General features: G+C 39.0%; 5 protein-coding genes and 2 non-coding genes across 9 annotated transcripts; all 7 read right to left on the bottom strand.

The window, feature by feature from the left end:
• Positions 1-14,935: 14,935 nt before the first annotated feature.
• Positions 14,936-54,941, bottom strand: cpne7 (copine VII). Its single transcript, XM_034679422.1, has 16 exons — positions 54,499-54,941; positions 52,839-53,157; positions 46,500-46,682; positions 46,127-46,201; positions 41,277-41,351; positions 36,997-37,080; positions 36,820-36,909; positions 36,519-36,617; positions 36,256-36,342; positions 35,923-35,982; positions 34,216-34,349; positions 26,108-26,162; positions 22,701-22,752; positions 22,163-22,296; positions 20,974-21,210; positions 14,936-19,502 (listed from the first exon to the last, which is right to left on the bottom strand). Exons 2-16 carry the CDS (start codon positions 53,010-53,012, stop codon positions 19,350-19,352), a joined length of 1,692 nt encoding a protein of 563 aa, XP_034535313.1. The 5' UTR covers positions 53,013-53,157; positions 54,499-54,941; the 3' UTR covers positions 14,936-19,349.
• A 6,151-nt stretch (positions 54,942-61,092) lies between these two features.
• rpl13 (ribosomal protein L13) lies at positions 61,093-66,017 on the bottom strand. The gene is made up of 6 exons (XM_034680540.1): positions 65,889-66,017; positions 65,308-65,425; positions 63,979-64,120; positions 62,483-62,656; positions 61,719-61,775; positions 61,093-61,299 (listed from the first exon to the last, which is right to left on the bottom strand). Exons 2-6 carry the CDS (start codon positions 65,409-65,411, stop codon positions 61,141-61,143), a joined length of 636 nt encoding a protein of 211 aa, XP_034536431.1. The 5' UTR covers positions 65,412-65,425; positions 65,889-66,017; the 3' UTR covers positions 61,093-61,140.
• On the bottom strand, positions 61,453-61,532 carry LOC117811020. The gene has a single exon (XR_004630912.1). It is a non-coding gene; the product is annotated as a small nucleolar RNA MBII-202 (small nucleolar RNA).
• On the bottom strand, positions 62,748-62,828 carry LOC117811021. The gene has a single exon (XR_004630913.1). It is a non-coding gene; the product is annotated as a small nucleolar RNA MBII-202 (small nucleolar RNA).
• A 2,972-nt stretch (positions 66,018-68,989) lies between the features above and the next one.
• gcshb (glycine cleavage system protein H (aminomethyl carrier), b) lies at positions 68,990-72,962 on the bottom strand. The gene is made up of 5 exons (XM_034680985.1): positions 72,752-72,962; positions 71,550-71,629; positions 69,552-69,615; positions 69,339-69,470; positions 68,990-69,161 (listed from the first exon to the last, which is right to left on the bottom strand). The coding sequence occupies exons 1-5, from the start codon at positions 72,900-72,902 to the stop codon at positions 69,064-69,066; spliced, it is 525 nt and encodes a 174-aa protein (XP_034536876.1). The 5' UTR covers positions 72,903-72,962; the 3' UTR covers positions 68,990-69,063.
• Positions 72,963-74,912: 1,950 nt separating this feature from the next.
• On the bottom strand, positions 74,913-84,152 carry kars1 (lysyl-tRNA synthetase 1). 2 transcript variants are annotated; one of them, XM_034680198.1, is made up of 15 exons: positions 84,024-84,119; positions 81,514-81,681; positions 81,064-81,208; positions 80,807-80,972; positions 80,623-80,716; positions 79,899-80,085; positions 78,735-78,860; positions 78,437-78,556; positions 78,115-78,277; positions 77,033-77,206; positions 76,807-76,892; positions 76,647-76,732; positions 76,439-76,565; positions 76,195-76,338; positions 74,913-75,581 (listed from the first exon to the last, which is right to left on the bottom strand). In XM_034680198.1, the coding sequence occupies exons 2-15, from the start codon at positions 81,651-81,653 to the stop codon at positions 75,507-75,509; spliced, it is 1,833 nt and encodes a 610-aa protein (XP_034536089.1). In that variant the 5' UTR covers positions 81,654-81,681; positions 84,024-84,119; the 3' UTR covers positions 74,913-75,506. The 2 variants fall into 2 exon arrangements, with proteins under 2 accessions (XP_034536089.1, XP_034536091.1); XM_034680200.1 differs by lacking the exon at positions 81,514-81,681 and having other exon boundaries at positions 84,024-84,152.
• A 1,404-nt stretch (positions 84,153-85,556) lies between these two features.
• Positions 85,557-126,766, bottom strand: nfat5b (nuclear factor of activated T cells 5b). Of its 2 annotated transcripts, XM_034680966.1 has the most exons (14): positions 126,432-126,766; positions 105,469-105,594; positions 102,181-102,243; positions 101,046-101,607; positions 99,936-100,122; positions 98,142-98,332; positions 97,654-97,826; positions 95,043-95,177; positions 94,895-94,947; positions 94,223-94,355; positions 93,750-93,824; positions 93,531-93,622; positions 91,516-93,340; positions 85,557-90,243 (listed from the first exon to the last, which is right to left on the bottom strand). In XM_034680966.1, the coding sequence occupies exons 4-14, from the start codon at positions 101,600-101,602 to the stop codon at positions 90,005-90,007; spliced, it is 3,660 nt and encodes a 1,219-aa protein (XP_034536857.1). In that variant the 5' UTR covers positions 101,603-101,607; positions 102,181-102,243; positions 105,469-105,594; positions 126,432-126,766; the 3' UTR covers positions 85,557-90,004. The 2 variants fall into 2 exon arrangements, with proteins under 2 accessions (XP_034536857.1, XP_034536856.1); XM_034680965.1 differs by lacking the exon at positions 102,181-102,243 and having other exon boundaries at positions 126,432-126,743.
• Between the last annotated feature and the right edge of the window lie 3,269 nt (positions 126,767-130,035).

Genomic DNA, 130,035 nt, shown 5'->3' with positions numbered 1-130,035 from the left:
TTTCACAAGAATTAAGTATGTTTACAGCTGAGTTCCAAGAAAAATGTTGATCTCTATAGCTAATTTATGAATGACAAGGGGACAGTGGATATATTCAGCTTTTCCTGTGTGGAAAATACTTATAGTATGAGAAAGCAAATTACTTAATGTCACTGAGGTGGTTACGCTCCCCAAGCTCTTTCAGCTCTTCCCTCCAGTGACTACCACCACAAGGTAGTAAACTAGCTAAATGGCCAGCAAATGAATTAGCCATGGACTGTATAGCCTTAAATACATGGGGTTTACCAACTGCTTGCTCTTCTCCATCCTCTCCTCCAATATGGTCATTTCATGCTCTAAAAATCTTACCCCAACCCATTAAATATATTGGCAACATCACACGGTCAGTGTGCACTTCACTGTGTGCACTTCACTGTCCACACTTTGGGTCTGGCTGCTTAAAAAATGTGTTGCAGCACATTAACTGTGCATGATGACAGACTGCATTGCTGCTTGAGAATATAATTAACATATTTTATATTACATTACATAACTTACAAATAAAAAATACTACTTCTGTTTTATAACCTAGTGTTTATATCATAATATCACATCCAGATGTCTTCTATTTTCATTATATAGATTTAATTTTCACCATGTAGGATATTTGTATAAGGCAAGTTACAGATAAACAATGTACCTTAAAGGCACAGTATGTAGAAATGAGAATATTTAGCCATAAGTAACAGTCAGATCCTGGATTGAAATGCTTCTTGCTCATCCCTCCCATCTGGGAAGCGAATCTTGCCTTTGAAGACAAGACGTTGCTGTGAAGCATAAGTATGATCCTCCATTTCTCAAGTTTACCATCAAAAACTCCTATCAATACAAAAATATTCAGAACACAACAACCACTCTTCTTCTTCTTCTTCTTCTTCTTCTTCTTCTTCTTCTTCTTCTTCTTCTTCTTCTTCTTCTTCTTCTTCTTCTTCTTCTTCTTCTTCTTCTTCTTCTTCTTCTTCTTCTTCTTCTTCTTCTTCTTCTTCTTCTTCTTCTTCTTCTTCTTCTTCTTCTTCTTCTTCTTCTTCTTCTTCTTCTTCTTCTTCTTCTTCTTCTTCTAATTGGTGCATTTTGCATGACCATCACTAAATATAGAAATGCAAATGTTACTAGTTTGTCCATTCTGTGCTTCTGTACAAACATGGCGGTGCAAGATGGCAGCCTCATTGGATGGGGGCCTGTTCCTATGAAGCTATAATAGCTGATACTAATTTTAAAATATATATATATATATTTTTATATTCAGATGATTATGCAGTAATTTAAACAAACTAATAATATATTCAATTCCTACCAAGTCTGTCCCCCTAAATTCTACACACTGGACCTTTTATCAGTGTTGATTTTTTAAGTCACATCTGTCCTAATTGAAATTAAGTATATCAAATGTATTTGATACAAATACTTTGTGTGAGTTATTGTGTATATAACAAACATATACTTATTTATTAATCACACTTACACTCATATAACATGATATCGTATACACACATGGCTGTCATAGTTGCATTGCAGAATGGCTTTCACACAAATACTTGCCCGAGTCACTCTTACAGGTGAAGATATACTTAATATATACTCTCATAGTTACATGACACTTTTAAAAATTAGCCCTAAAATGTATTTTATTTTCTTATTTTATTCCTATTTTAATAACTTCATCTGTATAGTTCCACCTGTTTTATAAGGTAGCAGCCTTTCAGCCTTGCTGTAACAAATTAATTTCCTCTATAAGATCAACAACATCATGTTAGGTCAATCTTCTTTTATTAACCTAGACTTGTGAAATTGCTCTTTTTTTAATCAAAATGAATGCCTGTTGTAAAAATGTTAAAAGACAAGTATTGAAGTCTTCTTGGTACAATCAGTGACAACAGGACAAAAGGTTGGTTATAGCAGTACAAAAGCTGGCAGTGAAAGAGAAAGCAGTCATAATTTTAATGAAATAAAGGTCAGCAGAACAATGAAGAACCTCTGCCTGTACTTATAATAATGGTCAATTACTTTTTTACTCTGATGACAAAGAATGAGCCCCGTCTTTAATAGACTTCTACTTTTTATGTGCTTGGACAGGGATGGTCCAGGTGACATTTTTCTGCTTTATTACAATGCAATTATCTATGTTTTTACGGCCTCAGTTTGAACAAGTTTTAGTCTGAGGGATCTGACCAGCTGAATCAGTCAACTCAGGTCACAGAGTTTAGGTCACTGGCTGTAACAGACTGCAGACTCTTTGTCACATTACACTATGAACCACCTTTCTGCTGATGCCTTTGAAAGACTATACATTGGACCAAAGTTTGTCTTATAATACTCTTCCAAAGACCTTTAATACAACCATTAATAGTCAGAAATGAAATGCCCTTTTATAATCCAGAGGTTCTAGCCACAGGGACCCACATCCAGATAAATTCAGTTCTGGTAAACATGTCAGACTGTTTTGACAGAATTAAATGTCTGTGGGAAACCTGGGGCCACATGCCCTCCAGGCACAAAAGAGGAAAGTGAGTTTCTCCTGTTTGTGATTTTATCTTTGTTTACGTCTGTGTGGGACTTTTATAAACTATAGTAGCAAACCAAACCATGGATGTCCTTCTTTGTCCAGTTAGCATTGTTCACACATATATGCCCTGATAGTTATTTGTTTAAAAGGAACAGCATGATCCCATTTACTTCTACTAAGGTTAATAATAAAGACTACTTAACTATTTATGGCTTGGGATTATTTGTCCGATCATTATTCATGTGAAGCTGTCCTGAAGGGTGTCTAATCTCATTATTCTGACATATATTTACCACTCTGAGACTAGGATGTATAATTATATATATCTGATGTAGACTGACAAATGTAAGAACTGTTCCCTGATCCTCTGTGTAATGCTCACTTTAGAGATATCTTACATTATTGTTGACTGAGAAGAATTGATGATCAAATGAATTTACTCTCCATTTAAGAAAATTCTGATTTTAAAAAAGGACAGTTTTCTTTGAAGATGTTAAAAAAAAGGGATCTCTCTGGTGTCTACTTCTGCCTTTTAGGCATTCATGAAGATGCAGTTTCATGCAGATTGAGTGCTGCTGTTGATTTAACACTGGAGCCATGCAGGCTGAGCACTGGACAAAATGAAGTCTATTTATCTCCTACAGAGACAGTGGGCCACTGGAGGCTGTAAATTGGTGTCTCACATTGCAGGCTTATTCAAACGCAGGCACAACGGGTTTCAACACATTAGAGTTATTTTATCCGCTAATTTGTCACTCCTGTACAAATTAGGCAACAGCAAAATGAAATCAATACACCCACTGTGCCTTTCTTTTTATCTGGGTCATTGTTAAAGCACTACAGATCACTGAACCACACAGATGTAATATCACCGGTGCTAAGACAGGTGACTCTCTCCTTTAAAAGCATCCATTCATTGACGGTGTTGAGTGTATTTAAAAGTGAGGCTTTAGATATTGATTAGGTTGATTGACTGATTGATAGAGAACAGGAATGGGTTGTAATTACAACTGCTTGCAACATTGGTAATCCTCCTAGAACTCAATATCTATGCCTGTCTTCCAAAATCACTCATCAGTGTGTGTTTACTGCCTCACCAAGCCTCTAATGATGTAACTCTGATGTGTGATGATTTATGTGATAACATAAGTGGTACAATGATATTGAGTCATTAGAAATTGTGACTTTTAGACTGAAACTTGAACTTCCTTTGCATTAAATAGTCCGCATCATTGATAATACTCACTGATGATGGGAAACATTTTATCCTGCTCCCATTATATTTGCCCCAGTTCTTTTTTTCATTAAATAAATATATATTGTAAAGAAGTCCTCAGTTTTCAAGAGATAATGAGTCATTTTTGGTCATTTTCTCGAAATATTGACTTATTTATCTCCTAAGCTTGAGATAACGGTTCTGGTTTTCCCGTGATACCAGGTTCATTTCATTATTTTCATGAAATCCTGACTTCTTTTTCTCAGGCTGGTTTTCCCATTATAAAAGATGAATTGACTACTTTACCTCAAGATAGCAAAGCTTCTTCTTTTTGATATGTCATTGAGATGATTTGGCATTACTTTATTTGATCTTTATGCATTTCTTAACCCAACATAGAGTAAAGCAGTTTGAAATGTCTTTGTCTTTCATTGATGTGGTAATAATAACGGACGGGAGATTACTGCACATTCCAAAGTGCATATCAAAGTGTTTCCAGGAGATGTTCATTAAATAGGACAATAAATGAGAGAGAGGTAATGTGGGGAGCAGAGAGTGGGGGATGACATGCAGCAAAAGGTTAAGGCCAGGGATCAAAGACTGATGAGAATATGGCCTCCGTACATGGGGGCATGTGCTTACATGTAACTGCGCATTTTAGACTACCTCACTAAAATATAAATTAAAGATGTGTGAACAATTGTATAAAAGGACAGAGAGGTCAATAATGAAAGAAAATCAGTCAGTTAGTGAAAAGTGCTTAAAAAATTGAGTCTTCACCTCTGTTCAAAGTGCTTCCACATGTGTCAATGCAAATAGGGAAGGCAGGAGATTACAATTAAGATTACAATAACCATCTTAGCAGGAAAGGAAAGGGTGGTCTCTCAAGAGACATTGGCAATCAATAGGTAATGCTCTCAGGATTAAGGCACCTCATGCTGACGCAAGCATGGAGTAATAACGATACTAATTGAAGAAAAACTGTCTCCTGAAGCCCTGAGAGATAACCCGCGTTTTAACACTACATCAGGAAACATGCACACACACATCCTCATAAGCCATAGAGCCACAGAGAAAACCCTAGTGAGAGTTCATTCTAAAAGACATCAACGATTTACGTAGAATATTGTTATTATTTTAGTCTGTACATATTAGTCATGCCTATTTGTTGTTCTTTGTATTTAAGCTGATGTAATAGTTATTATTATTATATTTTTATTTTTATTATATTTTTATTTGTATGCCTTGTACAAAGAGCGCACAGTTTACCAAAGTCAAATTCCTTGTGTGTTCAAGCATACCTGGCCATTAAAGCTGATTCTGATTCTGATTCTGATTCTGAATAGTTGAAATGACATTTTGAGATTTCCAAAATGATCACAAGCATTTTTATTTTGTGAATACATCATGAGATCAATAAATATGTGTGATGTCGCATTGCAATGTGACCTTGAGGTCACTACAGCCCACCAGGTGAAAACTTGGCTTCATTAATCAAACCAAGCACAATGATGGACACATAAATAAACCTTTAAAAATATATATTTTATGTTAAATGTTATGTTACACAACAAGTTCTGCAAAAGAAGAACAAATGATTCATTCTGTTATACTAAAAAAAAAAATGTATTTTCTGTCTGAGGCAGATTTATGCTGAATCACAGATGCACACTGCTCTTTATCTTCGGCTGAGAATTCTATTATAGCATTTAGTCCATAACAGATGTCATTTTCTGATAAGACAACACACAGTTATGACCTCTGTTTTTTTTTTGAGAGCTGACTCACAACATCACTGCTATACTTGACGCATACATTTAAATTCCCCATCTGTCTCCAAAGACAGACTGACTGTACTGCAAGGGAAATAGTAATGGCACATAAATAACACTTATGGCATGTGATTATCGTACTTATGTTGAACAGAAAAATAACCTATGCATCCTACAATTAACATATTTCCATTTAGAGGAACTATATTTAAATCAAAAGTCTTGATTTACTTTCTGCAAACGTCCGCTGTTTTATTTACCGGTCCAGCTTGAGAGAAGTATCAACAGAGAAATGGTATTTCTTAGTGTTCTACCACAGAATCATCCCTATGTGATGGCTAAATGTCAGTGCAAATAAGAAAAAGCCATTTGTCTCTTATTCAAAGGGCCTAACACTGGTGACATTTTATGTGGCTGAGAGATTAACTAATCTCCAGCGTGTCTGGAACTGTCTGAACACGAGGTCACATTGGCTGACACTTATCTGTAGAAATGAGTCAAATTAATAGCCAGACAAAGAAGGAAGGAGATACAACTCTTTCAAATTAATTATTTATTGCAACATGTTCAAATGTAATTTTGCCACAGCTCGGGTTAATGCAATTTCAACAACTGACTTTTCAGTTACATCTTTTTCTGAAAACTTTGCTCCACAGTTTTTAGTCAGGGACTTGTAATTACAAAAGCCAAACTTGATCTGCACCACCAACTCACTGTTCCATTAAATGAATCACAATCACTGTAAAATGTGCACACACGTAGTCGTGATATTGACTCCCACAGAATGAAGCCTGTTTAACCTGGTTAACATGTAATTGCCGATCCTTGTGATGGAGCAGAAAATTGTCCATCAGGACCCATTATTGCCTTCCTCTTCCTTCATCTTTTAGCACCCCCAAAGCAGCCACTGAATTACACACACATATTACACAACAATCACATGCCTCTATTCAGAGCTGAATTGTTGTTGTAATATATTAGAGTATGATTTATCGATATCTGCCATGACTGAATGAATTTGATAAAAGTCAAATGGTAAAATCATCCTTTGCTCCTCATGCTGTTTGTTAGACAAGTTCATGGCTCTATGATGCTGCCACCATACTGTGCATGACATCATTACCATCAGCAGTTGTCATTGGCATGTTTGACTCATGACGGTGATGATATGATATCTAATCACAGCACTGCCACAGGCGCTGGTACATGCACGCTACACGACTGAAAAATAACTATTCATTACTTTTTATGGCGTTAACGGTAATTTCATTGTCTTTAGAGCGGCTCAAATCAATAATTTTTTTATTACAATGAAAATGTGAAAACACCAGGAGATGAAAAAAAGAATAAAACCAGTATTGACACTAAATCTGCTGCTTCACTCCGCTTTACTGAGCTTTCTAACAACTTTCAGAACTTTGTTTAGCTGACTTGCTGTCGTCATTATTGTTCTTACTCCCCTCATGACTCTTTTTTATCTCTTACAATTCACTCTTTACTGCATGCAATGAACAAAACAGCAACAGGTGCAATAAGTAACTAGGAATGAAAGCATTTGTATAGCATCAAAAGAGCCAAATATGTATTTAGGGAGCTGATAGGGACCAAAGACAGAGCATAAAAAGAGTATACAGATGCAAGAAAAAGTATGTAAACCCTTTGGAATTACCCTGATTTCTGCATAAATTGGTCATAAATTGTGCTCTGATCTTCATCTAAGCCCCAACAATAGACAAACACAGTCTGCTTAAGCTAATACCACAAAAAAATATATATGTTTTCATTTTTTTATTGACCACACCATGTAAACATTCACAGTGCAGAGTGGAAAAAGCATGTGAACCCCGAGGCTAAGAGCTTCAGTAAGAACTAATTTGAGTCTGAAGTCTGCCTACCTGGTGTCCAATCAATAAGAAGAGATTGGTCCTGTTTGTTAAAGCTGCCTTGCACTATAAAAAACCCATACCAGTTTTGAGTTTGCTATTTTCAAGAAGCATTGCCTTATGTGAACCATGCCTCGCACAAAAGAGCTCTCAGAAGACCTATGAGTAAGAATTGCACGAAGCTGGAAAGGGTTACAAAAGTATTTCTAAAAGCCTTGATGTTCATCATCCACGGTAAGACAAATTATCTATAAATGGACAGTTCAGCACTGTTACTACCCTCACTAAGAGTGGCCATCCTGTAAAGATGACTGCAAGAGCACAGCGCAGAATGCTCAATGAGGTGAAGAAGAGTCCTAGAGTGTTAGATAAAGACTTACACAAATCTCTGGCACATACTAACATCTCTGTTGATGAATCTATGATACGTTAAACAATGAAGAATGGAGTTCATGGGAGGACACCACAGAGGAAGCCACTGATGTCCCAAAAAATGTATGCTGCACGTTTGAAGTTTGCAAAAGGGCACCTGGATGTTCCACATCACTACTGGCCATATATTCTGTGGACAGTTGATACCAAAGTTGAGTTGTTTGGAAGGAACACACAACACTATGTGTGGAGAAATAAAGGCAAAGCCCACCAACATCAAAACCCCATCCCAACTGTGAAGTATGGTGGAGGGGACATCGTGGTTTGGGGCTTCTTTGCTGCCTCAGGGCCTTGACAGATTGCTATCATCGACAGAAAAATGAATTCCCAAGTTTATCAAGACATTTTGCAGGAGATCCATCGATCCATCAACTGATGCTCAACAGAAGACGAGGGATACAACAGGACAATGACCCAAAGCACAGAAGTAAACCAACATCAGACTGGCTTCAACAGATGAAAATACACCTTCTGGAGTGTCTTGACCTCAACCTGGTTGAGATGACATGACCTCAAGAGAGCGATTCACACCACCAAACATCTCAAAAATATTGCTGAACTGAACTGTTTTGGTTAGAGTAATGGTCCAAAATTCCTTCTGACCATTGTGCATTCTGATCTGCAACTACAGGAAACATTAGGTTGAGGTTTTTGCTGCCAAAGAAGGGTCAACCAGTTACAATGTCATTTAGCAGACGCTTTTATCCAAAGCGACGTACATACGAGAACAAGAACAACACAAGCAAAGATCTAGACAAGAGGAAACAAGATCAGTAAGAGTAACAAAGTGCTTCAAGTCATTTTGGGTGCAGGTACTGCCAAGCAGTGTAAAGGCAATGCACAAAAATAAGTAAGGAATTTTTTTTTTTTTTTTTTTTTCCCAAAATAAGGAACATCTAAAATGAAGCAACCAACCGATTAAAGACCTTCCATTATCATCATCAACAATTAACATCACCACAATAATGACCAAAGTACCAAGTGCTGGGTCCCTCAAGAGCTGAACACAGATTCCCAGAGTAGAGCAGGACAGTGCGAGTCTATCGTAGCTGGAAGACATGATCTGCCACTGGGGACAACAGTGGAGAGCAGTCTAGCTAAGTGCATAGTGCTTCCTAAAGAGCTGGGTCTTTAGCTGTCTTTTGAAAGTAGAGAGGGACTCTGCAGATCGAATGAAGTTGGCCAATTCATTCCACCATTTAGGGGCAACAAAAGAGAAGAGTCGAGCTAGTGATTTTGAGGCCTTGTGTGCTGGAAGCACTAGGCGCTTTTCAGAGGCTGAGCGTAGCGGGCGAGAAGGGCTGTAGACCTGGATGAGGGGTTCCAGGTAAACTGGAGCAGTTTTGGTTACTGCTTTGTAAGTCATGATTAGAGTTTTGTATCTGATGCGAGCTGCAACTGGAAGCCAGTGTAGTGAGATGAGCAGGGGAGTGACATGAGCTGTCTTAGGCTGGCTGAAGACCAGACGTGCTGCTGCGTTCTGGATCATTTGCAGAGGTTTAACTGTGAATGCTGGGAGGCCTGCCAGTAGAGAGTTGCAGTAGTCAATGCGTGACATTACAAGAGCTTGAACCAGGAGCTGTGTTGCACGTTCTGTCAGGTAGGGTCTAATCCTCTTGATGTTATAGAGGGAAAAACGGCAGGACCGAGCAATCGAAGCAACATGAACCTTGAAGGTTAGCTGGTCATCGATCATGACACCCAGATTTCGGGCAGACTTAGTGGGCATGAGGTTTTGTGATCCAAACTGGATATTGATCTGTGGGTCTATAGTGGGACTGGCTGGAATGATAATAAGCTCAGTCTTGGACAGGTTGACCTGTAGGTGGCGTTCCCTCATCCATTTAGAAATGTCAGCAAGGCAGGATGAGATCCGAGCTGAGACAGTTGTGTCATCAGGTGGGAAAGATAGGAAAAGCTGTGTATCATCTGCATAGCAGTGATAGGAAAAGCCATGGGAGCGGATCACTGCACCAAGTGATGTGGTGTAAATTGAGAACAGGAGGGGACCAAGCACTGACCCTTGAGGTACCCCTGTTGATAAGCCATGCATATTGGACACTTCTCCTCTCCATGATACTCTAAAAGATCTCCCTGTGAGGTAGGACTTGAACCACTGGAGGGCAGACCCTGAGATACCAAGTGAGGAGAGTGTAGAGAGGAGGATTTGGTTGTTTACTGTGTCAAAAGCAGCAGACAGATCCAGCAGCAAGAGAACTGAGGACTGACCCGCTGCTTTAGCCATACGCAACGATTCTGTTACCGACAACAGTGCAGTTTCAGTAGAGTGGCCCCGCCTAAAGCCAGACTGATACTGATCAAGTAGATCACGGTTCTGTAAGTATTCTGAGAGCTGGTTGAAGACTGTGCGCTCCAGTATTTTTGAAAGGAATGGAAGAAGTGAGACCGGCCTGTAATTTTCAACCTGGGCTGGGTTGAGAGTGGGTTTTTTGAGCAATGGTCTGACCCTCGCTTGCTTGAATGTAGTAGGGAAAACACCAGTGGACAGAGAGGAGTTAATTATGTTTGTTACTGCCGGGCTGATTGTGGGCTCAATCGCCTGCAGGAGATGTGAGGGTAACGGATCAGTTATCAAACCCAATGGTTCTCATACTTTTTCCACCCTGCACTGTGAATGTGTACATGGTGTGGTCAATAAAATCATGAAAACATATCGTTTTTTTATGGTATTAGCTTAAGCAGACTGTTTGTCTATTGTTGGGACTTAGATGAAGATCAGAGCACATTTTATGACCAATTTATGAAGAAATCCAGGTTATTCCAAAGGGTTCACATGCTTATTCTTGCAACTGTACTTTGACAAAGCTCTCCAGGGCCTCAAATACAATGCTAATATTCATCAGATACAGTAAATGAAAAAGTAGGATCTGCACAGTGACCTGCAGGCTAAACATGAGATTAATTGAATATGGCATCATTTTGCTCTGTGTCACACAAGTCAAACATTCACATGTTGCACATTAATTGGCTTAAGTGGTGAACTTACTCTCTAGAGTAATGGCACTCTGATGACATTCATTGTGTAATTTTAACATCCAATCTCTGATATGTGCTTCATAAAAAAGATTCTCTTAGAATTACCACCAATTAGCAAACAGCTATGTGAGCAGCGAGAGTGAATAGCAGGCACCACATAAACAAGTCTAACCACTGTTCTTGTGCCAGTCTTCACATCTTCCAACACTCGGCCAGGCATTTTGGTTATAACAGAGAACAATTCTAAGCAAAAATAGCTCTGGATTTTATCTTTAATAGCCACCCACACACATCCCTCTAACCTCTCGCTGCCTTATGTCCTCCATAATAATGGTGAATAATGATGATGTCTCAAAAAAGGAAGACCTTCTGGACAATTTGATCCATCAGATTAGGAAGAGGAGGAGATTTTTGCTCAACAGAAAGCAGCCATGATATGGGTGGACATCCAAATCCTGGGGTGTGTGCTTGCTTTCTGTACTTGTGGCATCCAAGTTCTGAGCTTGTCAGCCTAATATATTCTCATGTGTGGTTTAGTTGCTTGGTTCATGTTTGTCAGAGGACAAAAAAAGAGATGAAGATGAGTGGCGGGTTCCATCAGAGTGCAAAGTCTCAGTTTTGCAGTTATAGAAGGAGCTTGAATAAGCATGGACTGGGCACTTCTGGTTGAATAGCTTAAAGCAGACTGGATTTGGAAATCAGCCTCTCCTCCCTGCTTTAAAAAGTGGCTAAATGATATGATTTGAATTTATTATAGGATAGCCCCTTGAGATATAGCATCTCATTTTCATTTCCTGTTTGTTTCTTGAAGAAATCCAATACACAATCTTGAGAACCCATTCCAGGTTCCTCAGGATTTGGGGTCCCTTCATGGAGTTTATCAAGAAGGAGAGGACTCAGGCAGGGAACTAGTTACAACAGTATACAGTACATGTATAGTATTGCAAATTGATTGCACAACCAAATTATGTTGTGTTGTGATATTCCCTGATCCTCGCTCTTTTTTCCTCGCCATGGACCTCTCTTCGCATTTAAGTTACTGTCTGTGGACTCTACTTCTGGCCATTGATTCATTTGACTGGATTTTAACAGTCAGTAACAGAAGAGTCTTCTCTACATGTAGACTAGAAGGCTGGCGTCATCTACTGACCAGAACAGAGCAACCTTGTAGACATGAATGTTGCTAGCGTGGACTCTACCCCACTGCATGATCAATAAACATTTGAGCTACTGAAAAGCAGTTTTATTCTGAAAGCAGACTCAGATCACAACACTATCTGTTATAATGAATATTTTATCAAGTCAACCAATCTATCAAGCTTTAATTATGAAGCACCATTCATACAAATCAAATGCAATTCAAAGTGCTTTACAGCAATTGAAAACAAGAAAAAAGCAGAGGTAAAATAATGGCAAAACATGCTAAATATTGTACTAATGGACTAATGTACTAATTTACACCAATAACAATAGTATATATATATAATTAGAAATAAGTTAAAGCATCAAAAATAACAATAAGAACAGAAATAGTCCAAATAAATAAATAAGTTGAAGATAAATTAAGGCACTACAAAAATCAATAAAATTGAGTAGACAAATAATAAGAAATCAAATAGTTGAAAATAAATAAAATAAATAAAAGATAATTAAAATCCATTATGAAAACCCTACATAAAGCCAGACTGAATAGAAAAGTTTTTAGTTTATATTTGAATTTATCCTTTTTGTTTTTCTTTTCTTCCCCTTATGTTTGTCGCCATTTTTGCCTTTATTGGATAGGAAAGCCAGAGAGAGACAGGAAATGTGGGGAGTAGAGAGTAGGGGAAGACATGGAGCAAACGGCCTCTGTATATGGGGCGCATGCTAGGCCAACAGCACCCCTTTATCCTTTCTTCATGCATTTGACTCTTAATGACATAACTTCACATTTTGTAAATTAAGTCATTGTAGGGAATTTGGCGAGCTGGTTGTATCCTTAAAGGATTTCTTTCCTTCCTCTTGTGATGGCTCAGTCGCTCCACCGGTCCGCCACTTAGGTTTAGACTGAAACAACATAACTACAGATCAAGCTGGTCATGACATTTGTTGGCCTTACTTGACCCACAGGATTAATGGTGGTTGGTGAAAAACGGATTGCGATGAAAACTCCTTCAGAAATTAGTTTTCTTTTCAGTATGAACTTTAACCTTTTTTGTGCCTTCATCAAGTCAAAGTCGATATGTTAATGACTGAATAACTTTTAAACTATAAAACACTCATCAGCCCAATTCCTCACATGGGGACAGTTTTATTGTGAGCACATTGACATCCCAACTCTTTGTCTTGTTTTTTAAGTCCTTTAGTGTTATGATGGAGAAATGTACGTAAATACCAACATTGTGGAAAAATTAATATAGAAAGCTTACAATGAGGGGGCGTTTTTTGTTTTCTCTCATAATGACCAAGTTGATTTATTAAATGAATGTGAAAATTGAAATGTGTGTGCGTGTGTGTGTAAGACAGAGGAAAAGGACAGTATATGGGGAGAGTATGCCGGAAAAGCAGAGTGAGACAGAAAGTGAGACACAATACAGGCTTGTTATGACTTGCTTGATGGTTACATTTTTCCCCAGAGGGTCACTGTAACTCATCTACAATTCACAACTACTGTCCCCTCTGTGGAGCTATATCTTCTTCATTTCCTTCACAGCGTGTGTGTAAATCTTGAATCTAGATGACTCATCTATTGACGTGTTTCAGTAGCCCACTTTGATCAAGCTCTCTGCACACACCAGGGACCAAGGACACTCAGAGAGCTGCTGATGACTTGGAACACTGCGTCAATTAAAATAATAGAGCTATATATTAGCCTCAATGTATTTTTATAAAAGTACATTCCCCTTTGTGGTGTGGCTTGGTGCAATCTGCCAAGGTGCTTCTCACAAAGGCGTCTTCATTCATCATTATAACGGGGTTTATTCTCAACTCAACTTCATTCTTCAAAGCACACTAGTATGTCAGTGTGTACATATTTGCATGTATGTGCTGTGTAGTAAATGCACAAATTGACTGGGGGATTGAAAGCATGTGAGACACAACATCAGAAGAGCTAGCTGGAAGCTTTTCAAAGGTGCGTTCTGCTCCCTCGAGGGAAGGAGGAGACAGCTAATTACAAGTGAGATTTCCTATTCTCTCCATCTCCATTTCCTTATTACAGCCAGGCGTAAGGCAGCCAGCCAATGAGAAAACAACTAATCTATCCTCTGTCTTTCCTGATTTTACAGTGCCTCCGGCTACACCTCCGAGCCCTGAGCTTTGGCACTGTTAGGGAAGCCCAGTTGTGTTTAAAGGCATTAAAGGTAATCTGATAACATGGAGTGAATGAGCTGATTCCACTAAACAACAGCGCTCGGTCCCTGGGTGCAAGCCTGTTGCTGGTTTTATTGCCAATGAATGTTAAGCGGTGGTGAACGTTCTTTAATTGTGGCCATAAATCAGACGGCCAAGCACAAAAAAGGGTTGGAGGAGAGAGAGATGGGTCTGGTGAAAACACACAGAGCTCACCTGAGGCTCACAGCCCCGCTGGACCTTCATCAGCCTTGGGAAAGAGAGCAGCAATCACCATCAAAGCATCCTCTCTTTCATAATAATGTGCGGATGGCCTCCTCCCAGAGCCCCCCTCAGCACATCCTGCATCTTTGTCCCTGAATCTGACAAAAAAATGAAGGTCTACGTCTCCCCACAAGTAGGTGTCACCATGGAAACAACCGTTATTCAGCGCTCTCAACAATAGCTGCTAAATGAAAGGAGCTGTCTGATGGAATTAAAGAGTAGGCTCAGTCCCTCTTTCTATTTGATAAGTACCCACAGCATCCACAGCCAAAGACACACGGGGCAAATCTGTTCAAGATAGCATAACCTACATTTCATTAATCTCATTTCTATTCATCCGCCCTGTACAGCGGGGAGCAGAGGCAATGCTTAGTCAGATGATCACTGACATGAGCGAGTGGGATTGGAGGATGCTGGTTGGCAAAAACAGACAAATGTATTTCAATTTTTTTGACATGTTATTTTTAGCTGATATGGTAACAAATCACAGAGGCAGTTTCCGTTAAATGATGAGATTTATTTACCTCACTGCAAGACAGAGAGCGTCAACTACAAGAACATAGGTTTGTGCAAATGCAGGCTTGCATATTAGCATATCATAAGACCCAAAGGAATAACTGCACAGCACAGCTTAACAATAAAAGTAAGCATGCAATAAATCCCTTTCTTCCTTTCGAAGAAAATCAAATATATACTAATGATGCGTTGGTTGCTTCTCACCCACATGGCCTGAAGTTACACCAGTTGCATATTAAGGTTATGGGCTGTAAACCTTGATCTGATTAAAAGTGGATGGGAGAAAAAGAGAGAGTAGAGAGAGATTTCAAATACACCAATGCAGATGATTTGATATTAAGAACATTATGGTCACCTGAACTCTTGTCTTATGACCTCCAGTGTTTGTTATTTACTGTTACATAATTAATGACTTCCCATTAAGACATTGAAGCAGTTTTTCTTTTTTGGAAGTGGTTTGAAGCAGTGATAAATTGCCAAACGGATGTGTGTTCAGCTGGCTGGCACACACACACACACACACACACACACACACACACAAACACACACACACACACACACACACACACACACACACACACACACACACACACAATGACATTCTTTGAATATTGTGTATTTTACACATGAATGACTGCAATGAAACTCGTCACTTAATGAAAAAGATGAAGTATGTGAGATAATTTTCAAAGGAGAAGAGTTATTTGCTTGGGGCAAGTCTGAAGGGGCATTAAAAACCCATACATCACTGTTTACCATAAGGCTGCTGATACTTTTAGTAGCTCAGGTCGACCCTGAGGGGAATTAAACATTGAAATGACTCAGTGTATTGATGTTTGAACCAAGACAAAAACTAATTTTGATATGGTTTACTTAAATGAGAATAAGAGCCTTTAAAAACAGTACTCTTAAATTGTATCGCATTTCATTATGTAAATGCACACAGTGCTGGGTAATGAACCATTTGAGCTTATGAAACTCATAACCTGAGGCCAAGTAGCAATAAGGAGATGCAGGTAATAGGGGACAAAGAGTTAATTGCCATGTAAGGCACGAATCATAGGAGTGCTGATACCTTTGAGATATTAAAGTGTGAGCTGCTGTGCCCTCAAGGAGGAAAATATTGGTTGATTGGTCTGCACCTCCTGCTTTATTTAGTTAGAACAAATTGTAACTAAAGCTTGTGGGCAAGCAAAATCTGTTTACAAAAGTACTCCGCTTTTTTATAAGAATCGTCATTGGGAAACTTTCTAGTTCTCCATTTAGCTGTAAATCTTCATCCTCCTAAGAGTGACATGCTGCACTTTTTTAGCAGTGACGGATCTGAGATGTACGGGGAAATCATTATAATGGACAGACAATGTCATCCTTAAACCGCTAAAACTTCAAATGCTGCTCATTCCTGTAGAGTATTCTCTTTGTTTTGCATTAATCCCCTCCCTGATATGAACTGGTTCCTCGGAGCTGAACTTCAATTATAAAACCAAAGACCTTCCAGGATAATTTACATTCAACAAACTGAGTATGGCTGCAAATCCAGGCCTGCTGAATCAATAGGCCTCATCCTGTGATCCACAGTGACTGAAGGATCCTCAATACTTTTGCTCTTCAAAGGAGTTCAGAGAGCAGCCGACAGCGGAGCTCGCCTTGCTTAGGTGCATTCATGAGGAGTCAATAGTCTGTATCTGGGGAGGGCAGCTGAAGCTCTAGGGGACGAATCAAAGTCAGATTAATATTTGCAGCTCGGGGGTGGATATGTGTAAGAGTAGCTGTAAGGACTATGTATTCTTCCTGTGTATATAAGGGCAGGGACAGATTGGTGTTTGGCCAAGTGAATTAGCCACCCTTCAAAGTCTGTCACACAGCAAATACTGCTGTAGAGAGTCTTCACTAGAACAGTTCTTAAAGACCAATCAGGCCACACCTAGGAATATATGGAGGAATGAACTTTACTGTTTACAACACATCATACTATGTAGTTAACTTGTGCTTTTCTGTCACTATAGATTGTTTCAGTTATAGAAGATACTGTATTATTATAACACATCTGAAAAGCTCTCCCATTACACCTTTAACACAGCAGAAAACAAAAGGAATAAAAAACCAAGAACACGACACATTACTGTCGAGAACTTGTTTAACTTTGAGCGAAACAGTGTGGGATTTATATTTCTATTTAAAAAATGTTTGATTAATGCACTTAATGGTTTAGTTATCTACTTTTGTTGTGAATTGTTTGTTGAAAACATTTGCTTGAATGAGATGGGGAACATTCTGTTATGGGTAGATGATGTTCCTTTTTTTTAAAGTGGTGAAATGTTAAGAAGACGCCTTTGAATAGTGTGAAGGAACGCCTCATTCAACTCTTTGACTTTACTTCTTACTTTAGCTTCTTTTTACTTTAAAATGTAATTACACCTGGCTTTGGTGCATCATTTATCCCGTCTCGCTGGCACATACAATAATAAACATCTCAAACACAACTTGTTATCTCTGCTTTAAGAGTCTGTTTCAGAGACAGGTTGTTCCTCAGCCTCGGCAGCGGAAACATGTTTCTTTGATCAAAACATGACACTGCTTTTTCTGACTTTAAGATGCCTTTTGGACATGATGAGCATCTTAAAGCTTGATAAAACAGCTGAAGGAACAAAAGCATACGAGTAAATATCCATTGTTAAGGCAAGAAAGGGAGAAGTAAACACAACCTTTTTATGTACTGATTTGATGGTATGAGTATTTTATCCTAACTGAGGATTTTTTGTATTAATGGCAGTGTCTTTTGATTCGAATATTGTCACGCTAAATGTTCTGATGCAACACATTAAAAAGCTTGTTTCGTGAACAGTAATGACAGTGATCAGCTTTGTGCTTTCATTGGATCTGAACAGTGTATGTACCGGTTATATTCTTCATGAAACATCCAGAAAAAAAGTGTTGCATATAAAAAGCAGCAGAAAGAGGGGGGAAATAATGAGACATACAGCTGAAACTTGAAGAATGCTACCTGTCTGATGGTTGGCTCAGAGATGACAACAATGACAAAAAAAAATATTCAAAGGGAAAAAGTTCACCTGACATGCAGCGTGATTTCACAGCTTGTACTGCAATCATTTTACAAAAGGCAGAAAATTTGGAATGCAGTCATTCAGAACTCCTGGAGAAAAGTGTTATTCTGAGTTTTTTCATGGCCAACTTTTAGAAAAGGCTGTTTCTAAAAAAGAAAAGCAGCCAAGAAACACCTCCTAGTTTGACCTGCCAGATGATGGCCAGGCTGCAATTTTGTATTTGTCTTGCTGTATGACTTGTGTCTTGATTGAAAGAAGCGCACAGAGACCTAAAGCTATAGCAAATGTCTTGCAGTTTCACAAAATGTACAAGGCAGACAGGTCTGGGTTGGTGACGTACCATAACTTCTCCATTGCTGCTGTTTTCTCTCTTGTTTTCAAAGTATACGTCCAATTATTCAAGATTCAGCTAATTATCACATCACATCATACACTAACTTGGCAACCTGCACCTGACAAACACTCTCATAGTCTGCTTTTATATTTGCTGGGTAGGGACAGTTTCATTTGTAGCTGCTGCAGACACTTCAACAAAAAAACAAACAGCTATCGTGCTATGGAGGAGGGCTTTACGTAGAAATACAAAGAAGTAGTCACTAATTTATATATTACCATAAATTCTTGTCTTTTAGAACGTCAACTCACAAAAGATCAATGAGGACTCGTGATCTGTGCATGTCTGGCTGGACATTTTTTCTACAATCCAAGTGAAGGCCGATCCTGCAGCTAGACAGGTTTAAGTACAAGTGAAAAGATTAACATAACACAAGGCATGGTCGCACCATCTCATCTTTAAAACTAAATCATCTGTAACACCTGGATTAAATATTCTAAGTGTGTTCAAGTTGAGCAATCTAATTTTGATTGCACCATACCGTACTGAACACCACATCTTTACAATTATCCAAAGAGTTGACATTAGGTAAACAATAATATAATGGACATATTGAGGTGCTGTAATTCACGGACAGGGACAAATTGTAACCCTGCACCAATGACTGATCAGCACTCAGGGGTTGACCTGCATGCATAAAAAGTAGGGGAGAGAAAACACAATCTTCCAGGACCCATGATGCTCATTTTGCACAGCCAAGGAGAAGTTCTGGATCCACACTTAGAAGAGAAATTGATAAACCCCACAGTCTCTGTCGCTCTGTCTTCGTGTAAACACTTTGTCAGCAGTGGAAAATGAAATAAATAAGTAACATCACATTTACAAAGGTATTCTTTTCGTTCCCTGTCCAAAAATGGCGAGGCATGCGTCCTGTTTCCCTCTTAGTTTTCCAGACTGGTGCTGTGGTCAAAGCTTGGTTCCAGGATCGGGTTGGATGTTTATTCTGTTGGGGTGGTGGCCAGTGGGCTGAGGATGGGGGTTGGTAAGTCCCTCTGAGGACACATAGGAGAGATGGCCTTATGGCTGTAGTACTCCACTACTTGCTTTGGCACCTCAGCTAGAACGCATTTGGCCAGGGCTGCAGGTGAAGCCTGAAATAGAGACAGAGCCAAAAAACTTTAATACATCGTTTCGATTTGAGGTATCAAGCTTTTAAGTTTACTTTTCTTTATTTCAGATGATTTTAAGAGTTGTGTTTCAAGCCCTGTGAGGAGTTTTTAACTGATTTGAAAAGTCTCACTCTTACACTGATGCCTCTCCATGATCCACAAAGTTAAATAAGATTATCAGTGACAAGATTGGTTATTTCTTGGTCGGATTTCCCATGAAAAAGCCAAGCCAATATTTTTGGTCACCCTGACGTGGCTATGTCTAGAACTCTGCTGGTCTTGTTGGCAGTGAGAAGTAAGTTAGCAAGCAGGAGGAGTTGTGTTTTTACTTTTAACCCTCCTGTTATGTTCGTTTCTCTGGAAGAGCAATAATGTTCCTGGGTCGATTTGACCCGGGGCATATTCAATTATCCAAAAGTGTCAGAACCCCCAAAAAATCCCAATACACGTTTTTTTTTAATCTAATTTGTATCTCCATTACTAACCAATTAAATCAAGATTTAGTCCATTGGTGTTCTTAAATTATCACAGATCAGGGTTCAATGAGGATAACTCACTCGTTTTTCATTAAAATTCATCTTAAAACTTATTTTTAATGTACATTGGAAAGCCCTAAATATAAATACAATAGTTTTACATGACACAGATTTTTGTTTATTGTATTTTACATTTTGAATTTCTTATTTTTAAGAAGTGATGTTGATAAATTAACACGACACCTCTTCTGTCACATGCTGCCCAGATTTTTATGCTGCATTTAGCTGGTTTGGAAGGCATATATTACCTAAAATAGACTTTAAAAAGGGTCAATTTGACCCACAACATAACAGGAGGCTTAATAACTTTCTTTTTGCATAATGTTTTGTCCTCATGGCTGATACTGGAGGAGGATTAGCAAAAAGATGTTTCCTGTTAAGGTGTCTTTTTAAGACATTAAAGCTCTACAACCAGGGATTTGCTCTGTAGGAGAGTAAATGGCTGATTTGAAGACCATCACTCATGATTCACATCATATCGATGCTAATCTCCTCAACTCTCTTTGTTACCCCTAATAGGTAATTATACTAATTTATTTGAATTTCTTTGGTTTTTCATTTTTTAATCATATGTATTGTAAATACTGTGACACATGATTTAGTTTGGCACACAAAGTAATGTAATGTACTGTAATTGCAGAGCTGAAATTTTGCATGCAGCTTCACTGAAAATATGTTCTTGTTTGAATAATTCTGGACCTCATCCAGTCCATGATGTCCATCTGTAAGATTGTCAAAGCCAGCAACAGCATCCTGTTTGCTCATTTGAATAACACGAGAGAGGGTCGTTATAGAAGAACGTCATCGTCATGAGTCTTCACAAGCTTCACAAGCATGGCAATCGAAAAGGGTGAGGGATTTCAGAGAAAACTTGAAGTCAGCAAATAAGGATGGATAGAGGGAGGAAACAGACTGACCGTTTTGAAGTCTCTGAAGGGCACAAACTGCACAATGTCCCTGAGGACTGGCTCGCCCTTGGGTGAGCGTAGGACTCCGTCATCGCCATCCAAAATCTGCATGTCTGTGAAGTCTGCATTGCCCACACCAACAATTATTATGGAAAGAGGCTGGTAGGAGGCTCGAACAATGGCTTCACGTGTGTCCGCCATGTCTGTAACTACACCATCGGTGAGGATGAGCAGGATGTGGTACCGCTGGAAAAAGATAAGAGCTCTCAGTGTGAATTAATCCATGTGAACATTAACCCATTTTTTACAGCTACATGTGGTTTTGAGCAAGGACACCTCTCAGCGTGTGTTGTAGTCTGAAGTAGGCTTTTCATGCTGTCTTGGTTAATTTTACAGCCTCTCCTCAGCAGATAAGTATAATGTGTATGACACTTTGCTTAAGCGTTTCACAGGAATCAAGTCCATAAGAGAAGAAAAATGAAACACAGAGATACTACAACACAAACTTCAGCGAAGACAGATTCTGAGCGTGCATGCATGTACGTGTGAAATTAGTTTCATGTGTCCACTGAACAGAATAATACGAGTAGTACAGTGAAAGAATATTAACAAGACACAATATATTGCAATCATTCTAATAGTTAACAGAAGAGGCATAAAGGTTCCTTTGTTGGTTCTCTGACTGCTGCTGTTTTACTGGATGTCCTCAGTGAGTGAATATCTAATGTCTGCCCTGAAAGCCTGTTTGTTTACTGCGGCTCATTTACTGATCAAAAAAGGAATAACACTGAGAAGTGAATAATGAGATGAAGGTCAGCACAGTAACAGAAGTCTAATGGTTTAGAACACCATGTCTGTGCAGCCGCAGGTAATCTAAGAGAGAAAACAGATAATAGCTTAACTCCCAAAGGGATATTAAGGAAAGATAATAAGCACAGTAACTCTATTAGGCACTTTAAGAGCAGTTCATGAGGTAACTCCTAAAACACAAAGGGTCAGCGAACTGGATATAGGTCTAGAATATACACCAACAATATGGACTCTTTGACTTGAATCCATGATTAAAGAATACTAATTCGTTCTGAAAACACTAAGGTGAACTAGAGGCTACTAACTCTGGGAACTCAGTGGGAGGCAAAACAACAACGCTCATATTACAGCCATATATATTTTTTATAGACTATAAAGGGAGACTCACAGAAGCATCTTTAATGTTACCATCGCCTGCTGCCAGCTTAGCTATCCTGTTAATGATCGGGGAAACATTTGTTGGGCCGTACAGCTGGATCTTAGGAAGGCAGTTCTGGTATGCCTCAACCACTCCTTGGATCTCTGATTAAAGAGAGCAGGGGAGAGAAATGAAGGACACATTAATAGAGTTGTCCAGTGAACAAGCAAAGTATTCAATCAGGCGTATGAATCATTTAGTGCATCCAGGAAAGAACAAGTAGCTTGATCATGTTATCTGTGAAATCATCCAAAGAAGCAACGTTTTAGATTTAGTTTATTTATTTGTTTTCCAACAACTAATCAATAATGATTTAAGGCACTTCAATCAGATTATTTTATATAAATGATTGGTTTTACATTTATAAGTTAACTTATGATGGGGAGCATGATGACAGAAATCACTATATGTATTGCCAATATTTCCTGATTACAGATGTAGATTTGGGTATTATCGGCACAGAGAGACCCTTTTTGGGGTGTAACTGGTGTACAAAGACTCTTCTTACCTTCACATTCATCGTCTTCTGGGTTGAAATTAATGGCAAAGTCGTGAGACACCTGTAGATGGAGAAAGAAAATTGTCAAATACTGGGATTTGGGACAGAGATAAACCTTCTCCAACTGTAAGCCTGTTCAGAAGTCACTGAAAATGGCTACAGTGTTTGGAATAAGTGAAAGCATAAACCTCTGGTATCGCTGAAAACAATCGTTTTAGCATGAAGTGATCTAATGTATAAAAGTGGGATCTTGTTTAAGCTCAGCCTAACTACTTACTTACATTAAAGAAAATATTATGGTTTGGTTTGCCCTGTGATAGGTTGGCGACCTGTCCAGGGTGTACCCTGCCTTCCGCCCAAAAGTCAGCTGGGATAGGCTCCAGACCCCCATGACCCCAAACGGGATAAGCCATCAAGATAATGGATGGATGGATTATGGTTTGGGTTATTTTGTTGTGACAGTTTAGTTTCTTCAACGTTATTGTTGTTATTTGGTTTGAAGACTCATCCATCCACACTAACCTCCTTTCTGTGCACACTGTCTTGTCACCTGACATTTTCTCTCTACAACATTTATAGATAAAGGTGACATGCCATCTCGGTATGACACATTATTTGTCAATAAAGGCCATGTATTAAGACCAGGTAGAACTGGAACAATCAAAAGCTCAGCAGAGCCAAGGGAACCGCAGTGAGCAAAATTACATCTGATCATTGAGGTCCATTAGTGTGTGTTTTGCAGTAAGAGTTTTTTTTACATGATGTACTGATCTGCAATCTGAATGCTTTGCTGTTGTCCTATATCCTGAATAATCCTAAATAATCACTTTTTCAGACTATACACTATCATGCAAACACCCATTTCCTTTAAATTGCAAAAGCTAGTTTATGGTAAAAAATCAAACCTTTATGTTCTGCGACCAGACATCAGATAGATGTTTATTTTCAGGCTGGTAAACTAAAACAATAAGGCCCCAATTCTGCTTTCTCTTCACCCACAGCAAAACTTCCTCTTCTAACTGTGAGCCAGATCGTGAACTGACTCCTCTCCAGCTGGCTACTTTTTTAAAAGTCATTCCTTATTAACACAACAGTCTGAATTTAACCACTTTAAAGATAGATAGAAAATAATCAAACAGACCATGGTTTTGGCCACTGTGGAAAAAAAGACACTGCTTTGTAACTAATCCAACAGGCTTGTTTCATGGCAGACCTTTGGACATGATCTAGCAGGAAACATTCAGGTGTAACTAATAACATTTGTTATGGCTGTCTTTATTTCAGCTGTAAGGCCTGGGTATTGTGCAGGCTAGTTAAATTTCATGCCTGATGGATGTGCTGAAGCATTATTAAGCATCGGTAATGTTATTAGTCACACCTGTGCCTTTTCTGTTACTGTACCACAGAGTGTCCTTCAGTTTTATAATGTTGTATTTTAGCTTTCTCTCCTTGCCTAGTGCATTAAATAATCTGTTGGGTTGATGAGGAAGCATAAATAAATATTTCAATGTGAGATTTTATAAACCATGAAAATTGTTCCTTAATTGTGAACACATTTATTTTGTATTGGCTAAGTTGGAAGTCAGGTCTGCACATTTCAAAATGAGATATTGATCATAGTGGTCATGGTCAGGGGTTCTGTTGAGTGTTTTGTGTAAGTTGTCTTTTATTACATGACGGTCACAAGGAAAGATCTGATTTAGAGCTTTATTAGAATTTGCCAATAAATCATGAGGCAAGTCGAGCGCGGAGGAAAAGAGGCGTCATAGGAGGAGCTATATAAAGGGTTTCAGTGGGATGGCTGTCACATACTTCTTGATGGCCTGAAATAACTACCAAAGTTCATTCAGTCTGCACAGCACAATGTAAATGTGGGAAAAAGGCTTGCTTATAATGCTTGTGTGCATAGTGGTCACATTGGTTGTCAAAGAATTTGCATAAGTATAAATAATATCCCTGAATAGTTTGCAATAAGCAGATGCATTTTATAGTACTCTGGCTTTTAACATAACATCTTTGGTTCATCAGTATGCTTTGAGGATACAAACAAACTATATTAGAGACTGCTTGGAGGCAAATAAAGAGAGATTTAATAGACAGTTTACAAACCAGCAACAAAAACTGCACCAAATGAGGGCGGTTTCACCCAACAATGTTTAACAGAACCTGTAAACTCTTAATACCACCTACAGATGTTCTCTTTAAACTAAAGCTATGACTGGTGCAATGCATCATCAGATTTTTAAGGTTATAAAAAGAGTGTCTAAAATACTTTGTGTAAGACTTGAAAACATATTTCAAGCCCTTAAAGCTCCTGTGAGGAACTTCCTATTTGTGTCAAGTTTGGACAAAGCAGTACCCCTTACGTCTTTGCTGATTTAGTCCTGTATATGTGTAAGTCAAGTTTTATAACAAAAAAAAAACTCATCCTGTTTTCTTTTAAAAGATGAATGTATGATTAACTGGGAATCTTTGCTGTGGTAAAAGTAAAAAAAAAGGCTGTTTCTTCAGCATGCTATAAATGGTGTTGTCTGACACCTTCCTCCTTAAATGTTTATAGGCATTAAAAAGAACAATACACAGACTGTTTATCCTGTTGTTTGCTTGTGTAGGTTATAGAGAGTCTGCACTGTTAATTCCGGTCTGTTTCATCACCAGTAAAAAAAACTCCTCACTGAAAAAACCTAACAGGCCATGTTTATTGCACAGGCTTGTTACTTTTGCACAGCTAAATATCTGTTGGCCCTTTGGCTGGGTGATTATTACCATGACTCAGAGTCATCATTATCTCTCTCATGCTAAATTTGGAAATTAATAGTTTGTATTAAATGAGAAACCATTTTTTTTCACGACTGAAATAATAATGATCAGTGTTTCATTTCAGCACAAAGTGAAATCTTACATCAAACACAGGCTGTTCTTGTTTGATAAATATGCGTGTGTGTTTCTGTGCGGTTCGTGTGTGCGTGCATGTGCATGTGCACTCATTCTTCACATGCCTGACATCCCCCAAGGGCTCTATTCAGAATCACTTAGGGCTTTTGGTTCTCTAAGTCCAATTTGCTTAAACAAATGCTCTGAAACTCATGAATTCTTATGCAAATGGAGCCTCAACACTGCAGGCTTTTATGTCATGGTAACGGGTTATTTTCTCAAGACAAGTTGATATTTTAGGAAAAGGGGCTTATGAATAAAAATAAACTCACTAATTACTTTTAAATGTGAAATTTTGACGGATTGACAAATTATGTCATCCAACAGGTAATGGAAATCAGCTCGCTCAGTGTGAAATCCCAGGGTGCTGGGAAACACCGGGATCTGATAAGAGCACATGAATATACATTATGCATAACAATGATTATAATGTTCAGACACAAAAACAAAGGAAGGAAAGAGATATGAACAGAGATACTCACCTCATAATTTGGTGGGATTCTGGCACCAAATCCCAAAGCTGAAAATCTTTTGTCACTGAAACGATAAGACGATGAATCAGTTATACATTAACAGCAGTTTAATCTGGGCTGGCATTTGAGAATGATAAATATTGATGACTTATCCATCTGTTCACGTTTCCAAGGGCAAACCCTCCGCTTGTTTGCATTTCATAAATGTTAAAAGCTTGAATTACAATTTGAAATCCGTCCTACAGTCCCTGCAGCCTGTGTTTGCACCTGTTCAAAGAGCTTCTAACAGTCTTCATCCTCTCCATTTTTCATCCTGCCATTTATATCGGTGGATATTTCACTAAGAGGCTCTGCAGTGCTGGATTGAGCTGTTTCTGTCACAGACAAAACACGGCAAAGACTGAGCCTTTAACCACTCCCTTTTTACAAGATAACGCACCATAATATATGTACTCTCTGCTTTTTTAAAAATCTGAAATCTGAGCATAAAAGTATCCACGTTAGAGCCTCTAAAAAATTCCCACATTGGAATGAAAAGCTGGATTTCATAGCATGGACACTACAGGACATGGATGCAATAATTTAACTCCAAAGAGAAGCTTCAGGTTGTTTTAAGGAATATGAACCACTATCAGACAGCTTCCTATTCGTCAACAACAACAAATGTGACATTTGAGGTGTGCAAACTCAATCAGTGGCACAGTATGGAGGAGAAAAAGACAAATTCCTTGCAAGCATTCCTGAATACATTTCTATGGGGATTGATCCTCACTTGATCGTTCAATGACACACAGTAGATGTCTAGAAGTTTTCCTCAGACATTATAGATTTAATATGATGCTTAATATTACTACTAGCAACAATGATCTCAAACAACTTCATGACATACAAGCCTTCTTTCAAATAATTTTCATGTCACCACTCTTTCAAAGGGCAAGGCTTTTACCTGTCTTTCAACAACAACAACAACAACAACAAACACACCTTTTAGACACATAATGAAAGCACGGTATTCTGTGTGGACTTTCTAGCTCATCGTAGGTTTCATTAAAATCCTGCTCTTGATACAGATATTATCATACTAATCATTTACTGTATATCAATATGGACACTGCACTATATGAAGTTAAAATACTGCCATGCCCCAGATGGGTGCTGACATACTGCACGAGTGCAGTCAAGACATGCACTGAAGTGATCTGGCTGGTAGTCGTCAGATCCCTTTCTCTAACCAAAGCATACATAACCTTACCAAATGTCAAAGATCCCTCAGGTGAGTACAGTTAGAGTAGATTCTGGTGTTCATTTGAAGCAGACAGTCATGACTATACAAACTCAATGACTCTTTTCTTATGTTGGTTACGTTTTCTCTCACCACTCCTCCTTGACTCTGCTAATACAGTACAGAACACAGCACAAGCCTGCATTTGTCAACAGAACTGTCAATCAATCATCTTTTTAATGTCAAATCACTAATTAAACTAAACTTCTCAGGACAATGAACACTTGAACATAAATCATAATGGAAAGAACTAATTGCAATGACAGAAATTAAATTAATTTGATGTGTATTTCAATTTTATACTTGACCCATATTCAATCTGTTTACATGAAGGAGGCAGGGTTTAAGACCTATACTGCAGCCCGTCAGTAGAGGGAGCTCCAAATATCATGGCTTCACAATCTGTGAACATGTTAGATTTTTTCATATTATGGTGCTAACTCACCTTCCAGTCATCGGTTTAACAATAGGCCAGCAGTGACACACAGAAAACTACTGGACCTTCATTCATGGTTATAATTATGAACTCATGGTTTATGCTTAACTTTCACAGTTTGGTCAGGTTTTGGTACAACTTGAATATCTTAACAGAATCAAATAGAATTCTTAAATCAATTAGGGATTATTATTTATCATCAGTGTTTATTTGATGAAGTTTGTGAAGTTCAAAATTCCTGGAGTACTTATTCAACTCAACGAAGTTCAATGATGCATACTGTTTCCTAAATACACATTAGACTGATAACACTTTGTGTGTTTTAGCACACTGGACTTTGTGGCATCCAGGATAAGAGCTGCCACAGCTTGTTTTCAGACGCATCAGTGATTGTTTGCTGACTCTAATGGCTGCCTCCCTTATCAGAACACTCTACAATGCCTTTATCACCAACAAAACAACCGCAAATTCTCCAGACCAGAGCCTGCTGCAAACAACATCTCCAGCTCTACTGGTTTACTTTTTTGTATTGGGACACAAACATTTGAAACTATGTGTTAAAGTCTTTTACTGTGGATGTGGAGTGGGTGCACCAAAGGTCACACAGCAGCGTTTGCGGCACAGTACGTGTTGATTTATTTGTTGTGTTGACAAGTGGAGACTGGGGAGTGGTTTGTCCACCCATGAAGCTAATATGGCTTTGAGGCAACCTTTCAGAGCCATCACAAGTGTTTAATTAACTTTGATGGGTGTGGACTTGTATAAATGCCGACAGAGTGATGATTTTTACACTCTCTGGGTATGAAATAAACTGCGTGAAACCTCACTTTGAAAACAATTTGTTGTTCCAATATAATGATTGCAAATATTGCAGCAGCACAGGCACTATCCAAACATCAAAACAAAGAGGGAATTTTTCTTTAATCAGAAATATTATTTCCCTCTTCCTCCTCCTCCTCCTCCTCAAAGAACTTCAAGGAGAGAGATGATTATGTCTATCTGTTCCCATAACCTTGCAGTATTATATTTACAGCGGCTGCAAATGGCAACAGAAACAGCCTGTAGGCTCTGGAGAATTTGAGCTGGTATTTTGTTACCATCATTATCCTCTGTTCCAAGAAAAAAAAAAAAAAGATAAACATATGAATGAGTCCAACTCTTATTCCCTGTAATGCAGCCTCTCCACATGTCCTGGATAATGTGCTGTTCTGTGTCCAGATAGAAAAGCACTCCAGTAACAATGTTCCAGACAAATGGAAAGCATTCAGTTAGCGGCAAGTTTCTGTAGCTGATGTAACAGAATCAAAAGATGCCTCTGCTTTAACTCACCTTCAATATTTGGATGTTTTCAGCTTAATTTTCTTGCTAAATTTTCATCAAACTAACCACCATCCAATGAATGCAGGCCTAACTCCCACTATTGTGACCTTTCAAACACCCTGAGGCGTGTTCAAATAGAGGCAAAATAATCAGAAAAATAAACTGTGTTTTTGGTACCATATTAGTTTTGCCAGCTCACTATTATGGAAGAACTTTCTAAGATTATTTTTTGGGCTTTTTTATGCCTTTACTGAGAGGACAGGACAGTGGATAGAGTCGTGGAAAGTAGGGGATGGCATGGCCAATACCCTTGAGGAAACATTTTAAGAAAAGTTGAAATGTAGGACTCATTCTTGCTCAAAGCATCCTGATTCCTGAAGTCTCCGGTGTCCCCATGTTTCAGGAGATGGCTCAATGAAATGCACTCTATCGTTAAAATGGAACAAACTCGCTGCAAAAGACATAATTCATATAACTACTTTCTTAAAGTGTGGAATCCATTTCTGTCGTTTGATGAGACCTAACTACGTTACTCATAATCTTTGCTGCTATGATAATAATGTATATGTGTGTATACACATTATAATGTAATAATGTAATGTATGTGCTTTTTCTGTATTTTAATCAACAATTTGACTGTGTCCCACCCAACTTTTTTTATTATGATTATTTTATTCCTTACTATTAACATAGTGTCCATATTTGTACTATTATTTATGGTGTGTGTGTGTGTGTGTGTGTGTGTTTGTGTGTGTGTGTGTGTGTGTGTGTGTGTGTGTGTGTGTGTGTGTGTGTGTGTGTGTGTGTGTGTGTGTTTCTATTGGTGTTCTCTTTTGTTGTTTTTTTTATTTTTTTATCTTTTTAAACTAAGTTATGATTGTTAGACCGTGGAATCTTTTGGAAGCAGGGGAAGCCTTCCTTTTTTTTTTATAGATGTCACTATTGTTAGCATCTAAGGATCCTTTAGATCTGCAACCCTGCCTGTTTTATTTTTCATGGTGTCTTGTGTCTATTGTGTGTGAGTGTGTATATGTTAATAAAACAAAAAAATCACAAAAAAAAAAAGAAAAAAAAAAAGCCTCCTGATTCGTATTCTATTTAATATACTCTATCATGGTCAACATCTGGAAAAATTGATTATTCACATGCATTAAAAATTCATCCTTGGAGCTCCAATGAAAATATTTCTATATGCACAACCTAATTGTGTCTTAAAATGCATGACAAAGCAACTTTAGCAGAGACAGGAGGATAGACAAGGCTGCTGGCTACTCATTTTCATCATTCAATCTCGCCATAAAGTGTATGTAGGTCCTCGTTTCCCTCTATTTGTCCGCAAATGTGAGGAGCCACGGGGAAATGTGCCCGCTGTAATAGCCCTCTCAGCAAAGTAAACGAGCTTCTGCCCACACAGACAAAAGCTCGTCACTCAAGCTCCATAATGCACTCCTCTGCAAGGACTCTAAAAATCCCACATCACCTATATTCACTAAAGGCTAAAAGGTTTGCTTGCCCACATGTTACACCTCACTAATGACTCCAACTTAAGAGGGAAGGGCTGCCCACACTCAGAGGTATGTTTCCATGTATGATGCTCCCCGTGTATCTATGTAAACAACATGATGGCAATGATGGAGCTATGAGGAGGACACACTAGATTTTATGCAGGGTTTTTTTGTTGTTGTGCGTCTCCAATGCTATCTCCAAGATGCTATAATTAACCAGACAGTGCTCCCCTGATACTCAATAGAAGGATCTGCATAAATCAGAAGTGTTAATCCTCATCTGGCTTAGTTTTGACAGATGAGAGGGTCTTTCTCTGAAATATATTATGAACAGTCTTCCTCTAATTAGAGAATACCTGCAGGCTTGCTTGCAATTTTTATTAGTTTTTCATACATTTGTAAATTGTTTAATATTTGTTCTCAATTAGTCAATCAGGATCTTCAAATAAAGTGTTTGCCTGAGGCCAGTTCTTAATAGCATGTCATCCATATGTATTAACACTTACATCAACCAGAAGTCAAAGGCTTTCAGTGCTTGTAATGATTCCTTAAACAGCCTCTACTCTGCATCTCCTCTGTCTTAACATCTGATTCCAAACCACAGTGTTATTTCTACAGCCACAGTGCCTCCCACACCTTATTGAAGTGGCTGTTATGCTGGTGTCAGCCCAGATCTCTGCATGTCCTCCTCTTTAGTTCAGGGTAATGAGCCTGTGCGAGCAAAGAAGGAAGACCTGTAGTGACAGCAGATGCTGATAGGAAACTAAACTGTTGAGTTATCCACAGGAGAAAGCAAAAGCAGATAGCAGTGTGAACAGAGGCTGTGAAGTACATGCAAGACTGCTAGCACTGTACAAACAGACAGGCTTATGCTAAAGAGTGTGGGTGTGCTTTTTTTTTTTATTTTGGCATGTGTGTTTGGAACCAAGACTTTCCATTTCCTGTCTCTGAATTTATTCTGTATCATCATATGAGCACAGCAGTCACCAGTCTAGTACATCCAGATAGAGGAGGCACCAATGTATGGTCTCAAATAGGGCTGCCACAATGTGCCAGTGTTCACTATAACTGTCTTTTAAAAACATTTTGATATTGATGTTGTGCTAAACATGAGCATGTGGTAACACAGTGTATCTAACAGAAGCATGGTGGGAGGTGGGAGTGATTCTTTATGCTGGTTGCCCCACGCCACAAAACAGAGGGGAGAAAAAGAAGCAGCAGAAGAATAAGACTCAGTAACCAGCTAGCTAGCCTTTACCCTGGTTTGTGGTTACTGCTGTGGTGCAAAGCTTGTCAAAGGACATGTCAGATTAAAATGAGGTTCCTAACCCATAACCAAAATCAGTTCCCTCTCCAGTTACATTGTTTTTAAGATTTCATGAAAAAGACGAGGTTTGTGGATAACTTGTAATACAGAATGACACGTAAAAGGGTGATGAGTTTCTATTTAATGCATAGTCACTGTCATGGTGCTGCCTACTTGTATTGAAAAATAACTTTGAACATCATTAGAAATGGATGATGACCACATAAGTAAGTCAATAGCATTTATTTGTGAAGTTTATAAAGCAACCTGTCGCTCAACACTAGTTTTCCTTTCCTTTGTTTTAGTATTTTTTTTCCCTGAGTTATAATAATCGTGAGGTGAGAATCTGATATCACGACAGCCCTATAGTTGCAAATGTTGAAGAAGAATTCATATGATATTTCAAATGTTCTTCATATTGTATACATGTTGTTTATCCTGAAAAAGCCCTCAACATAATATATAATAACTCATCCCATCAAATGTATTCCCATTTTAAACTGCTTCCACAGGTCGGCGCTTCAGACTGCCACAAGCCACCAAAAATGTTTATAAAAAGTAATTTGTCAAAGCACGATTAAATTATTAAATCAACAAAACCATAGCCCAAGTTTTCCAACTTTAATAACAGTTTTTTTTTTCTATATGCATTATGTTGACTCTGGATTTGCCAATGACCCCCTTATGAAATTATAACGTTTCTTTAAATTAGACTTTTTAAATTCCAACTTTTCAAATACTTTTTTTTCTAAGTGAACCACAATGACAGTAGTTATTGCTTTCCTAATCTCTTGCTGATATTACAGGTTGTCTCGTTTGTCATCTGTGTCATTGTGTGTTTTTCTATGACGCCAAAGACAATTTTCAACATTTTGGACCAATAAAGTTCTATTATATTCTACAATATAGCTTCATTTGTATTTCCCTTTCCTGGAGAGTGACTTTAATCAACAACAAGAACACACGTTTTGGAGAAGGGAAATTAAGATGTGCAACCAAGGGCTCAGATTGAGCCAGGGATGCCACCACCTCATGCCATATTCCCAATCTAAACAAAAAGTGCACCTTGAATCTTTTTTCTTAAAATGGTTAAAAAATACACCATCCTCCAAGGGTGATATGTAGCATAAAAATGTAACTCCGTGCATCTATCTTAATATTTTATTTTAACCCTTTAATTTAACCCCTCTTTTTTCTATTCTGCATGCTGTCCATAAATGACAGCATATGTGTCCAACTGTTGTAATGTCTTTCCCCCTTCAAGAACATCAGTAGTTCAAAGAGACATAAAGGTCCCCTGTTTATTCTTTTTCCAGAAATCTGCTCACAGGTTCAGAGATATCTCATGTACCAACCGACACAGTGAAAATGGACTAATTTGCACTGGAGTGTTGGTGTGTGATGGGAGCTTATGCAGGTAAGTCAAGCAAGATTAAAAAATTGCATTAATGAGTGCAGCAAACTATAATTATCCAATCATATCCATCATTTCCCTAACTGTTGGTTTTGAAATCTCTGCCAAAAAGCTGTCAGCAACAAATCTGATGTCTGCACAGGACTTGAAAGCCTGTGGCTGATACAAAGGTCTACATGTCATCTCTCTGATGAACTGTCAAAACCAGGAAATGAACGGATACTTTAAACCGGGACGTACTGGTTCAGAATTTTCTGCCGGTGTCCTTGACTGCTGCCTCTTCAAGCCACCAGCTTCAGTCCTACATTAGCCTCATGCATAAGTAATGGCACCAGAGGCCTAATTTGTTTGCTCTACTTTTCACAGGTACAAACACTTTCTCAGGCGTAACTTAGCTTAAAGTAAATCTACATTGACTTGCAAATTTGAACACGATGTGGACAAAAAAAAAAACAAGCTTGCATTTGTGCAGCGAGCTGACTAGCTACTTTGTTGACAATGTGAGGCTTGTTACTCCAGAGAGAGGATTTAAAATTCAAAATATATTTCAGGGAGGAATTAAATCAGAGAGTAGAACTCATGGTCAATAGTTCAGTCCCATTATTTCTAACAACACGATGAGCAGAGATGTACTAGCCGGCTGGATTCGGCTGCAATCCTGTTCCAGTGTTCCATGATTCCTTTTACAATCCTGTGCACTGTGGTTAAGATGGAGTGGCTCGTTTTAGAGTGAGAGATCCCACTGAAACAGCGGGTAAGAGGCACTTTACAGGTCTATTTCACTGCAGGGGACACGGACAACCCCCCACCCAGGCACCAAAGAGCCTTTACAGAGAAACAAAAGACTGACAAACCTATCATAGTCCTGACAGATCTCTCCCACTGCGATCAGAGCCTTCAGGTACTCGTTGGGCTGGTAAGGGTTTATGTAGTGCAAAGAGCAGCTGTTCCTCGGGTCTCCATTGGACGCTGTGAAGTCAATGGCAACCTGGTGGAAAGGAGACGTAACATAAACAATCTGACAAAAAGTATTCGTTTTCTGCTTCTTAACTTGTATTTGGCTGGTTATTATATCATACTGAGTGAGCTGGCCCAAAATATGCCAAATGGCAGCATAAATTATCTTATCAGTGGTAAGAATTTGTACTTTTTACTCCCACACGCAGTAGATTGAAGCAGCCACAGCTCCCCTACACTGCAGATCTAAGCAGCCCAGCTATTTCAACAAGGAAGGCACTGCACCCACCACAGCAGTCCTCATGATTAATATTCACTGCTTCAGTAATAATCCAGCCACAGAATGAGAGGGAGCAGTGAGAGCAGACCAAAGGGCAAGAGTTTAAAGGAGGTTGGAATTTATTCCATGCAGCTGCCTACAACAAGAAAACGAACCGAGGACACTGTCAGCGAAGTTTCAGGGATGAAAAGATCTCATAATTCAACTTTCAAAGGAGGATAAAATATTCTGATCCTTCAATTGATGAAATGTATTCAAAGCTCACTGAACTAATACTTTTCTTCATGTCAAACTACTGATTGAAAACAAAGCTATGTGAAATAATGAAAGAAAGGAACTTAATGAAGAATTTGAGAAGTATATCATTGGAATTTTGTTTTAAGACACTATTCTGAAGACAGGTTTTACTTTATTGGACATCACACATCCACTAAACACCCTCCTCATCCCACTCCCCTCAGGACGCAATACAGAGCACTGAGTTGCAGAAGGGCTCGCCTTGGCAAAAGCCTGATCCCTGCTGTTATAGCGAGCCTGAACAAAAGGCCTTGCTGAATTACACAACTCTGTCTGAGTGTTGATGTCTTGGTGGAGAGTTTGTTGAGCCAACAGTGTATGTTCTGTTTGTCTATGTCTGTGGAAATGCAGGAAGGCGCTGTGGAAAAGAATTTCCCCAAGGGGACAATAAAGTCTAAAGTCTAAAGTCTAATTGGTTAAGGTGGAACTCCACTGTTTTCATTGAAATCTAATTAAAGACTATACTTTCAGTAAGGATGAAGATTGATAGTTTTCTTAATTAGTTAATTGATTTATGTGGTTTCTAGAAATCCTGAGAACAGTTAGATATGCATTTACAACTAAAAAAAGGATTTAATCAAACTCTCTATAAACCTATAGGTCAGTAAATGTAGAAGTTAAAAGAGTAATAGTTCCCAATGATTTGAGTACAATGTTAAGGTGGGATTTAAAAAAAAAAAATAAAGCACAAGTGCCGTAGGTTTGTTCTTAAGTGTAGTACTTTTTTAATGACCAACTTTGCTCGCTGTAAGTTTCACATTTAGGAATTCTAAGATAAACTACACCTTAATGAACCACTGGAGACAACTTTACCAAAGTTTCTCAATTAGCATCACAAACTAAGACAGACACACACACACACACACACACACACACACACACACACACACACACACACACACACACACACACACACACACACACACACACACACACAGCACCGATAGTTTCAGTATTAAAAATGGGATGAGATAATTCACAAGGGTAAAAGAGTGAAGCAGCATTAAAAGCAGACTGCTCAAATTACCGTGAAGTGGATCTGGCATCCTCCCATGATGTAATCTAAGAAGGAGTAGACTCTGTGGAGCTGCAAGAAAGAAAAATAAATATATATATGCACACATCTATAAGGCAAACCTTAGAAGACCAAGCTTATGGATTTATCTGCTCATTAAAACATCATTAACTCAAAGAATCTGTTGACTGTAAAGGCTAAAATAAAGAGATATATCTTGTCAAAGCAAAGGAAGCTAAATATGTCCCTTGTGTAAACAGCCAAGAAAATGTTCTCATTAAGATGTACAGTGAGAAGATTGTCATTTATTTATAGAAAAGAGTATTTCCTGCTGTAGATTCCTACCTTAAGGTCACTGAGGATGACAACTCCTGAATTTTTATAGTTTCTCTTCTTCTGTTTGTACTTGGGATTCACACAATCCCACGTCACCTGACAGAAACCAAGTTAAAGGGAGACAAAAAAACAACGTATGGGGATATGTCTAAAGCGTTTGCTCTCTTTGTGATGGATTCAGGAGTATGACATGAGAACAATAATTGGATGAAAATTGTTTCATATAGATGTCTCTCCTCATGTCTCTCTACTCCGCCTCTTCATTCACTGACCTTATTTCCACTGGAAATTTTCTGCATTTCCCTGAAAGTGGCGTAGAACTCGCCGATGAAGTCGTGCTTCCCCCTGGAGTCGTAATCCCACACGAGGCACTGTTGCATGCATAAAAAACACTGTTAACAACCTTCCTCAGCGGGTCTCACAAATCAAATCCCTTTTCTATTTCAGGTCAAGGTATATAAAAAATGCCTTCACATTATCCAACCCTGATTTTTGATTCCAGCTGAGACAAACTGGCTGTCCAGTTTCTGAGTCACTGATTTCTGTTGCTTTGGACTAAAAGTTACCTCTTACCTTGAGCTTCCGGTCCTCATCACAGCTGCACAGCGATATAAGAGACACTTTGAAAGGCTCCCACACAGGATTCAGGTTGTTTTTAATCACCTGTTTGCCAAGGAAAACATTTCATTCGAGGTAAAGTGATAGACACAGATGTTGTTGGAAGACAGGAGGGAATGCGTTTATATTTACCTCAGTTCTGTGGACAAGCTGTTCGGTTTCATCGTCATTGATTCGGTAAATTTCCAAAAATGGGTCTGACTTACTGAAGAGATCCTGCAGGGAGAAAAAGAATATCAAAACTGATGACCACCTGAGTCTGAAAAAGGATCCACTAAAGACCAGACGTTTTGCAGGTAACTTGCAGCTGACTGGTAAACACAAATACAGTGCTTTCTGCTGATTTCATATCTGTAACATGTGTGATAAGGTTGTCCTTAGTGTTGCTTATGCTATCCAGAATTGATTACTGTTGTTGAGGGGTTTCAACCAACCAGACACAAGATTTTCAATCAGCTAGGTCATTACCCAGCTTAGTTTCTTACTAATGAGTGAGAAAGCTGGGTAATAACTCTAAGAAGTCAAAAATATGTTGCAATACTATTTTATAACCTGCTTGTTTTATTTTGCAGCCAATGCAAAGCACTTTGTAACCTGGTTTTGGTCTATAAATACAATTATTATTAGTAGTGTTTTATTATCATTACATTTTGTAGTTTTCTTTCTCAGCTTTCATTTTCAAGGAGTCTCATTGAGGTTATAATCAATGATAAGAAGAAATGACATGTTGTATTTCATTGGACATTGATGGACTGTGATTTTTGGATGGTTTGCTGGTATTCAGCACAGCATTATGATGAATGTCTAACAGACAACACTACACCAGTCTACTCTGAATACAGTGCTCAGTCGTTGGCTTGTTTGGTATTTTAGTGAAGTGAAATTAATACCAATTGCCACTGACTCTGATTAATCAGAGCTGATTGGAGAGGCAGAGGTAATTGTCTCTGTGATTTAAGGTCAGGGAGGAGAAGGCATAACATTTACAGCACTCTATGGGGGCTCTTTTGGAGGAGACATCATCAGTGTGGTGAACAAGGATTGATTAAATAAAATTCTATTTTATTTTTTTGCGTCACAGGAGAATATATTAATATTACAGTCTCTATCTTTTATTAATCTTTAACTTGATTCTTGTCCTTTTCTTAACGCAAATACAGCCTCACACTGAAACAAGTAGAGATTTTGCACTCCATTACCTCCCATGTGCAGTGTGCATAACACTGGTTATTTACGTCAATTGATTCCTCAGGGAGGAAATCAAATAATTACTGTGTGTTTGTCTGTCTGTGTGTGTGTTTGATTGTGTGCGGTGGCAGGTCGGGCGAGGGGGGGGGGGGGGGGGGGGGGGGGGGGGGGTTTCTGCACACTGAATAAGATAGCTAATTCTGCATTTCCCGCCACATTAGCCAAATACATCTCCTGAGGGACGTGAGCAAAAAGAGCTGTAGCATCCTCTCTTTGTTGTTATGGCAACCACTCACCAGGGGCATCAACGGCATGGACAGATCAGACACACATGTCAAAATGTAATCCCCGGCTAACAATAACTCTAATGTTAATCATTGCCAATTACCACAAATTGTGGTATATCATCATTAATCCTCCTGTTCATTAGCGACCACACTGGGATCCTTCAATATTTACTGCAGGTTAAGAGGTGATGCATCAGACAGGAGGCCCATTACACACAGTTTGCTGCTTCGCTCATCCTCTGTGTGTTTGTGAGATAAGTTATTACACCCAAGAGATCCATCAAAGCTAATCAGCATTGTAAAGAAAACGTATGAACGTGTGAAACACCTGGTTGCTGATGGAATATAATTATCATGGGAAATACGAAGATTATATTTGAGAAGTTTCAGGTATGACTGGAGCTTGAAAGTTACTTTGACCTCTTGACCTCTTACATACACCATCTTTGCTAACAGGAATTAACCAGTTGGAGCTGTATATACAACTATCAAGAAGGGATGGGTTTTTCCTGCATCACTCTGCTGTTTTTGAGTTGACTGACCCGCGTCCTCTGCCTCTGGCTGTGCTTTTGGGTCCACACTGTTACATCTGGTTTTCTAACTGTCACATGATGCACATTTGGTTTGGCAGAAATCAAACAGGCAAGTTATCAACTAGCATATGAAACAGTGGAACATCTAGCAACAGATAGGTTTAATGGGGTCGGTGTTGTTGGCCTAGTGGTTTAGGCGCGAGCCCCATATACGGAGGTTATAGTCCTTATTACAGTAGTCATGGGTTTGACTCCCATCCTCGACCATTTGCTGCATGCTCTCTACTCCCCATATTTACTGTCTCTCTTCAACTGTCCTATCATATAAAGGAAAAAATTATAACTTTAACTTAGGAAAAATGATAAATGTTGCTGCTGGTTGAGACCAAAGCTTAGGTAAAAGTAGAGTGAATAGTGGTTTTACATCCAGCATGACTCCTTAGACATGAAAGTCTGCTGCATGTCTAAACAGGCGAATATTTGCAAACCAGTGGTGGGAAGACATAAGTAACATGACCCATGGTGAACAGGATGTATTTGTATGGATATTTCTCTAGTTTTCAAAGCGCTTCCACATTACGTGCCATGTTCACCAATCACACCACATTCATGGCAGGGGTTTCAACCAAGCGGCAACCTCCAGTCTATAAATATGAGTCCAATGCGGAAGTGCAAAAAACTGCAGTTCATCGAGGATCCGCTTGAGACTGGCTCCGGAAGTACCGGAAACCACATACACACCAATTTAAAAAAAAGACGATCTTTACAGCAGAAATAAACATGTTTACAGCCTGGTAAAGAAGACAAGTATAGTCTGGATAGCTCATTTCTTGATCGGCACACACAGTTGGTGGGTGAATTTTTTCATAACGCGGTACTTTCGAAGATACTGAGATTACAAGTCCTTCAATGAGAGGCATAGCTGACTGCGGGAACACTGTAGCTGTTGGCTAGGAGGCTCAAAGCCCGCCTCTTTACGTCACACTGGCTCGACAGAAGCAATATGGCTGCCGACAACGATTGGCCTCAAAACAGCTCTTCAGAAACAGATGGATGACGTCACGGATCCTACGTCCATATTTATACAGTCTATGGCTTCAACGTCAAGTGCACAAGAAGAATTATGTGATCCCACTGACAAACCAGGGGAAGCTTGGGGTTAAGTATCCAACCAAAGGACACTTCAGCATGTAAACAGCAGGACCTGAGGTTGAACCCCTGACCCTCTGAATGAGAGATGACCAACTCTACCACAGAGCCACGGCAACCTAATGACTCTTATCAGTGAGCATAGCTACAGCAGAGCCTTTAAACACTTTTACACGTAAAAAAGAATTAAATACTTAGTTTTACCATTTTACAGTTGAGCCCTATTTACTGCTAGTTTGATGTTTCAGCATCAGTGACTGTGAGTCTTGTTCCCTCAGAAAAGCCACATGGGTCACACACATCTACAACTCGCCCATCTCCACACAAATAATCCTATGTGATGTTCCCTTTGAAGTGAAACCATTCACACTTTTGTGTCTCAGTGGCTTATGATTACACACCATTGCTCCACATCTTACGCATCCAAAATATAACAGTGATTTGTTTGAATGTGAAGAAACCTCATGTGAGTTTGAAAATCAGGCAAAGAGATTCACCGGGTGTCTATCGCAAAACTCTGCTTCTATAGCTGACTGGAATATGAAGTATCACATGCTGGGTGGTGACGCAAATAATGGCAAGATTTTCTTTACTGCTCTCTTGTAAGAATCTGGTTTCCCTTCAGGACAGGTATAGGTAACAACTGCATTTTCAAAGAATAAATGTATGTGATGTAGAAAATTTAAATCGAACAGCACTGAGTATCAAGGTCAGCCTGTGAGTGTGGCGTCCGAAAGCTTGCTCCTCAGAACATGGATGAGTTCAGATCATCATTGTTGTAATTGGATGAAAGCTCCTGCTGTCTTTTTTGATTGAAATATGCCGTCAGCAAACTATGACAGTGGGAGAACAGGAGCAGCTAAGGTCAGTAATATCCAGCCTTAAAGGGGCCACATGAATTCAACCACTGAAAGCACACATAATGTAAGATATTATTACCTGTCACATACGTGTGAGACTAGTATGTTCAAAAAGTCGTCAATGGACTTTTACATACAGGATCACACATTTTGTCAATCTACCCTTGCTTAAACATGAAATGAAATACTAATGTGTTATTAGATTAAGATATAATCCCTGACATGTGCATTGTTTCAAAACTCTTGATGCACTCTGGGTTATTTTGATGTTACACTGCAGTATCAAAAGGATCATATTACTTCTCTTACTATCCCTGTGCAGTCCATCAAAATGTACGTAATGACACATCATGAAACATGTCGCCATTTCAATCAGAACCATGTCCTCCCCTCACCTTATCATCGAGCTTCTTGGCACAGAAGGAGAGCTCCAAATATCCGTTGTTACCAGATATTTCCTCGGCATGGACCTGTAAGAAAACAAGATTTTAAATTTGATTATTTTGTTTGCATTCATATTTTGTGGCATGGTTTAGAAGTATACTGAGGTTGCCATTACGTCACATTGTTTACAGATAGTCCCTTACTTGCAGTTTATCTGTACTACTTTCCTTTCTAATTTAAAAAATGCCCGGAGGTAAGAGATTATAATAGCTGTCACTCTGACATTTATACCCCCTCTCCCAAGAAATAATCAGGAAAACTCTGCACAGAAACATGAACCTTCCTCTGTCATGTGTTTCTATTCAAGACTGACAATCAACAAAGGGATTTTACAGAGTAAGAACTAATGAGTTGTTTACACCTTTCCTTTTTCCATTGCAAAAAAGTAGATTAACTGTTAGAGCAGAGGCACTTTGGTGAGCAGTTAACAAAGTGAAGTGGCTTTTACTTAACGCAGAATTGCTACCATTAAACCTGGTTTAAGACTAGAGCTCCATTAGCCGCGAACCACTGAGCCTCTTCTGTTAAGGCTTATTGTCTCAGTTTGAGCATTTATCTTATCTTTCTTCTTTCTATCCTATCTTATCTTTTATCTTTTTTAATGTGTGTTTATCAAAAAGAGAAAGGAGGGAATTGTCGTTTTTAAGAACCAGCGAACACAGTCTGCCGCTCACTCAAGGCTGTCTGGCTCTCTCACAGAAACCAGTGTTTTGCTCTCTCTCTATCTGAACTGACAGAAATGTACATCAGACTGCCAGATCTGCAGCTGTAGCGTGAGCATGGCCAGAGCCTGACAAGGCTTGACAGTGATGATTGGCAAAGTAGGAATCTTGTACTTCTTATCAGTCAGCATGCTCTGACAGGTATCAAGTGAGAAGAAAAATCTTTATAAAAGGTGTGGGCAGGAGGTGTGCGTGTACATTTCTCTCTCTGGCCCCGTGAACTCTTAAACTTCGATCTTTTTGTGGTGTGAGAACCATCGAGATGACAATATGTCTTTCTCTAGGAGGGTGTGTTTCAAAAAATATGCATACAAATTTTACAATTTTGTTTCAGGGTGTGTGGTTGTATATGTGTGTGCATGTGAAGGTGTGTGTGTGTGTGTGTGTGTGTGTGTGTGTGTGTGTGTGTGTGTGTGTGTGTGTGCCCGTGTGTGTGCCCGCGTGCGTGCGTGTGTGTGTGTAGATGTGTGCGTGTGTTTTAGTTAAGGGAAGGGTTTGGATAATGAAAATGATGACAATGTGGTTATGTTTATAATGATGATGATGAGGAGGAGGATAATGAAGATGATAACGATTGCGATGATGATATATGATAATGACAATAATGATGATGGCGATGATGTTGATAAAGGGAATGATGATATATGATAATAATGATGATGATATAATAACTTTACGCAGTATTGACTGTGTGATCTCTGAAGCACAAAGTGAGTGAACTTGGTCTGATGTGATAAAAAAAGTGATAATGACAAATAGTTGATAATGCAGACTAAGATGACAGTGGTAAGGTTAAAAATAGCAATCATGATAATAATGGTGATCACAATGATGATCACAATGATGATGATGATGATGATGAGGATGATGACAATGATGATGATGACAATGATGATGATGATGATGATGACAATGATGATGATGACAATGATGATGATGACAATGATGATGATGATGATGATGAGGATGATGACAATAATGATGATGACAATGATGATGATGACAATGATGATGATGACGATGATGATGATGATGAGGACGATGACAATGATGATGATGACAATGATGATGATGACAATGATGATGATGACAATGATGATGATGACAATGATGATGATGACAATGATGAAGATGATGATGGTGATGACAATGATGGTCACAATGATGATCACAATGATGATGATGATGATGATGACAATGATGATAATGATGATGTGATGATGACAATAAGGATGATGATGATGACAATGATGATGATGACAATGATGATGATGACAATGATGATGATGACAATGATGATGATGATGATGAGGACGATGACAATGATGATGATGACAATGATGATGATGACAATGATGATGATGACAATGATGATGATGACAATGATGATGATGACAATGATGATGACAATGATGATGATGATGAGGATGATGACAATAATGATGATGACAATGATGATGATGACAATGATGATGATGACAATGATGATGATGATGATGAGGACGATGACAATGATGATGATGACAATGATGATGATGACAATGATGATGATGATGATGAGGACGATGACAATGATGATGATGACAATGATGATGATGACAATGATGATGATGACAATGATGATGATGACAATGATGATGATGACAATGATGATGATGACAATGATGAAGATGATGATGGTGATGACAATGATGGTCACAATGATGATCACAATGATGATGATGATGATGATGACAATGATGATAATGATGATGTGATGATGACAATAAGGATGATGACAATGATTATCACAATGATGATGATGGTGATGATGATAATAATGATGATGACAATGATAATGGTGTTAATGATAATGATGATGATGATGATGATGATGATGATAGTGACGATGTTGATCATAGACTAATAGCTGTCACAGTTGAGTCCAAGGTTGTCAAGGATGGGTTTTTAAAATTGAAAGCCATAATCTTGCTAGTCAAGAGTTATCAAGAGGCCTGTTTTGTTAAACCCATAGATTCTCTCAGAGTCCAGATTAATGCCTTGGCTGGCATAAGAAGCAGGTAGTGTAAACACATCTTGAGACGGCCAAATGTATTCAGTGGTTAGTCATTAAGTCATTAATTCTATTAAAAGACAAACTGCTCTCGTAATATGTTTATCAGTTGATGGTGCCTTTTGTGTTTGTGCATGCCTTGTGTATCTTCATCATCATTGTTATTAAAAGTAACGACATCACAGAAGCCACATTGTCCTGGTAATGATGATACATAAGTGTTTACCTCAGTCTCATTTCACCTGCCTCGCTAACTTTCTCCCCCAGATCAAAAACAACACTGTATGCCATACATATTTTTCTATAATTTTAGACCTAAGCCCCAGGTGTTCATTGTCCTTAGAGCTGACCCCTGTATGGTTTATTGTGAACACACAGGAAATGCATTATGTCCACAAGAGTCCTCATAAATGAACACAACAAATATACAGTGGCTGTACAATAAGTGTCTGTGCTTGTTTCCTCACTCACAAAAAACGCCATCCTCTTTTGTCCCTATACATGCAGTGCATTTACAGATGTATTCATCAATATAATATGAATACATACACACGCTTTATAAGAGCACAGCAAGCAAAAAGGAAGCAAATGGTACAATGTTACCAATGCAGAAAAACAAACAAAGACATTTTAGTGTCAGCATGTGTGGGTAGCAGCTCCATGCTGGATGAGGGTTTAGCATTATGATGCACTGAATTTTCTATATTTGCTAAAAGAGATGGTCAGAAATCCCCCTGTGTGAATTCTCACAGTTATCTGGCAGACCTCATGAAAGTCTTTGCTGTGGGCTCTAGTTGGAATAAATTCTGGCAAGAGATGAAATGACAAAGATTTTAAATTGATGAGTCGTCTCTAACTTTTCCCAGGCAGCACAGAGGTCCTGGGTTCAAATCTCAGGCCAGGTCAGCTGTGTTTGCAGTGACGAGGGTGAAAAGCTTCCTCCCACTTGCAGTGGGTTGCATTATAGCGTACACATCCTGTACTGTATATCATTAAATAGACGACAGTAAAGACTTTATTCTAGGAACCAGTTTGAAAAACCAACACATTATGGGTGTTTTTGTTTTTAATATGGCTCCCCCACTGGTAAGATGATGCTTAATGAACCAACATTACTACACTTCCTCATGTTAATTCTTATACATGCATCATTTCTTATTGATTCGCTTGCCTCCCTTGATGTATTGGCATGCTTAGCAGATGGCACGGCATGCCACCAAAATGGGCAATATTGGATATAAAACATACTCATACAGCATGATTACTTTTAACAACTGTCAATACTGCACCTATCAAAGTATGGTTAGAAGAAATGGTAAAACTCTCTCATATGGAGAGAATTCGGCTCTCACTTTCAAACAATCTAGGGCAATATAGCAAGACTTGGATTACCCTTCTTCAATATATTGAATGTATTGAAAAAACAAACTAAACTAGTTATGACACATTAATGGCCTCCTTTGGAGTGGCAGGAAGTACAGTCCCGACAGGGTGGGTGGTATGGTGGAGGTGGGGAGGGGTGGGTGGTTTTGAGTATTATTTTTCCTCTATGTTGTTGTTGTTTTTCTTTTAGTGTTACTCACTACATCTGTTGACTTGTATGTTTGTTTGTTATTTTTGTTTTTCTTCATTTAATTGAAAAGGAGGAAAATATCTGTAACATTGACTGTTTTATGATTGCTACCTCAATAAAAACATTTAAACACAACCATCAATACAACAAACTCCTTCAAAAAGTGCTTGAATTCATCCAAAAATATTTGTGCTACAGAATGTTGGCTTAATTTTTCCCAATCAAATGTGGTAAGAAAATATCCAGATAGAAAATGGAAGACAGGGAACAGATGTGTACCTAGAAAAAGACATTGAAGACAGATATCTTTTGGCCAATAACCATCAATTTAACATCCATTACTTGACTTAGCTTTGCTGGCCATTAGCGGCTACCATCCACTTCCCTTATGACGAGAAATTCAGACAATTCTATCCACCACAGCAGTAATGTAATGTGCTCCAAGAAACGTACTGTGATGGTGGATTTGCCCGCATATTTCCCATACTTCAGCAACAAAGGCTTCATCATCTTCTTTTGGGCCACAATCTGCAAAGAGCAACATAAACACAATGTTGGCCTTGAGACCTCAGCAGTAAGAGCAGAGAACAGGGATCTGAGTCATCAGAACCAGCGATAAGCATCCACCTCTTACTGTGCAGTTCTCAAAACAAACAGTATCAGGTATATTTACTACCAAGATTACAGACATCGGCGAAGACTTAACATGATTATGTTAGATACAACAATTCTGGTGCATTTAGCTGACAGACTAAAATACAGGTTGTGTAAATGGAAGAAAACAACTGATTAAAGGTTACAAAAAGGGGCTCAAGTGACTACCTACCTGGCCAAGAGTGCACTCCACCCCACCCAGAAAGTCATCATCCCGGGTCCCGATGCTGTGGGTGCCATGGATGTCATAGACTTCAAATCGAAGCTTCTGGACCTCCTCAAAGTAGTAGTCCAAAGAGAAAACCTTGGCGAAGACTGGGTGCAAGTTGCTCTTGATCACCTCTGTCCTGTCCAGCTGAGAGGAAACAATGTATGAGATTCCACACTGTCATCCAACATACTTAAATATGCACATTCTTTAAATACTAAATGTGTGATGAAAGCAATTCTACGCCTTATGAGGAGTAAGCCTTTACAGGCAGTATCATTTCACAGAGAGATCTCATGGAGAAAGATTAAAAAAGAAATTATATCTGTCTTATTTAAAGAGCACTCGGGTATATAGAAGGGCAAATGTTATTAGGTTCTGTCAAGAGGATGATATGGGGGAAGATTGGAAGTCTTGGATGTTTAATCTGAGCGCCCATGCATGTCTTTCATTGGCTGACAGGAAAAAGCTGACCTCTCTAAGGCCCCATCAGCTCATCATGTAGGATTTAGCTCCCACACAGATCCATGGACATGTGTACGCTGCCCAATTTATCAAGAGGACAAATTGTGATCCAAATTAAGTCTATATGGGTTATTTTTGGCTGTAAATAATGATTAATCCACGCCTAATTGTCATGGTGCAGTACAGATCACAACAGATCATCAGAAGGCACAGTCTGGAGCTGATCTGTTAACAATAAATTAGAGATTACATTTAAACCATCTAAAACAGTCTTCCAGTGTTCATCTGAAAACATAGCCACACACTTGGGTATAGTTTTGTCTCTCTCAGTGTCCAAACTAAACTTAACTAGGCTTCTGTTTCCAAAGCTTTTCAACAGACCCATAGTAAAACTACTGCATTTATATGGATTGGTACAAAAACCAAAGCAAAAGAAAACAACAGAAATAAAGTTTAGCTGACAAACAAATGGAACAAATTAAAAATATGTGGAAATATATGTTTGGGAGCTCACTTTTATGCGATCCATGGGCTCTGTTTATTGAGTTTATAGGCTAAAAGTAATTACATTTATCTGATTCTGGGCTCTCTCAGTTTAAATCACTGAGGGGAACATTGAAAAGGAATGCAATATTGGTACCAATCAGGATGCGGCAAATGCTTGTTTCGCCTTCATCAAGCCATATACATTTTTGAATGGTCAAGCAGCATCTGCCCCCCCCCCCCTCATAACACTTATCACTGGAATTGGAAGAACATGCAACAATTTCTGCAGCTTTACATTCAATAATTTGTTATCCATATCCACATCTTGCTGTTATGCCAGCTTTGTTAGAGCTAAAAAGCAAGCTGTGTTTGAGTGTCTCTCAAAAGCAGCTCTTCCTGTCTTTCTTTCTAGAAATGTGCATCATTATTTCCATTTTTTAAATGACTACTACATCTCAACTTCTTTCCATGACCGAAGGCATGTACCTTATCATCCATACATTTTGTAACTATGTTGTAAAAACTATTTTACCTTGACAAGTTGTTTCAACACGTGCCATCAGATCAACCTCAGTGCTTTCTGAGGGGGTTGACACCTCCTGTACTCCTTCATTTGTTCTGTTCTGGTGGGTGCTCATTAAGTAGGCTGCTCTAAAATCTGTCATAGGTGTGCAATTGGCATGAGATCTTGTGGGGTGGATGCTATAAAACATAATCAACAACATTTCATCAAACCATTCAGTGACCCCTTGTTCTCTTTGAGCAGGGGCATCTTTCATCATCCTGAAAGAGAGCCCTCCTGTCAGAGACGAGATGTTTCATCACAGGATAAAAGTGATTCTATTGATCTGCAGAGAGCGTTCTGTCTAATGGGACAACTTTACCCAAACTGTACTAAGAACACTCCTCTCGCCTATACACAAGCATCTTCATTACCTTCTACTTATATCATATTTACTTCCTTTACTGGTAATCACCCAGAAAAGCAGAATAAAAGCTATCTTTGTTGAATAGAAATCCGTGTTTTTTTAATCCTTCATTCATGCAGCTGCCTGTTTGCATGCTGAGGACGGACGTCTGCCCAAAACATTCATGCATGAATAAACATTTTAATTGGGCTGCTGTCCTGCTCCTGTTGTTTTCAATTTTGCTTTTAAGCATTCAGCACAACAGGGTTGAAAGTGTTGAGTCATTAGCCATTTTTTTTGCCTTTTAATCAATATGCAATTCAAATTTTGGTTTGTTAAATTATAAAACACATCACATTTGGTTTTGCTTGAACAAAGAGATAAACATTAAAAGGTGGAAAATAACAAAATTTGGACCGGCTCTGGATAAATAAGCAGTCAAGTTGTCTGAGCATCTGTCTCACTTTCCCTTTTTGTAATATGCAAAGAAAAATAAGAATAATAATAATTGCTCTGCTGTTTCTTTTTCTCTTTGGCAGACATCACAAAGAAAGTAAAGAACCTCCATCTCGCACTTGGCTTCCTCAGCTTCATTCACTCCCATCTCTCATTATTGTCTTTGCTTGCCTTCTCTTCCACTATTTGTGCCATCTGGATGGACAGATTTGGGATGAGTCTGAAGAATCTGTTTGTTGATGAAAGCTTATCGAAGCTACGGAGGATAGGTGGTGCTAAAGTCTGTGACGCTTGTTTGTTATTGGTGTGGGGCCAGAACTATAGAGAGTTTCCTGACATGGAAAACTGAAGCTTTCTCTCATCAGTTCTGCCAGGTATGTCCAGCTTTATCCATCACAGGGAGCTGCTGTAGCTCGGGTTAGGTTTCAACAGATAGATTTGAATAAACTCATTATCATGGAAGCACATTGAGTCCAGTTTACATAAAAAGATAAAACTGCTGTAGGAATAAAATGACAATTCATTCATATTCCATCTCCCTTACCCTCAGAAGAGATCAGGCGGTGAAATAAGGTGATGAAGACATAAAACAGTTCAGCAAATAGCAAAGAGGCCGTACAGTGAGAGCTCAGAACAGAGGAAGGGGTGGTGGTATATGAGTGGGCTAAGCCTCTTACTCAGTTATTGACGTAAGTAAACAATTTGCACAAGCAACGGTGTATCCCAGTGCTGAGGGAGTTGACAATGGAGGATTGGATGACTTGTGTACACTGTCAGTACTGTCAAGACTCAGATAGAGAAGAGATACAGGGGTGCTGGAAGAAGTGAGCATCTTTGACTTTTTTAAGACGTAATGATTATTAATTCAATTCTTTATTACAACTAAAAGTCTTGAGCTTCCCCAAAAGCCTCTGGGACTTTCCCTTGAAACATGAGTGATGTGAGTCAGGATTAATATTCAGAACTGTTTGAAAAGCTTGCTCAAAAGCAGCTTATTCTCCTGTTCAGACCTCTTCTCAAGACTGTGGGGGCGTGGCAGACACATATTGATTGACACCCCCCTGCCTCTGCACACAATAATGGCGCATGTGACAATCAGCGTTTTACAGTCCTAGACATTAGTTTGAGTTGTCTGCATGAGAATCAGAGGAGCAGAAGCTCTGTCATCTGAAAATGATTTATCTATTTGAATGCTGAGTTACAAAATGTTCACTTTCTGAGTTATTGTTAGCAGTCAGCATACACTTGTTACATTAGCTGAGCTGCCTCTGTTTGTTCTCGCGATGTAGATGAAATGCTGAGTGATAGCTCCACAGCCTTAATTTGCACTTTTGTTGTTTCGGATTTAAACTTCCCTTGAAAACGCTCTGACAACATATGTCACCAAATATAGATCGGCAATGCTGCAAACTGAGCTATGGCATTCAAAAACAGACAACCATGATTGACACACAACAGCTGCAGTCATCAATATTTGGCCCTAATGGAGATGCTAACATTGGGTGTAAACAATCAAATAGCTGTCATTTGACTTTTTCTGTGATTGGTTGACGGAATTAATGCGTAATATCCGATACCCATAAATATCCAAGGGCCACTTAAAACCAAATAGCATCGAAGTTTACAGAAACTTAATGTTGGTACGTCTGTTTTGGACTGAAATTAATTTGTAATACTGTCTTGATCTGGGGCTCCCAAACATTAGCATGCCAAGGACCTCAATAGAGCACTAGCCTCTGCATTAAGGGGTAACCCCTTCAAGCATCCATCCATCCATCCATTATCCTGACCGCTTATCTTGACCGCTTATCCCATTAGGGGTCACGGGGGGCTGGAGCCTATCCAAACTGGCTTCGGGCCCCTTCAAGCAAAATGTCTTAAATCCCTTGTACACTGCAGTGCACAAAAAATTCATACAACTTCTCAGTACATTTCCACTTTTATCAACGACTAATAACCTTGTTATTCATTCATTTTTTGAATGTCTTTTTTGTACACAGTCTCTTATATTTTCTCTGAGAGCATGCTTGGCTGCATCACAGCTGTTCTCCCCTGATGTAGTAAAGCTTCACTCTATGAATGCTGGCTCATACCCACAGGTTTTCGATGCCCAGGTAGTGTCTCATGGTTGTGGCTCTTTTGCAGCTGAGTCATGTTCAGTCTAGTCACCTGTTTTTTCTTTCTTTTTGGAATTGTTTCCAATTTTCAGAGGAAGCAGGTTGTTGGTTTTCAGTGGTACAGCAACTTTCTGATATTTTAGCTTCGCTCATAGCCGCCGGTCAATTCTGATTGGCTACAGTGGTATGTGCTTGTTTTAAATGAAAAGATTTAAAACACAAACTGTGTATCAAAATGTTATGGTCAAAAATAATGTTATTAGTGGATTTTTATTCCGGTTCCATTTTCCCTCCTCTCCCCTTCATGTTTCCACGACCCTCCTACTTCCCTCTGGTAAACCCCCTGACGGGTCAGGACCCCCACTTTGAAAAACACTTTTTATCGTGAAAACAAACCCTAAATGCTCAGTTAAGAGCTATGGGCTATTTGGGTTGCCAGGGTTTTCAAAATGAATAACTGGACCATAATTACTGATTTGAACAGCAGCACTCTAATGTTTTAGCAGCTGGACGAGGCAGTTAAATCCCTATTAATCACATTTAGCTGTTTGTTTTGTGCACAAATGAACATCTGTTGATTAACTACCAAAGAAAGTTAAGCAGAGAAGAGAAACACTATTCACACTGGAATACTTTAAAACTATTTTAAATATTGTACGTAAGACAGACAGACAGACAGACAGACAGACAGATAGATAGATAGATAGATAGATAGATAGATAGATAGATAGATAGATAGATAGATAGATAGATAGATAGATAGATAGATAGATAGATAGATAGATAGATAGAGACCTTCTGACATCATTACATGTATTGGCTTTGGTAAGCAGAGCTTAAAATAGCCACTCATATATGCTACATTGAACCCAGGTCAGTCCTCTCATGTAACAACCTACTTACAACCGCGAGAAAAATCCATAACTGCCTGGTGCTCCACACCGTCAGCTGAGTGCTTTTACCATCACATGCCTCAAAAGTGTCTCCATGTTTCACATTCATTCAGCCCAAACACAACACTGAGCTTCTTCAACAAACAGCTCTCATGTGGCAGGAATTGGAGCAGAGTTGCACAGTTAATCATTACCTCCCATTTCAATAAAAAGGGGAGTTTTTTTGATGAACGGTTGCAGGGAAATAAATGTATATAATTAGATATTCTCTGCCACATTTGAACAAATCCTCTACTTAATGGAGACCTGCGCTTTGGCGCTCCCTCATGAACTAAATGGCTTAATTAACAGGGAAGGGAGAGACCTGCGCTGCCTGTGCTCCAGATCATCTTGGGACCCATCCAAGAAAGTAAACATTTACAGCTGGAACCAAAATCTACACACTTCATTTTAGCAGCCGGGTGTTTGTCCAAGCTTGAAGACCGCCAGAGTTAAATACAGCAAAACAATGAAAATCATTCTAAGCAGACATTAAAAGGTGTCAGACAGCTGTGCTTTTATATGCTTTGATATGGCTGATCTTTTGCTCACACAAGTGGGACCAATGTAGAATACCTCAAACTTAAAAAAAACTGCTTCACTTTAGAACCTTTGCTTTTCCAAGGTTGTTATAATGTACTATGAGGGGAAGATTGAACAAGTGTAGATTCTCTATGGCCTTGCTGGGCAACCATTCACAAAACATGTGCTCAGATAACCTCAAGATGCCTTCATTTGAATAATTTTAACTCCTACATATGTGTAATTGTGTAATTGGAGGTACAATGCTGTACACATTGAATAATGTGGCTAATGACTCAGAGAGATAAATAAAAGATGGTGAATTAATTTTTAAATCTTAACACTGCTGCCCACAGAATTGGTCCCAATAGGTCCAACTAGCATTTGTCAGATTGAAGAAAAAGAGAGGAGGCTCACCTCTGTCCACTGCCCATTGGTCTGTACCATGAGTATGACACAAGGGTCTGACTTATTCAGCGTGTCTCGGTCCAGCAGAGCTTTGCAGGACACCCGCAGCTCCACTTTGGAGACGCAGGTAGCCGGGCCGCTGAGGCTGGTCGCAGGGGAGGTGGCCTCTTGAACGTCATTCATCCTGGCTCAGGGCAAGAGGAGCTGCCAACCGGCGGAGCAGAGCGGTGCGAGGATGTTGGTGGTAGCTCCGAGGGGATGGGTAAATTTAGTGGTGGGCTGAGGGAGCTCAGTAAAGATGTGGCACGCTCACAGGAGGCTCTTTTGACTTGATGACACAAAAAAAAGAAGAGAGATTCCTGTTGAGTCCCAGGGGAGTGAAGCAAACTCAAGCTGTTACCACAGCTAGTCAGACTTATCCCCTGGCGAGGAGGATCATCTCACCTCAGTAATGATGAGAGACACGAGATGATGGGGGGTCTGTGCTTTTAGAAGTGTAGAACAGACAACTAAAATGATTTAATAGAGACGGTCAAATCTGGTGTTACATCTTTGCAAATGCTCTTGATTCTACAAGGAGAAAAGGAGGGAGTAATTTAGACTTTCAGCTGACTCTACACCCACAGCTTGATCCGTAAGGCAACTGGACTGGTAGAAATTCTTGAATCTTTTTTCTTTTTTTCAAGAATGTCTACCAGGATCAAGCTTTGGATTACCATGACCTGGATGACTGAGAACCTTTACAGACAGCTGACTCTACAGGTACACTAACATGGACATGACTGTCATTTTCCCAACAGTGATGTCCTAACCCTGTGTCCAGTCCTAAAATTGTGTAGAAAATTGTTCAATTTGGGGTGAATAGTATTTTCTCTCTTCTTGACAGTAGATAAACAAATGAAAGTGGCCAGTTCGGTAATCCGGCAGAAACAGGGCAAAGTGTCTTTTTAAGATCAGATGAGAGCATAAGACTCAGAAAATGACTTTGATTTGTTTAAGCTGTGAAGAGCATCCACCCTGCTGAAGTGTCCTTTAGCAAAGGGTTTCTGAGCCCCCTTAAGTGTTTTAAAGGGGAAGTAAGTATGAAGGCGGTTGGGTGGAGAGTGGGTGGTGTGTTGAATTTCTCTCCTAGCTTCATGTTTGAACTCTAAGTGTCGCATTCTTAAGAGACACATGAATAAGCACGCTTGGCTTTCAGCACCGCGGACAGCGGACAGCGCCCGCGGTTTGTACTCCAGCTGCGGGTCTGGAGACCAGCTGTGACCCAAAAGCATCAATCTCACATGGAACCAGCTCGGTGCTCTAAAATACATTTACACTCAGAGGCTGTGATACACGAGCCATGTAAAAGTTGTACAGTAAAAAAAAAAAAAAAAAAAAAAATCAGAAGGTAGCGAAGCAACACGTCCGCGAAAGAGCGAAAAGCTGCAGATTTCATACTTCTAATGAAAAAAGCGAAACAGGAAATGTCTCTAAATCTTTTGTTAATTATTCAGCAACATAAATAAAATCTGAAATCTGCCATCATATTTAGAAATTACACGACAGATAAAGCTACTTTGACAACACCGCTTGTCATTGACAATCTGCGCTGAATCCTCATCAAAAACAATAAAACAGAAACTCCACTGACGGCCAAGTTTAAAAAAAACAGAAACTCACTTCCTACCTGTGGTTGTTCCTTACTCTCAAACACACTTGTTTAATCCTCTCCCATAATAACACACTGCTTGATTCTCTCTTTTTTTTCCTCCACAGAAACTCATTGGTTAGGCTGCTGAAGAGGGAGTAGGCTCGGCGTGGAGAAATGGGGAGTGGAGAGAGTCCAGCTGCTGATGTAAGGATGGAGGGGAGGTTTTAACTGGGACTCGATTATTGAGAGTTCGACTCAAAAATCGAGTCTGGAGAACAAACAATGCCAGACTATTGACATGTGGCATCAAGGCAGCTTTCGATATTCAAGTCCGGGTTGAGCTCGCATCAATTAAAAAAAAAAAAAGGGAAAACTTAAAACAAAATTTAAAAAGCGCGCAGAATATCCTCAAATCTTAGACATGTCTTTTACTGTAGATTTCATATACCTTGTTCTGCAGGTAATCTCTCTGTATCAATAATTTTCTGCAGGCTCAGTGAGGGTTATATGATATAACATATTTAGACCGATATCCATCAGAATCTGACTTTGGCTGATATCCAGTATGTCGATATCACCCAACTTCATGTCTGATTAGCGATGACGATATGGATTTTTGCACACATGTCTTACCAATAAGTGCAGAGACATTCAAGTCTTTACAGGTGCTCACTTGATATATCATTCTCCCTACGCTGATCATTATGACCCTTGTCAGATAATGATTTTCTAAAATATTTAACCTTCACCCTGCAAAATTTACACAAAAGAAAAGTACTTACATCTAAGTCACATGTAAAATGTGCAATTATTATTCTAAGTGTCACTTCCTGGTTCCAACTGCATCTGTAAAATGATCTCGTGTTGCATCACCATATTAGGGTGTCTGTCTCATAGGTGGTAATGTTCATTAGGGCCCATAAGGATACTTGAATTTAGAGGGTTTATCATCAGATACCATTAACGTTCCTATATCCCAAAGTTACATGTCATACTGTTATGATCTTTTCTGATAATAATGGCTGTATTTACATATTACATTAATTATCCTACTTCTACTTCAGCAGCACATTTTAAACTCTGACCTCTGATCAGATAGAGAGCACTTTCCTTTATTTTTACAGGACCTTCTGTTCAACAGTAAGATCACAATCTAAAATGAGATGCATGAGATGCATGAGCACCAATGCACATGTGAACATAAAAGGTGAAATCAGATACTTGGATGATAATCATCTCCATAGTTTGCTAATTTGCATTTAGAGAATATGGCGACACATGGCATGTGTCAAGGGCTTGTGGCTGGCTTTGTCTGTCCTCATTAGAAAAACATATAGGACACATGTGAGAGAGGGACATAAAAGGACAGATCTTCCAGCAGCAGCCCATGGGAACCAGAGCTCCATGTGGGAGCTCCAGACAGCTAAGATCAAGACTCTCTGCTCTCTGAATGTAATTAAAAACACACATACATGTACACTGTATACACACATACACTATAGCCTAATGTCACCCACATTAGAATGATCATGAGCTGATTCATTGTGTAGGTTTTCCAATCATTCGACAGCAATGCATGTTATGTAAGGTATTGTTTAAACACGTTCCTGCTTGGATCTTTTCACAGCCCGCCCACCAATGTATTATTTTCATGAATGTATTTCCAGACATTGCATAACATTTATAGATTTTAGATTGCCCTGACAAAACAGCAGCTCTTTGCAGAATAAATACAATTGAAGGCCATGAAAGACAATGCAGCTAACAGCATAGACAAATTAACTTTGGGAAATTTGGGTCCATCAAAACGCACGTTAAATCAGAAAATAAAAGCTTGGGTTTGACTGTTTAAAAGCAGCGTGTGGGGTGAGCTGTTAGTTCCAGAGCACTCTTTTACAATAGAAACTTATAGGGTTCTTTTGACATTATGTTCCTGAAGGCTTTTGAAATATCAGGACTGTGAAGTGTCCTCCAGACAGAAAGGACATTTTTCCATTAAAGCGTTGCAGCAAGACAACTTCGACTTTGATTTCAAGAGGACATAGCTGAGTCTTTGAGAGTCCAGACCCTCCAGAGCTTTCAGCAGGTTATATGATGTGTGCTGGAAACAGGCATGTTATATTATTCTCACAAAATGAAAAATAAAAAGAACCTGCTTCTCTGTTTTTGTAATTATCTGCCTTGTCGAGCTCAGCAGCAAAATTGTCCCTTGTAGGAGAGCTCCTTTAAACTTTCCCTGCCTAGAAGTGCACACGCTGGTTCCAACATGGACTCTGGCTGAGTTTGACAATACCGCAAGTCAGTTCTTTCACGCAGCTTTCACCCCCACTGCCTCTTATTCCTCCTAGATTCAGAGATGGTCTGCTTTGGGCCTCACACCTGAGCCCTATTATGCCTCAGCTTGGAACAACAGCCATCTGCCACTGCTGCTGCTGAGTCCGCTCAACACCTCACAGGACGTTCCCTGCTTTTACACATGGTTTATCTATCTACACAGACAGCCCCCCCCCCCTCCCCCTCCCCTTACACTCACATTTACTGCCTACCTTGGTGATGCTGACCACATTGTATGGATGTACAAAAATAACCCTAAGAACAAGATCTCTTACATTGGTCTGATGCTCTTACATTTTCAGTTAAACATGCTCCAGCGTGTTTGTGTAATATCATCCACGGTGTTCCACCAGCAGCTCCCAGGAGAAGCGGTATTTTTGAACGTAGGTAGGTTTTCTTTATGCACATCATTGATTCTTTAGTCTTTCCTACTGCTGTTGGTAGCCTTATCACCTCTATTAATGGTAATCAATCACCCTGCTTGTGTTTCAGCTCTACTTTAAAGCCAACTGAAGAGAAATGTTAGCTCTGCATCTCCTCTTCCATCACTACATTTGCCATACTGACCTACTTTTACTGTCAATCACGTCAGCTCTCTGTTACATCTAAAACATGATACACACACAGTACACCGCAAGGGTGAAGAGGACACTGTCAAATCGGTGCAAACAATAAAACTGCTTACTTTAGCTAGACAGGGGTAATAGTCCCTGCTGGTGGTCGAAAACCTCAGGTGGAAGATCAGGAAAGCAACTGTGAAAAACAAGTTTTTACACTGAGCAGAAATGTCAAATGTTATCTGAATTATCAGATCAACCTTTACAGACTGGGATGAAAACAGCAGGGGTGTGTCCGGAGGGTGGCCCGGCGTGGTGTGTGCCTCTGAAATTGAATAAACCACCAAAGATGCTATCCCGTTATCATGAATATGATAAACTCTTTGTGCAATATGAGAGCAGAGCTTTGTTTAAATAGACTGTTGGATATGGGAGCCTTGAGTATGGAAATGCCTGATGAAGTGCCTTTAATTAAACAGAAACGTTTGTGTTGTGTTTGTAGTGTTACATGAGTACAATGCATTTTTAATATAGTAGGTGCATATACATGCTGACGATAAATAAGCAACTGACACTACCACCCAAGGGAGATTAATAAAACACCTGTACAACATTCAGGAGAATGTGCAGAACTTGAAGAACTTGCTCCAGACATCTCAAGAAGCTGGTTTTTTTGTCATCAACCTGTGGAAGCACATAAATCAAGAAAAAGAATATCAAGGTTTCAAGATTTAAGATTTAAGATTCAAGATTCAAGAAAGCTTTATTGCCAAGGGAGCTCACACACACAAGGAATTTGACGTGGTGAATGGAACACTGGTACTTAACAAGACAGTAAGGACAATAAATATATAAACCTAAACACAAATCAAAAAGTTCTAAATAAAAGTAAAAATACTATCTGTACAAAGAAAGTTAAAGAAGTACTTTTAAGGACATGGAATAAGTTAACTTAGCCTAAGCCAGAGTGCAGATGTAGTAGATGAATATAATAATAAAATATTTTATGGGATAAATTACAATATTGCACATGGTTATGAGGTATTGCACCGGAAATCAAAGTATTGCACATGTATGTGATCAGTCACAGGAGTCTTTGGTGGTTTACAGTTTGATTGTTCATGAACAATCAAGGTTTAAGTTAGATTTGGAGTGTTGCCTTGAAGTATGAAAGCTTACAGCTCTTGTGAGGGGCTTTGTGTTAAGTTTGGCGCCCCCTTTGGACAAGGCAGTACGTCTTACATCACACTGATTTTGTCCTGTTCATGTGTAAGTTGAGATCTCTGACAAGTAATCTCAATCTGCTTTCTTTAAACGGTGAAATGCATCATTGACTGTGAATATCTGCTTGATGAAGAAGTAGAAAAGCCTTTTCCTCAGTGTGCTGTACATTGTCTCGCCTGACACCTACCCCCTCACAGTGTTTACAGGCATTAAAAATGACTGTATAGAAACTGTCAGTCTTGTCGTTGATGTTCTTTTTTGACTGTTAACTTCAGTCCATTTCACAATCAGGGGCTTCAATGTAACAAACTCTTCTTCCTTATTTGCATCATGATTGGTGGGTGCATTCATCATTTATAACAACCTGTAAGTAACTAATGTACAAGCAGTTGAAGTAACCATGGCTGATGGTGAATAATTGCTATTCTGTCACCAGCAGTGTCTGAATCCACTCTTCATTTATGCCACCTCTGCATGAATTAGTGCTCTACTTGGAGCATGAAACTGCAGGGCAGAGGTTTTTTCTGGCTGTTATAAACCTCTCCAAAAAAGACATGTACACTATTAAAACCATTAATATTGACTGATTCATCTTTCAAGAGTCCTTTAGTTTATAAAACACAAAATAGAGACATTCTCCTGTTTTGGATTCATAGGACACACTTTTTTTTATATTTACGTTGATACATCAAAAAGAGGGAAGGATACATTCCCTTAAACTTAAAGGGCTCCTACCAGAGACATGTTGGCTGTTTCGGCATGTTAAAAGACTAGATTAATTTCCTGTCAATAAAATGATAAATCGATTTACTCATCGTCTCAGCTCTGGGTCGATCTCTGATAAATACATTGACCTAATCGGCATAATGCCCACCTTCTCCTGTTATTGCCTTTCGCAGCTAAACAATCAAGGTACTTGCATCACAAGTGATATTGATTGATGTATTATTCAGTTGTTTCAATGAAGCTTAACATGGGACAATAAAATTCACATCCCTGCTGAATAATATACCAAGAAAGTGGTTTTATATTTGGTTTAGACACTGAAAGCAGACTTCTTTCTGGACTTCAGTAAGAGGGAACACTTCCTTTAATCTTTGCATCCTGTTGACTGTGTATGTTAATTATTAGGTGATTGTGAAGCATCCAATCTTAAGTAAAATAGCCCTGTCCATTTGAGTTCACATTTCAGCCATATCAATCACCTCTGGACCAAAATGACTTGACGGTCCACTCACCTCCATTAACTGAATTATTTATCTGCGTTCAGACGGTGGGAACACTGAGACACCTAAGGAGACACAGACAAGGACATTTTAATCTCACCTCATCCTGACTCCTTCAGTTTGGTTGTGCCTGAGAAAAGAGGTGAACATTCAACTCCAAAAGGTGATCCGTCTCTTTTGAGGTTTTCCCTACACGTGTAACTTTTTAAATACAAAACCAAACATGGGCAATTCTTAAGAAATATTCAGACTCTCAGTTGTCATAGCAATGTTTTCCATATTAGCAGTCTGTTTTGGTTCATGTCTGGCAGCATATAACCTTCTGAATGGAAATTGAAATTTTAACCTTGCTTCCCCCCCAAAGTAAAGAATAAAGTGTCCCACTTGGATAAGATGTTCCTCTTTCTCCCACCCCTTCAAAACCTTGTTACTGCCCCTGGGGTTGTCATTGACCTCCACTTCTGTTACCTGATCGTTAAAATGTTTAAGATGACGTGCAGGTCGTCATTAATCGCAAGAAAAAAAGACTTGTGGTTGAGAGATTGACTTTATTAGACTATTTTTAGCAAATTTAACCTGTTCGAATTAACACACCACTGTCTGTCATATGTTTCCTTCTTCTGATAAGTGACTCACATAATTTATCTGGTAATGAAATGTTAAATTTGACTCAAATTAGACTCTCATGTCTGGTTAAAAACATGCTTTGGAAAAAAATACGTTGTTTTGTTCACATTTCTCAAGTACTGTAAACAAAGACGTCTCTTGCAGGCGGTTTGTCTGCTAATGAAAACACTTTGTGGCTCTGGTGCCACCTACTGCTGACTTTATGTGCCCAATTCATCAGGTTCCATTACAGAGTGGACAGTTCAGCCTGATGTCCTTAAATTAAACTGTTTGAAACAATCAGTCTTTATACCAGCATTGGCATTTCAGTCCAACTCAGAGCTCTGGAAAACTAAACTTAAGTCATAAACCCTTAAGAAAAATACTTACCTTTGCAGTGTGCAGGTTTTTCTTTCCACAGGGTGAAGGCACGAGTACCTGTCTGAATACTAACTTCCAAAATTAAAAAAAAAACCCTGTTCCAAATACTGACTGTTCTGTATTCTGTGTGACCATGGTCATATGTAGGAGCCAATATCTGGACCCTACTTTTAACACATCTGTCAGTGTTCATACCTTCAGAGTGACCCAGTTAGTTCTGTTCTCATCTAATGCACCAAGTCCCCTAATCTGACTGGATAGTCAACACGACAGAAGTTCACAATCATGACATATTCACGTTGATCTTTTTAAACACTTTATTTTCCAAAGGTCCGTATTGACTATTTTCACTACTTCTTCTTCTCCACGTCCTGCTCGGCAGCCTCCTTTGCTCTCTTGGCACGGATGCCGAAAAGACGAGCATTGGCGCGAGCCATACGCAAGCTTGCGAAGGCCTTGAAGTTCTTTTCATCCTCAGAGATGACCCTGGCCTTCTCCTTCTTGTGCGCCTAGAAAAGAAAAGACGATTGTCAAGAAAAAAATTGTCTTTCTTCCATCGATTCAGAATTTCTATGCTGTATGACCAAAACCCAGCTGACAAAACTTTAGAGTATCAAACTATCAAAGACTTCAACATTTCAGGACAAACTCTGATACGTTTCAGTGATTTTAAAAGCAATCATCAGAAAAAGGGTTCGAAGTTTCATCAAAGAAGTGCAGCGATTCCGGAGATTTGTCATCATCTGACTGCTTTTAAAAGGATCTCTAAAGTGTTAACTTATCACTGTGACGTGACAGCCTTTAAGAGATCAAACACTCACAATCTAGTCAGTTTAAAGTTCACCGTCAAATTCATTACCTACTACCCTGATGTCAGAGTAAGGTATACATTGGTATTTATGGGAGTGTTGAAGAACTTGCTACTTACAGTTTTGATGGGCATGACTGGACCGGGGAGCTGAGTGGCCATCTTGAGTTCCTCCTCCTGAAAGGATTAAAAATAGTTGATTATTCAAAACAAGTCCGTGTGTGTGGGTGAAGTTAATATGGCAGAGAACATAAAGCCATTACACGAATGTGTCTCCTGCAAAGTCACTCAAACAGATAGAAAACTGCAGATTGAAGATCCAGGGTTCGAGATTCACTTGAGAACTGATTGTATGACAGGTGTGATATTAAACCTTCATGAGTTCTGACTCATTCATGGTCGGTGCAAGGATGAGGGGGCAGACTTATGTGCCCCCATTGTTGCTCTGACTGATATTACTGGGCTGTATTGGGCAAAGTTTCGAGACTAGGACACAAACAAAGTACACGATTGCATTTAAGAGCTCCCGGAAATAAATCAATTTGTTCCCCTGTATTAGAATATGCACGCTTTCAATTCTTATGCAAGCCTGTGTTCACAGTTATAATACACTTTTATTAAAGCTGCAGATTTCATTCTCAAGATGAAGATAACTAAAACACCTCAGGGCTCTAAAAATTGTACTTCCAAAATATTCAATATTTAATGCCAACTCTGGAGGTGACTCACTCCTACAATCCCTGTCTTTGTTGAACACTTTCACACTTCTTTTTTTAGGAAATGAGCCACACAATTCAAACAGGAAGCAGGTTATTAACAACTACTACTACAGTCTGTCACAGGCATATTACAATGTTCTGTTTTTAATCTTTCATGAGACTTACAGTGCTGTCTCCCTTCTTGGGAGCAGAAGCCTTCCTGGGGAACAGGATGAGCTTGGAGCGGTACTCCTTCAGGCGCTGCACATTAGCCTGAAGAGATTCTGTGGATCTGTTACGTCTGCGAGAGTCGACAGAGATGCCAATGGTGCGGGCTGTCTTTTTGTGGATGCCAGCGGCCTGCGGAGCAAAGCACAGCACGTTGAGAGTTAAACAAACACTTTAAGGATTTGGAAGTTTGAATTCATTACGAGACCATTTTTACTTCCAATATAAGTAACAAAGCAGTCATCAGAAAAGGGGTTCAAAGTATTCATCAAGAAAATACAGAGATTCCGGAGATTTATCATCATCTGACTGCGACAGCAAAACACACACTGGCCTGTTTGCATAGATATAGCTTGTGCTAGTCTTTTCATGGGCCATAGCTCCACTCAAAACTGCAAGCTGAAAACATTTAGCTGCATTTTGCCCAAAACAAATAATCCTTCAAACATCTTTCTATAAAAAAATGAGTCAGTAAGTAGTTCCATAATGCATTTAAATGCATACTTAAGCAGACCACTTTATTCTTCTTAGTCAAAGTGCACTGATAAAATGTTTGGCATTTTGATGTCTACTTAAAAAAACAAGCATCACAAGGCGCTGTTTTCTTCCTGAATACCAACATAAAGTTAATCCTGTTTATGTTATGTCAGGAATAACTTTCTACATGTTACCTGAAAAATGTGTTTGCTGAATGTTTGACCAAATAGGTTGAATATGAATATACATCACCCTGACGGACAGATTATGCAGAGGTGACTGTGCAACTTTGGTCAGACAGTTTCCTCAGGTTGTTACTTGTATACATCCTGCATACTGGATTTGTGTTCCTTTCTAATGTGATAATCAACAGGTGTTCAATCTAAGGGCTCATAATAAAGCATTTGTAAGTGCAACACACTTTGAGCAGCATCAGGCTGAGATCTCGATGCTGTTCAAGCCTACTCCTTGTAAAGAAGAACAACAACATAGGTCGGCTTGTTCTGTGTTGATGCACATCAACAGTCACTTAGCCTTCCTCCCACAACAGGAAAAGTACATTGAAGGGAAGGCAACGTACACTTTGCCAAGAACTTCAAGTCTTTGAGCTGTGCGTGGTGTTCTATATTTATTTTGAGATGGTTTTTTTTGGTGGGATGCATGAATCACCACACAAAGGGTTGAGTCTGTTTTGCTTTCCATCAATAGTGGTTGTCAATAGTATTTCTGACATGGAGATCACCTTGCTAAATGCTGGGTTTACGTGTCTTAGTCATGCTGGCAAACAAATATCCCAACAAATCAACAAGCACCATCTATGTTCTTTTTTTTTTTGCTCTTCTCTTTCCAAGTCACTTTCTTCAATTCCTAGAAAAACTAAAACTGCATTTTTTTCTGGGACATAATTGAGAATGTTAAATTGCTGGCAGTTCCTGTACGTAGAACAACAATATCAACTTAAGATTATGAAGTATTACCTTCAGCTCCTCCAGGGTGAAGCCACGTCCGGCACGCAGCTTGGTGTGGTACCTGATGGTGGGACACCTAACCTGTGGCCTCAGTGGTCCGGCAACAGGGCGGGGCGCAACACGACGGGCCTTAGCCTGACGAGCCTTTCGCCTGAGGACAGAGATATTCATTTATTTAGATACAGATATTTATCTATATAGATAGAGATATTTAACACCATCTGAGATTAAGAAAAAAGGACATTTTTCAGAAACTATACTTGTCTGCTTGTGTTTAATATTACACTTCCACCGCATCCCTGCCTTACTGAAGACTCTTTAGTGCAGGTACTGTGGTGGGAAACAGCTACTAGATGCAAATCCTGTACCTCTAATCCATTACTTGTTCATCCTTCAATGTTCACAAATGTCCCTCTCTCAATACTACACACATTTCTGCAACATAATATCCTCTTACACCCTTTTTCTAATGATGCCAGTTCAAGGCAGGACTGTAACGTCCCTTAACATCTTGCATTCAATGTAAATGCCTTAGGAGGACCACTAGACCGTGACTACCCCAACATAATAACAGATTAGTCCTGGAGGCAAGATGAAATCCCAGTAAAGACACAAAGCTTGCAGCATGGAAAAGTGAGTGTGTGCCTATGTGAAGCTCCCACTATTAGTCGGCAATGTGCCAATCATGCTCCTGCAGCACAATATTAAAATCACACACTCGGTCATCAATATTGCACTGCTGTGAAATCAATGCCAGAAGTACAGCATGCTGACAGCAGAGCCTGGCTTTGGTGCTTTTGAAGGCTCAATAAATGCAGATAGAAATACACCACTAAAATGAAACCATGTTAACCTGACATTTAGATCAGCTTTGAATACATTTACGGTGCATCTAAATCTCATGATCAAAATCAGCACAGCACAAATACCACATAACAGACATTGTGTGCTCTTGTGCAATTTGCATAGATAATCTTGAACCAGACTATTTAGTAGTACGAGAAGCACCATTTTCTTATTTTATTTTCTGCACTTGACATCTTACGGTGGCAAAACCTAGCAGTGTCTTAATCTTCCTGAAGCCAATCACTTTAATTTTACACGTGTAATCCAAATTGAGGTAAACACAGATAGACTGTGCACATGTTCTGACTTTACATGTATTAAATCAATACAACTGTAGCGCACAGCTTACAATGGGACGGCTTACAATGGGACATGTATATATAGATGAATAACTAAGGATCCTTTTCTGCATTAGTGTTATTCATTCACAATGTGACTCAGATGTGTTAGCTGAGGTTAGCACCACTGGATGAGGCTATGAGGGGTTCTCACCTGCGGATCTTCCTGGCTGGCTGGTTGAACCAGGTGCGCACTCTCTTCTGCCAGTCCTTGTGGAAGTGAGGGTTCAGGATCATTCCATTCCGGCTGGGGGCCATGGCTGCCTACTTCCCTGAGGAGACAGCGTGGCACACGGGAGTTAGAAGGATGTCATGCCGGCGCCTTCTCTACAGAGCGAGGTGTGCAATGCTAAGCTAGCAGGCTGAATAGGTTGCTGGTTGTTTAGCCTGTCCACGTTGACGATTAATACAAACTATTATTACAAACCTTTGTGTTCGAGACATTAGTACAGTATCGTAAAATGTATCTATATGGTCGTATTAAACCACAGGAGCTATGCAGGTGAGTCTTATCACTGATGCTAACAGTCACGCACCAGCACTACATCACAGGGGACATCCTGACATTTATAATCTTTACAAGTTAACAACAAAGTCAATATTAACAATACACACATCTTTACAGAGGTGATAAAACACACTGTTTGGAACTGTAACTAAATATTACATATACGTGATAAAGACCAAGGATTACAGTAGATTATTTAAAAAACAGTGGAGGATAATTTCTCATACCTACGAGGGAGGAAAATGGCCGAAAGGAAAAAGGAAGTTGTGAAGCGCTGCATTGTGGGATATGAGTCCTCCAGCCAATGGTCGTCTTCTTCTACTTCTTCTTTGTATCTACGGCGGTTGGCAAACAGCATTAGCGCCACCTTCTGGACTGGAGTGTGGATCGAAAGCTCCCCCAAACCATGTAACAGAGAACTTGCATTAATGTACAAGAAGATGATTAGGGCCACTGAAAAAAAAATTAAGGTCTAATCATTTTATTTATTTATTTGACTGTTCTGTGAAAAAATCCGAATTCTGAGATTAAAGTCAGAATTCTGACTTTTTTCTCATAATAATAATAATAATAAAAATATATTGGACCTTAATTTCTTTTTTTTCTTTCAGTGCCCCTAATCCTCTTCCGTATTGTTTGTTTATTTGTTTTAATTTTGTACTGTAATTTTGCAACATGCTCAAAACCCCCCAAAAGTGAAGTTGTTTAATCACTCTTTCTTTCTTTCTTTTTTCATCTATTGCATTCATCTATTTTATTAATCACCAGTTTAGTTCTTATAACTAGAAACCTACATATCTTCAATCTACTCTCATTTTGTAGGAAATACACACAAAAAGCTGCAAAAAATACAAAGCTTCAGAAGTCTGTATTCATGTATTTATGCATCTATCTATCTATCTATCTATCTATCTATCTATCTATCTATCTATCTATCTATCTATCTATCTATCTATCTATCTATCTATCTATCTATCTATCTATCTATCTATCTATCTATCTATCAACTCTGCTCTTTATTAATGTTGGTAGCCATTATACACGCCTCCAATCATGGCTCACCCTACAGGCTCCCTTAATTCACACAGAGTTAGGAAGATATGCTTTTAGTTTCTCTGCTCCCAATACTTGAAATTTGCTACAGAAAAACTTTAAGCTGACAACAGTTATACCACGGAGACAATTCTGACTTTTAATTTCTGATCTTACTGATTTTAATTGTTTTTGCTTCAATAGTTAAATCCCTTACTGATTTTAGCGATTGTTTTCATGTATTGTATTGCCAAATGTGTGCCCTTATACTACTTAATTTATGAATTGCATATGCTATTACTTTTCTTCCCCATTGCAACACCCTATACTTCTTTAATTATTTATTCATAACTGCCTGTCTTTTTATCTATGTGCTCTATTGTTGTCCTTACCTCTGCACCATAGCAAATGAGAGCTCTCCCTCAGTGGGTTTTAAGAGGATTTAAATAAAATATATAATGATGATTTAGATGCTCATTGAAAATATTTTGCTGGATAATGTTTAGTGGATTTCTATGATGATCTAATTTTGTGTTCACAAGTTACTTTCAGTTTTCAATCACAATAACAGATGAAGTTTTTACACTGGCCACTAGGTGTAGACCCATCACCTTTTATCACCAGTCAGCTCAACTTCAGGCTGTGTGATTGCTGTGCAGTGAGGTTTTAAACTGACTGTATACATTCTTCAACAAATATAGTTTTTTCTTTTAGTTCTGACAGCACACATGGTCAGTTACGGCTTGATAGCATTTCAGGGTGTGGTTGGATGTATGTGGCTACAGTAGGAGACAATCACAACCTTTAAATGTTCTGTTCCCTTCTATCAACTTGAGCAAAGAGCAAAAAACAAAAACTCATATCACAACGGCAGCAGATTGTTCCCGCCTCTGAGCCTGGTTCTTTTTGAAATTTTAGTTTAGTCAAATGTTAAAATCCTCCACAGTAATGACCTGATAATGTTGTTGGGTTTTTAAAATGTAATTATTTATTGTATGTTTTGCTTTTGCTCTTTTTTCCAAGCATTTCTAAGTCTGCCTAACCGTCCATTATCATGCATCCAAAAAGCAGCAGCATAAAAAATACGTATGAACATCATATGGAAACAAAACTCCATGTGCAGTGAGCACTGAGGAGAGGGGAAGTGATCTTGGTGAATAAACAGATAAAATAAAAACACATTAACTCATAGTCTGTGGCTGGTTTATGATCACTTTATTGTGTTTGGGTCGGGCTGTTCTCTGTGATCACAAGAACAGGACTGTAAAAACATTCAAAGACAACTTCCAGTGTGTCTGGATCAGATTGAATAGCCTCACTTTGTTGTGACTGTAACATGATTCAGACAGATTTAATAACAAAAAAACAATGGCTTTTAGTCTTTAAATCCTTGATACTGCTGATCAATGACGGACCAAACTTAAGTCGTTGCCCCTTCATCTATCAGTGAAATTAAAAAAACAATACAGTCCAGAAGCAGATATTGTGAAATGTTACATCTGAACTTGAAGTGCCTGATGACTTATTACTTGAAAAAGTATAGGTCTATACCGATAATGTTGTATGATGGAGTAATCTAAAGGAGACTTTCACTGTTGTTGTCATTGACTCAGACCTTTAGTGACAGTATGTTATAAAGTCAAAGCTGGGAACACACGTTACATGCTCTTATTTTCCATATCAGCCTGGAAGTCCAGAATTTTGTTCAGTTGCTGATTCTTGAACACTGCTTCATTAATCATTGATCAACTAGTTGCTGCAATCTCTGCATATCTTCACCTGAGGGCAAAGGTCAAGGTGTGTGGAACAATATGATCAAATGAAAGCAGCAGCATGATCTGTCAGCACATGTAGAGCAACATGACATGACCATGTCTGTAACTGAAAACATCATTCCTTGATTTATGACATTGATTGATATTTACCTTCTTTTTTAAATTGCACTTTATGCCTTTAATCTTTTTGAAGATTTCAGTGTCAAAGTTTTTATGATTTTTTGATAAAGAAAATAATCACAGGGATGTCAACTCAGAATTTATGACCACATTTTATTGATTGAATGTAATATGGCACTTGTAATCTCTGTAAAAACATCACTGTTCATTTAACTTATGAAGCCAAGCACCAGAAATAGACCTGATCATTATGACAGATCATGACATTAGAAGCTCTTTCAGGCTGGCTGGTAGAAAAGAATCCCTAAAAAGAAGATGTTAAAGATGTTCTGAAATTATTTTGATAGCAAAATGACAGCATCAAAATAAATACCACAGATAAGAAAGGGAGTCACACGAGATGTTAGTAACCCTGCCTACAGAGCCTTTATTGATATTACATTAAAAAACAGTACAGTAGAGGGAGTTTATTGATTTACTCTTCAAGTGACTTCAGAAATTTATCGTACGCAGCTTGATCCATGAGACCATCAAGCTCTGCGGGCACCTCAATCTTCATTTTGATTAGCCACCCTGAAAAACAAAAGAACATCAGAATAAACAGATAAACCTTTGCAATTCTCACGAACAACTCCAGACATTGTTGTGTTTTCCAACTTGTTATCTGCCTCAGCAACAAATGTACCAGGCAGAAGTTCCTGGAAAGACAAATGTACTGGAAAAGAACAACAGTGGCTTGGAGGAGCTTACCGTCTGCATAGCAGGCTTTATTCACGAGTCCGGGGTTCTCTGCCAGCTCTGTGTTGATCTCAGTCACCTCTCCTGTCAGTGGTGAGTAAAGCTCACTAGCAGCCTTTACACTTTCCAAGGCCCCGAACTCCTCTGTGACACACACCAGATATTTGTTATCGCACTGCACCACTTATTAACTAACAAAACGTAAACTGTATTCCAGATCCTTACCCATTTGTTCAAGTCTTTGGCCGATTTCAGGGAGTCCACAATACACCACATCACCTAATGCTTCCTACAATGAAAGAGAACACTTCATTAAATTACAATAACTTGTCTTTTGTAGAAATATTAAAATCATTTACAATTCTTCACATCTCTCTCACTCTTCTGAAGCTTCACCACGCTGTCTGTGTCTCTCAACCACCAGCCTATTAGTAACAGCAATTCATGAAACTACTAGGCGTTTTAATTCCTGAATAATATTATTTTTACAAGAGGAAATAATGTATTTGCATGGATAAATACACATTTGGTGCTCAAGGGAATCCTCCAGCACCAAGCAGCAGGGTGATGTTTGTGTCAGTAATTTAAAATGCATCCCAACATGGTTGCAATGATGTAGCTTGAGACAGAAGTCCATCATGCCAACGGTTACATTATTAGATCATAAAAAGCAGCATTACTTTAGGTTTGTTGACAGAATTAGCGCTGATAAACCCCAGTATCTATAAAAATACATTAAAGTAAACTGTTGGCCACTGAAGCAAAGGTCGTCATAAGAAGCCTAAACAAGACTTTTGAAGCACAGATGAGCAACTCAACTTAAAACCACGTTTGAATCAAATAAAATATAAGATCATGTATTTTGGTTGTGACAGAATACAACTTGTACTCTTTAAACCTCTAACTTTGTTACTGTTATACTTTACAAGTTGGATCAAATTAAAAAGGTTAGTCATCTGTAAATGAGACTGAAATTCAATGCCAGCTTCAGATCTTCTGCTGAGTGATTCAAAGTGAGAAAGCAAACTTGGGCCCATGCCTGCTTTCAGAGCATATTGGGAGGTGGACTTATGTGTGGAGGGGCCTTGCATGCAGTATAACAGTGCAGCACAAAGACAATGTGCAAATCTTTGTCTGTACAAGAAACCTGGTGCTTGAAAAATGCACGATGAACATAAGTGCTTTAATCAATCCTTAAAGTTTGTACATATGCCTGATGCTTAAACTTGCTTACTAACTCCCACAATTTAACAGCAAAAATAACTCTTCATTGAACTACAACTCCAGCAGGGGCAACAACTGCAGCAGTCAGATGAAGGCACTACTTTTGAGACCCTGGAATTATTCCAGTGATGGAAGTAAAATCTCATGTTAGCTGCAAAAACAGATGCTTGTTGATGAAAAAAAAACATACAGACTTCATCCTAATACAAATAAACTCACAAAGGGAAATACTGGATCAGCATACAGGCAACAGCATTAGAGGACGCTCTGTGTCTCTGAACACTGTTGAACTGTGTTTCTGCATAAATGCAACAAGACCAACACCCTTGCTAGTTGTCAGCTACCTGCAGATTCAATTATTTAAATCTGATGGAAACTGTGAGGTTCACTAGCATGAAAGTCCAGGACTGCGAGCAGTGTGAGGAAACCAAGCTACACATCAACTTCTGAGGATGAAATCTGATTTATTTGCAGGACTTACTCTTGCATTGCAGACAAAAAGAAATACATAGTGGACTGATATTCAACTAAACATCTTTTCATCATCGTTTTTCATTCACACTGAACTCCTTAGTTTTGTTGCACTTTTAACATGTCATCAACTGAGATTAACTACTCAAACCAAATTTGTGATTCCAGCATCAAATGTGCCAAAGCGGATTAGTTGTCATGCTCAACATGTGAAAACACTGCCTCTTACTTTTTCTCTCAAAGGCAAAAATGTGCCCAAACACAAAACTTTGAAGAACTTTGAAAGCAATTTCTTGCCCTTGAGATTTCCGGCCCACCACAGCAGTTTGGGGGTAATCAATTGCCACAAACAATAGTCATAAAACAGTAAATTAGCCTGCTATAGTACAGTGACTGCAGCGTGGGACAAAGTGCAGCACCGAACTGCTCACATCTGCATGTTACTCTTTCAAGATTGCCACAGTCAAACCTCTGAACTAAGTGTGTCGTAAATCAAAGATTAGTTCAGAAGATAGAGCAAGAACCTACCTGAGCATAACTGCTGATACCAACTATGCCAATCTCTCCCTCCACCTGCACCCACTCGTGCTTATCTGTGAACTTCAGGGCTGCGGGGAGAACAAAGGGATCAGTTAGCACAGGACAGAATCACTGGTGATAATGATATGAGCCTCATAATGGAAAATTAATTCTCAGTGCTATGATACATTTGATAAATTGTATTGAGGGAAGTACAGGAATAAGACATAATCTGGATGCCCAAAGAGCACATTACTGTACAATGGACAAAGTGGATTTATGCAGCATAATGTACTATCAATTCAACATGAATAATCTTTACTTCACTGGTTGCAAAGACACAACCTTAATAAAACTGATGCATCAAAATATAGAGCTTTATGCATGTGTAGTTTTGGATCATGGCTGCTTAAAGGAAAATAATGTACATGGTTGAATCAGATCTGTAATTAAAAATGATTGAGAGCAGTTAGATGTCACGTTTCCTTTAGAATTCCCCGAGGGAGACACAGTGCCTCAACAATTCCCAGTGTTGCTGTTAGACCATGCAGAAAAATACAGGATTGAACCAGATTGTGAACTATGCAAGATGCTGATGCATGAAGAGCAGAGTCTGTCCAGAGAGCTGAATATTCCTGCTGTAAAATGCAAGAGAAACGTTTATGTTCACCTGTAATTTAAATGTTAAAGAGCCTTTAAAATATCTGTTATTTCTGAAAAAGTGTCTGTGGGGAAAATGAATGAAAGTAAGAAAAAATAGGCAAGTTTGGTTGTTTATTGTTGACATTTTAGACATAATATTAGACTATCCTCGGAGTGTGGAGCACATATCCAGCAGCATGAGTGACTTTTCTTTAATATGCAACAACCTGGTGCACGAGACATGAGTAATTTGTTGTCTACGGACATCAATTACATCCGGATTTGGAGCTCGTGCTCTCTCAGTAACATCCTATAAAGAAATAAAACATTGTACGCTTGAATCAACGTACAAAGAGGCTGCAAGTGTCCTGTACTCCGTTTTTGAAACATTTAGCAACTTTAAAGTAAAAAACAAACTTTGAGAGGCTGCATCCTTTCTCTCCGCTGTGGGAAAGTCACACAAACTGCGTGAGACAGACAGGAATGTGTGACCAGCCCGCATGTAGTAGAGTCCAAATAGAGGAGCAACTCTGCACAAGCCTTTATTCGGGTGTTTGATTTGTTGTTACCTGTGGACAGGGCCGAGGTCGTGCTCAGTGTCCGCGGAGAGCCGCTCCTCCACACCAGCCGAGCAGCGGACACCTGCGCTGCCGACGAGAGCTGCGGGAGCCTCGGGGAAAAGTTTGTGGAGAGGCACCGCAACGCTGCTCTCATCGCCATCTTCACTCCGTGTGTGTGGACTGTTTAATCGACCAGTGCACATACACTTGACAGCGGGAGCGCGCACCATCCCCCTGTTGCGGGCTTGCGCGAGGAGGGGTCGAAGGAGAAGGGGCACGAGTTCAACCTTACATTAGTGGCAACTGCGTGTGCCTCCTCTAATAATACTATACTGACTACTACAGTTCATTCTTTAAATTAAGTCCCTAGGGACGTATTCAGATTTATTTAGAGGGCCTTAACTCAAGTATTAAAACCTACATTGCACAAACATCCTCCACTGTCAGGGGCGTCGTAGTGGGGGGAAAAGTGGGACTGACTACCTAGGGCCCCAAGTGGGGAGGGGGCCCTTAATGGGCCTGAAATAAAATGTGTTTTCTGCTATCCTTTTGTTTTGTTTTGTTATGTTATAACTGCAATCTTTTTTCTCTGCTCCTGACTCCTGGAGCAAGTTGCAGCAGCGTCTTGAATTAATTGCACTTTTACCTCTTGGACAATTTAGAATCTTAATTTTGAACCTTTCAGGTTTACCTGTGTATATTTATTCTATCATTTTAACTACGGACCCTTCCTATTTCAGTGCTTTTGTAGTCAATCCCGTACACCTCCTTTTATTGGTATTATTTTATTTGATCTTTTAATTGTTGTTATATCCAAATAAAAAAAGTATCTTATTTGATGACTTTTGTTACTCTTGATTCGTTGTTGTTTGTTTGTTGTTTGTTTTTAAATGTCACTGTAAATGATTTGATAGACATTGTAAATGAGGGTTGCCACTCAATGATCTCTCGAGTATAAATAAAGGTTGATAAGATAACTAAAACGGTCTGAATAAATAAAAAACATTCAGAATTCCTTTCTGTAATTTCTTTCCGGCTCCGTGAGATGCGCGTCTCATGCCTAAAGTGAAGAATTGTCATATTTTCATAGCATCAAGTGTGGCTGAATCTGATTGAAAGTAAACTGTAGGTTTTTAGAGTTTTATTTTACTTCATGAGGTTAGAATACACCAAATAATGCCTCCTTGTTGTTAATTAACAAATCACTTGGCTTCAAATAATTTAAAGTTTAATTTAAAGAGTTGGACAGTCTGAAGGTCAATATTGTGCAGTTACATTCAGATAAATTGTAAAATATATATACATATATATATATTGATATATATATATATATTGATATGTAGCTTAGATTTGAGTCAGTTTACCAGGATAGTTTTAAGCATACATTTTTGTTTAATGCAAATAATCCAGAATTATAGCAGCAGTGTTATATTTTGTAGGGTTGGCTGTGGTGATGGGGACCACTGAGATATCTTTTCTGGGGGCCCAGGATTCCTGGTGACGCCCTTGGTGGTTATACAACGTTTAATGGTATCAAAGTAAATATGAAACGCTCTTTACTGAGATTATTTTATATTACAAGCATTATTGTGATGCATTATCATGTTTGGATCATCTTAATCTACAACAGTGCATGTTGTGAGTTGAGAGATGACCATATTTATTTCAACATGCGGCTGTCTGATGATTGTAGGGCAGTATATTGAGACGTCCATGTAAAATATAATGTAAAGTAGCAAAGCATTAAAAATTTCAATGAAAACCTTTTCCAAAAATGTCAGATCATTTTGTTCCTAAACTGGCCTATCGGAACTATTCAATACAGGAAGACAAGTTACATTGAATATCAGATCTATGGTTTTTGTATTTTATTTCTGTACCAGTTTACATTATTATTCAAAGATGGCCAAGCCAGATTGGTATTAACATAGTCCAGGACAAACTTTCCTAACACTTTAATTTGTCCAAATTGTCTCAAAATATCATGATGAGAAAAGTTACACACAAGTTCAGGAGTAAAGAAAGAGTTACTTTCTATGGAGGCCTTGAAGTCCCTTAACTTAATATTTAAAATTTTATGTGGAATAAAACTAGTTCCGTTATATCTTTAGAAACTCTTGTTATATTTTGTTCCAAAATCAGACCACAAACATCAAAAGGATTTGAATGATGAAGATTCATGTTTACTTTATTTAGACATTTTCATGTTTAAACTTCTTGGCAGAGAAATACTCTTACTTTGTGGAGACCCTCTTAAAAATGTCAGACAAAAAGGTACAGGCAGACCTGGTATAAAACAGACATGATTTCAAGAATACTTCAAATGTGAGAGGCCCTTGAGCTCTGTCAGTATGGTGTATCTACTCTGTATTTGGTAGCCAGCATCAAGCACCTCTTGAAGTATCTTAAAAGCATTTCATCCAGGTCTGCAAACAACAGATAAATCACACACGACTTCCTGATCGAATGTCACCCACTGAATGTTTGGATGACTACAAGTTTTAAATGTCTCCTTACAAACAAGCAAATATGTCAGCAAAAGTGTAAGAAATACAAAAGAAAAGAAAATATTTGTTTTTGTTTACCAGTCAACGAAGACCAGATGATTTCCCTTAACAACAGAAAAAAAAAATCAAACAGACAGACCGACAATGATCACACTCAAACCCCGCAGACTACACTGATGACCACGGTGAGATAAAGGCTCATACTCCTACAGACTCCTGCACAGGTTTGATAGCAGGAGAGGTCAGAGGTCATTTCATCAGACAGAAGTGCCATCTGTAGGCGCTGTGGTTTTATTGTCATCAGGCTTCATGGCAGGGAACAGCAGCACCTCCTGTGAAAGTGAGAGAGAGAGAAATCTATGAGCTGAGGGCGAAGAGTGAAAGAAATCAGCTTTGTCGATTGTGTTATCTTTTTAGACATTTGTCCTTTGAATCTCTTTAATCATGTGCTCCTCTGTTCATTAAACAGCTGGGAGATTAAAAGTGGACAATGAACGGAGTTAAGGTATCGTGGTTTCAACTACTACGTGATCTGCAACATGCTGCCAGTGTTTAATCTAATTAATTACCGTGAATTAATGTTAGAATAAATTAACCTTTATAGCACTAACGTGGGTGATTTCAGTCTTCTTTCAGAGGTGGCTTTGTAAAGCATATCATTGCTTTCAGTTTGATTTTATATAAGGAATTTTCCCATTTATTTTGTATATTTATAGATTTTTATTGTGGTTCTGGGGGCCCCACTTCTGTCCTTGTTTTGTTTTATTTACCTGTTTTACTTTTACTTTTTTTCTATGTAGAGCGACTTTGAGTATTCAGAAAAGCGCTAAATAAATCCTGAGTCATAATTTATTATTATTATTTCTTAAAGCGCACCCGGTGTCTACCTGGAGTTTACCACATTACTTTGAGCACACACTTTGTTTCTTTTTCCTCAAGCTTTACCTTGATGTTGTTCGAGTCGGTGAGGAACATGGTGAGACGATCGATGCCCATCCCCCAGCCGGCGGTCGGTGGGAGTCCATACTCCAGTGCAGTGCAGAAGGTCTCATCAATGAACATGGCTTCATCGTCACCCTCAGCTTTGGCCTGAGAAACGATGAAAGGCAACTTGCTTTCATATGCCCATACACACACACTCACACTTCTACAGTTAGAAGTCTGAAACTGAAGATGATGTTTTACTCACATTGGCTTGCTGCTCGAAAAGCTCCCTCTGTCTGATGGGATCGTTCAACTCGGTGTAGGCATTGCAGATTTCCTTCTTCATCACAAAGAGCTCAAAGCGCTCCGTTAGGCCTTTCTCCGATCTGTGCCTGAGAGTGTCACAGGAGAGTCAGTAAAAACCTGAGCACCAGTTTTTTAAATGACAAACACGAGACTGAAACACTCCTCACCATTTTGCCAAAGGACTCATGATTTGAGGGTGATCACAGATGAATGTGGGGTTGATGCAGGTGACCTCAAGGTAATCTCCAACCAACTGGTAACAGAAAAGACGTCAGTAAAGACCTCAAAGTAAAATTAAATAAGAAATATTGACGGAGCGGATGTTACCTTGTCAAGGAGACGGGCAGTTGTTCTGGGTGGAGGACATTCAACTCCTTTCTTTGCACACAGTTCGTCAAAGAACTTGCGTGTCTCTGTGGATAAAGAGATGAGAGGAATGTGATGAGAAATCAGAAGTGACTAAAGTAGTTCTAAACTGTTAGAATATAAAAACATGTTTACTAAAATGACAAATAAATCCAAACTTAAAGACTACTTTTAAATCGAGTCTTACCACTGGAGTCATAGCTGTCAGAGGGAGGGAATTTGACTCCCATAATCTTCTCCAGGTCGTGCGTCATGCTCACTCTTTTGAATGGTGGAGTGAAGTCGATCTCGTAGGCTTGCCCCTCCGGACCATCAGGGTGATAGGTCACCTTGTATCCTCCAGTGATTTGCTTCACCATTCCTGAAATAAGAGAAAGAAAAAGGCAGAGGAGAGAGAACTAATGAGTATGGAGGATTTCCCTATTGGTCTCACACAGACGTTAACAGTTGTGCTGCTGTTGAACCATCTGACATTCAGCTTTATGCAAAAGATAACCTCTGCTATGAACTCCACTGTGACTTTCCTTGCATTGGCTGAGACTACACTTTCTCTCCTCTCAGGTGGTTTATGGATACTTTTGTGGATGAAGTTTTAAGCTAACCTGTTACTACTGCTCACTATAGTAAACACCGCCCCCTGCTGACCATCATATATGTTTGGGAGTGGATATCAAGGGAAACCCAGAACATCTCCTTCAAAATATTAACAATGGGTACTTCCCAAAGTGCTCAATGGTATTTCCTCGGCCCTTCGTCAAACTGGAAGTTGTGACCAACCCACCATGCTAGGGTGCAATCCAAAACTCTCTCTTCTGCTTGGAGGAGAGAGGATCGAGGAAGGAGGAGGGAGATCAGAGGAGCGATAAGCAAGAATACAAAAGAGCAGCCTGCATGTTTGTCCTGTAGCTGACAGACACGCCCCTGTATCGAATATCACTCACTGATTGGACACTGCCATTTCTAAACAGTTGGTATGTGATAGAATAATAATCGTGCACATGTGCAGAAACAACCATCACAAACGGATGTCACTTAATGTGGCGCTTCAGTGGAAAAGATCCCTCATGTCTCTTGCTCCTTCTCTCCCTCTCCTCATTTACTTGGATCTCTCCGTGCATCTCTGGTAGGAGAGACTAAAATGTAAGCTAAAGATGTAAGTAGAGGATGCATGGATACAACTTAAGGGAACTGTTGATACCCTGTGTATACAGATGAGGTGTCTCAGCTGAGGGGAAACCATTGCCTTGCCTGAGTTGTGTTTTCACTAACCTGAGAGGAGTTTCTCTGTGATTTCCATCAGGTCGTGGTAATCTGCATACGCCATGTAGAATTCACAGGTGGTGAACTCTGGATTATGAGTAAGATCGATGCCTTCATTCCTGAACTGACGACCGATCTCATACACTCGGTCCATTCCTCCAACCACAAGCATCTGGAGGAAAGATGTGATATAAAGAGGATATACTTAGACAACTGAAAAATGTTACAACATTATTGATCAGAACTTGAAGTTAAAGAACAAATACACATACATTTGGCCCTTGAAGTGACTGATTACTGAGAACAACAGCTTGTGAAAGAGATGGATTACCTTGTGATAAAGTTCAGGTGCGATCCTCATGTACAGGTTCATATCCAGCTCATTGTGGTAAGTCACAAAAGGACGAGCCACAGCACCCCCAGGGATTATGTTCATCATTGGAGTCTCAATCTAATTAAAAATAAATGAGGAATGTATAAAAAAAAACACTTTAATTACAACTATTTTATTAAAACTGAAACATTAATTTGTTTGAATAAACTTTTCTCCACTCAAGCAAAAATAACCAAAGAACTGCTTTTATATTGATCGGTTGTGTGACCTGATAAACTCAAACAACAGTTCTTACCTCCAAAAATCCCAGCTGGTCCAGGAAGTTGCGCAGGTATGTGATGATTTTGGAGCGAGTGATAAACTTCTGCCTGACGTAGTCATTGAGAATCAGATCCAGGTAGCGCTGGCGGAATCGAGTTTCCTTTCAGAAAAAAAAGAAGAAGCAGAGATTTAGTTATACTGTTACAATGCTAAACATCACCTCTATCATCAGAACTGGCTACTATGATCAAAAATACATTAGTATAAGTTAGCATAACCGTAGCACTGAAGAGACACTGCAACTGGAGCTGTTTAAAATAAAAAAATAAAAAACACTCATTCAATGATAAACCATTCTGTAAAAGTTTTGAACTCATGTCAGTATAAGTTAATAGATGTATTTCTCTTGATAACCAGAGAACGTTTATGGGTCCTCTCTCCACACAAATCTTTCAGGCATCACTAAACCAGAAAAACTGGAATCTCCTCCTCAGGCACACACTGCAGATACACTACTTAAAGATAAGAGGATTCCTCGAATGATGTTCAAGCTTAAACTTGAACATTAGCGATGGTGAGGATGTAGTTTCATTTAAAAAGTAACGCCTTCACATACCCTCTCTATCACAGTCAAGGCACTGACAGTATGACATCTATCCAAGCTATTAAGGATTAAAAAAGTAGGACTATATATTGTGAAACAAAAAGTGTAGAGTACCAAAGTGAGAACTTTTTACAATTATTGCTAAATATTACATCCACGTTTTTATTACAAGCTCAGCAGCAGAATGCCAGTATCTTTCACTGCTAAGCTTATAAAATCCTTTGTCACTTCAATATCAAGTGATGAATTCAATAGTTACTGCTTATATTTTATGTTCTAGTTATATAAGTAGAGACAGAGAAAGAGTAGATTAAATTTAATTTAATTGGCCACATAAAACAAACATCATCTGAACTGAATGAGATGATGAAAAGACTGAATGCTGTTGAAATGCTTCTAAAAGGTTTCAAGTGTTTCCTGTGAGGTTTTGTTGGTTGTTACTGTTTTGTTTTTTAACTCTGTAAAGCCCTTTGAATTGCTCTGTGTAAGGATGTTGCTTTATAAATAAACTTGCCTTCTTAAATCAGTGAAGTGAAAGAAAAGGTGAGGAGCATCCTAACGTAAATCAGAGGACCTCAATGTAGGGGTTAATACCTTGTCCTTGAGGCCAAAGTGGAGGTGTGGCAGCATGTGCAAACACGGGGACAGAAGAGTCATCTCACTGGGAATGATGCTCAGCTCTCCCTTCTTGGTCTTCCCTGGGTTACCACGGACGCCTATGATATCCCCACGCCGCAGTTTGTTGTTAATGGCCACAAAAGCCTCCTCAGACTTATAGCTCCTGATCAAACAAGAGAAATCACACACATGAGCTGAAAGCATTTATTATGAAACGTAAAACCCTTTTGAAAACAACATGCAGAAGCCTAAATGCACTTCCTCAAAAACATAACTACAGGTTGAAACAACACAGACCACAAGCCTTCTAATCGAGCTGTAGTTTCCTGTCCTCTGGCTACACTGAATCCACAGATGTACCTTTCACCTCCTTCTAGGTTTAGTTTCATTTTCTTCTTTGCGATAACTTCAGTATGACCAACTGCTGCTCAACATTTATCAGTAAAAAGAGGGACTTGCATAGAAATCCCACTGCCAAGTAGCATTACGCTCTAGAGTGACGCAGACAATCTAGCACACAAGTATGTAGTATTCATGACTGCGTGGGCTACTACAGCATAGATAAAACATTGAGGCATCGGGGAGCATAAACCAAGTTTCAGACTAATCTGAACCACTTTGTAAAATTGTGTTTGCAATCAAAATGCCTCTAAACATCCCTTCAATATCTTTAAGATTTTGTGTGGTGGTAATTTTGTACCTTGAGTTCGCCATAACTTGCAACTTGACGCCTTCACCTCGCAGGTCGTAGAACAGCAGCTTGGCACCAGACACCCTCTTGGCATGAACACGGCCTGCCAATCACATATGAAGTTTAAGAGAGGATCTTCGCAGAATTATGCTGTACATGAAAAACTGCAGTCAAAAATTATTGTTCTAGTTACCCGAGACATTGAGAACAACATCAGTGAGTTGGTCTCCTGGCTGTAGATTATTGTATTTCTCAATGAACTCTGTGAGTGACAGATCTACAAGATACTTGTGAGGGTACGGGTCCTCCGCTGTGCCCTTCAGCTCCTGGATGGCCTGGGAGCGGATCTTGAAGTATTGCTGTTTTAGAGGGGAAAAGATTGTGTTTTCACTAAGAGCAACAGATGTGTGTTAAAGTACTGGGGTTATAATTATCAGACAAAAATCTCACATTTGGGTCAAGAGTCTCCTCGTCCAACATGCAGGCATTCTCTGCTCCCCCGTCGTTGGATTCTTTCCTTTGTTCAATCTGCTCTTTGATCTTGGCATCTTTTTCTGCCGCCTTCTTATCAGCCTTCATACGCCTCTTCTGCTCACTATCAAGATTTAAAAACGAAATTGAAAATGAGTCATGGGTTAAAGAAGTTTCTGTTAGTGATGTACTCACATTTGTTATTGAATGATGACACACGACGTAATGGTTGCACACATACGAGTTCATACAAAACTATCCAGTGAACTCTGATCCACTTTATCACATCAAATAAAAAAAGCCACGACATTCTCTTTAAGTGACAGAAAAGAAAAAACAATCATGCAGAAAAAAAGAAAAGGGGGACCACATTTGTTTGGATGACAAAAGGTTGGGTGTTTTTCTCACGGGAATGGAAAAGCCACCAACCTTTTGTCACCTCTCCAGCGGTTCCCGTAAATTTGAGCTGGGACTGCAGCTGTACATGGGGGGGCACATTTTAACCACTGTCCCCTCACCCCAAAGGCTCGGCACAGCTGCTGCCTGGTAGCCCTGACCAGACACAGCATGCTGAGCTACCACAGTCAGCAGACAGACCTGGGAGAAAATAGACATATATATATATACAAGGGAAGTGCATAGTGTGTATGCAGCAGAGGCTGTCATTAGTGACTATAATGTAGGTATTGTTAATACAAGTCTGAAGCAAGAGCCTGGCTTGAGGACACATCCTTCTAGGGAGGTAAATAAGGGTGTTGACATGACGTGCATATTTTTGTGTCCGAATCCATTATTTTCTTTTGAAGTAATTTGTTATTTTTAAAGACATACATCAATTGATTCTATAAAACCTGCTTATTTTGAATACAATTTCAATACATTCAAATATTGAGATTTATTTTATCAGGTGGCGCAACCGTCCAAGCAAGTGAACTGACTTAAAACACTATACACAATGTATTTTAATAATAATAATAATACATTCAAATTAAAACACTATGGTATGATTTTACATATAAGAGCTTTGAAATAAACATAATTTCATAAATATCAATAGTTTAAAGGCACCTAAGGTTATTTCAAAACTTTTGTCCAGCAATTTGCATGTTCTCAAATGTCAGGGCGGCACCACCGTACTCATGGACCTTTTATTTTGAAAGTAAGTAGTTATAATGGACTTCAACATATGAAATCATTCAGGAGGACCCTACTAATTGTCATGGCTGAGTTAAAAGGTTTGTAGATGTCTCTTAAATAATAATAGAAAAGCTTCTATAAACTTATAGGTGGATGTTAACACTTTCCATGGCAGGTGGTACAACCAACCTAAAACTGTAAAAAAATATATATTTTATACCTGGCCAATAGAATGCAAAAATCTTTCAGGCATCACTAAACCAGAAAAACTGGAATCTCCTCCTCAGGCACACACTGCAGATACACTACTTAAAGATAAGAGGATTCCTTCTTGAACATTAGCGATGGTGAGGATGTAGTTTCATTTAAAAAGTAACGCCTTCACATACCATCTCTATCACAGTCAAGGCACTGACAGTATGACACCTATCCAAGCTATTAAGGATTAAAAAAGTAGGACTATATATTGTGAAACAAAAAGTGTAGAGTACCAAAGTGAGAACTTTTTACAATTATTGCTTAATATTACATCCACGTTTTTATTACAAGCTCAGCAGCAGAATGCCAGTATCTTTCACTGCTAAGCTTATAAAATCCTTTGTCACTTCAATATCAAGTGATGAATTCAATAGTTACCGCTTATATTTTATGTTCTAGTTATACAAGTAGAGACAGAGAAAGAGTAGATTAAATTTAATTGGCCACATAAAACAAACATCATCTGAACTGAATGAGATGATGAAAAGACTGAATGCTGTTGAAATGCTTCTAAAAAGGTTTCAAGTGTTTCCTGTGAGGTTTTGTTGGTTGTTACTGTTTTGTTTTTTATACATAATAATATATTGTAAATTAAAAATATACTCACCAAATACACATGTACTAAAACTTTCAGTTAGAATAAATGATAGGTAAGTACATATATTTTGACAGATATATCTGGTTAAGCCACCTGACATTTTTTGGGTGTTCAAGTTAAGAAAAGGGTAAAAATTAGATATATTTAAAAGCTGTTTAACTTACAAGCCTTGTTTGAACACATTATTCCAGACACAAAAATATGCATTGCAACCATTCTGGAAATACTTTTTTTTTTTAGGCTTATTTGTCAATGACCCATAACATGGATAACAAATCATCACAATGACAAACTTGTAGAGTATAAGACATTAAGGTAGGCGAATGTGTTACATCAAACATAACGCAGCTAGCGGGTGATGTTAAAGAAAGTCAAGATGTACAATTTAGTCACTATAACGTAGAATTATTTAACACACTTTTAAACGCATCACTACGGCTAACATATAACACAACAAAAGAAATAGTACCAACAAATACAGGCATTTCTATCAGACATTACAACTCTGACTCAAGACACCAAACGATTGCACGAGCCAGTGCTGGAGACATCATGACTTTGAATGTTAGGATGCTGGGTATTGTAGTTTTACCGGTAAGTCACATTAACTATTCAATTCAATTCAATTTGCTTTATTGGCATGAACAAAGACATGTTGTTGCCAAAGCATATACGATTTATAAACATACATTACATATATATATTCATTACACATTATCTATCTAGAAGGCATTCTGATTATAGTCCGAACTGCAACTCCCAGGCACGCAGACGCAGTAACCGACTCCATATGGAGCTTTCACTTTGCTAACATTTCCTGACCGGATACAACAATAAAGGAATTCAGCTGAGTCAAACGGTCATAACAGTAAATTCTTAAAGTTAAATAACACCTCGTTCTATTGAGGATTACTCATTATGTCAAAGAAGAGAAGAATTAGCTCACTTTTTGCTGAGTTTATCTCCGTCCACCTCTGTCACGTCTGCCATGTTGTTGCCGCTGTGCTCAAAATGACCAAAATATGCGCATGTGCAGTGTAAGAGCAGAAGGGAGCGCGAGAGCAAGGCGAGAGCTCGCTGGTGATTTCAAAGACTGTGGGAAATCTGTGGGTTATATACGGGGAGGATCTTTATACAGTCTATGGGGAGGATACGTTTATTGCTCCTTGTTGGTCGCCCACAACAGTTTTTGATTACACCCAGAGGTAATAGATAGATATACTTTATTTCAGACTCATAGGTCCATATCAGCACAAGAGTAATATAAAAGACTAAAAATAATTAAAATACATGTCCAGCAAGAAATAAAGAGGTCATATGACTACAGTTTACACATTCATTTTGATTAGAGCATAAAAAGGCATTTGTTCTAATGTTTCCAAAAGCAAGAACAATACCATGTGTCACTTAATGTGGGCTGAGTGAGCTCCCTTAAAATTTCATTTTCTGAATCAGCTAAGCGACACATAAATTTATACATCAAATTTCTCAGTACAGCATGAATTGTAGGGACATTGTTTGATACAAACATAAAACGTGCACTGGTCCATCTTGGTAGTTTAAGGAAAATTCGATATGCATCATTATATGCTACCTGAAGCTTTTTCATTCTAGCTCTACTGTAACTGCACCACAGATGGGCAGTATAAAGAGGAATACAGTAAGCTCTGAAAAGCTCTGTTTTAACATTATCTGTGCACATTGGAAACTTACGTGCCAGCATATTGGCCTGTGCATAAAGTTTACGCACTGTCGCTGCAGATCATCATTCTCACATGAATCATTGCACATGATAATGTGCCCCAGATATTTGACTTTGTCCACTACACTAAGCACTTGATCAGAGTTACAGAAAGAAAGAAAGTATTCACATTCATTACTCAAGTAGAAGTAAAAACTAGGGTTTAAAAAGACTTCTGTAGAAGTTGAAGAATCAACTCAAGCTTTTTACTCAAGTAAAAGTGTAAAAGTACTGGTTTCCAAACTACTTAAAGTATAAAAGTAAAAGTAATGCAAGGAGGAAAATGCCATTAAGGACAAACGCTTAGGCTGCACCACAGGGGCCTATAGTGCACTACCCCACCTCCCAAAAAAAGAACATTTTTCCAAAGGCCATAATGACTATAATGTTATATTAATATGTTAATGTTAATACCTCTCATTCAACCACCATTAAATTCATTCTATCCGGATGGCACGATTTATTGGGATAAATGCTCAGCCCCAGCTCTGCTCACAGCAGAACTTTGTTTTGATTGGTCAGCATGGGGGCCATCCGGCCCCCAAAAGTGTGATATTTCACATTGCAAGGTTGTATTTCATCCAGTATACAGGAAATTATAGTTACTTCTAAAATTCTTATATTTAAGATAAAACTACATGTGTATTTGGAAATTCAGTTTTCCATTTTAATACGCATTTTTACGTTTTCTTGAGCAGTAGATCCAAAACATGAAAAAGAGCGCAGAGACTTTACAAATTAAGTATATATTTTTATTACAGATAGCAGCAAGTTTACAGAAATATAATTGCTAGAGAATAAAAACATCCCAATAAAAGGCAAATATAGAGAAACAATTTCCCTCCCTAAGGGTAATAATTTGACAGCTGTTTAAATGGTTAAAAAAAAAGATGAAATTTTAATTTGAATGTTTCCAGGAGCAATAATAGTCTGTTTACCAGAAGAGTGGTTCACTTATGTTAACAGAATGAAGACCAGAAAGATTTTTAGGAAGAATGGAGAAAGCAAAATCATCTTCAGCAGGCTACTGATGTGTTTAAAGAATTTGTAATTCACATTGTTCCCATATTGGAGGACTAAAAAAATGCCTCAGAGGCACTGAAAGGGGTCAGATATATAAGGAACCACTGTACCAGTCTAAAGTAAACCTGGATACGACAAAAGGAAAATAAAAGGACTAACAAATCATTGGTGGCCTTTGCCTCACCACAGAGAAATCCATATTTGAGATGTTTTAGATTGAGATTAAAAAACCAGTTTCAGGCAGCACTCCAAGCATCAGAAATATTTCAACAAGCATCAACATAAATAATAGAAAGAACATCTACTTTGGTTTTCTACTTTAGAGATGCTATTTAGAAAAATATATGTTCAAAAACTAACACATCTACATTTACAGTATATTAGCTGCATAGCAGTTTCAGAAAATTTGCCTGCATCCACGTTGTACAACATAAATGCAATGGATACTTCAGAACAAACAAGTTAGACGTATGATAGAAATTGCACACAACACATTACCAACCAAAACCATGTTAAACTGGTCACTGTAGTGGAGCATGTAAAGTACACTTAAAGTTTTATGGCTTAAAACTTTCTAATTCATGAGGACTACTTCTCATTGTGGGGCATTTTACAGGCAACATTAAAGCATCAATCTGTTGTACTACCACAGTAATACTACAGTACTACATCTCCTTAAGGCACAATACAATATCTGCTGGTGTATAAAGTGACATTTTAGGGAAAAATTCAATGTTTGAACACTTTTGAAGTTTGAATTTGTTGATACGTAGGTAACTGTTCACGTTCACATTTTTCTGTTGCAAAGAACAGAATGTTTTGAGAATTTGAGAACTTTTTATCAGCTTCCATAAAAGTGCAAGTGACTGTATTATGAGTCACACTTTTATGTTTTTCATTTAGTTACATAGTAAATACACACATGAGGAAACTGTAACTCTGAAAAAGAAATTACCTCCCCAGTATGACTGCTTAAGAACATTCAGTATCTCAGCGACACATTTACAGCCATGCTGTACAATCACATTCAGTACTATATTCATAGAGAAATGCTGCAATTTGTAAGTTGCGTTTAGGAAAGGTTTTGATTATGACAGTAAAAACGTCCTAGTGTCAGCCGTTTGTGAAAAGGACAGGGTCAAATTATACGCTTTGATGTTGATACGTGATATTGACATTAAGGTGTGTTTTATTACACCTGAACCTTTCAGAATCACCTGACTAACTGTTCACAGGAGTGTTTTTATAGTAACACGTTAGTCAAAGCTTACAAGGCAGTAACTAACATGTACAGGCACCACCACCACCAGCTGCCACTCAGCATGTCATGCCATCATTGAATACAGTTGGAAAATATTGGAATGAAACTGTGATCACATTAAAACAGTTTTGAAAAGAACCGACACCCAAATAAATAAAATATTCCTCTCTGAAAGAGTCATGGCAACTTTTTTGAAAAAAAAAAGAAAAAAAAAAAGAATCATCTGTAATCTTAATTAAACAAATTAAATCATAAATAGTGGACATCTTAGTTCTTCTATTTCACAAGTTGAAGAAAGCTTATCACAGATAGCTCTTTTCTCCAAAGCCAGGTTTCCTTCAGGAGTAGGGTCCCTTTAAAAACCACTCGCACTGCTCAAACTGACACACTGTAGTTCAGCATAGTTCGACAAATCACATTAGTCAAGTTTACACAATCTCCAAAAAAAACAACAGCTGTTTCTGGTTTGATTTCAAAGTGTATAAAATGTAACAGTGTTGATGTGTTTCTAACAAACTGTACAAAGAAAACAAGACGACCACTGAGGCATAAAACTGAGCAAATCCTGTCATCATCAGAGACCAGCCCCTTGTTCAAGCACACATTTACAGTGAAACTAAACATGACACAAATATTCTTTTAACAATACAACAGACGTACAAACAGAGAGACAATTTGTGACATCATGCTAATAAGGAAATATGTATTTCAGGAGTCAAGAAATGGGCTATGTTTTTAACTCCAAATTCAGGAAAAAGGGAACTAAAGCCATAAAACTGGCCTGTCATCAGGAGTTAAGCAAAGCAAGATTCATGTCTAACTTTGGTCCTGAGGCCACTGGCCAACCGCAGACAAAGACTTTCGACTTTAATCTATAAAACTTGTAAAGTTAACTTAAGAAAGACATGTAAAAAGAGCTCTGTTACTGCATGTTAATACCTTAGACTGGATGAGATAAAGCCAACAAACCCTTGCCTCTCATCAACATTCACTGAACCCATCACATTAATAAAACTGGTTAAAAAAGGCTCGTTTCTAGCTTGTTTCAGAATACTATTCCAGTTCATGCGTGCCTGACGCAGAATGATGACATCACAATGACGCTAAAACACAGAGTGATCTAACCTCTATGACGAAAACAATAATATACTACGTTACAATCCCTCTACTGTAGATGCATGTACATAAATAAGAATTACATGTTATCACATTATTTGAATGTCTTGATCCACGTGTGTGTCTCAGCCTCTTTTCAGGAATAAATAATGGGTATTTTTTTTGTTTTGGGAATGGATAGTTCCAACACAGCTGACAATAAAACACATTTCATACAACAAAAAGATATTTTGGAGAAACAGCAGACAGAGACAGGAGATCATTTTGGAGAGTCTGCTTGACTGCATGAATATTGCTACGCTAACACAGAACGGTAATGACAATCATGTCTGATACGTGTGCATGTAAGAAATGTATTTTCTTCACTGTAAACAACACGAGGAAAACTCCACCGCTTGTGGGACTGTGCTGAAACCTCAATGAGTGAAGTGCTCACCTGAAACAGCCTCGTAGAGAGCTGAATATCTATGTGAATAAAGCCAACATTTCAGTTTCTACCACTAGGCTTTTGTTAAACCATCATGTCTTTGTAATGTATAAAAAGGAGAAACTGATCTACAGACGCAAACTGACACAGTTTGGATTAAAGAATAGAGACTAAACATTAGCCTAAACGTTTGCTTACCTTAAACTCAAAGTGCTATCAGTACACCGTGGTGGAGGTGTGTGTGTAGTCATATTGAAAGATTTGTATCACAGCTGAAGGCGACCATCTTCACCGCACAACGGCTGCTAAACTACAAATATTCTTCTTCAGGTAATACTGTGCTGAACAGACTGAGACAAAAACAAACCTCATTTAGCAAATCGTGGAGAGCACAAAATCCCACATTACTCAAGGTAGCAGTTTCTGTCAACGTCATTTCTTAAAGGAGAGTCACTTTGTTGGCTTTTCAAAACAGTTAAAGTGTTTTTACAACATCAGGTGCACGCTAGCTGCTAAAACATCGACAAAATAAGCACCTACATGTATGATAATCACTTGTTTGTGGCAGCACATCCTGCATTTCTTCACACTCTTCTTATTCTTTCACCTGCTTCGTTCCACCTCTCTAACCTTCTTTTAATACTCTCTGCACTGTTGGGCCGCATGAGCAGCTTCTCAACAGTCGCGACCTTCAACCAAACGTACCACATCCTGCCCAATCGTTCCTGCAAAACCTCACACTAAACCCTCAACGCAACAACAAATACACAATAAGAATTAAAGGGAACACTATTCATGGAAACCACTAAACACTTTGGAGAACACTTGAGGAAACACCACAAGAACCGAAAGATGCTGCTGATAACATAACTGACGATCGATCTAGAAATATACACAAAAATGCACAAGTTAAAAGGGGTATAAAGGCCCCAGTTTTACCGTATGTCTCTCACATAGCATGTTAGAACAGTGGTGAGTCAGTCAGTCATCAAGTCAAAAAGAGACATTCACTTTTCTTGGCTGGCCCACACCGCCAAGCAATCCATCACCAGATTCCCAGTTTAAAGTCTCGATATGAATTGTCAACTTTGTGCTTGTTAATGACATGAAGGCTGTAATTCAGTCTGGAGTATCATCATTAGGGGGCAGAAAAATATCTGTATACGATCTGATATCTGATCTCATTTAGCCACACAATGTACAAAATGTACATGTCTCAAATTTCCCGATGCAGGCAAAATTCTTGAATCTTAAACTTCTCGTACGTAACACAATATCTGATTATTACGTCTACTTTTAACAATTACACTGGATTATAATGAACAACTACAAGACTAATCTGTGAACCTGCCATGACGGTTAGTACGAGCGAGTTAAGTTGCTGCCGGGCTCCTGCAGGCTGACCAGCAGGTCGTCGATCTTCTCCATGTTCTGGGATGCAGTCATGCTGTTCTGCACAGGCCCGGACTGAGACAGGGACTGGCTGAGCAGAGACTGGATGTGAGCTTCACTCTCTCTTTGGTTCTGACCCGATTGGCTGATAGCTATGATCTGATCCGACAGCGTGTTTCCAGGAGTGTTCATCAGCTGGCCACACTCTGAAGGGAGAGAGAGAAGAAGTTAGAAACACATTTCTGGGCGCACAATCAGTACTGATGTTTTTTGTTATCGACATTTATCTCATGTACATGTGTCTCACTTTAAGGTTCAATGAGTCTTAATGCTTTTCATATGTACCAACACCTAACCTTCATCTGTAGATAAGTTGGTACATGCGTGTCAAGTGCACTGAGGTTGGTGACCTTGATCAGAGTAACACGTAATCTGACACTCGATACATGGCTAACATCTGCAAAACAATAATAGTCCATACATGTCTTTTTATTTGTCTTACAGTTTTTTGCTTATTGTAACCCTCCTATTATCCTTGGGGTCAATTGGACCCCATTCAATGTTTAACGTCTCTAAATGAATGACTAACATCATTTTTTTGGCTTCATATTTCATGACTTTCCTAATTTAATGGGGACAACTGGGAAAACATCAAATGAAAATGTTGATATGTTCTAATTTCCTGTAAAAGAAATTACACATTGGTGTTCCTTGGGGTCAATTTGACCCCAGGCTGTTTTAGCTGTATATAACATAAGAAATATCAACATTTTACAAACATTTGTTTTGGTTGTTTTGGATGATATTGAGGTGACTATAACCAAGGACACTTCTGCATGTGACTGCAGGAGCTGGGATGGAACTGCCTTCCTTTAGATTGAGATATAATATTTCCAGCCACCATGTCTCTAAAGACATTCAATGATGTGTCATACGTTTTAATAACATAGAAACAAGGCAGCGCCGAAGAGAGCATGACAAACTTGCAGCAGTTTGATGTTCTGTTTTACAAATAAAGTCCTTCTGAATGCTTTAAATTGTTTTTATGCTTGAAATATATTTTATTTAAAGGGCTATTTAGGTAGTCATCAAAGAAACATAAAGTACCTGACACATAAACCTGGATAACAATCAGTTTCAGGAGGTTTAAATTGCTGGGGTCAAATTGACCCCAAAGATAAAAGATGTTAGTAAATTTGAGGGCAACAGGAGGGTTAATATAAACATTTTTCTTGATCATAAGTTCTGGCTTGTTAATTAAGATATTAAGTTACCAAAGTAGTTTGATCGACTGCTACACAAAGAGGCTGTGAAATGGTGATCAAACTTTGAGTAATTCAAATTTTATTGGACAAAATAGAGGAAATTATTCAAAGAAAGAACTTCAAATCATTCAATCTCTTGGGATTTAAATGGTATCTCAACTGGCTACCTGTGTTATACGTAAAGGGCATACACCTGTGTATTTAAGCCCTTACCGTTCTGAATCCCAAACAGGAAGAGTCCTGGTTGCGGAGGCTGGCTGGGCTGATTTATGTTTCCACTGACAGCTGTCTGAAACAGAGTACCTGGCTGTTGCACAGGAGAGGAGGTGGTTGTCTGGAGGTTTGCCACACCGTTCTGGGAGCCAAACATGGCTGACTGTGCAAGCTCCTGAGCAGCCATTCCCCCCTGCAGGGGGGGCATGTTTGACTGAGGAATGAAGAGGCCCACAGTCTGCTCCTGCTGGCTGTTTGAGTTGGTGCCCAGCTGCATTGGCTGTTGCTCCTGAAACATGACTTGCTGTCGTGGATCAGCAGGGTTCCCTAAGGCCATGGGCTCAGAGCGATCCTGTCGGTTGACTGCCACCATGCTGGCTTGTGAAAAGAGCAGAGAGGGGTTCTGGGTCTCCTGGGAAACTAGACTGCTGCTGGTTAGTGGCGGCATCTGGCCCTGGCTGCTGAACATGAGGCTCGAGGCCTGATCTGGAGAAGACAGGCGGTTGTTGCAGTAGAGCAGACCAGCTTGCTGTTGCTGCTGCTGGCTTGGACTGAGAGTGTTTGCAGCTGGATGTTGGGAGATGTTCTGAAACAGGGGGGGCTGCTGGGCTGGCTGTGTGTGGGGCTGTGGCTGGGTGGGCTGCTGCTGCTCCATGGGGCCTCTCTGCTGGATGGGGGAAAGTTGGGTCTGAGCCTGAAATACTGACTGTGGTTCAGGGGCAGGGGTTTGTAGGGTGCTAAGGAAGGCCAGCTGCTGCTGCTGTTGTTGTTGTTGCTGTTGTTGAGCACTGCTGCTCTGAGGAAGGAACAACCCTGGGGTTGAGGGCTGCTGGTCTGGAGACTGCAGGACTGTCATGGTGTTTTGGAATAGAGCGGCCTGGACCTGCTCTGGAGAGGCTTTCTGAAACAACCCCCCCTGTGGATCTTGTGTTTCAGCCAGAGAAGAGGGATTGTGGAACATGGGTGGTGATGGGTGTGAAGCTGTCTGCTGGAGGAAGTTTGTCTGAATTGAGAGTAGGTCACTTGCCTGCTGGAAAAGAACAGCTTGTTGCTGTTGTTGCTGTTGCTGCTGCTGGGCCTGTTGGAAAAGTGTCCCCTGGTTTGGCACAACTCCTTGTGATGAGCCCTGTTGCTCTGTGTTCATGCCGCACTGCATCTGAATCTGTGACTGAAACAGCTGCTGCTGCAGATTCTCCAAAACCTGCTGCTGTTGTTGCTGCTGAAGCTGCTGTTGCTGAATGTGTTGCTGCTGCTGAAGCTGCTGTTGCTGAATCTGTTGCTGTTGCTGCTGCTGAAGCTGCTGTTGCTGAATTTGCTGCTGCTGTTGCTGCTGTTGAAGCTGCTGCTGTTGCTGAATTTGTTGCTGCTGAATTTGCTGCTTTTGGATCTGTTGTTGGTGCTGGATGTGCTGCTGCTGCTGCTGTTTGTCATCAGGCTGGAGTGGTAAGTTACAGTACCCCTTTGCCTCATCTGTCGGGAACAACGACATCTGCTGCTGCTGCTGCTGAGGAGCTGGTTCTCCACACAGCCTCCCCACAGCTCCAGAGCCACTGCCGGGCCTCTCCTGGCCTATGCCTTCTCTCTCTAGGATGAACTGCTGTGAGCTCTGTGGGAGCAGGGAGTCAGCAGGCACTGAAAATGAGCTGGGGGCTGCAATGTCCTGTTTCTGGATAGTGCTTAAGGGCTCTGTGTTGGTAAAAACAGGAGGCTGGCCTTTGTCAGGGTCACCTGCAGGCTGAGATAGGCTGTTGGAGAATGGTCTGCTTTTATTTAGATGGCCTGCAGTCATGCTTGGGTTCTGCTGGGCTGTACACAAATCCTCAGTCTGTTGAGAAGGAGAAAGAAAATCTTTTGTTTTAGTCATTATTTTGTGAAAACTGTCCACTTAAAAGAACTGTGCTGCGTTTTATGATACATTTGAACTATTTACAGTATCACATGACAACAATTATATCTTAACTGTTTCAATATGCAAGGGTTATCAGTAAGGTCGTTAATCAGGTCAGATGTTTCACCTTGAATTGTAGGTTGCTGGTGACCTCCATCGGAGTAATGTCCTCTCTCTTCACTAACGGCAGCAATGATGGTATCAAGGCACTATCTAGAACTGTAGTAACAAAAACAATAACTCACGTAAGTCCCAATCTTATACTGTTTTCATTGTTAGCTATTTAAATATGTGGGCAGTTTATACAGTCATGGTTTTGTAGAATAGTTAACAAAGGGAAACAGACCTTTAATTTGTTCATCAAACGGGCATGTCTTCACTGGAGAGGGAATCTCTGTCTTCACAGGAACCTCATTTTTGACTGAAGGGGAAAGCATTCACAGATTTTATGTCAAAGGATCCAATGTTTATTGTTTTACTGAAGTCGTTCTTATGATCAGATCTTTCAGGGTTTGTTTCAGGAAATAGAAACTAAGGTCTAAGCAGTTTAAAATTGTGTTCAATGAGGACAATCAGGTGTTGGTGCTCTTCAAAGATTTAGCATTCAAATGCTAATACTTGCTATACTCCCACTGAACTGTAGGTGGTGGTGTTATCAAGTTTTGAAATGAAGTGAGCCAGCTGTGGTGCAATCAGGTAAATCAAAAAAGTACTTTGTAATAAATGAACCATCTCCTACATGATACAAAAAGCTGGTCTAAGAAGAGACAAACACAAACATGTGATTGAGTAGATCAGCTGATGTTTGCTTGAACTAACCTGTATCAGGTGTGTAGGTAAATGGCTGGACATCATGGGATCTCCCAGCGTTTGTCAGCACATAGATCCCCACACACACAGAGGAGATGATGGCTTGATTCTCATATTGAGGAACCTTCACTATCAAGTGATTCTGCAAGGAAATTATCAGAACAGGTCAGTAAACATGTATGAATATGAGAGTGGGCATAATACAATTTAATATATAAGTTCAGATCTTTACAGTGATGTCTGCATTAACATGTGATGACTTGTCTTATACATTTTAGGGTAAATACTTAAGGTTTGAGCCAATGATGTGCTCAGTGTTTTTATCAAACAATGTTTGTTCAGGTCACAAGAGGGGTCAACATTTTTCCTTCACAAGTAAATAAATGACATCAAAGAGTTAAACAGAAGAACCTCCTCTATGAGCTGCAGAATCATCATTGTTTCCAGGAACAAAGATTATAACTGGACTCTTAAGACACACTCAGTGCCGCTTTCCAGACTGAGTGCAATTAGGTCAGAACACAATGAGACTACTCAAACCTTTGACCCAGCAGCCGTTTAAGATGATTACATCTAAATCCCCATACAAATCTGAAATGACTGCTTCTATCTACTCCGCTCATTTGTAATTGGCATTAATCATTTGTTACAAAAATAACACAAGAACAATCACATGCGTACCTGGTGGAAAAGCTCCATGTCAATGTCAGCCTCGGCCTTCCATGACGTCTCATCTGGCAGAAGGTGAAGTACGTTTATTTTAATGAAAAAGCATGAAAACTCAAAATACGTACAATCAATTCAAATTTGAAAGTCTGATTTTTTTTACCTGAAACATTTTCTTGAAATATGACTTTGGTGTCTTTTAGAAAGTTTTTGCCGATGATGAAGACTTCTTCTCCACCTCTCACTGAACAAGTGTGCAGTGACTTCTTCAAGATCTCAGGCAACCCTGCAGGCTGAGCTGGAAAGAGATGGAAACAGTGTGAGTTCATTAATAAGGTTTCACTGAAAACTTTCCCAACAGTTATTCATCCAAACTTTGCTCCCTGCTGCTGTAAGACACATTCACCTTATTTACAGTCAACACTGATATATTTACAGATTAAAATAATGATCGATTCCCAAGGGTTGAAAAACAAAACAGATATGTTTTATACGGCAGCATTTATATAATAATTGTTTTGAGGTAGCCCTACATCATTGCTTTACTCAACACAACACAGTGTGCAATGCAGTGCCAAGCTTAAAAGCATAAATAGTTATTAATGAACATAATTATAAGCCACTGGAGATGCTCTCTGGTTCTTCATTTGCAAAAAAAAACATAATGTATTTTCCCAATGATGAAGCCAATGATGCCATCATGGTAGCTGAAACATTGTAAAACACCAGTCTCATATGTTCAGAGTGGCCCTCCTTTTTAAGACTGATTGGTAATACGGTTCTTGAATATATACATTTTAAATACATTCATAAAAGGACAATCATTAAATATGAATCACAATTTACCAAGCACTTTCTTGCATTACAATGAGTAATAACTCTAAATGACTTTATATATCAAAATATTATAGCCAGTCACAGCAAAACGTGTCCGAAAAGGAATGAATGGATCAAAAATTCAAATGTCTATTCAGTGTTTATTTGGCTAAATAAAATATATATTATAGAGGATCAGGCTTTTGGTCATCGGGACGCTAAGCTTTGGCAAAACACATCCCCAGGGATCCAACTCATACTGGACATGCACTTTTTGAGCTGCTACCATCTGGCAGACATTTTAGGACATTAAAAGTAAAAACAAACAGACTAAAAAACAGTTTTTATGCAAGAGCCATTACTGCTCTCAACACTGTTTGAGTATGGGAATTTTTGAATAGTGACTTTGTGCAATATAGTCAAGTCTAATACACATGTGCAATAATAACATAAACTGTGCAATAATAGGACTGGGGGAAAAATTCACTCTCAAGTGTGAACTTCGCTGCTCCGTGATTTGATTTGTATGCTGTGTGTTTGACAGTGTTTTTTTATTCCTGTATTTATTACTTTTTATACCTTGATTGTTTTGTTTAAATGGAACCTAATGAGGACTGCACCTTTCAATTTCGTTGTACTTGTTGCAATGACAATAAAGGTATTCTATTGTATTCTATTCTGTTCTATTCTATTCGTTTATATTCTTTGGAACTCCCTACGAGATGATCTTAGGTTAACTGAGTCTGTGTCCTCTTTTACATCATCACTAAAAACAGCTTTCTCTGAACTGGTGTGCTATCAATATATATATATATATATTTTTTGCTTGTTTAACTTCTTGATAGAACTGTTTTATCAGCTTGTTTTAGCCTTGTTTTAAATGTACGTCTGTAAGGCACCTTCTAACTCTGGTTTTGAAAGGTGCATTATAAATAAAATGTGTTATTATTATATTATTATTTTCCCATCATGACACAAGGCTAACAAGCTTGTACAATTAGAGTCAGAAGAGACTGAATCCATGACAAGATAAAACTTTGTACTGCTACACAGCCGCTTGCTAATACTCTTGTAGTTTTTGATTGCGCAATCTGCCCTGGAAGCTTGCCATCTGTTACAATGCATTTCGTAACCGAGCTATCAAGGGTAAGTTTTGGACTTTTTAAAAATCTATGATGACCTATCATCTTAAAGGAATTGAATTTGAGGCCTTTAGAAGCTGCAGATACCCTGAACAGAGATGTGATGTGGTCGTCTAACTCAAACTCTCTTTGTTTCTCACAGACCTCCAAAAAGAACTTTGAGCAACCTGTAGCTCAAACCACTCCCCCTTTGCCTCTCACACATTTCACAAAGCTTTCTCACTAGTCTGCACACCCACACGTACACTCATGCACAGATGCCAATGGGGGATTATTGTTTTTTTTTTTTCTTTTGGTTTGGTGGAAAGATATTTCCCCGGATTGCATTCTGGCTCTGTGTAAACAACAGAAGTCCACACACCTCGATTGTTTTGTCCTTTCCTTCTCTTTCTCCCATGTCTCTCTCAGAGCATTTCTACCAAATCTATTTTATTATGGCCCTAAGCGTCTTTCCTGTTCACGAAATCAGCCACACCCTCATACTGTATGCATTATCAAATAACACTTGAATCTGAAAGGATCTCTACTCATTGTCTCTGAATGCGGACATCAAAAGCCAGCAGTCTTCAGACCCGAGGCTGCATTAAACCTACAAACAGGACCTCCTCTGTTATAGGAACAGATGAGGAAAACAGCTCATCTTATGATGGGAATCTGTTGGCTAAGTAGGTTACAGTAAACCGTCTGTTTTGTCTCTATCAAACAGCTATCAACAGAGATGATACATTTATGCATCATCTTGTCATTTGCCAATATCTATCCAATACTCTATCTTTTAAAGTTTGGACCGAGACAAACACCAGGAGTCTGACTTACTGCACAGGATTGGAGATGAGGGAGTCTGTAGTGTGAGCACTGAACCATCTGGACGGGGAATGTTGACCCGAAACACCAGCCGAGCGCGTGTGCTCTTCTTCTTTGACCCGGCCACACCGATGCGAGCCTCGACGTCAGCATTACGGAGCTTCAGGATCCCAACACAGTCCACCCTGCATGGAGAAACAAGGATAGCTTGGACAACCTGCAGTTTAAACAACAAACTTCACAGTGTTTGCTAAACTAGCAGCTCCTCGCAACACTAAATACCTCAGCGTCTCATTACCACAACTGATTTCCCCAAGGGGATCAGTGTACCTGAGACTTCTCATGCATGTTTGCCATCCTGTTGTTAAGTAACTGGTTTGAATTATCTGTAAGTTACCACTGGGCATATTAAAGAAAGGGGCCTTTTGTGGTTTATACACATAAAGAAATGTAACACTTACATGGAAATACTAAAAGTTAATCATAAGAAAAGAACATACGCTAGTGTCATCATTGTGCTTGGATCCAGGGACACCTCGATGACTGTTGTGCCGTCGATGTCCACCTCTTTGCAGGCCGTTGTGTTCCGGCCAGTGACTCTGCACGCCTGGTAAAATCCATGAGGCTTCACGCGGCCAGCATCGTTGCCCACAAACACCTGAAGGACTACCGGCTCACTGACTCCCTCCAGCTGAGGTTGAAAAAAAAAACAAGACAAGCAATGTGTGCATCAAATAAAATGTTTAAAATGACACAGTAACACTTACTTTTATTGAGACTTGAGCTCCGACTGTGCCAAGAAATTAATGAGCAGCTAGTTTTCTAATCTCATATAATTGATCCTGTTCTGTCAGGTGCTATTATGTCCCATCACAGGCATCTTAACAGCACTTTCCTTACCTGTGAAGTAGATGCCTTCAAGTATTGCATGACTTCATGTTGGCATCTTTACATCATGCAATTGAGCTTTATATGTCCTGCCCATTTATCTAAATAAATCTTAGCTTCAAATCTGCACATCGCCTTTCTTCCTTCTTGTGCAATCCATTCAGCCCTTTTTAAAGTACCTGTGTTTGGCGTCTTTGTAGTTAGCCTGTATTTCTACCCATTTTCTGCATGTGTCTACCTGCTCTTTAAGAGCGCTGACAGTACAAACAAGACGAAGGCTGATCCAGTAGAACTCACACCGCTTTATGTCTGGATTCACTGCTAAAACACCTCTTGGGCTCAGATTGTTGGTCCAACTCCAAACTCATTCCCTTCTTTTTCCCATCTATTCTCTCAGGAATCAGGAAACCAGAGTTACCTAAAGACATGGTGTAGCTGATACTCTATGCTTAATTTAACAGTTGAAGTTGAAGTAAAAATCAATTTGAGTCTTTTGTATTTATGGTCCTCTCAAACCCTTTTTCAGTAGCATAACTTCATACACAAAAATAGTGTTCAACTAACAACAGGGCAGACATTCCCTGTGCAGTGAGGGGTCTAACACTACGGAATGATCTACCCGAGGAGATCAGGTATGCTGAGTCTGTGATCTCTTTTGAATCTCTTCTTAAAACACACTTTTAGGGCATAGCTTTCCTGACTTTACCTGAACTTTATTGTATTCTACTTTATTTTAACTGTTTAAAAAAGATATACTGTATATTTTAATAATTGTATTCCTTTAGAGTTATTTTAGGGCAATTTTATGTCTTTTAATATAAGTTTAATTTCTTTATTGTGCCTATTTTATGACCCGCTTGTTTTATTTTGCTGCCTCTGTAAAGCACTTTGGAAACTGTTCTTTAAAATATCTGTATAAATCAAATTATTATAATTATTATGATTATTGTTAATATTATTATTATCATCATCATCATTATTATGATTACTATCATCATCACCATAATTATTATTATGATTGTTTTTATTATCATTTGTCATCATCATGTCCAAACCTTTGTAACGCAACCTTTCATTAATATTCAGAATACAAAAAGTACAAAACAAAACCATAAAAGAGAGGAGGGTTTTAAAAAGTATTGGATAAAGCATTGCCCGGCAACAGTATTAACTTACTCAGTCAAGTATTCAGTCTCTGCAGGAGAGACTTTCCACTTCCTCCCACAATGACCTAACCTCACTCACCTTGACCGTGTCTGACAATGTTTGCACCACTGCTCCTGTAGCTCCATAAACAGGAAGTCTCACATACTTATTTCAAAGCCTCTGGCAGTAATCCAACCTTCAACTCAACCCCTAACCCGACCTTCATACAGCAGAAGTTGTGTCACAGGTTTGAAAGTTACCTTCAAAGTCGGAAAGCCCTGCTGCGTGCGGTCCTTCACAGACCCTCGGCTGCCTTCGGTCAGATAGCGAGCTCGGTGTTGAGTCTCAGGCTGGACCAGGATCTTCAGCTCCTTGCCCTCACACTTCTGTGGGTACTGCATCAAAAGAGTCCCTCCCTTCTGTTTGGTCGACTGAGGATCATCAGAGCTGCAACAAAGACACCAACAGATCGCAAATTCTCAGACTTAATCTCAATCCGTGTTTAAGTTCATGCAATCTAACTGGCAATGTCTGTGGTTTAAAAGGTAAGGAACTACATGACATAGAATGACCCTGTCTTCATTCAGACCCCCTACCCCCCAACACTGAATGATGCTCTGAGCAAACCAGAGTTAACAGGCCCTTCATCAACCAGGCATATTCTATCCCCAGCTCTTAAACAGAGTTATCTGCTTATTTAATCTGCTTCACTTATCCTCCGTCTTTGAGAGCGGTTCTGTGATTCACTGTGGCTGACCATTGTTTGTGCCTCAGCATCCTGCCCCTCCCTCCTCTCTGATCTGACCGCTCTTCTTCAGTCAATGTGTGGTGGGAAATTTAGAGCCAGAATAAATTGTTGAAGATTTCCATCTGGTATACAATTTGTCATTTCCTTTTAATAGCTTTTCTGACAATTAGGATGAGTGCTGTTTGAGATTAGAGCAGGAGGGCTGTTAAAACAATGGTAATGTAGATTAAAGCCTTCATAAGACGTGAACTACTGAACTACCTTTAGGAGTAAAAACTTTACTGATACAATGTGATGACTGTTTATCAAACAACTTCCCACTGTAAGAAAGTCAATGTGTTCCTTTCTCCTGAGCACAAAGTATATGCAGTATGTGTCAAGACTGAAAATAATAAGGATCTGCTGCTATTGGTTTTGCAATCATCAGATCAGAACTTGCAGAACTTCAGAGACTTTTACAGAAACTGGTGTAAGCCAACAAGTGTAATTAGATCCTAATTTTGTCACTTTTTCTATTCTTCTTCTACCTGAAATTAAACATGATCATTCTCACGCCACTTTAATGGAACAGGTCGATGATAAAGTACTTCAAATTGGCTACACCTGAGGGTTTTTCACAAACCTTCCTTTTGGTCCAGTTTTGCTGTCAGGGCCCAGCTGTGACAGGACAAAGTGTGGACCTTTAGCACTGTCAGCATCAAACATGTCCATGCTGCCGTCCACTGCAGGCGCAGATTTAGGACCGGGCCTCTGGCGAGGGGTCCGCTTGCGAGACTTCCGTGGCACCTCCGTGTTGTCATTATAAGAGATGCTGCTCATCATGCTGAAGTTGGAGAGCGAGTCCTCCATCCAGATGCTGTTACTCTGCTCAGAGTCCAGGGATGTTTCACCCTGGCAGGACATCTGGCTGTCATCAAACAAGTCTTGTGGAGGTGGAGAGATATTCAGTACGGTGCGGCGCTTTGATGGGGTCATCTCACTGCTTCCCCTGCTGTTACCATTCCCACCCTCTGCTCCGACCACCTCCGGTCCCCCTCTACTACTCCTGATGTCGTCGGTGTCGACATTGCTGCACTGAACCGGTTTCTGGTCACTGGCTGAAGCACTGGAATGAATGGCGGAGCTGGAAGAGGTGGAAAAAGTACTGCGCGGGCCTTCCAGGGTCATAGAGGCGGACATGGCATCTACAGTGCAAATAATTACATAGTGAATAAAGCTATCCCAACCAGAGTTGGCTAGCAGTCCCATTTAAGCAGCAAAATTTGTTTATGATTTTTTTTTGTTTTGCTTTTTAAGTTTTTTTTTTTAATTTTACACTTTTGTTTGGTTCTTCCAATTAAAAATTCCCCCTTTTCACTCGATCGTATGTGCGTGTGTCTTTGCTGCTTATGGTGTCTGAAGTTTATAAATGTTCAGTATGTGAGGCGCAGTATATGAGTGTTTCTAAAGGGGCCAAAGAAAAGATGAGTGATGAGCAGTCCCCTGTATGAAAAACTATAATAATGAAACTTCTTGTAAATAAAAAAAATGATTGAAGTTATCATTTGTCTGATACTGTGTTGATGTTAGCCTGACAAAGTCAGGTCAGAGTCTGTGAGATTAATGAAATGGAGAGGGAAGTTTAAAACAGTAATATGCACAACATAATGCATGCTAGTTATTGGAGCTTTGAATTTTCAATTTTTATTTTTTGCTACAAAAGTTCATTTGGTTGGGACTGAGCGTAGCCACAGAGACAAAATAAACAAGCTTCTGACCTATGAAGCAGAGAACTGCAGACCATTTTATATGCAGACACTCCCTGCTTCAGAGGGAACTTCCTGGAATATAAAAATAAGACAGCGAATGAGCAATAAGAGCTAAACAGTTAAAATTATTCAGATTTTGTAATAAATGAGAAAAACACAGGGTATTTGGTTTGTCAGGAAATGTTGCTCCGGCATGCTGACATTGACGCTGTAATTTCAAAAGCATTCAAATAGTCACAAGGAACTAGATGAAGAGTGGGGAAAAGCCTGGTTAAGTTGCAGATCGTAAAAAAGGAGTTAGACTGCTGTTGAAATTCTGGATTGTTTGGTGACTCATTGCTCAACACTGTAATTGTAATGTGTCTGTGAAAAAAAAGCATTTTCCTGGAATAATGAAAAAAAAAAAAAAAGCCAGGTTATGTTATTGGCAATTTTCAATAGAACAAATAGTTCCATGGAAAGTGAAATACAGTATACTTCACCTGCGAGTGGTTGTAATGAAGCACTGAAGTCCAAAGGGAACAAACTCCTGGATTTACTGAAACTCAATCTAAGGAATTGATGCTTCAATGAGGAGCAGAGCAAAACAGCAAGCACAGGCTAAATGTCATTTCGATATTAAAGCCATTTTGGAATTGTCAAAAGTTTATTAGGATTACAATAGAAACAAAATTGTGAATTGCTCCAAGTGCTGTTTTTTGAATTATCTTTTAGCTTCCCATAAGTCTGTACACAATTTGTTGCTTTGATGAGTAGATATCATCAGACCATGAGTGTGGGTATGTTGGACCAATGACAAAGGTCAGGGGGGTGAAGTTCTTTTTCTTTCTACTTCTAATGTTTTAACATAGTTTCATCCACTTCACTCTCACTGCATGTAACAGCTCATATGTTTTCTACTTCAATTAATGCAAGTTGAAAAAGTGGCTAAGCTGTCACTTCTCAGCATTTATGCGTCTGTACCTTTTTCTGATAGAAGCCAAAAACAATGTTAAACACATTTTCTCCTGTTAAGTGTACCATGCCTCTATCCTGTTTGTTTTTTTGCAGCATGCAATTTCAGAATAAAACCAGGTAATGCTGTTGCTAATCTAAAAAAAACGTTCTCCAATAGGGATTCCACAATTCCTAATATGATATGATACCCATTGTAGCTGGCTCTGAATTTGCTCCATTTGTGTGTGCGTGAGTCCGAGGCAGCAACACCATGAAGCACCGGCGTCTCTAAAATCTGTGGTGTGATTAACGGTAAACAAAAAAATAACTGTCTGCAAACATGTTTACACATGTTACAGGCAACTGGAAACACTTCCAACGTGACTGCACACGTGTGTGGCCATCACCCAACGATATCACTGACGCCTTCCTACATGCCCCACTGGTTCAGAGAAATAACAAGGGGCAGTGGGGATGTTCATTATTAAGGATATTAAGCTGTTTTCAGTGGATGAAAACTGGAGAGTTCAGTCCTATGTGGCGGGTTTGGAAGTGCAGAGTGCAGTACTCCAAACCTGTCCCCTGTATGAAAGTCATACAAGCGCTCATTTGGCAGAGGAGGTGACAAATTAAGTGAGCAATTAAAAGTTGGAAAGGCCTAAAATGCCACTCCCAGTCACAAGAATATGCAATATTTTGTACATACTGTATGTCTATTTATCTATTTGATGTCATACAGCACCCCAGGAATGTGCTTAAATGGAAAATGTGCTTTTAATTTCCTTCAAAGTAAAATTAAGAAATACTTAGAAACTTTAAAAGTTGCTTTTTTTTCTTCTACCCGTGCTGTTCATGTACGATTTGCCTACACCAAGGCGCTGGTTTGGCTCTGTTAGTGGAGCGGGCACTTTTTAATTATTTTTTTCTTTTCTTTCAATTCTCCTTTTAATAATTTATATTTTATAGGCTCTTGTTTGCTTTATATTTTTTTGCACTGTCTACTTTGCTACTGACACCTGAATTTCTCCGTTGCGGGACGAGTAAAGGACTTATCTTATCTTATCTTATCTTATATTATCTTATCTCCATGCATGGAGGCTGTGGTCCTTCTCACACTGGTTGAGGAACTGATTCCCGATCCCGGCATGATTTGGTGCATGTCCTTCCCCACTCTCTCTCCCTACATTTCCTGTCTCTCTCAAGCTGGCTTGTCTAAAAAGCACCAAATCAAAATATTGTTAAAACTCACAGCTGAACCTTTTCATCTGACCATACGGCGAGCACAATGATTAGGCCTTTATTAATTAGAAGAATTCTGAAAAAAGGGATCCTTGATAAAGTGCTGATAAGTAAAGAAGGTTATGCAACCATGTTAGTATACAACGTTCAAAACAATGAGATTACAGAAACTCCAAGCTTACTAATTCTCTTAAAATGTGAAAAAAACCTGTAAGTATTTTGGGCTGAGAATGCAACAGTGTGACATAAGAGGCTTTGTCAGGCTCAGAACTCATTATTGGGTAATTTTACACTTTAGACCATAAACCTATTTAATATTCTGAATCAAAAAATGAGGCTCCTTCAAAAACGTAGAGGCCTCTTGTGTAATCTAACACATTAACTACTTTTACACACTTCCTGTATACAGCCAATTACATGTATTAACAACAGCCACTCCTTCAACCAAGTGTTTCACAGTCTATCATGGTGCAGGTAGAAGGCATTTTCGGTTTACTGAACTCTGATGACATAATTTGCTTACTAAGTTCTTTTGTTTTGTTCCTCTAATATGACTGGACTGGTGTGGGAGGATCACGGAGCTGCAGGCTGGTTGTTGGACAGGATTTTTTTTTTGACATATTCAGGTGTTTGTTTAACAACAGGTGCAGACTAGAGAGGCAGGATGTAGGTTACCTCTCCAGCTGTTAGATAAATAGATCAGACTTCTTCATAACTAACAACTATTTCCTGTTTACTGCAGCACGCTTTCTCCACTTTGGTATAAAGAACTGAAACTATCCAAAAGGTTCATATTAGACCTCATGGTCTTATGTTTTCTTCAATTCTGAATTTTAAAAGTTTTATATTTATGATTACAGGCTGATGACTAAATGTGCGCTGATTCTAAAAAAAATAGGTTCCAAAAAATGTAAAAAGAAACCTTGAAATATAAAAAAATAACCTAGAAACATTTGTTGTTTGATAATTCGGCCCTATATTTACAATAAACACTGATATAATTAACAGTAATAACTTAGCAGCCCTGTTGTGCACCCCTCGAGCAGACTGTGACATGAGGATGAGATGTGATCAGTGCTGCTCGCGGAGAAGATAGTTAATGTAAGAGGAGCATGATCTTACCTGATGCTATAGCTGCTGAAGGAGGAGGCCCGGCCTCTCCACCGCTCTTTTGACTCATGGCTTTAAGGATCTGTCTAGAGGAGGAAGACAATCGTAGCTCTCTTGGAAGAAGATCATACACTGATTCTGTGGAGACAGAAAGGGGGGAACAAATTAAAAGAGGGATTATGTGGAGAGAGGAACTCAACAGAATTGGATGTCAATTTGAGAGTCATGATTTCTGTGTGCGATCAATAACTCATTTGATGTTATGATTCATGTGTTATCCTCAGAAATACATCTTTGTGTTTCATTTCACTGTGATGTTGTAGTAACAGTGGCACGTTTCCCACAGCTTTTTATGTTCCAACTCTCAAGTAATTATAAGAACGTATCTATGACCTGGTTGGCAACAAATCTGAAAAATGACAAGGCAATACAGAATTTATTAATGTGCGAACAAAGCATGAGGATTCCAGCCTCGTGACAAATGCCATACAAGTTTACACATCTTTATCACTGCCAAACTCTGCTGCCAGCTACATGTAGGGAAGAATCATGCCACACTGCTCCCTGTCCTGTACATGCAACAAAGGATAAGTCTGAAAGAGGAACCAAAAAAATTAAAAGGGGAATAACTGTAGAAACTTTTTTGAAGATGCTAATTTAGGTAGAGACTTTCCATTTCTTACAAAAAAACAGAAAGTAGTAAGTAAAACTTTCATTTCATAAAAGTCGTCACACAATGAAATAAAAATCCTAGCACCATTGTTTTCCCAGTCAGAACCTGATGCTGACATTACCCACAATGCAACTCAGAGCCATCAAAGTGTAATCTGGGTGTGATGTGCTAGAGGTGGCCAAAGTTGGCTGCATTTCCATAAAACATTCAAGCCGCTTGCCTTGAGATGTCTGACCAACTCAAGTGACAACACTTGAGGTGATTTATTCACCTTGAAGCAGCAACTGCCAGAGACACTAACAGTCTAACATGTTTAGTAGTAGAGGAGTATTCCTGTTGATCAGGAGAAAATGAGGGTGTCAAATGTCTTTAATTATTTGTTTGAGTTGTTTTCTCTAATCTGTGCGCAGGTATCTCATGTGAGGATTTGTTGGTTTCCAGATCAGTGAATAAAGAAAACTCAGTTGCTTCCCTAGAAGTGTCATTTCTGTTAATGTTGTCCTTAAGGAGGGGGAAAAGTTTGTATCATACACTGTATAAAATATGGACGTAGTATCCATGACGCCACCCATCTGTTTCTGAAGCGCTGTTTTGAGGTCAATCGGCGCCGGCAGCCATATTGTTGCTGTCGAGCCATTGTGACGTAAAGAGGCGGGCTTTGAGCCTCCTAGCCAACAGCTACAGTGTTCCCACCTGTCAATCAAGTCAGCTGTGCCTCTCATTGGAAGACTCATAATCTCAATAGCTTCGCTAAAAAAAATTCACCCCCTGTACTGTGTGTGCCGATTGAGAAATGAGCTATCCAGACTACACTCGTCATATGTACCAGGCTGTAAACATGTTTATTTCTGCTGTAAAGATCGTCTTTTTTGAATTGATGTGTATTTGGTTTCTGGTACTTTCGGAGCCAGCCTCAAGCGTATCCTTGATGAACTGCAGTTTTTAGCACTTCCGCATTGGACTCATACTTTTAGACTGGAGGTTGCCGCTTGCTTTGTATCCACATTCTTCTTCTTCTGGTGGATTATGAGCGTCCATTCCTAAGATTTTATGTTCCATTGAAGTTACAACAGAAACACAGGGCTGTGAATACGTCTTAAGGAAGTCCACACCAAAGGAGAAAATGAAAAGCACGAAATCACCGGACTTATGAGGTTAAAGTAAAAGCTAAAAAACAAAATAAACAGCAGATCTCATTACAAACAAACATCAGGGTGGCACAAAGGCCTTTTCTCTCCTCTACGTGCCTCCCTCAGAGCCGACAGGACGTGGGGAGAAGAGAAAGCCTTGGGTCAACAGCATGACACCACTTTTACTAGCAGCCTGGTCCATCATCCAAATATTATGGTATGAACTTAGAGCGGCCATTACAGTCGCCTGACTCTCTCCTCTGCCAACTGCCAGCTTTAATTACTTGCAGCTGAGTCCCAGGGTTCGGTGTGTATATCAGATACTTAACCCTCCCATTGTTACCACTCGCTGTGTACAATAGACAAACCTGGGACATACTGAAACCAGCCCATGCCTCTTCATTCCCAAAGCCCTCTGGTCTCTTACGGCTCGCTTTAGAAGAGCAGGGAATGCTGGTTCCCAGAAAGGGAGCTTAAATCTGGACTCGGCAAACTCATATAACTCACAATGAAGCACACATACACACAGGATTCTAGTGTGGTTTTGCTGCTTATTTGCTGAGTTCTCCAAACAAAATCACAGACACTCATGCGTGCACATGCACACAAACACCCCCCACCGCCTCCACAAAAACACTTTCTCTGCCCCTGCATTTACACTTAAACTCTGCAGTCTTCTCTGGGCTCACTGACTGACTGCACATGCAGCAACATGTGCTCAGGGTGAGCAACCCTTCCAGTAAACAGATTGCCAACCGCACAGACAGAAAATATGTACTCTTCTCTCAGAGCGGCAGACTCGAATCACTAGCTGGCCTGTTCAAAGTGTTTCCAGAGTCCCCTTGGTGCTTTTAAAGGCTAAAAAAAAAAAAATCGTATATTACTGTAAATTTGTTTCCTCGTAAGCAGACAGGGTGCTATTCTTCATTTATACAGGACAACACACTGTTTCTTTCACACAGGAGAAACCGGAGGAAATAAATAAAAAAGGTCACTCTTGTTAGCTGGGAAATAAACCGTACTGACTCACCCACCACGTGATGTTTTGATTTTTACCCAGGACTGCAGACGTGTTGTGCAAACCACTGACCGCTGAGGAAAAACTTCATTTTCTGCCCGCCTGTGATCATCACAATAATGGATTACAGTCTGACCAGAAGAGTTTTCACTAATCGACCACGTGCACATGTACTTAGAATGATCAGCTCTTTTTATACCATCAATAATTGCAACCATCTTAACAGCTCATACGCTTCACATCGAAGTTTGGTGTCAGAAATCTTGCACAAAGTTTCATATTTTCAAGCCAGTCGTTAAATAGTTCTGTTCGTCCTACTGTCCCCATGCTTTGTGATATGTTTATATGGTAAGTAGTGCAGGCTAAAGGTGAAAAAAGAAAGCACTCACCATGTGAATGGCAGGACTTACACTCCCATTCATTTCCCTCACATTCCTGCTGCTTGCTCTTACTAGCCCTGGCACCTGGGGCGTGGCACTGGTTTTTTGGCTGAGTGACTGATTTAACTCCCCTTCTGTCCCCCTCCTCCACTCCACCTACCTCTCTGCCTCTCTCTGTCTTGTTTATTGTGCTCTCAGACCCTTCTCTGTACTTCAACTTGCTCAACAGGTTGGTGGTATTGTCATGTGGAATCCTGCCAGGCAGAAATGAAGCAATCGAATAACCTACTTATGTTCGAAAAAGAAAACACACAAAGAGCTTTTACTGAACTTGGTGGAATACTTCTGAACACACAGGGATCGGAAAGATAAGAGTAAGCTCAACTCGTCCGAACATTCAGACATTATTCCAAGCAGCAAAGATGAAAAACAGTAAAGGGGCCTGTCACCTGCAGCAAACCATGTACAACAACCCTGAAATGTTTACAGCCAAGCCTACATGAAGGCTGCCAGTGACTCCATAGTAACAAAGATCAGAGGACAAGTCTTTTGAGCGTTTGTGTCCCTTCTGAGATAAGAAGGAAATTGAAGCGCCTTACCTAAATATAAATGAAAGAGTGGGCATTAAATAATGCAGGATACAACACTCCTGGCATTACAACATGGTGGTGAAAAGCTGAATCTAATGTCACAACATATTATATTGTTTGTTACCATCCACTACAGAGAAATAACGTGAGACCACACATGACTCTCCTAGATTTAATGCAATTACTTTTAATAGAAACACTCCTTAAATGACTTGCAGCCTTATGTATGTTCCAATTGTAGCTGCCTGTTGTGTATGGATACTGAAGATATAGACTGATTCCAATTAAGCCCTTTGATTAATTACAGTAGCTAGCAGAACAGCCTGAGGTTCAGCTATTAGTGCAAAAGGATGTCGATATTGAGCTTGAACCTTTCCAGAGCACATGAATAGACATCCTCGCCTACAGAGTGTCCTGGATTTACGTTCTGGAAAACTTACAGTGATAGATATGGTTTTTTAAAGCTCCTGTTGGGAGCTTTTAGCTGGTTATGAATCCAACTGAAATCAAAACTGATACCTTAATGTGACCCAGGAAGTCAAACGAGATCAGCATGCTGCAAAAATAGCCGTGTTCTATTTTTCCATTGCAAAGACACACAATCAGTAAAAGTAGGGATGCACCACGATACAACTTTTTGTCAGAACAAGTACAAGTACTTACATTTGAGTACTGATCCAAGTACTTAATAATAACACTGCAGTTCTTAAATAACTTTCAACGTATGTTTAATTTTCATCAGATGTCCTGGCTCTCTCATTGCAACAAATGAAATAAACACCATGATGCAACTGCATCTGTTTTTTTAACTGTCAACATTATATTTCTGACATGGCACTTTTACTTTCCTGCAGCCTGTAACATGTTCAGAGATTTTTTGGCAACACATCGGAAAAGCAGAACACTTGAAATAACGTCATAACAACAAATTCAGACTTTTACTGTAAAAGTCTAAATTTGTTGTTAAAAGAAAGCAGGATGGGATTTAAAAAACGCTACTAGAACAAATTTAACTATGAGATAAGACGAAACCTACTACTCTGTCAACAGGAAGTTAAGTTCCTCATGTAAGCTTCAAACTAAAATAAAACATTGGATGATATGCTCCTGTATTTCTTTGGGACTCTTAAATATTTCCATGTCATAGTTTGTGGTACATATTGCCAGGTATTTAAATGTTAACAGCATCATATACACTACCAGTCAAAAGTTTGGACACACCTTCTCATACAATGGTTTTTATTTATTTTAATTATTTTCAACATTGTAGATTAATACTGAAAACATCAAAACTATGAAATAATCTGGTTTTGCCATAATATGGATTACAACAGTAGTCAAATAGGGCTATCCATTGTGTACTAACCCTACCTCTGAACAACACAACTGATGGTCTCAAACACATTAAGAAGGCAAGTCATTCTACAAATGAACTCTTGACAAGGCTCATGTTAATTAGAAACCATTCCAGGAGACCACTTCATGAAGCAGACTGAGAGAATACCAAGAGTGTGCAAAGCTGTCATGAAGGAAAAAGGGGGCTAGTTTACAGAATCTAAAATATAAAACATATTCTGGTTTGTTTAACACTTTTTTGTTAATTAAATAATTCCATATATGTTCTTTCATAGTTTTGATGACTTCAGTAATAATCTACTATGTTGAAAATAATTTTAAAAAAGAAATAAAAAACATTGAATGAGAAGGTGTGTCCAAACTTTTGACTGGTAGTGTATGTTTCACATCTCAAAGCGGCATTAAGTGACTTCACTTCGGTGTACATATTTCCAGAAAATACCCAGAACCATCTCCAAAATACCTTTCAATTAGATCAACAAATTTAGATGAATAAAGATTGAGTTCATTTTTGAACTTCATGTGATACCATTTAACAGCGACACAAACCAGCCTCAAAACATGACCACAAAGTTGAATCATCACCTTTGTTTAAAATGAACATTGCGACCTTTAAGAGAGAGTTGTTTCAGTTAGGACTACTCATCAACTAACAGGCTGGTTCAACTTGTCAGATAAGCATGTTAATTGTATGCGGCGTAACAGAGTAATATGTACGGGTTGGGAGAGCGGGTAGAGCTTCTGTTTCATAAGATAAAACATCCAGCAGGCATTAGCTTCATGGTCAATATGTGTTTTATTTTGTTATAGTGAAAAGGAAAGCCAAAACTCTTAGCAGCAGTGATAAACAGGGAAACATTTGTCCCCTGAGACAGACCAACTATTCATCCCACGTCTCTTTTCATGTCCTCTAACTTAATTATTATGTCTGTGGTGTTTAAAAGGCTGATTGAAGAGGAAACGCAGCAACACAGGAACTTTTCTGTGCTCTACAAACATGTATTAATTCATGCATTTTATCCTAATGAGTCATGCATGAGTGTTGCATTGTAAAGGCCTGAGTTATGAACTTATCACACATGGTTAGCAATCATAATCAATATGTTGTTAAATTTCATCAGCACCACAGTCAGAAGTTATGAGTCACATTCAATTAAGATTACCTGAGGTGAGTACAGAGGCTTCGTATCTTTTTACTGCAGGTCAGTTCAGATAGTGAGGGCTGCTGGCTGAAAAGCAATAAGTAATAGTGCACTCTAAAGTAATAAATACAGAAGATAATATCAGAGACAAATGGAAAAGAAGCTGTACAACATTCGTTTTGACAGCAGAGCCTGTCACTCATAAATCCTGTATAATAACTGCAGACATGATGTCTCAAAAGGACAGTCCCTCCATGGCAGACGACTGCACAACAGCAGCTTTTACAACAAGAGCTATCAGCAGACAGCTACAGAAGCAGAACTGCATGAATTAATCATCACTTCATTCATGCTGTCTTTTGGTAACAGCTTTTATAAGGTCAGTAAATAAAATACAAGTTCTGACAGCCTTCTTTCTTTCTTTCTGCACAAACATTTCCACTGTCAGACTGAATTATTAGTCCCACACCAGGCTCAGAGTTTGTGGCATGTAGCTCTTTTATTTCAGCTAATCCTGAAGTGACCAGGAGCAACCTCCAGGCATCAGTTTACATGACTTGTTTTCAACTAACACCCACCACAATCCTGACTTACAAAACAGCCCACCGAGGCTCCTGTGAGGGCCAAACCACCCAGCAACAAGTCTGAAAACAAAGGTGGCTGTTCGCAAAGGGAGTCACTGTTATTGTGTCTCATTTGGAGAGAATACAGCAAGCAGACCGTTTATTAAATAAATTCGGTCTGTTTCATGCCCTTCCTCTGTGTTTACCATCAGACTCAAAGAGATGAAAAGGACACTGAGCTTAACATGAAAGCGTGACTCCGAAAAGCAGAGGAATTCAAACTATTTACAGAGGACAACACACACGCAAGCTCACACACACACATGCACACCCACAAAAAAATGACACGCTTAAATGCAGATATGGGAATACATACACTCAAGTATTTCTCACCAGCGGTTATGCAAGAGTTTGTTCAACTTCTGAGGAAATAAGACAAAAAACCACAGCTTTTTTTCTCCTGAATCAGTGTGCGTATGTGTGTGTGTGTGCATGTGTGCGTGCATGTGCATGAGTATTAACGCACACAAACACGTACAACTTAAAGTATAAAACACTGCTCAACAAAACTTTTGATGTGCCAACGCAGGCATTTCTGACCGGCTCACAGGCAAACCAGGCTGAGGCAACAGGAAGAGCCTTTAACAAAACCACATGCAGACACTCACTGAAAGTGTAACACCGCTAAGCTGCCATGTTTACCACATTTAGTCTGAACCCGGGAGAGTGATCACAACAGAACTGAAACTTAACCTAATAAGTTCAGCTTTTTGTTTTCAGGGAAAACTGAACTTTTCTTTTTGACCACAGTTCTACTACAGGACACCACAACATGTCAAACGTCAAGAATATAACCAGATATCAGACATCAGAAATATTGACTCTCTACCCCTCTTCAAATCAAAACTCAAAACCCATCTGTTCCAATCCACATTCTCTGTTTAATTTCCACTGCTTCATTTTAACTTGGGGTTACTTTGCTTATTGTTTTTATTTATCTTATGGTGTTATTTTATTTATTGTGTTTTAATCCCTCTGTAAAGTAGCCTTGAGTGTTAAGACAGGCGCTTTTAAATACAATGTATTATTATAATAATTATTATTATTATTATTGTTATTATTATTATTGTTGTTGTTGTTGTTATTATTATTGTTATTATTATTATTATTATTATTGTTGTTGTTGTTATTATTATTATTATTATTATTGTTGTTGTTGTTGTTGTTGTTATTATTATTATTATTATTATTATTATTATTATTATTATTATTATTATTATTATTATTATATCTTAAGGATACACATACACAATATATATTCCTCAAAAAGCCTTTGTAAGAAAAATTTCTAAATTCAGGACACACGTTATCATGCTAAAATTATTCAGTTCACTATATACTGGACAGCAGAATAAAAGAAGGAGACAGCATGAGATGATCTGGCACAAAACGACAAATTTGTACAATGCAAAATGACACCAAATAGATTGGTTATGATACAAATCAATATTTAAAGTATTGTTTGACTCGATATGATACAATATGAGATGGTAAGGTATACGGTGTGGTACAGTGCAATATGAACCAAAATGATGTAATGCGATACGATCAATACAAAGTGATGTGGTGCGATGCAGTGTGGAAGTTTGTCTCGGACCGATTGCAGCATCCAATCAGCCGTCTCCAAAGTATTACTCTTAAAATAAAACTTGACTTAAACACTTTGATTTTAGAAGACTGAACAAGCATCATATGGCAAGCCCTAAAGCTAGAGTTGGTAGCTATGGGAAACTAGCATGAATTTGAATGTAGCATTTCCTCAGGACTCCGTCTAACCCCTCCCCTCGGAGCTCCTCCAAAACGACGCCCCCGCTCACATGCACGAGCGTCGCCAATTCGCGACCATATGATCGTGACTGATTCAAAACCATTCCTCTCTCTGCACATCGTTTGTGTTTTGCACTACGTCAACTCATATCTCACTCAGCGGTAAGAAAACACCAAAACATTATCATAGTGAAAGTTAAAAACAAACAAACATGAAATGTACGCGCAGGAGGCCGGCAGAACGGCAGAACGGGATTTGATTGGTTTCATCATTTGGCTCCTGATGGCAGGGATTGGTTGGTGTTTTCACAGGTTTACTTCGGCTGTAGATAGCAGCTTTTTTTCCGCTCTTTTTTAGGAACACACTGTGTATCTTTTTTAAGAACACGTTATGTATTGATTGCCATCGGTACATAAAGATCATTTTAACCAGTATAATAAAAAGTGTATCTAAATCTGGCTACCAACCCCAGCTTTAATGTGAGCTCTTAAAGTGGTGAAGTTGATTTCATGACTTTGTTGGATAGAGAAATCAGGTCTCTTCTTCCTGTTTCAACTGAAGTTCAGTGTTAGCTTTGTAATTGCCAGGCAGCAGTCTTCACAGGGGACCTACAATCACAGTAAACATGACTTAAAAATAGTTTGGGGCACGGAAGCTCTTCTATGGAAACCTTGCCAGATGATCTCTGATGGGAGCTGTTGAGTTTTCTGGTTTTCCGGTATGTCTTAACATTTAGTGAACACAGAGATGGTCTGCTCAGTCCAGAGGTACTACGAAATTTAAAACAGAAGTGTGAAAAGGCAGAAGTGGCTGCATGTCTGTTCATGATACCATCACGTCTTGAGGACCTTCTATTTCCACTTTAATGACAATGTGCCGCTGCAGCTGACCTTCCAGACCTAGACTGAGATTATGCCCTCAGATTATAGCTACTTAAGGAGATTTGGTTTTAGGTCTAGTTAAGGATTTGGAAGGTTCACTGTTTGGTTAGGTAAAACCACAGCTGCCTGGGAAAAGGGCCATAATTCAGCTAACACCAGGGCTGAGAAAGTTCTCTTCAGGGCCTTTGTCAGGCTGTCTCACTTAAAATCATACACACTCTTTAGAGACGGTGTTGCTGTTGTTCATAGCACCACTGCTGTAATAAGAAGCAGCTTGTGGCGCGTATTATCTGGGTAAGAATGCACAAATAATGCTTTAATATCAACTCTGTAGCCAGCATGCTGAGTTTATGTAAACGTGTACGAGCTAGTGAGTTAACATCAAGAAAGAAAGTCACGAGAGAAAAAAAAGCTGCATGTCTGTTCGCGCAGGTTGTGGCTTGCTGAGACGGTGAGAAATGAACATTGTAATTCTGTTGACGTCTTCTTTAACTCATCCAAGAAACTTCCTCTTTGACAAACTCTCATACACGAAGGAGTGGCAACACGGAGACAGATCATGACAACACAATCCTGACACAATATAATACCGTTATTGCTAATTCAATGACTGATGCAGTGGGAATTCTGCACACCATTATCATTTTCTGAAGCAGAGTGAAGTCAACCTCAAAGGGGGAATAAATTTAAACATTGACAGCCAACGAGGAATAAGGGGGTCATAAGGAAAAACAATCATTGACATAAACGTATGCAAAGCTATTAAGTCGAGATCCTGTTAACCTTGACTCGCCTGGACTTGTCCTGAGGTGAGAGATTCCTCAGTGTGTGGCGGCAAAAAGCAAACATGACCTTTGATGTTGAATTAAACTTTACACAAGGCTGAAAGGAGCTCAGCAGACCTCCAGCAGCTACTCAGAGTTCTCAATATTTCATGAAACCAGCTCACTTTTCTTTATTCAAGGACTTCTCTATACTCAAGGAGACTGAGTAAACAGCAGGAAACTGAAACTTTGATCACTTTATACTACTCTGAGGTGACTACAGAACAAAACATCAACAAAGTTAGGTCCACAATGTTCTAATGCTCTAACTTTCTTTTGTCTGCAATTATCCTTCAGGTTCATGGGTGTGATCCTTACATTTTCAGCATCAATGATTCTCAATCAACTTACTTCTAGAAGTAGAACAAAGAGCTTCACTCGGTCAGAGCGTACACCTTTTTCTATCATATAAATTCCCTATGGAAGGAGCAAAATCTTAAAATATCATCTTAACAAGCAGAAACACATTTTAACTATGATAATCCAAGAGATTATTGGTGTCTAGGCCTTGGTATAAACATGCATATTGGGTGATCTGATCAAAATGGGACAAAGCAGGTTTGATTACACCCAAGGCATGCTGAGATCCAATCACCCTGACCACATTAGGAGTCAGTCTGGGTTGCATTTGGCCACAGACTTTTAGGAGGGTGTCCCTGACTGTGTGCTGGGCCATCCTCTGCACCAGCGAAAAAAAGCTACATGGGTGTCTGTTTTATCAATAAGTATAACGTAAATTAATTCATGTTTAGTGGGTAAACATTTTTAAATCATGTAGTTTTAACACGACATGCAAAATCCTTAAAACTACATGATTGCTTTATGTCAACACAACCTAATGGGTTTAGGTAGGAATCCCATCTGCAATACCTCTCCAGAGCAGAAGGTGGCAGTAACGTGTGACAGGCCCTATTCATCAGCCAAGGTAGTGTGCTTCTGGCAAAGAAGAGATCGCCTGTGACTTGGGCGCTGGTGGCCTAGCGATCTAAGCGCCGGCTCGACTCCCAGTCGGTCGACCATTTGTTAAATGTCTACTAATGTGTCTCTACTCCTCATGTTTCCTGTCTCTCTACAGCTGTTCTGTCAATAAAGGTGAAAAAGCCCAAAAATATAACTTAAAAAAAACAACAATAAGCTATACATAATCATATTATACAAGTTATTGTGACCCAAGACAACTAAGTCAGATCCTACCTTAATTAATATGTTGAAACAACCTTTAAAAATTAAGTTGGGCCCAAACATTGCAAATAAGTAACGGTAACATCAATACTTTACGTTCACTCAACATATTTACAATTAGTTGGTTCAACAAAATTGTGTCTCGCTAAATGAAAGCTTTCTAATAAGGTGGAAATTCTTTCCATAGTTATATTACGTTCACGTTTGAGTGTACTTATATGTTCAACAACTGCACCATCATAACTTACCAATCTATAAGAAAAGCCACAACAAGCTAAGGGGATTCTTCTGAACTCATGGAGTCTTTAAAAACCGAAATGATCGAGCTTACAGTGGGGTGATAGGATCTGATCACAAGGGGTCACTCTTGACACATGTGGACACACATTCAAATACCAAGTGTGAACTGATATACAAGCTGTCCGCTCGGCTGGGATTAGATCATCTAAAGTGTTTTGCTTCCAGTCTTTTGTTACCGGGTCAGATGTTGGCATGGGGCTTTCTGCATCAGTGTGTGTTTTTATGCCACTATCTGGGAGCCACAGACAGAAACATCAACAGCATCACATTATGGTCAAGGTTGATGCACCTTGGTCAGTGTATGTTGGGTGGATAGATTAAAAGTTTAAGTGCTATGAAGCCAAATTTATGTGCAGAAAAAAGTGTTGTTTATGGTATGAGAACCTTAGATTATCAACCCAGGACCATCTCTGTAATGGTCGTGACACGTGACCTTAAAAGAACACACTGGACGCACACAGGTACGCACACATACACTACCTGTCAAAAGTTTGTAAACACCTTCTCATACAAGGGTTTGTAGTTATTTTAATGATTTGAAACACTGTAGATTAATACTGAAGACATCAAAACTATGAAAGAACATATATGGAATTATTTAATTAACAAAAAAGTGTTAAACAAACCAGAATATGTTTTATATTTTAGATTCTGTAAACTAGCCCCCTTTTTCCTTCATGACAGCTTTGCACACTCTTGGTATTCTCTCAGTCTGCTTCATGAAGTGGTCTCCTGAATGGTTTCTAATTAACATGAGCCTTGTCAAGAGTTCATTTGTAGAATGACTTGCCTTCTTAATGTGTTTGAGACCATCAGTTGTGTTGTTCAGAGGTAGGGTTAGTACACAATGGATAGCCCTATTTGACTACTGTTGTAATCCATATTATGGCAAAACTATATTACTTCATAGTTTTGATGTCTTCAGTATTAATCTACAATGTTGAAAATAATTAAAATAAATGAAACCCATTGAATGAGAAGGTGTGTCCAAACTTTTGACTGGTAGTGTACACAAAGCAGAAAAGGTGCTATTTCTGGCTTCTATAGGAAGAACTTCTCTAACACAATAACCTGCCATCCTTTCTCCAGGTCTTGGCTCTACCATGTGTCTTCCTCAGTCTCCAAACCTCTCAGCGTCACTTTAATATAGCAGGTAAAAAGAAAAGCAACAATGACAGGATGCAGGGGAAATCGCCATTTCATTCCTACCCTGCCAGTCTGCCAAGGAAGCAGCAGATGACTCAGAAAACAGAAATGAAAACACAGGATATTGAGATACCACAACCACACGACTGTTGGATGGATTGCTTGAATACTTTGTACCAACATATCTGAAGGTCATGAAATACCTTTGTGTATGAGCCTCCATGGGGAGACCTTTTGATGTGAGAGGTTGCGTAAGACGGACTCATAGTCTACAAAAAACAGCACTGTTTATAGATCTGGATTAGTTCGCTGAAAACCTGAGGCATATGTGGCAATATGGTGTCTCAAGCTAGTCCATGGAAAGACAAGTCCAGATATTGGAGCCATGACCAAACTTTTCCAAACTCAACGTGCATCATACACCAGATCCACGGTTGGAAAGAAAGGAACAGAGACATTAGAACACCCACTGGACTGGTTATCCAGTAGTTTACAGGAAGTGAATCAGAAATAATTTGATACTTGCTCAGTGTTTTAGGGGTTTTTTTATAAAGAGAAGAGTGACATTTTATTCTGCTTTCCTTTGTTTCACATGACGGAGGATTTTTATGTCTTCAGCTCATTACAGAAACACCAAATTGCATCCCACCAAAGAAAATAGAAGAACATCTGAAATTTGTTTTACAATTTACTCTTGCAAAATGAATTTGTTCAGTGATGCAACCTCCCTGTTGCAAATTTCTGGTTAGATTTAGAAACAAAACGGATCATGTTTAGAGTCCAAATGACAATCGAGGTCAGGAGAACTTCGTCATTATGGTTACAACAATAAACATGTGGTTCAGGTTAGGCAATGATCAGGGTCCTACAAAAAAACCCAACACTGAGAACTGCTTGGATATGTGAAATGAACAGCAGTCTCTTGTGACAGTCTAATGTTTTCTTGACCCATCCATGCTCTGTGTACCGACTTTGGCGCTCATCCTTCAGACAAAGGGTGCTGGGAGAATCAAAGTGGAGGTTAGAGGCTAACTGGCTTTCATTTGTAGATTGATTTTTTTTTGTTAGAATCAAACAATATGAAACCACATTTGGCGATCAAACAGCACAAAGAGCCAAAAGCTCTCTGGCATGGTGTCAACAAAAACTGAATATGATAAGCTTAGCGCAGAGAGGGTTTATTGTGAGGTTGGCGTATTGGATTACATGAAGCTGGAGTTCTGGTTTCTGGTACTTTAGTATGCATTAAGAACAAAAACATCCAGTCTTCATCACCTGTTAAAAAGTTGGGTTTTGGTTGCTGTTGAACTGATATATCAAGACAACTCCTGGCCTAGCTTGCACAACTGTATCAAGGGTGTAGTGCTCAGGAGGGATCTATTAATTTTTAAAGCAGGTCCTGGGCCAGCTTCCAATAAATAATATTAACTAATTTGTGACATTTATGGTTCAAATAAAAGTGTCTGACTGTAAGCTGTAATGGTGGAATTGATTTATGCAATTGCAGATAAAGCTCAGAAACAGGCAATAACTTAATCCAGATTAAGGTCTACAGACATAAGACTGTTTACATCAAATCATAGGCAGAGTGTCCAATAGACAGGTAGATTGGTGCTTGTACATTTCTATAGGAATATATGTTTTCCAATAAAAATAAGATTATTAATAATTAAAGTTCAATAGGTCAAACTTCATATGACACATTTCAATCCCTTTGAGCCATGAAATACCCAAGCAGAGTGTAACTCATAGTTTACAGCCTGGTTATGAGCTCCTGACACCTTAACTGTCCCTTCTCATCTGCCAATGGAAAGACTCCTGCCAGCCAAGATTCACCGCACTCAATATTTAATGTCTCAGGCCAGAATCATCTTGCTCTGCAGAGAGATACAAGGGGTGGATGTGAGATCTCGCAGGTGCTTTGGGCTTTTCACAAAGGACTGAGAAAAAATCATCCTCAAGATGATTGGAAGCAATGCATCAGCCGTCATGGAGTACGTCACACTACAAAGACGCTGTTTGAGATCTTAACTTTGATCTGAAAATGACCCCTTCACGATGAGGACTACAACCTCTTGAGCCAAACTAAAAATCTATCCTCATCAGTGGAGTCACATTTTTTGGAATAATTACAATAATTAGAATAATCACATAAATGATCTCTTTAGTGTCTGATAAGTCCGATGCACGTCAACAGGTTAGACATTGACTTCCTGTGTCCACAACAAAGTCACAAGTTAGCAGTAAATACCAGAGAAGGTGATATTGTGACCTGAGCCTGATGAGTCTATTCACTGAGGTTGTGTTGATGTTAATGATTAATTCAAAGAGATTTCCAAGAAAGATATGGCATCATTACAATGGTTTTGCCAAGAAACAATGACTATATGAGCATGCGGAACTAAATATAACACAAGATATCCAGTTTTATAACTGTGTTTTCATCACAAGTTTGGCAACGTGATGCACATAATGTACTGGGGCATGATTGTCTGGTTTTATTGGATGTTATTAGGGACATGCAGAGGAAGTTTAAAAGCCCAAATATACCTTAACTGCTTCATGTCTGCCTTTGAAGTTAAAGCGTCTGCTGTAGTTACTTGAATGCTTTGCCATGTGTTCTTCAAATCCCTTTGTCTCCCCCATATCCTTTTTCCTATCCAGCCCTCCTCAAGAATCAGCTGTGTGTTGCTTTGTGAGAACGTCAATAATATTGCGATTAATCCACGTATCTATATCACGAGCAGCAAACTCCACCTCACTAGCTTGTAGGGCCTTGTAGGTGACCAAGACCTGAAGAAAAAACCCATGGTGAACATCGAGGACTCAACTGAGAGTAAGTTACTAACAATAGTACATAGTTAAACACTAAATCTTCAGATTGGTAGTATCTGACCAATCCGACGGAGGTTTAATTGGGCCTATATTTGTGTCCTTTGTTTTGATTGGTTGCCCTGTGATAGGTTGGCGACCTGTCCAAGGTGTACCCTGCCTTCCGCCCGGAGTCAGCTGGGATTGGCTCCAGCCCCCCGTGACCCCGAAACAGGATAAGCAGTCAAGATAATTGATGGATGGATGTTTTGATTGGCTCAGAGCTCTTATATTCATTTGGATCATAGACTGTATAAATAATGGACGTAGTATCCGTGACATCACCCATCTGTTTCTGAGCGCTGTTTTGAAGCCAATCGACGGCGGCAGCCATATTGGAAATGCTGAACTCAACCAGGCATGTTGTGATGTAAAGAGGCGGAGTTTGAGCCTCCAAGCCAACAGCTATGTGTCCCCGCCTGTCAGTAAAGTCAGTCATGTTCTTATTTAGGCAAAAACTCGTAATCTTAATATCTTGTGAACCGTCACGTTAGAAAAAAATCCCCCTCCCCCCCCGTACAGTGTGTGCCATTAGAGAGATTAGCTTCGTAGGGCCAAGCCGTTTTTTGAACCAGACTGTAAACATGTTTATTTCTGCTGCAAAGATCATCATTTTTGAATTGGTGTCTATGTGGTTTCTGGTGTTTCTGCAGCCAGCCTCAAGCGGACTCTCGATGAATTGCAGTTTATAACAATTCCACATGGGCTTCATATTTTGAGACCAGAGGTTGCTGCTTGAGTTGGATACTAAAGGAAAGGGAAAATGTGTTCCTTCATAACCTGATTTTAACAGAAGGAATAAACTAATTGTAGAACCACAACAATGTGAGGCATGATAATGAAGTTACATGCATCGTGACTGAGTTAAACCGACTGTCTGCAGTTTGCAGACGAGGTTGGAGTAGTTGTGTCCCTGTTGAAGTCACCATAGAGAATGTTCTAGATTTTAAACACTTACATATCCACCTCTGTGTTTCAACTTGTGCTTTGAACATCATAATATTGATCCACAACAGTCAGAGGAAATATGTCTTTTCATTTTCTGTTCTGGGTTCAGAGTCCACCCATTAATGCGTTTATGACACAAAAGACAATTACCTAATAGAGCGGCGTCTTTAAGAACTCCAAATATACTTTTCCTTATTTTTTGATGTTCTAACTCAGCGGTATTCTTTCTTTCATAATCAGATATCAACAAGCTTTCAAGGCAATCAAGTATTTTTAAGTGCATGCCGCTAAGTTTGCTTAACACAGAGAGTCAATATTAATAGAGTGCTATTTAAGCCCAGGTTTACACACAGGGCAGCCAGGGGGTTAATGATTGAACAGGCTATGGTGGGTGTCAGTATGAAAAAAAAAAAAGTCAAGATCTGTGGTCTTACAATTGTTAACCTGGTTTCATAGGAGTTACGGGAAAGCCATAACATTCTTCACCTTTTATGTGAAACTGGTGGGAAGACTTTTTATGATGTTCAATAACCCACAGTCATTTACTAACCAAAAAGAGGTAGAGGAGCCTTTCTTGAGTGCCATTGTTGTTTTTACTCTGTATTCCCTGCACCACTTGCATGATAGGTTATCTTCATCGTGGGTTAGATGTCCAACTGACAAAACAACCAAAATATAAGCACAGGTGATAAAGTCTGCAGAGCTGTATACTCCAGAGTGCAGGTGATTCTCATAAGAGAGATAACTCCTTCTCATCCAGGAATGGGGGAGGACTTTCAGAAGGTTTAATGTTGAATGTGATTTTTTCTTTTTTTCTTTTTAATTAAAGGCAATCCCACAGACCACCTGGGAGAAGTTTCCCTTGGCAACAAGATGCAGAACCTGCTTCACCTCCTGACACAAATACACAAAACTATGATTACTAAGTGAGTAAGGTAGGCTGACGGAGAAGTCACCATCAGCCACTGTGTCTCAGACTTTAACTGCTTTAATCAGTTGTATTGTTTTTGTTATTCATTATGTAGTTGTTTTAATGTGCCTTTAATCTTGATGACATGGGAAATGTGGGAAACCTCAATGTGCTCTCCAGAATAAGTAGAGGTTTATGATGCATGAAAAGAAATGAAACCGGTCTGGATCTGAAAGTGTTGAAGATTTACACATGATGCAGGTTTATATGATGCAGGAGAATGATGACACTCTACAGAGCAGCCTGTTTTCAGATGAGCAAACTCGGATAATTAAATGAATGAGCAATCGTCAAAACTAAACTTTCCCTATTTCGTTCTAAGGATGTGTTGTTGCTACTTTTGAATTGCTTTGATATATGTTTGCTGATATTTTAATAACTGTTGTGCTAATATTTTGGGATTAATCTAATAAGAATGATGAAAAAAACATGTGACTGTTGGATTAAAAAAAGTACAGTGTGCTGTGTACAATGGGAGTGTTTTTATTGGATTAACTACAATTTAGTATCTTCTCTGCATTTCAGTTTTCAGCAGAGGGACAAACACTGTTTTTGAATTAGCTGCCTCAGTCAGTCAGTCAGTCAGTCAGTCTGACTTGCTCCCCTCCTCAGCAGGTGTACAACACCAGGTGAAAACAAACAAGTACCATGAAAGGTTAGTTTCAATAAAGATATCTGTTTTCATCGTGCAATTGTCTAATTGAAACACCAGTTTAAGCTACTTACCAAGCATTTGTTATGGAGTATGTTAAAAATCAAGCATATTTGTTATTTGAAAATCAGTCAAAATCCAAAAAATTGTACAAACTTGAAAGACTTTCACGTATGCTGTTCGTGATGTTCAAAAGGGAAACTGAGTATCTTTGGAACTGCTTGTTCACTCTTCCTAGCCTTTAGTAATAGCAGTCATTATGTACTTAAGTCACTTTAAAATCGACAGTGCAGCCCAGCTTAGTGTAAGAACCAGTTTCTTTTAGTGTAGAATAAAAACGGGTTTACGTCTCTATGCCTCAGTTACACTGTAAAGCAAATGAACCACAACACTGCACAGTTTACTGTATGATCAAACCATGGATCATAGTAGGATAGAAAGCAGTATACATTAGTAATCTACCTGAACGGCATATGATGGATGGTCAAATGCAGAGCTTTGCTGGAGGATGTTGTGTTGCTAAAAATCTGAGGAAGGTGCAACTGGTTTGTTGGAGCCCTGTGCATTAACACAGGAGGGGGCATTAACGTGTAATACCTTAGAGGTCTGAACAACTGTTGTCTGAGAGGGGCCTGAAACTGTTAAACTGACTAAATACAGCTGGATATCGTGCTGTTAAACTAAACATCTCAGAAGCATGAGTCAGACTGAGCTCTAATTTGGCTGGATGACGTTGGCTTGTTGCAGACACACGGTGCTATCATAGGCACATATATAGGTCAGTTTCAAAGAAGAAGTTTCAGCATGTAGATATGTTTGTAGTTGTGCATGAAAAGCATCTCCAGGTTTATTTTTTAACTGTAAAACATCCTGCTCAGTACATAGAGCATCCTCATGAGATTTGAACCATTTGAGGGGGTTCCCTTATTGTCTATGATATCAGACTTTAACTTTCTGTCAGAATCCTAACATCGGCAGCAAGTTTTGCACAGTGATAATAAAGGCTACTGACTATCAGCATGGACAGTGCTATAAAAATATGTTTAAACAAATAAAAGCATACACTTGGAGACTTTTTAAATTCATTTTTCTAAATGCTGGAGTGATGAAATCAGAGTGGAAGATTTCATGGAAAAAAGTCTTTTAACCCTCCTATTCCCTTGGGGTCAATTGGACCCCATTCAATGTTTTCTCTAAATGAATGACTAACATCATTTTTTTGGCTTCATATTTCATGACTTTCCATTATTTAATGGGGAAAACTGGGAAAACATAAAATTAAAATGTTGATATGTTCAAATTTCTTGTATAAAAAAAACTATGCATCGGTGTTCCTTGGGGTCACTTTGACCCCAGGCTGTTTTAACTGTTTATAACATAAGAAATATCAACATTTTACACACATTTGTTTTGGTTGTTTTGGATGATATTGAGGTCACTATAACCAAGGACACTTCCGCATGTGACTGCAGAAGCTGGGATCGAACCGCCAACCTTTAGATTGAGATACAATATTTCCAGCCACCATGTCTCTAAAGACATTCAATGATGTGTCCTGTGTCATACGTTTTGATAACATAGAAACAAAGCAGTGGGGCTGATGAGAGCAGGACAAACTCACAGCAGTTTGATGTTCTGTTGTACAAATAAAGTCCTTCTAAATGCTTTAAATTATGTTCATGCTTTAAATCCATTTTATTTAAAGGGCTATTTAGGTAGACAGCAAAGAAACATTAAGTACCTGACACATAAACCTGGGTAACAATCAGTTTCTGGATGTTTAAAATGCTGGGGTCAAATTGACCCCAAGGATAAAAGATGTTAGTAAATTTGAGGGTAACAGGAGGGTTTAAACTATGACATGTGGAGGAGCATGCTACAGTACAGTTTCCTCTTCTCCACAGACAAACCTGCTCTAATGAATTGATTTGAGTGTTTCAGCCTGAGGGTTAGCTCTCAACGTGATGATAACAAAGTTAATGTTTATGATGGGCACACTCGCAGCCCTCTCAGGGGGCAGTGTAGTGCGTGTGTGGTGCCTCTGTGGAGCAGGTTATATGGGGAGGAGGGAGGACGGAGGAAGGGGGAGGGGGGGTCTAGTCAAACAACCCACAGAAAATAGACAGCAGTGTTTTCAGCAGGCAGGGGAAAGTCAAGTAAACTAGTCTGACCGGTGTGCGTGCAGCTGCTGGTGGGGGGGCAAGGTTTGATTCAAGAGAAAAAGACAGAAACTCAAAAAGTATGTCACGTTTCTCCAGGGAAATAACCAAAAAGTAAAAAATAATGCAGGATAATATTAAAAACTATACAGATGTAAATGTTAACTCCACTGCATTATCAGCAGACATGTGACAGGAGGCAGTTTATAGATGAATGACACTCAGAGAGGGGAGGGGTGGTTCAACGCCACCACATGAACACAAGTTAATCCACACTCAGGTAGGTGGATAACACACATATTCACAACAAAGTAGAAACTCAATCAGAAGCATAACAAGAAGAAGATATAAAAGACTCTTACCTTTCGAGTACAAGGCTCTCGGAGGATTCAGGTCGAGGTCCCCGCTGAAAAGGGAGATAAAGTCAGAGGGCATCGCAATCCCTCAAACTGGGAAACCGGACACCTTCAGTCTGACACCACGTTACGTAGCGGGACAATAATGTTATCTTCTTTCACTGTCAGAAAACTTCAAAACGAGTGTTGGGACAGCTTAAGTTTCTTCGTTGACCCTGTCCTTAACGCTGGTGAACTGTCTCCGCCGTGACTTGCCTGCTGAGACCCTGTCGGTCCGCCTACGACGCATGTTGTTACCAGCGGTGGAACGGTGCTGCTGCTCTCAGCGGGGGTCACGCCCACACAGATGACGCAATACGTAAAAGATTACGTCGAATTTTTTGATATGATGAGGAGCGTTCTTCAGCATTCTCTGGTGACTAAGCATTAGTAAACACTTTAATTTCCCTTTCACCTAAATTAGTTTTACCATTATTGCGTTAACTCAGCTTAATGTTCAGTTTGTGTTGTTTCCCACTTTCTTTAACCCTCCTGTTATGTTCGTTTCTCTGGGACAGCAGTAATGTTCCCTAATGTTAAAAGTAAACTTAAGACTTACCTTTTTAATCTAGCTTTTAATTTGGAGTAGTTTATTTGAGCCCTGGACTGCATTATTATTATTCTATTATTTGTATTATTTTAATCATTAGTATCTAAACCATTGTTTTAACATGCATTTATTTATCTTATTTATTTTGTGTTCATCTGATCTCGTTAACTCTACCTTATTTTTAACTTTTCTTTCCACTCTTACTTATTTTATTAATTTTACTGTGTTGATTTTCTTTTTTAAGTATTTTCTTTCTTTATTTATTTAACCAGGTAAGAGACTCATTGAGATTTAAAACCTCTTTTTCAAGAGTGACCTGGCCAAGACGGCAGCACAAAATAGGTTACAACACACAAGTACACAAAACAACACAAATAAAATACGGTCACAGTTTCACATGGTTACATGATTACACAGTGCAATCAAAAGATCCAATGGAGCTTGTTTCTCTGTCTTTTATGAGTGAGTTCCCCCAGAGTTACAAGATGTGTCAGTTTCAAGTCCTTATTTCTTTTTTAATCATGCCTTTTATAATTTTACCATTGCTGTTGTTTTCTGACTGTCTGTTACTCTGTGAAGCACTTTGGGCTACATGTTTTTATGTATGAAAGGTGCTATATAAATAAAGTTGAGTTGAGTTGAGTTGAGTTGTTCCTGGGTCAACTTGACCCGGTGCATATTCAATTATCCAAAAGTGTCAGAACCCCAAAAAATCCCATTACACATTTTTTAAATCTAATTTTTAACTCCATTACTAACCATTAAAATCAAGATTGAGTCCATTGGTGGTCTTTTTGACTGTTTAACACCAGCACTGCTGTGTCCCGTTAATCACCTGTTCTCATCTTTCATTCCACTACATGGAAGTTAGTTACATTGTGACTTGGCACATTAACAAATAACTACTGTATCCATCTGAATCGCACTGTTCTTCATACTGTGTATGTTTGTTTTTAAAAAACCTGGTGCATTTTTATTTATCGTGCAATAACTTACCTTATCTATTTATCAGATAGAAGTGTACAGTGTGTATACATCTGTAATAGTTGCCATATTTTATTTCATTTTACTTTACTTTATTTAATTTTATTCTATTTTATTTTATTTGATTACATTACATTTTACCTTTGTCATTGCTATTGTTATTGTTATTATATTTTTTAACTATGTTAGTACATTGTTGTATTCCCCTGTCCCGTGTTGTAAGCTGCTGTAACAAAAGAAATTACCCCAATGGGGGACCAATAAAGTATATCTTATCTTATCTTAATACTCACAGATCATGGTTCAATGAGGATAACTCACTTGTTTTTCATTAAAATTAATATTAAAACTTTTTTTAATGTACATTGTAAAGCCCTAAATATAAATACAATACATTTACATGACAGCTTTTTGTTTATTGTATTTTACATTTTGAATTTTTATTTTTTTTAATGAAGTGATGTTGATAAATTAACAAGACTCCTCTTCTGTCACGTGCTGTCCAGATTTGTATGCTGCATTTTGCTGGTTTGGAAGGCATATATTGCCTAAAATAGACTTTAAAAAGGGTCAATTTGACCCATGCCATTATTCAATTATCAAAAAGTGTCAGAACCAGAACCCCACAAAATCTCACACACATTAATTTTTAACTCTATTACTAACCATTAAAATCAAGATTTAGTGCAATGGTGTTCTTGAATCCTCACAGATCAAGATTCAATGAGGATAACTCACTTGTTTTTCATTAAAATGAATGTTAAAACTTTTGAAAATGTACATTGGAAAGCCCTAAATATAAATACAATACTTTTACATGACATAGATTTTAGTTTATTTTATTATTATTATTATTTTTTTTAATGAAGTGATGTCGACAAATTAACACGACAACTCTTCTGTCACATGCTGCCCAGATTTGTATGCTGCATTTAGCTGGTTTGGAAGGCATATGTGACCTAAAATAGACTTTAAAAAGGGTCAATTTGACCCGCAACATAAGGAGGGTTAATAAAGTTATATTTATTTGCACAACAAGTTATCATGTGGCTGTTAAAACAGGCTTGTTTCATGAATCTGCACTTATAAAAGCTGCCTGTTTTTTATTATTGTTAATCATTGTTGACTCAAAAATGTATTTCCTTGTTATTAAAATTCATTATGAATACAGTGCATTTGTTCCCCTCTTTGGTTCCTTTTTGTATTTGATCTTTTTTGTGTAATTTTATTTGTTGAAGATTTTAGTATTTTTTTTTACTTACCTTTTGCCCTCAGTGTCATTGTTGTAGTTGAGCTCCTTTAAGACTGTAAAGCAATCTGTTTATTGATCAAATACAAACCAGAATTTCAAAAGACAAATTGCTATTATTAGAAATTAAAGTTAAATTGCAATTTAAATCAAGAGCAAAAATTGACTACCCACAGTTGTGCCTCAATTGAACACAAAAGAAGCCCATTCTAATTTACACAGATCATCCACTTCAAAACTTCTGTGTGGACCAGAGAAACAGCAGCAGTAGACGGCTCATCTCTCTGCGCTGCAGGACTAAGAGATACAGAAAATCATTCATCCCTGCAACCATTAGGCTTCATAACTCTCTAGCCAATGGGAGATGAGCTGAAAGACACCCGAATTACTTGTTTTATGTGATTTTTATAATTTTTTCTGCCAGACACCTGAATTTCCCTTCGGGGATTAATAAAGTACATTCTATTCTAAAAGGGGTCACGTATAGCTTGTTAACATGTTGTATAACAGTAAGTCTAGGACTCCTCACCTGGCACCAGTGTATTCCAGTGTCCTAGAACCAGCAATTGTTATCATTTAAACCAGTTATCTGTATGTCTTTCTGTTACAGGTCATGCACTCACATATTATAAAAGCACAGAAAAAAACAGGCATTGTGAGGCATGTGAGACAGGCATTATCAACAAAAACACCCAAACCAGTTCTACTACAGCTGTTAAAGGGGATACTTATGTAAACGCACTAACTGATGTGTGTGGTGATTTTTCATTTTTTTGTTGCAAAAGATA

The sequence above is a fragment of the Notolabrus celidotus genome, chromosome 3, assembly GCF_009762535.1.
Source record: "Notolabrus celidotus isolate fNotCel1 chromosome 3, fNotCel1.pri, whole genome shotgun sequence".
NCBI lineage: Eukaryota > Metazoa > Chordata > Actinopteri > Labriformes > Labridae > Notolabrus > Notolabrus celidotus.
Note: the sequence above shows the minus strand (reverse complement) of the source record. Positions and strands in the feature narration are given on the sequence as shown.

Coding starts and splice junctions, on each gene's coding strand:
- gcshb (XM_034680985.1), bottom strand. CDS start 72,902: ATGGCGATGAGAGCAGCGTTGCGGTGCCTCTCCACAAACTTTTCCCCG. Junction 71,630..72,751: donor GACCTCGGCCCTGTCCACAG/GTAACAACAAAT, acceptor TTCTCCCCGCAG/CCCTGAAGTTCACAGATAAG. Junction 69,616..71,549: donor GTATCAGCAGTTATGCTCAG/GTAGGTTCTTGC, acceptor CTTTCATTGTAG/GAAGCATTAGGTGATGTGGT.
- kars1 (XM_034680198.1), bottom strand. CDS start 81,653: ATGCTGTGTCTGGTCAGGGCTACCAGGCAGCAGCTGTGCCGAGCCTTT. Junction 76,566..76,646: donor ATGAGTCCTTTGGCAAAATG/GTGAGGAGTGTT, acceptor TGACACTCTCAG/GCACAGATCGGAGAAAGGCC. Junction 76,339..76,438: donor TTTTCGAGCAGCAAGCCAAT/GTGAGTAAAACA, acceptor ATCGTTTCTCAG/GCCAAAGCTGAGGGTGACGA.
- rpl13 (XM_034680540.1), bottom strand. CDS start 65,411: ATGGCCCCCAGCCGGAATGGAATGATCCTGAACCCTCACTTCCACAAG. Junction 62,657..63,978: donor TCACCCTGGAGGAGCTGAAG/GTAATACTTCAT, acceptor TTTGCTCCGCAG/GCCGCTGGCATCCACAAAAA. Junction 61,300..61,718: donor CAGTCATGCCCATCAAAACT/GTAAGTAGCAAG, acceptor TTTCTTTTCTAG/GCGCACAAGAAGGAGAAGGC.
- cpne7 (XM_034679422.1), bottom strand. CDS start 53,012: ATGAATGACGTTCAAGAGGCCACCTCCCCTGCGACCAGCCTCAGCGGC. Junction 46,683..52,838: donor CCAATGGGCAGTGGACAGAG/GTGAGCCTCCTC, acceptor GTTTCCTCTCAG/CTGGACAGGACAGAGGTGAT. Junction 26,163..34,215: donor ATCTGTCAGGACTATGATAG/GTTTGTCAGTCT, acceptor TTATCGTTTCAG/TGACAAAAGATTTTCAGCTT.
- nfat5b (XM_034680965.1), bottom strand. CDS start 126,504: ATGCCCTCTGACTTTATCTCCCTTTTCAGCGGGGACCTCGACCTGAAT. Junction 95,178..97,653: donor CTCATCTCCAATCCTGTGCA/GTAAGTCAGACT, acceptor ATCTCTTTCCAG/CTCAGCCTGCAGGGTTGCCT. Junction 93,341..93,530: donor CCAGCAACCTACAATTCAAG/GTGAAACATCTG, acceptor CCTTCTCAACAG/ACTGAGGATTTGTGTACAGC.